Below are 142781 nucleotides of genomic sequence, written 5' to 3'. Positions count from 1 at the left end.
GCGGCTGGCGGGTGGGCTGCGCTCTGCAGGCACCAGGCTGCTCAGCAGCTCCAGGGCCTGGCTGTGGCTGGGCGAGGCCTCGGCGCGGGGGCTCACCACCTGGACACGGGCCACATTGCGGCCTCTGGGAAGGACCTCGCCTGACAGCGATGGCCCCACCGTCACAGAGCTGCTTACCCGGCGGTCCACGTGCCCTCCCACTACCGTGGTGGTCCGCACAGTGCGCGTGACTCTCCACTCCTCATAGCTCCTGGAGTTCCTGCTGCTGACACCCACACCCGGGTGGGGGCTTGGCTCTCGGGGCCCAGGCAAGGGCACCAAGAGCTCAGTCCTGGCCATGGCTCCCATGCCTGGTGGCTCGGTCCTGGGAGCCTGGGCACTGCCATCAGCCTGGTCCATGGCCTCCTTCAGCCTCCGCACTGGCCTTTTCTCCTTGGGGGGTGGTGTGTACTTCTTGGAAAAGATGGGCCCGTGGCTCTGGAATTTCCCGGAGCTGGCCTCAGCCCGAGGGCCCTGGGAATTCACTGTCTCTTCCCGCGTAGCAAAGCCGTTGACGTCCTCTCTGCAGTGATTGTGCGCCAGCATCTCCTGGGGGGCTTCTGTCCGGGGCCCTGTCACCAGGGACACCTTGTGAAAACGATGTCTGGTCTCTTCCTGGGCAGGGGGCTGCTGCCGCCATGTCAGTGTGGCGCTTATGACTCGGGCCTCAGCCCGGGTTGAGGGCCCAGCTGCCTCCTCCATGTTGGGCCCCGGCGACCTGTCCAGACGTGTCCTTGTGTCACAGTGGGCCAGCTCCCTGCAGGTGATACCAGGAAGAAGAGAGATGAGCATCAGAGGGGACAAGGGGTGGCTCTCGGAAGTACAGAATAGCCACCCCTGCTATGGTCAGGCTGGGCAACCTCAGGAGAGTCCCTGAACTTTTGGGTCTTTGTTTCCTTATCTGTAAAGTGGACAAGACATTCCTAGCTCTGATTTGCTTCATCAGAGCCCCTATCCACTCCTCGTCCCCCTTTCAAGTGATTCTGTCAAGGTCCTTCAAAGGGCAAGCTGAGACCTGCCCTGGAAGGAGAGAGAAGGGAAGGCGGAAAGGAAGATGGGTTGGCCTGCTGGCCTGTGGGTGTGGCTGGGTCTCTGCCCAAGGAGCCCTGGGTCTGGACCTACGGCAGCCACAAACGAGGAAACCAGAAAGCCAGAAACTAGGCAAGCGATGTTCTGACCCTGTTCCTGCCATGCTCCTTAAAAGGAGAATTAAGGAAAAATGGGCTCTGGCCTCCAGCAGAGGTGCCCCTCCTGGGCCCTGCTGCTTACTGACCGGATGACCTGGCGCAGCCCCCTTCTCCCTTTCGGGCATCATGATCGTCAAACTGAAAACGGCTGTTCAAAGAGTGTGTGCTTCAGGCCTTGCCAGGATATTAGCAGGAGAGAGAGAATGAAAACGTGCCTTATAAACTAAACCTTGAGGGGCTGGGGATGTGGCTCAAGCGGTAGCGCGCTCGTCTGGCGTGCGTGCGGCCCGGGTTCGATCCTCAGCACCACATACAAAGATGTTGTGTCCGCCAATAACTAAAAAATAAATATTAAAAAAAAATTAAAAAAAAAAACAAAACTAAACCTTGACTCACAAATTTCCCAATGTCACTTGGAGATTTGTGACCAAACCTTGGCAGATGTGCAGTATACATGTGCCCGCAGGAGATGCGGTGATCATGGTCAGACTAGGGGCATTTTGCCTGGGTCTCTGGGTCTCATGGGGCCCCTGTGCACAGTGCTTTATAAAGTACTTTTCCCTCAGTTCTCTCCTGTGAAACTGATCCTCTCGTTGGGGTCAGAGGAGAAAAACAGCCAGCCATGAGAGTGCAGCACCAAGTTGCCAGGTTGGGGTTTGAGTCACACCTTCTGACTCCGAGCCCAGCCACCCCTCTTCTATGCTCTAGGCCCGTTACTCCCATGAGCCTCTTCAGCACAGCACCTCTTCCCTGGGGTCCTTAGGGATGGGACCTGACCCCTATTTCCTTTATGACGCTCCCATGCTCTGTGTGGGTCTTCATAACCTCCCAGAGAACTCTCTGGTAAATTTCTCTGCTTTAACAGTAACAGCAGCAGAAGTGGCCACTTGTTGAGGGCTTGCTCTCTGGTGAACATGCTTCTGTTTTCATTAACTGTCCTATTGAACCCTCAGAAGAATCCTATGCATTTGAAACCCCATAATGAGTATGTTGTTGCTGAATTATAAACAAATATTCCAATTTTGCAGATGAGATTTTAAAAAGCTCAAAGGAACTTGTCTAGAGAGACACAGTAGCAGAGTCAAGACTTAAACCCTAACCCTAAGTGCTTAATCACTGTTCCAAACTCCCTAATTTATCTGGTAAACTGACTCTCTGCTTTGAGGGTTGACTTTCTTTCTTTTTTTTTTTTTAAGAGAGAGAGAGAATTTTTTTAAATATTTACTTTATTTATTTATTTTTTTAGTTTTCGGCAGACACAACATCTTTGTTTGTATGTGGTGCTGAGGATCGAACCCGGGCCGCACGCATGCCAGGCGGGTGCGCTACTGCTTGAGCCACATCCCCAGCCCGAGGGTTGACTTTCTAAAGGGAGCCACCTCAGACCTAGAGGGGCCATCCACTTCTACCTGCTGGCCTCTAGGTTGCACTGACCATAGCCATCCTATTCCCAAATCCTAGGGACCCTAGAGAAGGTGGCCTGTCCACCCCACTCAGAGCTAGCCCGTCTTTAGGTCTGTGCGACCTCTCCACGGGCAGCTCCCAGAGGCCCCACGATGGGCCAGGAATGGACCCCCTGTCCCAATTCCCCTATCTCCATCCCCTCCCTCCTGAGAAGCTGGTGGAACCCAGAACTTTGACCCTGCCCTGTGGCCCTGGCAGTGACTCAGGTTTTATGAGGGGCAGAGATGAAAGGGGCTGAGGCCCAGGGAAGCCTGCCTTGGCTCCAGGACCACTGGTGGCTCTGTCACCATCTAGGGCAGGGCCTGGGGGCCTGGACAGCCTCATGGATGGGGAAGGGGGAAGCTTAAATGCATTCCCAGTCCTTTCCCCAGGCCAGGGCTTCCTGAGAACAGGACACACCAATACACCCAAAGTCCTGGCTCTCAGCACTCCACTGAGGCCCTCACCCCTCCCTGTCCTGATTATGGAGTGCCTTTCTTCTCCTGGCACCCCTGTCCCCAGGACTCCCGGACATGGAGCTTCCCCTCCTTCACTGGGCCCTCCCAGAGTCCCTGGCCTCTCCATTTCTGAATAACCACCACCACCACCACCTGCCGTTCCCCGAGCCTCCCTGTTCCCAATGGGGGACAGTGAGCCTGGCCAGCACTGCTTCTAATGCGTGCTTTCCTTCGCTCATCACTCACGCAGTGCTAATGGTATCAGGCGATGAGCCAGCTTTCACACACACGTGGTACCCAGGAGCCCAGGGGCAAAGAATCCGACATTCAGAAGGTCCCACAGACTTCAGCAAAGCCACAGGAGTCAGGCTCAAAGGAAGCTGCTGGTAATCAGCTCAGGGACTGTCCATGACCTCCTGGCAATCAGAATTCCATGCCCTCTACAGCCCAGCCCAACCCCAGGCCAACACCCCTGACCATCACTCATTCCACAAGCGTGTGTTCACTGGCTTCTCCTTGCATACTTCTAGGGACACAGAGGTCACCACTTAACAGATCACCTGTCCTATCCCTGGACCATCATGACTGCAGGAATGTTTTTCACACTCTTCTGGAATCTTCCTGCCTATAGTTCCCCGCTTTTGTTCTGGCTCTGGAGACACACCCCACCAACCCAGCTGCCTCTCCTGGGCAAGCAAAGCACAAGTGCCCATTTCCAGAGCTTTCTCTTCTCCAGGGCCCCAGACCAGAAGTGGATTTGTTGGCAGGGTGACCTGTAACCTCCAAATAAGGCTGCAGGGTTGGGAAGGGAGAGGCCAAGGAGGGGGGGGAGTAGGGGGAGTGTGGGAAAAGCCTTGTCTAACCCAACAAGTCCTGGGTTCTCCCCGCTTACCTGTGAGTCACCCCCAAACTAGGCCAAACCAGTCCACAGGCCCACATGCTGGCAAACACATGCCGCGTCATACGGAGTCACAGAGACCCACAGAGTCACTCAGCACAAAAATATACACAGACACCTCCCGAGACAAACAGCCAGACACCCCCAACCACAAGCACAGCCACTCACGGAGAAACAGTCAGCAACACCCCACAGACACACCAGTCACACAGTCACATGAGATCGTAGTGCCCATGTGTGTGTATACACTCCCAAAACACATGTTCAGCTCACAGCCTCCAGCCCTCCTGCCCTTGCAGTTCACCCGCACCCAAACATGGGCACACACGCACCCAGACACACCTCACACATTCCCCCTGCAGCCCCGGGCACGCCCTCACATCTGCCAATCCTGGAATAGAGCACCCTCCACAGAAAGTGGACTTAGAGGGACGAAGTCCCTGGAGGTCACCTTCCAAAGTGGGCCTTGGCTTCCCACCCGAGCCTGAGTCCAAAGAACTGGGGAGGGGCAGAGAGAGCCTGGCACCCCAGCTCACTCCCTGGCTCTTTCCCTCCTCCTCCCCAAGGCCAGCTCCTGCCACCCTCCTTCCCTGTCTGCAGGACCCTCCTTGCAAGGGGCACCCAGGCAATTCCTCAGGTCACTCTGGGCCCCCCACCCCATCTTCTCCTTCTAGGCTTAGGACCAAGTGCACTGGCCCCTGCCCAGAGGATTGGGCATCCCTGGCTCAGCCTCTGCAGGCCCAATGCTGCCAAAGTCACCCCAGAGGATGGCAGAAAACCCTAGGTTCCAGCAGCATCTGTGCTGCATCCTGCGCTGAGGCCCATTCATTTGGTACCCTGAGTGTGACCTGCCCCTGCTCCCCCCTCCCCACTCCAATTCTGCCTTCCTCTCCTCCCCTTGTCCCACAGGCTACAGACAGGAGCAGGGGGAGCACGCGGCTGGAGGTGCAGAAACCCCATTCATTCTGGCTCCCTCCCTGTCCAGCTGGCTCTGGGCAAGGGTCTCAGCCTTGCTGAGCCTTGGTACCCACCAGAACTAGGGGTGTGGGATTACTCCCCACTTCATGGGACTGTTGTAAAGATTAAATAAACTTGTGCTTAGAAAACAAACCATAAATGGCGTGAGCAACACCATCTGTAGAAGGTCTTCAGAGCCCTGCCTGAGGCCCAGTTCCCTCCTGGGGTTCCCAGGGAGGCCCCATGCTCATCTCTTCTTGAGGGATTCACAATCCCCTCTCTGAACCACAGGGTAAATTGAGAAGAGTCATTTTAACACAGATAAAAACTAAGTCATGGGAACCTCAGTGCCTGCTCCTGTGACCTGGGGATGCAGCCAGGTGGGGTAATTACTGCTGCCACGGAGGGGTTATTAATAAGCATCCCTGCTATTTTGGCAACCCAGCGCTCTGGAGTTCAAAGCATGTGCCTGTAACCACCCTCCTCCTTCCTCATCTTGGCTACCCAATCTACTCAACAGCTCAAGGCCCAGAGAGTTTAAGCAACTTGCCCCAGGACACCCAGCACCTTGACTGGCTGCGTGTTTCCAGGCTGGGTCTGTGACCTCTTGAACAGAACTGGAGAGTGGTGGGTGTTGCTGAGAAGGGGACCCCCCCAACCGGCCCATCCTCTCCATGATGGGATTTCCCCATCCTGGGTGGGAGGAGAGCAGTGGGGTCCCAGAGGTAGCCTGTGGGACAAGGGAAGGAGAGAACGGCTGAATCGGAGTGGGGAGCGGGGAGCAGGGGCAGGTCACACTCGGTACCAAATGAATGGGCCTCGAGCTGGAGAAAAACAAGGACAAGCCAGAGAGACCCGAGAGAGGGCAGCCAGGCCAGGCCCCCGCCCACTAGCACGCCTCGTGGGACCCGGCCTCTACTCACCGGCTGTGCGGGGACCCAGGTTTTCCGCCAGGCTGGAGCTCCTGCCGCTGAGCCGTGCTCCCCTGAAGCGGCGGGGCTCTCAGCCGGGGCTCCTGGGGCGGGCCAGCCCGGCACCCCGTGATGGGGCGGGGCCCCTGGGGAGGCTCCTTCCAGCCCCTGGATTCCTCAGGGCCGCAGGGGCGGGGAGCTGGTTGGGCCGGTTCCTCTCCCTCCTCCCTAGGTGCCTGCCTGCACCCCTGCAGGGTGACAGTGATGTGGTAGCGGGTCCTCCTGGCAGAGGGACGCGTGTGTGGGGCCTGGGCTGGCTCTGATTGCGCCGGCCTTGGGGTGTCGGGCTCGCCCTTTGCCCCTTCTGCAGTGGCGAGGGATGCGGGGCGGGGCGCCAGGGGCGTGTCTTCCAGGTCGCCGGGCGGCTCCCGTCTCGGCCGGACCTCCGAGGCTGTGCAAGGGGCTTGCGGGTAGGTGCAGCCCAGGGATCCCTGTCCCTGATGTGGAGGAGCAGGCCCCGGGTGTGAGGGGGGCCTGGCCCCCATGGGCCCCTCTGAGGCCGCGGCCAGCGCCAGGCTCTCAGACCCCAGGGGGGCACAGCGGGCCAGGTCAGAGGCGCTGCCCACAGCTGGCCTCTGTAAGCGCCCCAAGTGCTGAGCGGTTCTCCCAGAGATGCGTCCTCGCTTCCGAATCCAGAAACCACCATGGCTGTGAACCCGAAGATCCCATTCTGAATGGCTCTGGGCTTGGACCTGGCAGAAAGCAGAGGCAGAGACTTAATGAGGGCATCTCCCCTGCCCTCCAGGCGTCCCTGGGTCTCCCTGGCTGTTGTCATTGGCACAAGGGAACCAAGCAGGGCTCTGACACCAAGCTGTCAGGTCACTAGAGCTGAGCAAAGGGGCAGGGCTCTGGAGAGGCCCTTAAGCATTTAACATGTTCCTACCTTATGGGAGGAAAGTGACACCCAGAGAGGACATGACTAGGGTCACACAGCAAAGAAATCTCAGGCACCACTTTGCCTCCCAGGAGCTGGGGCACTGGGCCTCGCCATGCCTTCCAAAGCCTCAGTGCTGCCTTACTTGCCTTCCCAGCAGCCTCCGGCCTCCGGCCCTTTGGCACATGCTAACCTTGGGATTAGGGGTTTCGTGGGCTTGCCTGCCTCAGTGCCCGTGGCCTCTGCCTGCTCTTGGCTACCAGAAGCCTGAGCCACTTCCCTTTTATCCTCCCAGCCTAAAATTCCCACAACACACCTGGGAAGAGGTACCTGGGCATAAGATAAACCAAAGACATGATGGGGAAAGGAAGAGGGTTCCTTTGAAGCTGGAACAATCACCTGGCCTCTGTCTGCTCTTCCCTAGTCCTGCTTTGAGATGGGAATGAGGGGAGAGAGCTCAGGATTCCAGACCCATGTGGACACCGGCCCCCAAATTACCAGTTTTCAAGGATGGGCTTGTGTCCTTGGTAATAAAGGAACAAATCTGGGGTCAAAATTCCTCCTAGCAGGGGCCCTTGGTCTCAATTGCTTTAATTACTCAGCTATGAAATAGATGCAGCCGTAGCGCCCCAAGGACTGGACACTTCGGGAGAGCAGAGCAGAACGGTGTGAAGGCCTGGGTGGAGGTATCCTGGGCCTGAAGCCCAGCTCTGCTACTCACTAGCTAGTTTCCCCGTGCGTAATATGGATGTGATATTAACAGCATCTTCCTCCTGGGAGTGCTGTGCAGATTGTGCGAGATAATCCGTGCAGAGCACCTCACATAATGAGTGCTCATTTAAACACTAGTAATTACTCATGGTACTGAGGACCAAAGAGAGCCCTGTGGCTGCTTGAGCCACCTCCAGAGGAGGCTGCCTCTGTTCCTCCAAGAACACTGGTCATGTCCAGTTCATGACTTGGGTCCCCTTTGCAGAGGGGACTCTGGCCAGAAGGGTAAGCCACAGGCCCAGTGTCACTTCTAGGTGACTATGCCAGGAAATAAGGAAAAAGAGGAGCTAAAGATATGCAGAAGTCAAAGAGCTGGGAGAAGGGGGTTCTGGAAACAGGATCTGTCTTTCCATGCCTCTCCATTATAAGGACCCCATTATTAGGAAGCACATGTATCCTGAGCATCCAGGCCCGTTTAGGATTTTCACATCCATTACATCATTTCTCCCCAAAGTCCTGAGACAGACATCATTGTACCCATTTTGCTGATAGGGATATGGAAGTTTAGAGGACAGAAAGAATCTGCCCAGGGTCACACAGTGAATCAGTGGTAGAGGAAGTACTGGAACTCCAGTTGTCTGACTTGTAAGTCAGGGTTCTCAGCACCTGCCCAGCCCTCCCCAAGCTTCTGTCCCCTTCCTCCCTCCCCTATGGGTCCTCTCCTACCTTAAGGCTGACATCGCTGGTGCTGCCCTGGCCCTGGGCCAGGTCAGGGCAGCTCTGGCCACCCCAGGGCCTAGGAAGGAAGCACAGGGGAAAGGAATGGAACAGCCTCTCCCGTCCCAACACCATCACCTCTGGCCTGGGCCCAGCCCTCTTCCCCACCATCTCTCAGAGCCCACAACCTGCTAGGATGAGCCCTCAAACGTCTCAACCTCCCTGGCTCTCTCCCCCAGAGGCAGAGAAAGGGATAGCTTGGGCTGGGATCAAAATGAAGCTTGGGCCTGTGTCAGGGCCAGGATGAAGAGAGAGATCAGAGCCCAGATGACCCCAAAGTTCCACCTTTGCTGAGGTCCTTGTGTGCCAGGCTGGGCTCTAGGTTTTGTGTCTGCATAATCACCTTTGAACCTCACAATAATCCTAACTGGTGGATGCTTAGGAGGTGCTCTCATTTTTCAGACAAGGAAATTGGGGCCCAGAAAGGCAAAGTGACTTGCTTGGAGCCACACAACTAGTCTGATGTGGAGTTAGGCCACCAGGTTTATCCCACTCCTAGTGTTGGTTGGACATTACCACACGAAGGGGGACAATATGGGGAAGTGCTTTTGTCCTTCCAGACCCCCTCTCCGGGTAATCTGCAGGATCAGAGGCTTGAGCCTCAGTTCAGGGTCCCATTCTCACGGCTGAGAAGAACTGAGTATAAGTGTACACGTGGCATGTGTCATCACGCTGGCCCTGCAGCCCATCCCCTGCCCTGCTCAGTCCTGACTCACCTGCATCCCAAGCCAGCCTCCTCTCCATGGGGAGAAGCAGAGGGAGGCCTGCCCGAGACTATAGGGCAGGTTTCTGCCAGAGAGAGTAAAGGGGGAGGGTGTGTCTTCCAGGTGGGCAGGGCAGTAGCCAGGTGTGGGCACCTCAGGGCACTCAGGCTTCCAGGCATAGGGTGGCTGGGCCCGCCTCTCCTCTCTAGGGTGAGAGTACAGTACAAGCCCCTCCCCTTATTCTGCCCCACCACGCCCTTACCCCTCCTGGGGCAGGCCAGAGACAGCTGTGTCATGATAAGATCAGAACAAATTGCCCAGTAACTGCATAGACACACAAACACCCTGTGCCTGACAGCACACCCTACGCTCCTCGCGGATATGGACCTGTAAGCTACTAGGGCTCTCTTGGATTTCCAGTATTGGCCCAGCCATTGCGCTCAGCAATGGTGTTTTCCTTCCACTCAGACAGCTACCACGAATGGGCTCAGAAAGGTGAATAGACTTGCTCAAAGTCACCTGGCCAGTGACACCCAGAGTTTGGAGGCTGGGCCCCCTGGTGCCAATCCGGCAGTCTCTGCAACACCAGAACTTCAGGACAGACTTGAGCTCTAGAGTCTGGCTGCTGAAGTATGTATCCCAGCTCCACCACTTCCCAACTGTGTGACTTTAGGCAAGTGACTTCACCTCTCTGACCCTCCATTTCCGGATTCGAATCACAGGGAATGCCTGCTTTATAGACCTGCCATGAGGATTACACTGAGCAATCCAGGTAAAGTATGAAGCAAGTGACGGATAAAGGTTTATTGTTATTACAATCTAAAGCTATCTCCAGGTGCAGGAATGACAGGGGAAAACCTGTTGGAGTGTCTAAGGGCAAATGCCACAAACCTGTCAAGACTCATGACAAAGAAACTCAAAGAACAGGAACATTGGCCAGTGATGTGAGAATCAAAATCCACAGCGGCAGGAGGAACTGAACATTTGCCTTTAAACTATCTCTGGGGAGGAAATCCTGTGCAGATGCCCACCTGGCTTAGGAAATTGTCAGTTGTTTTAAGGTTTTAAAGGAGTCCGGGGGGGGGGGGGGGGGGCTGGGATTGTAGCTCAGTGGTGGAGCATTTGCCTGGCATGTGTGAGGCACTGGATTCAACTCTCAGCACCACATATTAAAAAAAAAAAAAAAAAAAACAGGGATGTTCCACATTCACAGATCCCCAACTGTGGCACATCCACACATATGTCTGTATGCTCTGAGACGTTCATACACGCTTATTTGAACACTCATTACACTTACACACACACACACACACACACACACACACACACACACACCTGCCTGGGGTGCCCCGGCAGGACTTTCTCCATCTTCCCTCACCTATCCCGGAATCGGGCCTCCTCTGAGGTCTCCTTCCCCCTGCGCTCCCTTCGGACCCCTAGTCCAGCCAGCAGGCGGGCCAAGTGGGCTCCCAGGCCCCCGCGCCGCTCGGTCATGGCGGGGCCAAGCCGGGGAACTGGACAGTGGGGCGCTCAGCAGCACCCGGATCCACTGCCTGGGTGGAGAAACGCCTCCGGTCCGCCCCCCTTAGCAAACAGCCGCTCGGCCCGCCCCGGGCGGGGACCTGACTGAGGTGCTGTCCATGCCCTGGGGCAGGGGGTGACCTCTGCCCAACCCCCGGGACTCTGGCTGTGCGCCCCCCCACGCGCAGCCCCTGCTCTCTGCCGGGTCCGCACTGTTTCTTCAGGCCTCCCGAGGCGCCAGGGGCAGAGGCGGTGTGCGCACTGGAGGGGCTGGACCTGCACCAGGTGGGACAGGGAAGAGGAACCTGCGGTGAACAGGGGCCGGGAGGCGCGGCTGAGCAAGGGGCACCCCAAGGCGGGACCGGCGTGGGGCGGGGCGGGGCCGGGTCGGAAAGGGCGGGGCCTTGTCGAGTGGGCGGGGCCTAACCAGGGAGCTTGCCGGCCCGTTTAGGGCCAAGGGTGCGAAGAGGTGGCTTAGACTCCGGACCTGCTCTACTGGTGGGGCCGAAGCCCACCTGCCGTGGCCCCTCCGTGGTGGGTATCCTGCGAAAGCACTCTCCCTTTCGGTCCTGGAGCTGCTTGTGACACAGCGCGGACCTCCCTCCGCACCGCGGCGGGAAAGCCACTCCGAAACCCACGACAGGGGCCGCGACTGGCGCCCTCTGCCGGAAGTCGACCAGAGAACCCGTCTGTGAAAATTTGTCTTTAATAATAGCCTTAGCTTATGGTGGCTATAAACTGGGTCTACTGCCTCCTAGCCTGTGCCCTTCCACACTTGACTCTGCCTGTCTGACTCACAAGGTGAGGAACACTTTGCACAGTTGACAGGATCCCCGGGGACCGCAGGGGAGAAAGGCTATCAAGAGGGCCCCAATTCCCCAGGCTCTCTTTGATAGTTCTTCTGGCCTGCAGCCCTACCACGCGTCCACTCCTTCCCTGAACTCGCCTCTCGCTTTGCCTTTGCCCTCTGTGGTGACTGGTCCTGGTACAGAGGGGACATCAAGTTTTGGGTCATGCGTGGATAGTGATGCCAAGCTTGGTGGTGCACGCCTGTAATCTCAGAAGCTCAGGAGAGGCAGGAGAATTGGGAGTTCAAAGCCAGCCTCAGATATTTAATGAGGCCCTAAACTACTCAGAGAGGCCCTGTCTCTAAATAAAATACAAAATAGGGCTTGGATGTGGCTCAGTGGTTAAGCGTCCCTGGATTCGATTCCCAGTACCACTCTACCCCATGACCGCCCTCCCCAAAAAAGGTGGACAGTGATATCTTGGAGGAACAGGGAGTGCCAACTGAGAGGACATGGTGGTTGAGTAGAGCTGTGAGATTGAAAGGTGGTTGGAAGCAGCAAAGGAACATCTGGGCAGGTGCTGGAAAAGCTGTTTGGAAAGGATGGCAAAGTGCCCCTTGCTGGGCAGGCAGCATGGTCTGCACCTGGCAGAGTCCTGGAGGGCTGGACTGTCCATCGGTGAGTTGAGATGGAGGGCTTGGTTCCATCTAGGTCATAGACCACGAATGGAACCAAACCTAGCACGAGGTAGATGTCTTCAGGAACCCAGCCTCTTTGCAGTTGTGTCCCCTGACCTGCTCCCAGGTGAGATATGAGATGTAAGATCTGGTGAATACATGGCGACTTCCCCGGCCACTGGAGAAATTCAGGAGGCCCCAACTCGTCACTGAGAAAATCCTTTAATTGCTTTGCCCCTGACTATTTCCCAGGGCCATCCTGGTGCCACCACTCAGGCTGGCTACCCTGGCTTTCCCTGGGATGCTGAGGACACCTTGACTTTGTCCATGTCTCAGGTCATTCGTCTGCTTCTCTGATGGCACCATTACAAGATCTAGTGCTCCCTGGTGCCAATGGGCAAGGCAGGAGGAGAGAGAGGCCAGGGGCAAGTGGGTGTGAGAGAGGTTGCAGGGCTGGGGCTTGTGTAGCCGATGGTGCAGCTTCAGATGAATGTGCTGGGCGGAGCGACTTGGGCAGACACTGCATTGGAAAGGCGGGGCTCTGGAGTGCCAGCGCAGGTGGGTCTTGAGGTTGCTGGAACTGCTGAAGCGCTTGTGGCACATCTGATGGGAATGGCACCGGCATCAGCCCTGACCTTGGGCTGGCTCAGGATGTCTCTCCTCCTCCCCATCTTGAAAACACCCGTTTCTACCTGGCTCCCTGTCAATGCAGGGTTGGAAGACTTCCCTGGTGATTTCTCCCTGGAACCCACAGTATCTGGCACATTAGAGTCAGGCAGAAGGGGGTTGGTGTTCTTCTTTACTTCCCGTGACTCTTCTCTAGCCTTCCTATCGGTATTGGTAACATATGACTAGTAGCTCCTAACCTCATAGTTAGGGGAGCTTGAATGAGTTAATCATATAGAACCCTGTGCGTGAGGCTGCAGCGTCAGTGGATGTAATTAACATTTACTGGGGGCTGAACATGCCAGAAATTGGTCTCACAGAGTCTTCTGGAGGAGTGTAGTTACACTTCTAGGGAAGTGTAACTAGGTACTAACACAACTAATGAGAAAGCAAAGGTTCAGAAGAGTGAAGCCCCTATCCAAAAGTCACACAGCAAATTGGAGGAGGAGCTAGGATTTGAACATAAGTAATCTGATCCTGTAGCCTAGACTCATAGGCTCTTCTCCGCCCCTGTAAAAGGAGGAGAGAATTCCTGCTCTCTGACCTCACAAGGGATGGGGTCACACTTGAAGGAGGGACCTACATTGATCAACAACCCTGGGAAGTGGGTAACGGGATGCATTCTCCAGGACCCAAACTTGACTTTTCTCCCTTCACAGACATACATCTCAACTCCCTCCTCCAATTTCATTCATTCCAAGATGACAGGGCTCAGACTCATCCTGCCTTAGCTCCCTTCCCTAGTCCCAATGCCCCACTTCCTTTCTTGTCTCTCTTTTTTTTTTCAGGGGGACTGAAGAATGGAGGCCCAGGTGCCACCCTCCAGGGCCTAGCATTGCTCACCAGGCTACAGGAGTACAGGGGAGGGGAAGAGGGTCTCACCGCACACTCGTGGGGTCGCTCCCCAGTATGCACCAGGTAGTGCTTCTGCAGGTGGGCGAGCTGAGTGAAGCTCTTCTGGCACAGGACACACTGGAATGGACGCTCCCCGGTGTGCACACGCAGGTGGACCTGAGCCAGGGGTGGGATGATGCTGCCCAGAGCCCCCAGCATGACCTGGGGTCCTCTCCAGATCTCTTCCCACATCCCCACAGGACCCCTTGTTGGCATCCAGTACTCTCCATCCCCTTGCCTCCCCATCACCTCCCTCAGAGCCTGTCAATCACTCCCAGATATTCCCACTGCCCTGCAAGGGAGATGGCAGGGAAAAGGAGGTCAAGTAAAGAGTAGCCCAGGTGTCTTGGAGCCCTGCTGCTCAGGTATGATCCACAGACCAGTGGCATCAGTACTGCCTTGGGAGCATGTAAAATGCAGATTCCCAGCTCCTCCCCCCACCAGCTGTGCTGAGTCAAAAATCTCAAAATCTGCGGGCCTGGGAATCCACAGGCTTACCAGCTCTCCAGGTGAATTGAGGCTGGTTAAAGTTTAAGAACTCCTGCCCTAGAGGATCCAGCAGGGCTGTTCCCCAATAACCACTACTTTCCTCAACTCCAGTGGATGCCAATCTGGGTTTTTTAACAGAGATAGGGCCATGTGCGCCCCCTGCTGGAAGGTACAGATAATGAGCACCCCCTTGAAAAATGTTGACTGTCAGGTCTGTGGTATAGACTCACCCAAATCTACCCATCCTTCATCTGACCTGCGATAAATAAACAGTCTTAACTGGAAGTCCAGAAAAAAATGGTTGTCCAGGAAAGGGCTTTGCATTAGGTGTTGAGAGACTGATATCAAAGCTAACCCCCGCATTGTGGTACAGTAACTTTGGAAAACCCTGCTCACGGAGCCTCATTTTCCCTTGTTAACAGAGGCAGACTTCGAGGGCCAGCAGGACTGGGTCGACCATTTTATGCTGTGTCTCCACCTGGACAGATGAACAGTTCCAAGGTCACATGGACCTAGAGGCTGCCCAGGAGTGCCTTCCAGCTTTCAGGTCCTTGATTTTAGAACCCAGGAGATTTCTAGAATCCTCCCTGAGAGACGTTAAGGGGAGGTTAAGGGGCATGGGAGGGTTGAAGGGGCAGCAGAGCCCAGGAGACAGATACCTTGAGGTTGGAGAGCTGCCCGAACCTCTTGCCGCACACATTACACTCATACAGGATTTTGCCGTTCTCTTTCTTCAGCGGGTAGGACAGCCCTGCGGTGCCTTCCCTGGAGCCCAGAGGGGTCCGTTTTGCTGGAGCTGCCACACCAGCACTCCCCATCCCCAGGGAGGAGGTTTGGGCAGCTCCTGGGTCTCGATCCTTAGCCTGGGAGGGCAGGGTTTGGCCAGAGGCTTGGAGGGCCCCAGGGTACAGAAGCAAGGTCTCCCGCTGGGGACTGTAGTGCCCAGGATCATTGACTGTCCTCAACAAGCAGGATGTAGCCACGGTGGAGTAGGACGTGTCTTGGGACAACATGAAGAGATGGGGACATTGGACAGAAGGTAGGGCCCCGTAGGTGAACAGGTAAGGTGGAGGCAGGAGCAGAGGGTACCCAGGATAGAAGGGGTGGAGGCTGAGTAGGAGCTCCTTGGAGATGGGAGTGAGAGGAGGGCAGGGGCAGAAAACTGAGGGGCCAGGACTCGTTCCATTCAGCCAGAGGGTCGGGGAGGAGCTGTTGTGAGGAGGAAAGAATGGCCCCTGGCCAGTTCTTTCTGGCTGGTTGCCCATCTCATTCCTGCTCAGGTGGTACTTGGCTGCAAGTTTCTCATCATCGGTGGAGATGGCATGCAGCCCCAGTGGCGGGTGCCCTGAGCAGAAAAGAGAAGACTGTGAAGCCCCACAGCCTGGAGTAAACGTCTGTCCCACATCAGACCTGCCCAGTCCAGGGCTGGAATAGAACTCCCGCTGGGTGGAGCCCCCTGGGCAAGGCACCTCTCCCTTCCCCAGGTATTGCACTTGCCAATGAAAGCTGCTCGCATTCCTGTTGACAATTTCAGGGAGAGAAAACAGTTCAAGAAGCCTGACAGATATCCAGGGTAAGAAGTCAAGTGTGCAGTTGGATCAGCTGGTTTGTGGTTGAAAGGAGAGGGCCTAGCTGGAGACAGAACTTGGGATGCCAAGGGCTCAGATGAGATCACATAGGGTAATGCCAGATCTGTGTCCAAAGTGGCATTAAATTGACATTAAAATAAAATTTAATAAAATATTCAGTTCTTCACTTGTACTGGCCACACTTATTTTTATTTTATTATATTAATTAATTTTGTAAATAAATAAATTAACTGGAACTTGAACCCAGGGGTGCTTTGCCACTGAGCCACATCCCCAGCTCCCCCTGCCCTTTTGTTTTTAAATTTCAAGAGAGAGTCTCATTAAATTTCTTAGGATCTTGCTAATTTGCTGAGGCTGGCCTCAAATTTGCAATCCTCCTGCCTCAGCCTCTCAAGTCACTGGGATTACCGGCATGTGCCACTGTGCCTGGCTGTACTAGTCACACTTAAAGTGCACAGTGGGTTGTACTATTGAGTGGCATAGACATAGACTAGGCCCGCTGTCATGAGGAGTCCTATCAAAAAATGCTATTCTACATGAGAACAGGAGAGGGAAAGAGAGGAAAGAGAGGATGGGGAAGACAAGAGAAGAAGGGAAGAGGAGATGAAAGGAAGAGGAGAGGAGAGAAGGGGAGGACTCTAGATATGAAAATATTTAGGAGGTAAGTAGAACAGCTAGCAAGGGAAACCGAGATACAATAGGTTAAGAAAAAGGCACAGAGGGATAAAAAGTAAAATGTTCGGGCTGTAGATAGAGCTCAGTGGTCGAGCACTTGCTGAGGCCCTGGATTTCCCCAGTGTGGAAAAGAAAAGAGTAAAAGACTAAAAAGAAAAGAATAGTTAAAGTGGATTCTCCAGTTGGATCCTCACTTATTCACTCAGTGGGCTTGGCTGTGCTGTCTGTCTCTGCTTTGTGCTGGGATCCCAGAAATAAAGGGCACAGAAGGAGAGTCCTTGCCCTCTGGGAGGTCTTAGTCACATAAGGAAAGGATGTATTATCACAAACCGAGAATGTAGGCAAAAATGAGATCAGCTTTTATGAATGAAGAAACAGGTCTCAGGGATGTGCACAAAGCCACGGAACTAGAAAGGGCAGAAACATGACCCTAAGCTCTGTCTCCCAGCCCAGGGTTCTTATCTTATAATTGACTTCTCTAGTTCAAACTCTAGGCAGACAAAGCTCTTCCCCCATGACTTCAGCGACACCAGCTCAGTACACCCCTCTGGCTCAGGTATCACCACCTGGGAAGTCCCTGCAGCTGCAGTCAGACCCACAGGCCAAAACATGGAAGTGTGCCTGAGGCTCTGTCCTTACCAGTAACCAGAGTCCCCTCCCCTCCCTTGCCCCACCCAACCATCCCCCAAGGTGTAGCCCAGCGGAGTCACTGACTCACTCTGGCTCCAGGAGTCCTCTAAGACCCTGAAGGGCTGTGCTTAGGGATGCTGTCTGCAGGGCACACAGATACAGGCCCTGGTGGCAGGCCAGCAGGGCAGATCCAGCTGGTGCCAGCGGCAAGGGACACATCCAGCTGGCAGAGGACAGGCCTCAAGCATCCACTGTGCCTAGAAGTGGCCCGAAGTTCAAGACCTGGAGGGCAAGGGGCTCTGAGACTGGTGGCTGGGACTTGGGGGTCTCTTGGGTGGTCCCACCTCTAGTTTGGTTTCTGAAGAAGCTAAGACCTGCCACCCCATATATCTGTCATTCAAATTGTACCCCTTTCTTCATCCAAAGGACTTTCTCACCCCCTGCAAGACTGTCCTCCCCTCCCCCACCACCCATCTGTTCTCCCTCCCCGCCCCCTATACCTGACCACCCTGGTCCCTGGTGTATTTCAGATCATCTACTCTTTGTTTTAAATAGAACCAAGGTGAACTTGGGGAAAATTCTCATCCAAGACTGTAAGCACTACAGTATGGCCCTGAGCCCTCTCCCACTAAAGCCCAAGGCCATAGTCATATCAGCCAAGCATTCTGCATAACCTTTCTCCTTTTTATTGCCACAGGAGGGTCTGGGTCCCTATGGCATGGACACAGGGTCTTGAAACTTCAAGGGCATATCCCCATGATGTGCCTAGAGGAGGGGACACTCAGGACCAAGGAGGCATTCAGATATCTGCACTTCTTCCTAATGTCACCTCCTTTTATCAGCAGACTGTCCTCAGAGAAGGCTGGGACCCCATCCTACCCGATGGCCTTGGCAGATCTAAAAGTCAGCCAGGAGACTGGGAACTTCCTTTCCCCGCAGGGTCCTGGTCTTGTGGCAACAACCCAGTTGTGCAGCTGATTTTCCCCTCATGCCCCACCCCCCTACCTACTGGGAAGACAGGTGAGTCAAGGTGAGCCAGAAAGGTACTCCAGGAAGGTGCCTGGGTTCTAGGACTGGCTCTTCCACCAACATGCCTTGTGACCATGAGCAGATCACTTTCCCTCCTGGTCTCAGTTTCCCTATCTTCAAAATGGTTGGCCTGGTTGATGTGTAAGGGTTGGTGCCCACATTTAGAAGCCAGTGATGCTCTCCTGGTAGGTGCAGAAATGGCATTAAGTGCAGATTAACCAATGAGAAGTGAGAAGCAGAGGTGGCTTGAGAAAAGAGAGGGAGATCCTCATGGAGGTTCCTAGGAACATTTGGATTCCTCAGGGCCACGGAGAATGGAGGCGCCACCTCTTTCCATGGAGAAAGGGCAGGGCTGGGGATGCAGCTCAGTTGGTAGAGTGCTTGCTTCGCCCACGCACAGGCCCTGGGTTCAATCCCCACAAAAAGGCGGGGGGGGGGGGGGGCGGTCCCCTCCATCCAATTTCACCCAGATGGCTTTCCTGGGCAGCGGCGGAAACCTCAGGGTCCTGTCACCCAAACTGCAGTGTGCAGATCCCTCAGCGGACAGGAAACCTGAGAGAGGGAGTCCAGGTCCTCAGGAACCCCTGGCCGCCTGGAGGGAAGAGGCCCTATGCACAGCCAGGGTCCTCTTCAAGGCCAGAGCTCCCCTCGAAGGCCCCCAAGACTGCTTCCTCCCTCAAGTCCAAATGCCTCTCAGATCCTAAAGCCCTCCCTCCAGCGTCTCAGCCCTCCAAAACCCCTTTTCCTTTGCCTCTTTCCCGACTCCTCCCCAACCTGCCTCAGGTTTCAAAACAGGTACAGATACCTGGCCAGGCAGTCATCTTCTGGGGCTGGGGAGGGAAGAGGTGGGCAGGCAGGCTGCTGCCGTGGCTGAGGCCCCAGCAGATGTGAGAGAGGACAGGAAGATGCTACATTTGAAGTTGCCTCAAAGAGGAAGAGGGGGGCAGGAAGGCCTGGGGGCCTGGGAGACCTAATAAGGGGGATCCTCCCCAAGCTGTACCTCCCAGTGGTGACTCTACAGGATGACTCCGTGGGATTTGGAATGCAGCGAATTGAGCTACTGGCATTTCAGTGTGAGCGTGTAGTGGGTGCTAGAGGTGCTAGCTCTGTTCTCAGAGAAACTGGATGGCTGAGAAGAAGGACAGACCAGGGCTCAAAGGCAGAGGTTGGGGTCCTTCTGGAGATGAAGGCCAAGCTGAGACAGGAGCAGGCAGTGATGACCACAAGGGAAGGTAGTGATGGTGACAGGCAGGGTCAGGAACAGGCAGAGACAAGAATAGGCAACATAGAAGGATACAGGCTGAGATGGAGAATGGGGCAGGCAATGAGCTCACAGAAAAGAGGCCCAGGACACAACAACCATGTCTTCCCACACCAAACACATTGTCCCCCTGCCAAAAATAAATAAATAAATAAAATGTCCCATCTCATCCTGGGAAATTCTACTCTCAAATCCAGATAGAAAACTGAGGCCCCAAGAGGGCAAGAGATAATTCAAGGACACAGCAAAATGGGTATAAGACAAACCAGGCTTGAGGATTTACATCTATAACCCCAGCAACCCGGGAGACTGAGGCAGGAGGATCTTAAGTTCAAGGCTGGCCTTGGCAACTTGGGCTAGGGATGTATTCAGTGGTAAGAGCACCTCTGGGGTCACACACACACACACACATACACACGAACACACACACATAAATCAGGCCAGGAAGTAGCTATATAGATCCATAATTTCATTAATCTTGTGAGCATGAGAAGGTATGTCACACCTTGAGCATCACCCAAGTTCCAAGTCTGGCCCAAATTGACAGTCCCAACAAGTCCCATCAAACTGCACCTCAGCTGTGCCACACAGGTGGCCTGGAACAGGGATAGTTCAGACTCTGCCATGGTCAAGGGGCACATGGTTCTCTGCCAACTCAGCCCTAGGGCTTGTACTCACCTCCACCATGGCCTCTGTCACTGTCACGGTCATTTGCCCACAAACTGACCCCTGTGTGTCTGTGAACATCTCAAGGACAGGAACCATTATCGCCTCATTTTTGTTTCCTGTGTAGACTTTGCCAGGATTTTTTGGATAAACAGTCTGGACCTTCCCTGCAACAGGAGTCTTCAGGGAGACAGAAGGAACCTCCCACTATAAAAGCCACAATGGCCAGATGCCTAATTCCAACCCTCTCCCCCAGCACATAATGCAGGCACACAGCCAGGTGCACCACCCATATTGTGGATCAAAAGCCACTGGCCCTTAGGTGCCAGGTAAGGGGAGACTCCACTTCCAGGCTTCCAGGGAACATTTGTTTTTCAGGGCAGAGGAGAAAGAAGGGAGTTCAGAGGAGCTGCCAAGCCCTGCTGGGCTGGTCCTGGGCTGGGGTCCGGGCTGCTCTCAGCCTGCCTTGATCCATCCAGCTCCAAAACCCAGGCTCTCCAGCCTTCCCAGAACTTCTCCAGAATCTTAAAAATGAATCCCTTTTCTGCTTAAATCCTCTGGAAATGGCTTCTATATGCTTACAACCAAGAACACCACATCCTATATGCCTAAAATAGAGGATGAAGAAACATGGTGCAGGCTAGAATACCCCAAGGATCACAGATGTAAAGGTAGCAACCTTTACAAGCAGTTTACTTACTATGTGCCTGGCACTGTGCTAGGGGCTTCAGAAGCTTTATCTCATTTAATCTTCATGATAAGCCTGTGTGATTGGTTTTATCATTCCCACGATCAACAGAAAACTCAGTGAGAGTAAGGAACTCACCCAGAGTCACACAGCAAGCAGCCAAGAACTCTAGTGCCAAACCTCAGACTCTACCTTTCTTGGTAATGCCAGCTCCCTCCACTACCACACCCACCCCATCACTTCTGAGCTTCATACTCCCTCTTCTGACTTGCAGTTGCTGTGCCTAGGCAGCCCCCTCTGGTCTTTCCCACCCCAACTCCTCAGCCCTCTTGCTATCCTTCCAATTACTAATCTGACAGTCCTGCATGCAGTCTGGGCTCACCAAAACTCCATGCCCCAAAGCTAGAGCCCTCCCCGACTCGCAGGCCTCTAGCCAGCCTCCACTACAGCCTTGCAGAGGAGTAAGGGCCCACCTGTGTACTGAAGAAGACCCCACCCACATTGCCAAGAAGACCTACACACACCTTTGATTTCCATCTGCCAGTTCCACTTGAGCCTGGCATCACAGTCTGCCCCCAACTCTCACCAAAGTCGGTGTAGCCTGTTGGTCTCCAATCCTGAGTCCCCTGGCGTGGTAAGAAGTGTCCTGGAGTGGGGCTGAGGACAGTCTCTGAGGTTCCCACTCAAAAAGAGCCTCTGACCTACCAAGCCCAATTTTGTTCCCATCTCCAGATCCCTGCCTGATCCTCCATCTCTTTGGCCTCCAGGCCCTGTGAGGTCACAGGCCTAACTGTAATGTCACCTTGTCCAGGAAGAAGCACAGGGGTAGGACTGTGACCTTCTAACCCAGGAGACTGAACAGATGCCTTGATTCAGATGAAAGACTCAGGCCTGAAATGACCTCAGTGACCCGGGGAGGATTGGGGGTGCTCGTGGAAGGGAGGGAGAGTGAGCCAGGGCTGGAGGGTGTGGGGTCCCGGGCTCCTGGTGCTCACTACCCATTGACTTTTTTCTTTCTTCTGTTAATTACAAAAGGATACATACTAGCAGTGAACTTTTCACAACAAAGAATATGCAAGCAAAAAAGTAGAAGCTCTCCCTGCTCCACACTTACCAGTGGTCAGTGTGTGCTGTTCAATGTTTATCCTTCCAGACATTTTTTTCTGTGAATCAACAAACAGGTAAATGGATTTGTGTGTGTGTGTGTGTCTGCCCACACACAGTACTGTGATTAAACCCAACACCTCACACATGCTAGGCAATTGCTCTACCACTGAGCTACACTCTCAGCTCTTTTTTTATTTTTATTTTGAGACAGGGTCTCACTAAATTGCCTAGGCTGGCCTAAAATTTGTAATCCTCCTGTCTCAGCCTCTCAAGTAGCTGGGATTAAAGGTATGTACCACTATGCTCCACAGGTAGGTGGATTTTTTTTTAAATATATAATCAATTTATTTATTTTTTTTAAGAGAGAGAGAGAGAGAGAGAATTTTTTATTTTTCAGTTCTCGGCGGACACAACATCCTTGTTGGTATGTGGTGCTGAGGATCAAACCCGGGCCGCACGCATGCCAGGCGAGCGCGCTACCGCTTGAGCCACATCCCCAGCCCCGTAGATGTATTTTTAAAGTTTTGTTTTTATACAAACATGGGGTTATATAACATATATTATTCTGCTGCTTTTTCTATCCAATAATGGCCACCATTCATATTGGGCACATACATATTTACCTCCTGCTTTTTCTTTCTTTCTTTTTTTTTTAAAGAAAGAGATAGAGGGGGGAGAGAGAGAGAGAGAGAGTTTTTTAATATTTATTTTTTAGTTATTGGCGGACACAACATCTTTGTTTGTATGTGGTGCTGAGGATCCAACCTGGGCCGCAGGCATGCCAGGCGAGCGCGATACCGCTTGAGCCACATCCCCAGCCCTCCTGCTTTTTCTTGTCTGGGTGGTATTCCACAGCAAGGACATACATGCTCTGTGGCAATTCTGCTGTGATCAGAAGTGGACTCCCATTTTTCTCTTTTGCACACAAGCCTGGACATGACCTCCTACCGAGTCCATGTGCACAGTGGTTAAGAATATTAGTTCTTTTTTTATTTTTTTTATAAATATTTTTAGCTGTACATGGACATGATGTCTTTATTTTTTATTATTTAATGTGGTGCTGAGAATCAAACCCAGTGCCCACACATGCTAGGCAAGTGCTCTACCACTGAGCCACAACTCCAGTCCCAATATTAGCTCTTTAGACAGGCATCCCAGTGGTGGCGCATGCCTGTAATCCCAGCAGCTAAGAGACTGAGGCACAAGGATCACGAATGATTTCAAAGCCAGCCTCAGCAAAAGTGAGATGCTAAGCAACTCAGTGAGACCCTGTGTCTAAATAAAATACAAAATAGGGCTGGGGATGTGGCTCAGTGGTTGAGTGCCCCTGAGTTCAATCTCCAGTACCAAAAAAAAAAAAAAAAAAAGAATATTAGCTTTGCTAGATTAATCCTAGCTGGGTGGCCTCAGCAAGTCACTTAACCTCTCTGGCTTCTTCCTTGTTTGTCAATATCTGCCTCACAGAGTCTTTACAGGATTCCTTGATTAATTAATGAAAAGCCCTTAGGATATTGCCTGGCCCAAAACAGGTACTCGATACAAGTGGGTAGCTTAATATTTTATATCACTCTTTGCCTAATGATGCAAATTTCTGCAAGACATCCTCCTAAAAGTGTTAAATGGGGATGGGTATTCCAGGACCACTTTGGAAGATCAGAATTTGGGCAGCACTTGAGAAACATTCTGTTTTATTGCTTTATTCATTAACGCCTCTTTGGTTAGGGACCATCGCCCTCAAGCAATGCCAGCCCGCCACCCTCCATCCTATGCAATACCATGATAATTGCTCACAGCATTAGAACCATGTGCCAGCAACTGGGCAAAGAACTCAACCTGCTTTGCTTCATTCCATTAGCGCAGTGACCCTGAAGGCAAGAAAACTGATTCTTGAGTTGGGCACAGTGGCGCAACCTGTAACCCCACTGTCTGAGGAGGCTGAGGTAGGAAGATTGCAAGTTTGAGGCCAGCCTCAGCAACTTATCAAGATCCTTAGCAACTTAGCAAGACCATGTCTCAAAAAAATAAATAGGACTGGGGATGTGACTTAGTGACAGAAGTCCCCTGGGTTCAAATCCCAGTGCAAGAACAAAAAAAGAAAAAAAGAAAGAAAACTGATTCTCAGAGAAGAAGAGTAACTTGCTCAAGATCATAGGACCCAAAACTAGAATACACAGAAAGAGAATAGAAAGGGCCAGAGGTGAAAGGAAGAAGGGGCGGTGGGGATCAAAGGGCATGAAGTTGCAGTTAGGTAGGATGATAATTCTGGAGATTAGTGGCCATCATGAAGACTATTGTTGAGAGTATTGTGGGGTATACTGGAAATTTGCTGAGAGTAGATTTGCACCACACACATATGAAAGGTAACTATGTGAAAGGATGGGTATGTTAATTGCTTCACTACAGTAATGCTTCACTACACACACACACACACACACACACACACACAAAGCATTTTGTTGTATGCTTTAAACGTCTACATTTTTTTTTAATCACAAGACCAAAGTTGAGGTTGCAGAGTTCCAAAGGAAAAGGAGAGAGAAAGGAAGAGCTGCGGGCCCTAACCAGGCATGGTACGCGGCCTATGATCTCAGTGATTTAGGAAGCTGGGGCAGGAGGATTGCAAGTTCAAAGTCAGACTCAGCAACTTAGTGAGGCCCTAAGCAACTCAGTGAGACCCTGTCTCAAAATTAAAAAAATAAAATGGGTCGGGTGTGGAGCTCAGTGGTTCAACCCCTGGGTTCAATTCTCAATACCAGAAAGAAGGAAAAAAAGAAGAAGGGCTGGGGATGCGGCTCCAGCGGTAGCGCGCTCGCCTGGCATGCATGTGGCCCGGGTTCGATCCTCAGCACCACATACAAACAGAGATATTGTGTCCTCTGAAAACTAAAAAATAAATATTAAAAAAAAGAAGAAGAAGAAGAAGAAGAAGAAGACGTCTTGCTGGATGTTGCTGAAATCGAAAGTGGTGCAAACAGGCCTCTCGCTATCAGGGTAGGGTCTGGGGAGCAGAGTAGAGGCCAGGTAGAGGCTTGCTAAGAGAGGGAGGCAATGGAACCGCAGCCAAAGCCCACTTCCTCCCTGAAAAACCTCAAAAACTTCAACCCATGACCACGGTTGCCTCCAGCCTTGAGGCCAGCGGATAAATTCCAGACCAGATCAGCACAGGTCCCCAAGAACTTTGCCACATGGATACTTTTGAAAGGCACCAGGTAAAGGACTCTGGGTCAGAAGAGAGTCTGGGGCCACAGCCGGCTCAAAGTGGGATGGGACTCTGAGGACAGGGCTGAGGGTTGAGCTGAGGTGCTCTCCACTCCTGTGCTCTGTGGTTGACACCTCCCTCCCTCTGCCTGACACCCTCTTGCTTATCTCCGGACAGCCCAGCTGTCAGTCTGTCAGAAGTTTCCAGTAGGGCCTCTTCACACACTGAGGGTGGGGAGATCTTGAGATAGGCAGTACCATCTCACTGTACCCACTGTGACCTTTCAGTCCTTCTATGGACAAAATTGCAGATATGACTTCAAGTGACATCTGAGAGCACTTTACCCAGCCTCTTAACTCAATCATTCCAAGAAGACAGAAGACAAGAAGAGGACACACCACAGGGATTCAAACCCAAGACAGCTAATATACTCTTCATCACTAGGCTTCACTGCCGGGATGTCCTTTCCAATCTGGCATGAAACAGGAAAAAGTGATCTACCTATGTATCTGCCACTATGTACAACTGCATACAGAATATTCTGCAGCCAGGAAAAAGCAGGAGACAATTTTATTCATTGCTTCCTATTGGCCAAACTGCTTTACAGTCATCTCATTTATTATTTCTCAGTATCTTCTAAGGTGGTGCACACCTGTAATCCCAGCTACTTGGGAGGCTGAGGCAGTAGGATCACAAGGCTAGCCTCAGCAACTTCACAAGACACTGTCTCAAAATTAGAAATGAAAGGGCTGGGAATGTAGCTCAGTGGGAGAGCACCCTCTGTTAAATCCTCAATACCAAAAAAATAAAAAATACAATGTAATACTATATCATACCTACTAGAATGGCTATAGTTAAACAAACGAATAAACACAAAAAATAGGGGAAAACGTGTTGGTGAGAATTTGGAGAGTTTGAAACATTTGTAGGTTGCTGATGGGAATTCAAAATGGTATAGTGGCTGTAGAAATTAGACCAGCAATTCTTCAAAAGTTAAGCAGAGCCAGGTGCAGTGGCACAACCAGTAATCCCAGCAGCTAAGGAGGCTGAGACAGGAGGATGGCGAGTTCAAAGCCAGCCTCAGCAACAGTGAGGTGCTAAGCAACTGAGTGAGATCCTGTCTCTAAATAAAATACAAAAAATAGGGACTGGGGCTGGGGCTCAGCAGTAGCACACTTGCCTGGCATGTGTGAGGCACTGGGTTCAATTCTCAGCACCATATATAAATAAATAAAGGTCTATCAACAACTAAAAAAAAAAATAATACTTAAAAAACAGGGCTGGGGATGTGGCTCAATAGTTGAGTGCTCCTGAATTCAATCCCTGGTACTATGCCTCCCTGCAAAGAAAAAAGTTAAGTGAGGGCTGGGGTAGAGCGCTTGCCTAGCACATGTGAGGCACTGGGTTTGATCCTTGGCACCACATAAAAATAAATAAAATAAAGGTATTGTGTTCATTTACAACTGAAAAAAAAAAGAAAGTTAAAAAAAAAAGTTAAGCAGAGAGTTTCCATATGACCCAACAATTCTACTCTGAGCATTGAAAACATATGTTCATACAAAAACACGCACACAAATGTCCCTGAGGAACATTAGCTATAATACCAAAAAAAGTGGAAACAAGTCAAACACCCATCAACAGATGATTGAATAAACAAAATGTGGTATCCTCATGCCATGTGCTGAAGGTCAAGAAGTTACTGACACAGGCTACGACATGGATAAACATCGAAATCCCTGTGCTAAGTGAAAGAAGGACAGGCCCAAGGACAACATAGTGTGTGATCCCTTTATATGAAATGTCCCAATCAGGCAAATCCATAGACAGGGCAAGATGAATGCTTGTAACAATCTGGGAGTGGGGGTGCAGCATGATGAGGATGTTCTAAAATAGTTGTGGTTATGATTGCACAACACTGCAAATTTACTAGAAACTATTGAATTGTACACTATTTTATTTTTCATATTTTGACAGTACTGGGGATTGAACTCAGTGGCACTTTTACCACTAAGCCATACCCTCCAGAACCACCCCCGCCTTTTTTTTTTTTTTTTTTTCTATTTTGTCCTGAGACAGTGTCTCAAAGGCTGGCCTCAAACTTGTGATCCTTCTGCCTCAGCCTCCCGAGCTACTGGGATTACAGGTGTGAGCTACAGCATCTGACTCCTGAATTATACACTTTAAATGGGTGGATTGTATGATATGTGTATTATGCCTTAGCAAAGCCATGTGTGTAAGAGAAGGATATTCCTGCTCTTCTGACACAGGATTGCCTTCCTGGGGTTTCACATAAATACCTTCTGCTGGGATAGGAGCTCCAAGAAATGAGGAATCAAGTGAAACCTCTAACCTCAGGGTTGTAAGCAAGAGCAGGCCCTGGGCAGAAGCTCTGCCATGACAGAAATGGTGGTGAACATGGAGATTTGGCGCTGGGCCTCCCTTCCTCCCTCCTAGCATGGCACTCTGGCCTGCACAGGTGGAAAGTTAATTTTTTTTTCCCCAGACTTCTTTCCAACTCAGACTCCAGATGTGAATGTGGTTCTGGTAATCTAGATCCATTTGGGTGAGATTTAGAAAGCCAAGTTCAGGACACTGGATCAGAGCCATTTCTGCAGCAGTGTCAGCAGAGGGCTCTAGGGTCAAGTTTGGAGCATCTGTAACCCCCTGGATTGCTCAGTGGGCTTGGGCACTACTCCAGAAAGCTGGGACAATTTGAGTACAACAAGGTGGGTCTGGAGATGCTCAGCCACCCCTATTGCTTGCCAAGAGGTCAGGAGAGAAAGACCTGTCCATGCATCTGACATTGATTGGGAGCAAGTGGTGTGCTTAGTGCCATCTAACCTGCAGCAGGGATCTGGGCCCAGAGCCTTCCAGATGGAGCACTCCGTCCAGCAGGGAGCCCAGGCAAGGAGAGCTAATCTATTCTCTTGACCATCAGCCAGCCTCAGAGTTCCCAGGGCTCCAAGGTTTTCACACCCTCAGAAAGTTCCCCAACCCCATCCTACCAATGATCTCAACAACTTTCTTCTCCTAGAAGCCTCTAAGACCCTAATCCAAGAACCTCTCCTACCTCTTATATATACAGATATATATCTGATATGTATACAAAATATATACATATATGTATGTGTGTGCATACACACACACACACACTCACACAGATAGATATCTCCTGCCTCGTGTCCTGATTACAGTGGGAAGAGGGAGGCCTGGATGACCTCTAACCTCCGTCACCCACAGCCTACTTCTGTGACCCTGGGCAAGTTACTGACCTCTCTGAGCCTCTTTTCTCACCTGTAAAACAGGGTTAATAATACCTACCTTGCTGGGAAGGTAAACAGAAGTAACTCACATAACAGAGGGTCTGACTACCTTTCAAGAGATACTCATTTCTACCCCCATCCCCTCTGCCATTTCCTTTTAGCTTATAGTATCTGTCAGGACAGGGCCTTATTATTGCTCTACCCACATCCACACCCCCACCCATAGTCTCACACACACGGAGGCCACCCAACGCCATGTGTTCGATGAATGAGTCAACAGCTGGAAGCTCAGGGCCTAAATCATTCACTCCTGTCATTTCATTCACTTGTGTATTAAGAAAAAAAAGTGTCCAGTCTCAACCAGATGCCAGTCCCTGAGCTGGGTACCAAGGATGTAGAGAAGGAGATGGAGTCCCTGCGCCTGAGGCCAGAAACCATCATGGCACTGTCAAGTCAGTCAGGAATTACAGTCCAGTGTTCCTACCCGCCATGGGAGCCCAGAGAAGGGAGAGGGTGGAGGGGGAGGAGAGGGTGTTTGGCCGATTCTCAGCCATATGTCTCTCTCTCTCCATTAGAATGGAAGTTCCATGAGGTGTCTCTCTCTCTCTCTCTCTCTCTCTCTCTCTCTCTCTTTGGTACTGGGGATTAAACACAGGGTTGCTTAACTGAGCCACATCCCCAGCCCTTTTTTGTATTTTATTTAGAAACAGGATCTCTCTGAATTGCTTAAGGCTTCCCTAAATTGCTGAGGCTGGCTTTGGACTCATGATCCTCCTGTCTCAGCCTCCAGAGCCTCTGGGATTATAGGTGTGCGTCATTGCACCCAGCAATTTTGTCTCTTCTGTTCTCTGCTGTATCCCAGCATCTCAAAGACTACCTGGCACATAGTAGGTGCTTAATCAATGCATATTGGACAAATGAACAGAACAGGTAAAGAAATAGAAGAGTTCAAAACAGAGGCGTGGAGGTAGGACAGAGGGGGGCTCCTTCAGGCTCCAACACTCTTTGTTCCTCCTTGGAAGGCAATAAGCCCTCATATGGCCTGACCCTTGGCAGAAGTCTTTATGCCCCTTTGATGTTCTCATCTCACCACAGTCCAGTGAGGACAGCAGCTCAGACACAACTGTCCCTGCTCATCAGTGAGGAAGCTCATCCTTAGAGGGGGAAAGTGACCTGCCTATGTGCCCATGGCTATTGGTGGCCTTGCTGAGAGGAGAACTCAGGCCTCCCAGCTCTGAGGCCCAGCTTGAGCTGCTTCCCTGCAAGTCCAAAGGGCAACTCCACCCTCCCAGAATGTGCTGTGCAAGTTGGGGGCTCAGCTAGCCAGGTGTATTGACCCAGCAGGGGCCCAGAGTCTTCCCCACAAGGCTGTGGAAGCCAGGAGATTGAGAAGACATGCAAGATAATAAGGAGGAGGAGGAGGAGGAAGTGGAGGAAGAAGAGGAGGAAGAGAAAAATTAGACCCTTCTTTCCTTTTTTTAAATTTTTTATTTTTGCAGCACAGGGGATTGAATCCAGGGGCGCTCTACCACTGAGCTATATCCCCGGATCATTTTATTTTTTTGCTTTGAGACAGGGTCTTGCCTAATTGCCCAGGCTGGACTTGAACTTGCAAGCCTCCTCCTGCCTCAGCCTTTCAAGTATACTACAGGTATGCACTACCACACCTGGCAGAACATTTTATTTTGATAGATTTCTTTTTAGCTAATGAAAAAATAAAATGCTAGACATCTGTTCTCTCATGTATCCCTAATCACAGCCCAGTGGGGTGGATGCTATTCCTCGCATTTTACAGATAAAGAACTGAGCTCAGAGAAGGGAATTAACTTGTCTGAAATCACATGAGCAGTTAAGAGGCAAAGCTGATTTTTTTTTTTTGCATAAATCTTGTTTTATTCAGACGGTCGTTTGATCACACAAGGTCCAAAAAACACTCGATAAATTAATACAATCAGATGTTAACAATTGGTCTTCAAAAATTGTAGCCTGTGATGCCACATTTGCCTAAGATCTCTCAGATGTGAAACCACATTTGCACCTTGGTGGCCACTGAACCCTGTAGCTCAGTTTCCTTGCTACCAGTGAGAGGGTTAAAGCTACCAGTGTGAGCACTGTGACTACCTTTTCTTCAGACTCCTAATAGCTATAGGGATGTCAGATGGGGTTGGAGGAACCAGCTCAACCTTGGCATAGTGCCAAAATACAGCCAGCTCCGGACTTGAGTAAGTCACAGCAGATGTCACCGGCCCTGGGGCCTTCTCAGGGAAATTACAGACAAGTTGAGCCATGGTTCTACGATGAAAGACCTGTCACCCCCAAATCCCAGCAGAATGTCAGCTCCAGCAAAGCTGAATTTTAGACTAAGCCTGTTTACCATGTTGAAAGGCCTGAGATCTCAAGTATAATATTGAGATGCTGCGTTCATGCAAGGAGCCAGGACTTGAGTCCTGTCCGGGAGGCACTGCCAAGACCAGACTGCTTCCCAGAGTCAAGGGTCGTAAGTGCTAGGAAGGCACAAGTTTCCAACTCAGAGCTTCTCCTGCTGCCACAGAACCAACATTTGTTTACAGAACCAACATTTCTAGGCCCAGCAGGTGTCTAGCACAGGCAGGATGACCCCTAACTCCTAGGCTTAGGCTTCACAAGGCCTGGGAATAAACAAGTTCGTGTTAACAGAAACAAGCAGTGCATGCTTGTAATCCCAGCTACTTGAGGGGCTGAGGCAGGAGAATCACAAATTTGAGGCCAGCCTGGGCAATTTAGATAAATTCTGTCTCAAGATAAAAAATTTTTAAAGGGGGCGGTGATATAACTCAATGGTAGAGCACTTGCCAATCATGCATGAGGCCCTGGGTCAGATCTCCAGCACTGCAAAAAGGAAGGAAGGAAGGAAGGAAGGAAGGAGGGAGGGAGGGAGGGAAGAAGGAAGGAAGAGCTTAAATTTCACTGGACGCCATCCTTGAAATCTACCTCAATTATTTTTTCCTGTATTAGTCAAGCATTTTGGTTAATAGCTAAAAGCCCCAAAGTTAATCAGAATGGGTTTGAATCCCTCCATGTCACTTTAGCTTGCACCACGAGCAAGTAATGTCCATTCTTTTTTTTTTTTTTTTAAAGAGAGAGAGAGGAGGGGGAGAGAGAGAGAATCTTTTTTTAATATTTATTTATTTATTTATTTATTTATTTTAGTTTTCGGCGGACACAACATCTTTGTTTGTATGTGGTGCTGAGGATCGAACCCGGGCCGCACGCATGCCAGGCGAGCGCGCTACCGCTTGAGCCACATCCCCAGCCTGTAATGTCCGTTCTTGGCTTCAGTTTCTATGTCCATGAAACAGACACAATAGCCAGGCATCGTGGCACACACATGTAATGCCAGTGACTTGGGAGCCTGCACAGGAGGATCACAAGCTCAAGGCCAGCCTGGGCAACTTAATGAGACCCTATCTCAAAATAAAAAATAAAAAGCTCTGGAGGGCTGGGGTTGTGGCTCAGTGGCAGAGTGCTTGCCTAGCATGTGTGAGGCACTGGGTTCAATCCTCAGCACCACATATAAATAAATAAAAAATAAAGGTCCATCAACAACTAAAAGATAATTTCAAAAAATAAAAAAATATAGCTCTAGAGATGTAGCTCAGGGTTCAATCCCTAGAAGAAAGAAAGAAAGAAAGAAAGAAAGAAAGAAAGAAAGAAAGAAAGAAAGAAAGAAAGAAAGAAAGAAATGAATGTATGTATGTATGTAGGGGTCTCGTGGTCCTCCTTGAGGTTGCTGCAGACTGTTCAGAGTATGGGATGGATGAATGGGCGCTGTTAGGTGGCTGTGCCCAGATGACAGAATAGCTCCACATCTCCTCTCTCAGATGTGCCCCTGAGGGAGGCCACCTCCTCCCTTCTTGGAGAGCCAAGGACGCTGTGTCCTGCCCCCAACCCCAGCACTGGACCAGCATCCATGCCTAAGTCAGCAAAGCCAAGTTCTCTCAGTGAGGGGACGAGTGCTGCTCCTGGACCTGCACTCCACTTTGTCCACCGAGGGTGGGAGGGGCTTGCCAGGTGGCTGAGCCCCTAGAGGAAGCAGCTCCACCTGGCTGCTGACCAGCTGGTCCCCGGCTCTTGTTCAGCACTTAGTTTGCTCCAACCCCACGCCCCGGGTTTCAGGACCCAAACCATCTCACAGTGTCTGAAGCTCATTAGACTCTGCACCTGGTCCTGGCTGCCCCAAATCTTCCAGCCCAACTAGAAAAGACTCTAAGAAGGGACAGCCAGTGATCCCAGAGCGTTCAGAGATCTAGAGACAGCGTCGAGGGAACGGATCAATAAGGGTTTCGGGGTTGCGCTGCCACAGGGAAGGCACGTGGCATCACACTCCATGGCTGGAAATGTTTCATGGCTTCCTGGACCCCCTGGTTTAGCTATGAGGCCACAGTTGATCCAGCCCCTGCCCCCGCCCACTTCTAAAATGTGGACAAGAACATCACCATGTGCATGATCTCACTTCATTCTGCCAGAGAAGGTAATGTCTCTATTTTTCCAAAAAAGGAAATAAACCGCGGAGATTTTAAATGATTAGCCAGAATTTGAGCCCAAGCTAACTCCAGAGTCTTTAAGACTCACAGCCATTTTAAGAACCAAAAGGGCACTTGTGAAAACAGTTAGGAAAGTGGACAGGAGAAATTGGAAAGTCAGGTGCCAAAATGCAGGCTTGTTGTCTTAGCTCCTCGGGAGGTTGGAGGATCGCTGGGACCCTAGAGATGAAGGTCAGCCTGGGCAACATGATGAGATAGTGTCCCTTAAAAAAAGTGACTCTGGAGGCTGAAGCAGGAGAATCATAAGTTTGAGGCCAGCCTCAGCAATTTAGTGAGACCCTGTCTCAAAGTAGAAAATTTTAAAAGGGCTGGGTATGTAGCTCAGTGTAAAGCACCTCTCGGTTCAATCCCCAGTACAAAAAAAAAAAAAAAAAAAAGTAAGGAAAAAATAAATAAATTAGGAGTGCCATTCATAGTAAAAATCTTTTCCTTCTTCTTCCTCTTCCTCTTCTTCTTCTTCTTCTTCTTCTTCTTCTTCTTCTTCTTCTTCTTCTTCTTCTTCTTCTTCTCCTTCTCCTTCCCCTTATCCTTCTCCTTCTCCTTCTTCTTCTTTTTTCTTTTTGGATACAGGGGATTGAACCCAGGGCCTTGTGTATGCTTACTATGCACTATACCACTGAACTATAACCCTAGCTCCGTCATAATAAAAAACTATTGAGTTAACTTGATTATACTTTTCTCTCCTTGATTAAAACCCTCAGAGTATCTATCCAACACTATCTTCACCTATAGATTTGGTCACTCTTAGTTAACCAAAGGAGACCAAAGAAATCAGTGCAAGTTGGCTTACAAAATTCAGGATTTGCCTCTTAGGACTTCAGACTCCAGTCTGTGCCCAGTTAGCAGGGGCTCTCTTAAGGTTTTTACTCTGAGCAGTGTCAAGAGCTAAGAAGGTATAAATGTTGGAAATGAGTTCAGGCCAGCTGTGAGACCCTATTAGCAGAACACACCTGGAGGTCATGACTTTTAGGTTAAAGAAGATAGCCCAGCCTTTTGTAAAGTGACAGCGGTGTTTCACTAGCTAGCCACTACAAGAAATGATTTTAAACAAGCATTGAGTTTCACAGCCACATGCTGAAATTACAAGACAACTGGCAAGACGTAGAAAAATTATCAAATATCTGAAATGCAACTCAATATGTGATAGTTGAATGCATGAATATGAAATGAAGAAATATGTATTGAAATGAAACAATGCATTTATGCATCAGAGAACTGTTCATAAACCTTGTAGCTTTTTTTTTTGGTGTGTATGGGGGGGGGCATTTCCTGGAAATTGTCCAGAGGCACTTTATAACTGAGCCACATCCCAGCCGCTTTTATTTTTTTATTTTGAGACAGGGTCTTACTAAGTTGCCTAGGGCCTTGCTACATTGCTGAGATTGGCCTTGAACTTGCAATCCTCCTGCCTCAGCATCTGAGTTGCTGGGATTACAGGTGTGCCTTGCTACCCTGTAGTAATTCTTGATGTGATAGGCCAGGTCCTCCAAGAAACAAATGTCCAGAGAGGATTAGGTTCAGAAGAGATATATTAAAAGAAATGCTTGGAGGGAAAATGACCAGGGAGCTGGAAGGAGGTCTTGGTGGTCAGCCATGGTGCAAGGGAGATCACCTCAGAGTACAGTGAGGCAAGATGGGGAGCTTGAAGTTTGGGTAGGAAAAGTCTTAGACCTAGTGCAAATCTTTTTTGTTTTTACCAGGAATTAAACACAGGGCACTTTACCACTGAGCTACTTCCCCAGCCTTTTTATTTTTCTATTTTGAGACAGGGTCTTGATACATTTCCCAGCTGACCTTGAACTTGCCTTCCAAGTCTCTGGGATTATAGGCACGTGCCACCTTGCCCAGCCTGACCTAGACTCTCACGCCTGTAATCCCAGTCACTACAGAGGCTGAAGCAGGAGAATTGCAAGTATAAGGCCAGCCTTGGCAACTAAGTGAGGCCCTAAGAAACCTAGCAAGCCCCTGTTTCAAAGCAAAAAGTATAAAGGGCTGGGGATGTGGTTTAACGGTTAAGCGCCCCTGGTACAGGAAAAAGAAAGAAAGTTAGTTTCATCAAAATCAATGGAATCCTCAATCCAAAATTGCCTTTGTTTGTATCCCTGCCTGGGAACAGTCAGTGGGAAGTGTGGCCCCACAGAGAATGTGGTGACAGATTTCAGCCATTACAGTTGGGGCATACACTCAGGTATGTCATACCATTTACTAAAGGCACTAATTATGGAATAGCAAGACCAACTGTAGATGCACATAATTTTCCAAAAATTTTAAAAGAAAAAATACATTACTAGTCTTGACTGTGTTCTCAAGGACACTTCATGAAGTCTCTGGAAACATCTTGAGAAATTCTGGATTTTGTGAATAACCAGAATTGTGGAAAGAGGACACAGGACAGATCAGGGACATCTGGGTTTTAGCCTCATTCTGTCACCAGTGTGCTCTAGGAGTCTTTAATTTCATAGTTTTCCTACCTTAAAATGAGTGCAAGAAGAGGGAAATTGCCCCTCAGTGTCCCTAAGGAGAGAGACTAAGCCAAGGATTCTGTGGCAGTGTGGTTGCTCTAGGACCTGTGCCCTCCTGTCAAGCAGGGACCTTGTTCCCCACCACAGTCTACCCCCAGCTCCTTCTGAGCAGCCTGGCTCAACTGCTGGTCCTGTGGTTTCCCTTGACTTAGCTGCCATAGCAACTGTGGGTGCTACTGAGGTGGTGAAGCGTTGAGGGGCTGCGGTGGGCAAAGGGAAGGTGTCACTTTCCAAAATAACCTCTGAGGAGAGACCGGTGGCTACTTAGAAGCTGACTTACCTCCCCACTGTTTCCAGGAAATACCCAGACGTTTCTAACAAACATAGCTTGGTTCAAAGTTGTAAGGCCTCCTGCACAGAGGGGTACAAATCCGGGGCCTGAAGGGCTCACCAGGTTTGGAGGGGATCTGGGAGCAGAAGGAGGAGCAGGGGGCAGGGCTAGTGTTAAGAAGCCAGAGATCAGATTCTTCAAAAGCAAGCAGTGTGTCTACCATCTGACTGAGGTTCCCTGATGGCTGAGTCCTGTTCCCCCTTAAGATGAGTCCCCACAGGGTGGACTCTTTGTCTCCTATTAGATTGGAAGTTTCACATGGGCTTTCAAACTGCAGTCACCTCCAGTGTATCTGAGGCTGCGCAGACCTTCTACCCATCTCCCAGAAGTCAGCTTCGGCCCCTGCCCCTTAAGCTTAGTAGTCCTCCTTCCAGGGTCAGCCTGGACTCTTGCCAGGGTCTCTGTTTGATTTCAAGCTTCAGCTAACTCTCTTTTTCTCGATTTTCCTCTGCACACCTAGTCCAGGTCACCTCTTTGCTTCCATCCCCTAAAAGGGGCAGAGGCTTCTAGCTAAGGCATCAACAGTGACTCTGGGGCTGGGGTTGTGGCTTAGTGGTAGAACACTTGCCTAGCACACGTGAGGCACTGGATTCAATCCTCAGGACCACATAAAAATAAATATAATAACAGTTCATGAAACAGGTCATGTCCAGTAGGTGTCCATCTCTGACTACAGGCTGGCTGCGTGCCAGGCACAATGCTAATGCCTTACAACTGTCATCTCATGTCATTCCTTCCTTTAGCAAGTGTTATGGAGCTCCTACTGCTCTCCAGGTCCCATTCTAGGTGCTGTGGATAAAGAAGCCAAAAAGCAAAAAAAAAATTTTAAAAATCAAAATAAATAAATAAATAAATAAAAATTAAAAAAAAAAATCACCATTAAAATTTCAACCTGCTAAAAAAAAAAAAAAAAAAAAAAAAAAAAAAAAGAAGAAGAAGCCAAAAAGCAAAGATCCATGCCTTCCTGCGGTGTGCATCCTCACAACTCCAAGAGTCAGGTATTATTGCTCCTATATTATATTACCTATACTATTATATATTGTTATTATATATTATATTATTATAAGCCAGGAAGCAGATTTGAATTTCAAGGTCAACTCTTTCTCACAGAGAAGGCTTTTTTTGTGTGTGTGTGTGGTGCTGGGGATTGAACTTAGGGCCTTGGACAAGGGAGGCAAGCACTCTACCAATTGAGCTGTATCCCCAGCCCCACATCAAAGGCTTTTAAAGGAATATGAGTGAATTCTACAAGCGTAAAGTACTAGGCTAATAGGAACACGGCTCCTATATTGCTTTCAGTTTATAAAACATGTGGCTCCTGAAAGAGATGACTGATCTCAATCTGAGCTAGGGGAGTATAAGTAAGCCTGCAACAGCTTGTTGTGCCAGAAAGCCAGAGTGTGTTCAAAGAAAGATGAGGATAGGGCTGGGGATGTGGCTCAAGCGGTAGCGCGCTCGCCTGGCATGCGTGCGACCCGGGTTCGATCCTCAGCACCACATACCAACAAAGATGTTGTGTCCGCTGAGAACTAAAAAAAATAAATATTAAAAATTCTCTCTCTCTCCTCTCTCACTCTCTCTTTAAAAAAAAAAAGAAAAGAAAAGAAAGATGAGAATATGCCACAAGGACCAGAAACCAGTTTGAAGGATTCCCACTGACCAGATCTGGGAGAATTTAAGGATCAAAATAAATAATGATAGCCATAGATGATCATCCACTGGAAAAAAGGAGTTAATGAGTCCATTCTCAAATAATCAATGAGGGAGGGATGGGAGAACTCTATTTCTAATAAATGTAGAGGGAAGATATAATTAGAAAATCACCGAACTGGTGCCTGCTTGGACCTGTAGTTCAAGCTACTGGGGAGGCTGAGGCAGGAGAACCACTTGAGCCCAGGAGTTCAAGGCCAGCCTGGACAACAGAGCAAGACTCCATCTCTGAAAAAAAGTAAAAAGAAAAGAAAATCAGCATTTGGGTGGGGCATGATGGTACACGCCTATAATCTTAGGATACTGAGGCAAGAGGATTGCAAATTCAAGAACAGCCACAGCAATTTAAGAAGAACCTGTTTCAGAAATACAAAGGGCTGAGGATGTAGCTCAGTGGTACAGCACTCCTGGGATCAACCCCAGTAACAAATGCACAAACACACACACATACACACACACACACACACACACACAGAAACTCACATGAGAAATCTCCATTTGGCAAGCCTCAAAATAGTAATTGAGGGAGACTGGGGGTGTAGCTCAGTGGTAGAGCATGTGCTTAGCATGTGGTAGGCCTTGGTTCAATCCCCAGCACCAATAATAACAATAATAGATTCAGGGAAGGATTAAATGTGGACATTAAAACTACTTGTTGAAAGTTTGGTAAAAAACAAGATATTGACCAGGCACAGTAGCGCACACCTGTAATCCCAGTGACTCTTGAAGCTGAGGCAGGAGAATCTCGAGTTCAAAGGCACTAAGCAACTCAGTAAGACCCTGTCTCTAAATAAAATACAAAATAGGGCTGGGGATGTGGCTTAGTGGTTAAGTGGCCCTGAATTCAATACCGGTATCCTGCCCCCCCTAAAAAAAAGAAACAAGATATTTTCATAATCTCAGTGAATGTCCCTGTAAGATTCTCATTAATTACAAAGGGGAAAACTGTAACTTTATACCATAGAAAGCTGACAGACACCACCTCAATCAAGTGACCCAAGCTTAATATCATCTATAATGGAACAAACTGATGTCATGCACCTCCTGATATGATGTCCTGAGAAAGATACATCATTTCCGTGGTATTTCTGCCAAAAATGCATAATTTGAATCCAATTATGAGGAAACATTAGACAAGTCCAAATTGAAGGCCGTTTTACAAAATAACCAGCCTATTATTTTTTAAAAATCAAGGTCATAAAAGACAAAAACCAGGAAACTGTTCCAGATTAAGGAGATGGAAATATGAAGTTGTAATGGAATGAGAAATCCTTAATTGATTTTGGACAACAAAGGATATTGTTAGAACTTCAGAAGGACAATTGGAAACATTTGAGGAAGAACTGTAGATTGTATATTATCCTGGTTTCGACATTTGTATGCAATTATGTTTGAGAATGTCCTTTTTTTTTTTAATCTTTGAAATGAGGTCTCTATGTTGCCCAGCTGGCCTGCAACTCATGGGCTCAAGGATACTTCCTATTCACCTTCCCAAGTAGCTGGAACTACAGGTCCGAGCCACGGTGCTTAGCTAAGAATGGCCTTCTTTTTTTAGGAAACATATTCTGAGTATTTAGGGGTAAAGAGTCATCATGTCCACAACTTACAATGAAACAGTTGAGTAAATATGTTTTATTTCCTCAGAAAAAGAAAAAGCAAATGAAGGAAATTTTTAATGTTTGGACAGTTTGGGAGAAAGGTATACAGGAATTCTTTTATTATTCTTATAACTTTTCTATAAATTAAAATTATTTCAAGATTTAAAGTTTAAAGGGGCTGGGGTTGTGGCTCAGTGGTAGAGCACTTGGTTAGCATGTGTGAGGCACTGGGTTCGAGTTTCAGCACCACATATAAATAAATGAATAAAATAAAGGTCCACCAACTTCTAAAAAAATATTTAGAGCTTGAGGCTAGCTCAGTGGTAGAAGGTGTACTTTACACGCATGAGGCCTTGGGTTCCACCCCCTAGCAACATACACACACACACACACACACACACACACACACACACACAAACTTGGATACTTTGAGATGGCTTCTCTTCTAGGGGCCCAGCTCAAGACAGGGTAGGGAGAGGCAGCTCTAATAATCTCTACCCCTCAACCCTCAACATGCTTCTCTATGAAAACCAAAAGGCCCCTCCACACCCTCATTACCCATAGATCACACTCATCCAATGGTGTGGACCACAGGACTAGGGGAGATTGATCATTGGGAGAAGAAGTGTGCAGGGGCCAAGTAAGGTTTGCAGTGGATACACAGGGCTCTGGACTCACACTCAGAAATCTGGGTTTTATTGGATTAAGAGCTTTTACAATTTTGGGACCCTCTTTAAGAAACAGAATGCAAGATTATAAATATAAAATACGTACCCCAAGTGAATGTTTATTTAGAAGAAGAAAAGTAGTCATGATAAGTAATAAATATTAAAAGCTAAAAAATAAATAAATGCTGGAAAATGCCACACACATTATATATTTATGTTAAATAATTGCCTGAACACCTCTATACTGCTTTTTAACAGATTAACTCCTGGCTATATTGCATTTCAAATTTCCAGCTGTGATCAAAACATCTCATTTGTGTACATTACTTTACTCCTCCCAGGGAGGTGACCTGAAGTCTAAGATAAATCTACCTTTGACCCACCCCCCCTCACTTCTGGAAGAAAAGTTTTCAACTCCATTACTCCAGAAAGCCCCCAGAGATATGCCCTTTTTCTCTCTGTCCCTTCTCTGAGAAAAATAAATAAGTAAGTAATAGCAATTGTCAGGAAAATTGAGCCTTAGAAAGTTGAAGGCCCCAACTGTGGATGTGTATGCTTGAGGGTTCTGCAGAAGAAAGGGTTAAACCTCTGACCAAAGCTGAATCCAGCCCTACCAGGATTCTTTCCCTCCCTCTAAAGGGGCCCTGATCTTTCCTGCCTCAGGGTCTTTGAAAACTATTCCCTCTGTCTGAACTCCCATCCCTTCCACACACAGGCCAGAGTCCTCTTTCCCACCTTTTCACCTGGCTAAGCTTTAGGCATCTGGTAAATCTTAGTTTAAAGGTCAGTTTCCAAGGAAGTCTTTGTCTGATCCCCTTGCCCTTCAACTAAATGACTACAATTATTCATTCACTGTAATCCTACTCTGCCAGAAAAAAAATGAGGTCTGGAACTTTGTGTGTCTATTTTCATGCTTGTATTTTTCCATTCCAAGGCATAATATGAGGTGCACAGTGCCTGGCACACAGTGGAACCCAAACAATATTTTCAAATGAATGAATGAACAAAGGAACTTGGTTAGGGTAAATGGGGAAAGGGGTCCTGTGGAGAATGAGCGCCCCCTGCTGAACACTGAAATATCAGGGACCCAGGACATCCTCTCTGAGCTGGGGAGAATGATGGATGGAGTGATAAATTTTCTATCTTTAGGGCACTCTTGGGAATCCCTACCTCATGTGAAGATTGCTGACTGTGCTTTCTTTTTAAAGTATTTTTTTAAGTTGTCAATGGATCTTTATTTTATTTATTTTTATGAGAATTGAACCCAGAGCCTCACACACGCTAGGCAAGTGCTCTGCCACTGAGCCACAGCCCCAGTCCTTCTTACCTCTCAGTTCACAAACTTCAGAGCATCCATCCCTACTCCCAAGAGTCTGACTTCTATATCCATCCTCCTCACGTTGCACACCATGTCAGCCCAAGCACTGTGACTACTGCCTTCTCCTTTCCACAATTAATACTCCCCCCCTCCTGGACCTTTGACTTTGAATAAGAATAGGATCAGATTCCTGCATTGATCCCCATTCCCCCTCCTCCCTAATCAATCAATCAATCAGAAGTGATTGGCTAGGGCATTGGGGTGGATGTGGAGAAGGAGTGGTGGGCAGGGACACAGGATGTTGCTAGGGGTGGGAGGCAGGTGATTGTGCTTCTGAAATAGGGACCTGCTAAAAGGACAGCAGAAGCCAGTCACAGTGGCTCACACCAGTAATACCAGCAACGGGGGAGGCTGAGGCAGAAAGATCGAAAATTCAAGGCCAGCCTCTGAAACTTAGTGAGAACCTATCTCCAAGTAAAATAAAAAGAGCTGGGGACATAGTGACATAGCTCAGTGATAAAGCACCTCTGGGTTTAATCCCTAGTACTGCAAAAAAAAAAAAAAAATGTTGGCAGAGTAGGAACCATGGCTCAACAGATCCATGCAGGGAAATATCTAGAAAAGGATGAATGAGGAATTCCTAGCTCTTGCCTAGACTGAAAAGGAGTAAAATACCCCCAGTGTATGCAGCATGGGCACAATGGAGGAGAGAGCAAGGGGGTTGGGCTGAGTAATGTGGGGTGAGGAACATAGGAGCCCCTGTGGGGAGTCAGGTCTCAGCATTAGGGGGTTGGAGAGGACAGGAAGAAATCTCCTTAGTCAAAAGGAGAAGTGGGCGGGGGAGGGGGTCAAGGGGAGATGGAGGTCACTCCTTCTGCAGTGAGAACTGGAGAACAGACCACACCTGTGTCTCTCCATATGGTTCCCATCCCTGGCCCCTCCCCCAGCCATGCCCCCAAGTGGAGCTGAGGAAGAGTGACAGTTACTTAATGACCCTGAGTCCTGCTAGCTCTTCTAAGCACCCTGTTGTCACTGAGAGGCAAAAGGGGACTGAAGCCAAAGTCCAGGTTATTGATCTCTGGCCCCAAAGGTCAGCTTCAGGGACAGAAGGAGTGGTGTTGCCACCATGGGAGCCTCCAGGGACCCCACAAGGGTGGGGATGTGCTGCAGCCTGGTTTTCATGTCCGTGTCATTGGCTCTGCAGGATCCTGCACACACACACACACACACACACACACACACACACACACACACACAGGCACTCCTGCACACACACCTAACCCCTCTCCAGCCTGTCCTCAGGAACAGTCCCACGAATAGACCTTTGGGTGCCTGGGTAGCTAGGGAGCACAGAAGCAGGGACTTGGGACTGTTTACTACTACCCTGACTCACAAGACAAAGCCCTGGGAGTCCATGAACTCAGTGGGGAACCCATAGAAAAAGCACCAAAGGTAGCAGTCAGGAAGGATGGTACTATTGTTTAACCCTATGATTCTGAGTTTTCTTGTCTATAAAACAACGAAGGGATTGAATCAGATAGCTCTGAGGTCCCTTGCAGCTAACAAATCTAAGATTCTAAGAAATTAAGTGAGGATAGGACTGATAGTAGGGGTTCAGGACACTAATTAGGTTAAATTCAGAAGATGTAAAAAGAATTCTTGGAACTGGGCATTGCTGCACATGCACATAGTCCTAGCTACTTGAGAGGCTGAGGCAGGAGAATTGCAAGTTTGAGCCAGCCTGGGTAATTCAGAGAGACTCTGTTTAAAAAAAAAGAAAAGAAAGAATTCTTGGATGGGAACAAAACTGAGCAAATTATGCTATGTTCATGTACAGTATTACATGAATGAATCCCACTTTTATGTAAAATTATAATGCATTAATTTAAAAAGAAATAATAAGAGAGACCAGTAGAGTAATGGAAAGGGGTCAGGGGGAGGGAGGAGGGGAGGGAAAGAGCAGGAGGTTCTGGGAAATGAGATTGATCAAATTGTTATGTGCATGTGCAAATGTCACAACGAATCCCACTTTATTTATAATTATAATGCACCAATAAAAGCCATAACAAAGAATTTTGTACAACAAAGAATGTAAAAGTATTTTATTTATTTTTTTCTTTAAAGAGAGAGTGAGAGAGGAGAGAGGAGAGAGAGAGAGAAATTTTTTTTTAAAGAGAGAGAGAGAGAGAGGAGAGAGAGAGAGAGAGAGAATTTTTAATATTTATTTTTTAGTTCTCGGCGGACACAACATCTTTGTTGGTATGTGGTGCTGAGGACCGAACCCGGGCTGCATGCATGCCAGGCGAGCGCGCTACCGCTTGAGCCACATCCCCAGCCCCAAAAGTATTTTATTAATATATGTTGAATACAAGTTGAAATGATATGTTGGATATATTGTGTAATGCAAAATACATTATTAAAATTAGAAAAAATAATTCTTGGATGGGGAAATAAAATCTAGATTCTATTTTTTTTCTTTTTTTCTTTCTTTCTTTCTTTTTTTTTTTTTTTTTTTTTTGGTATCAGGGATTGAACTCAGGGGCACTGGATCACTGAGCCACATCCCCGGCCCTATTTTGTATTTTATTTAGAGATAGGGTCTCACTAAGTTGCTTAGCGCCTTGCCTTTGCTGAGGCTGGCTTTGAACTAGAGATCCTCCTGCCTCAGCCTCCCCAGCCTCTGGGATTACAGATATGTGCCACCGTGTCCAGCTTAGATTCTAATTTGAGACATTATTAACTGTGGAATCTCCTGCAAGTCATGTATTTATTTATTCATTCAACAAACATTTAATAAGGAATTACGCTATGCCAAGCTGTGTGCTGGACACTATGAACAAAATAGATGTAGATCCTGGTTTAGGGAGTTGACATCCTAGTAACCAGTGGGAGAGAAAAACAAAAAAGCATATATAACAGGGCAAGTGCTCTGTCATGGAATTGTAGGCTATTGGAACACCTGGAAGGGGTGTTGGCTAGGTGAGTCGGGGTGGAGGGCCCAAAATGTTCCCTGGAGAGGACAAAGCAACATCTTCATTGAAGTCTAAAGAATAAATAGTCATAAGCAAATTGAAAGTAGGGAAACAAAACCCTGCTGTGGGGCTCACCCGTAACTCCAGTGACTCAGAAAGCTGAGGCAGGAGGATCGCAAGTTTAAGGCCAGCCTCAGCAACTTAGTGAGAGCCTGTCTCAAAATAAAAAGGGCTGGGGCTGTAGCTCAGTGGTAAAGGGCCCCTGAGTTCAATCCCTAGTGTCAGGCAGAAGGGTAATGATAGGAAAATATTAGGAAGAACCAACTGTATCCAAGGCCCGGGAACATTATTACTTGTAACTGAATTAACAGGAAGATTGAGGAGCATAAGGTAGGAAGTAAGGCTGGCATTGGGGCAGAGACAACCTAGCTTTGCTCTTTTTCCAACATCTCTGTTTTCTAGGGTCTAGAGAGAGAAAGAACAGGGGGGAAATGCTGCACTTTTGGAAAAGTGTTGCAAAAAGCAGTACATACCCAACAGAAAGGGGCTGTGGATCACTGGGGGTGGAGTTAGGGCTATCTGGCTCTGGGCTAACCTCCAGAAGATCAGTGGGAATTTCATCAAAACTGAGGCATTGAGCCTCTTGAAAAATTGTCTGAGATCACACAACTGGGGAAGGGTAAGACTGAGGTTTGAACAGAAAGCGTGACCCCAGAGTCTTTGCAGAAGTGGGAGGGACTTGTATTAAGGACCATAGTGGGAAGAGTCTGCAGAGATCAGATTCTAACAATCCCAGGATGGCTGATGGGCAGGACATCCAGAAGGAGTAAGCTAGCTCCCTGCTGCTAGAAGTTTGCAAACTGACCTAGAAAATAATAGATGTCAAGATTGGGGTATGAGAGGGGTCAAATGGTCTGCAAGGCTCCTTTTGCCTCAGAGAGTTTTGAAACCCAGGATGCTGTGTCTTCACTCCATACCCCCTGCTTTAACAGAACAGAAGCCGGGCATCTCTTCAGAACCTAAGGGTGCTCAGAATCCAGGCCAGAGAGGAGAATGGACAGCTTCATGCCTCTTTCTATTGTTCTTCCTCTGCCCTGGGCAAACCAGAGAGGCTCCGAGATAAGAAGAGGAAGGGGACAATCCTCTGTCATTTGGAGGCCTTGATTCCAGGAGGACTTGTGTGGCTTTTGGTATTCTCTCCTGTTATCACAGAAATGAGTGGTTAGGAAAAAAAAGTTGCACTATTGGGTAGACCTGAGTGGATTGCTTCTTGTCAGTGTTACCCCGGAAAGTTGTTTAATCTCTGAGCCTCTGTTTCTTCATTTTGAAGATGAGGACAATAATTGCCACAGTAATTGCCACAATTGTAATAGTAAGCATACATGTCAGCCCCTGTTATTTCTGTGTGTTTGTGTGTGTGCATGCACACTTGTGCAGTTACTTGATAGAGGAATTTGACAAAGATTCTCAAACACTCTGAATTTCATTTTTCAATTCTGTTAATCGTGGAGCATAACGCCTCCATCGTAAGGTAGTTGGAGGGGGCTATGTCCAGCACATGCAAATTAACAGACATTATTTTTCCCTCTTAGTCTACAGGAAAGGAACGGGGGTACTTTGATATAAGTTATGATCTTGATCTGTAAACATTACAAAGGCACTGAGCAGTAGGCTCTGAGATCAGAAATCCATCCCTCTATTTGATAGAGGGGAAGTTGAGGTCCAGAAAAGGAGTTTGTTCAAGGTCACGTGGGGAGTTAGGAATCGGAACCCAAAACTCGCCAGGCATGGTGGCGCATACCTGTAATCCCAGTGGCTCAAGAGGCTGAGGCAGAAGTATCATGGATTCAAAGCCAGTCTCAACAATTTAGTGAGGGCTCGGTTTGGGCTCAGTGGTCAAGTGCCCCTGAGTTCAATCTCTGTACCCCCAAAAAAAATCAAAATTAAAAAATAAAAATACAAAAGGCTAGGGTGTGGCTCAGTGGTTATATACCCCTAGGTTCTATTCTGAATATAAAAACAAAAACAAGAGCTGGGATTGTTGCTCAGCAGTAGAGTGCTCGCCTAGCACAGGCAGGACCTGGGTTCGATCCCCAGCACCACACACATAAAAATAAAGGCATTGTGTTTAAAAAAAAAAAGTATATATATATATAAATTTAAAACAAAAACAAAACCGCAGAGTTGGGGTTGTGTCTCAGCAGTAGAAAGCTTGCCTAGCATGTGTGAGGCCCTGGGTTGGATCCTCAGCACCACATAAAAATAAATAAATAAGGGCTGGGGTTGTGGCTCAGAGGTAGAGCATTTGCCTAGCTTGTATGAGGCACTGGGCTCGATCTTCAGTATCACATAAAAATAAAATAAAGATATTGTGTAAAAAAATAGAAACTAAAAATAAATAAATAAAATAAAGGTATGTGTCCAACTACAACTAAAAAAAATAAATAAATATTTTTTTTAAAAAAAGACCCAGAATGTTCTCACCATACCATTCTATCACTATTACTGACAAAATGTTGGAGGGATGTGTCATTGAAGACTGAATGGATGAATACAGGTCTCTATATGTCTCCCCAGGGACATGGAGGACTTCCCATGTGGGACCAAACTTTGAGGTTGTTCCTCAAACAAGCTGTTGCCTTTTAAGCTTCTTTGCTTTCATTTTTGCTGTTCCTTTCTTCTAGGACACCTTGCCCTCCCTAGCCTTCAAAATCCAATAAAGACCAATAAAAAAGAAAAAAGAAAAAACAAAACAAAACCTATACAGGTCTGACCCAATGCCACCTCTTCTGTAAAGCCTGTGTGTGTGTGTGTCTGTGTGTGTCCGTGTGTCCTAGGGATTGAATTTAGGGCCTTGTTCAGGCTAGGCAAGTACTCCACAACTGGGTTACATCTCCAGCACTTTTTATTTTATTTTAAGACAGGGTCTCTCTAAGTTGCCCAGGCTGGCCTTGAATTTGTGATCCACCTTCCTCAGCCGCTAGGATTACAGGTGTGCATTGCCAGGACAGCAGGTCTGTGAAGTTTTTCAAAACTTACAGCATGTGTGAGCTTTCAGTGTTTCCAAAGCACCTTACACACGCCTCTGTTATTCATCCCAACCTCAGTTTGATGCTTCTGTCCTGTCACATGCCTCTTCTCTAATAGTTTTCTCCTACACCTAACAGCGAGGGGAGGAATATGAGTTTGAAACCACATTCCCTGATTGAAAGAAGCATGCTGGGGGAAGGGGGCGGGAGATGCAGTTCAATAGTAGAGAACTTGCCTAGCATGTGCAAAACCCTGGGTTCAGTCACTAGCACCACAAAAAGAAAAGAAAGAGAAAAAGAGAAGGAAAGAAAAGAAGTGCTGCACACGGTGGGGCACACCTATATCCCAGTGGCTCAGGAAGCTGAGACAGGAAGAGTGAAAGCTCAAAGCCAGCTTTAGTAATTTAGTGAGGCCCTAAGCAACTCAGTGAGACCCTGTCTCTAAATAAAAAATAAAAAAGGTTGGGAATGTGGCTCAGTGAGTGCTTGCCTAGTGTGTGCAAAGACCTGGGTTCAATACACACACACACACACACACACACACACACACACCAGTAAACCAGAAAGCTGGTTTTGAATTTCTAATTCTTGAGCAAGTTGCTGGTAGGTCATGTTTCCACATATACAAAAAGGGGTGGACGGAAGACAAGGCCTGAAATACTAATGCCTGAGCTTCTGCTGATGAAAGTATAAAGTATTGACTCTAAAAGCTGATTCCAAAATCTAAGTACCAGGGCTTAAAACCTATCACTCTGTGACTATCAGTAAGCTACTTTTTATAAGCCTTTTGGGTCTCACTTTCATCTATAAAATGAGAATATAACCACTGCTAGCTTTTAAATTTGATATGAGGATTGATTGATTGATTGATTGATATAGGAAATTGAACTCAAGGGCACTGAATTACACATCCAGCCTTTTTTTTTTTTTTTTTTTTAATTTTGAGATAGGGTCTCATAAATTGCCTAGGCTGGCCTCAAACTTGTGTGATCTTCCTACCTCAGTCTCCTGAGTAGCTGGGATTATACAGTCAGTGCCCTGCTAGCTATCATCATGTGATAGTAACTTGAACTTGTGATCCACCTTCTTCAGTTTAGGATTTTAAAATCTAGAAAAAACACCTCTAATAACCAATGTCCTCTAAGCAAGTAGAGTGTCTTTCTTTATTTCAAAAAGGTCTGCAAAGCAGAATGATTAACAGCATAACTTTGGAACCATCAAAAAGTAAGAGTTGGGGTGGGGGGCTGGAGTTGTGGCTCAGAAATAGAGCACTCGCCTAACATGCGTGAAGCACTGGGTTTGATCCTCAGCACCACATAAATATAAAATAGAGATATTGTGTCCACCAATAACAAAAAAATAAAAAAATAAATATTAAAAAAAAAGTAAGGGTTGGGCTGGGGATATAGCTCAGTTGGTAGAGTGTTTGCCTCGCACGCACAGGCCCTGGGTTCAATCTCCAGCACTGCAAAAAAAAAAAAAAAAAAAAAAAAAGTGAGGGTAGGGCTGGGGGTATAACTCAGTGGTAAAGTGCTTGCCTGGATGTGTGAGGCCCTGGGTTTGATTCTTGGCACCACATATAAATAAAATAAAGGTCCACTGACAACTAAATTAAAAAAAAAAAGTAAGGGTAAACCAGGCACAGTGGCACATGCCTGTAATCTCTTTTTTTTTTTTTTAAGAGAGAGTGAGTGAGGAGGGAGAGAGAATTTTAATATTTATTTTTTAGTTATGGGCGGATACAACATCTTTGTTTTGTATGTGGTGCTGAGGATCGAACCTGGGCCGAAAACCAGGCGAGCGCGCTACCACTTGAGCCACATCCCCAGCCCATGCCTGTAATCTCAATGGCTCAGGAGGCTGAGACAGAAGGATTGCGAGTTCAAAGCCAGCCTCAGCAAAATCAAGGAGCTAAGCAACTCAGTGAGACCCTGTGTCTAAATAAATACGAAAGAGGGCTGGGGATGTGGCTCAGTGGTCGAGTGCCCCTGAGTTCAATCTCTGGTACCAAAAAAAGAAAAAAAAAAAAGTAAGGGTAAAAAAAAAAATCTCAGATGTGTAAGGTTCAGGACCTTCAATCCCATGCATACTCTCTTGAGCAGTACTTGAGGATGTGCCCTTTATCTATGAACCAAGAAACCATGTTATCCAGAAGAGAAGTGAAAAGAAGCCCCAAGTCACCACTGGAATACAAGCCTGGAGAGGAGCCAGGATGGTGTGGTTCAGTAAAGAAGCCCCAGGAAAAATGAAGGCTTAGTGGAAAGGATAATATCATGAAGACGTTGAAAATAATTGAGGATATTTCAGTGACTCACAGTTTAAGGAAGAGAAAAAAAGCAGTTTGTGGGAAATTAAACCGGGAAATTAAAATGTAGTATAAGAAGAGAAATTTCATTGTACTCTACTACTTGGCAACACAGTGAACATTTCTATGACCATGACAAAGTAAACATGGGTGATCAATTTAGTTGGAAATGGCGATTTAACTGTACTTGGGAGGTAGGAGGGTAAGTTATCATTTATCATAACAGGAAATCAATAGATAATATCTAAAATTGATAAATCAAGGAATAGACATGTATGCATATTATTCAGAGATATGGAAATATCCTCTGGAAGAAATGGTTCAAAGAGAGACAGACTCAAGGGAGAGGAGGGGGTGGGGTATCTAGGGGACTGTTGTTTTTCATTATAATTCTCTCAATACTAATTGATTTTTTTAATCCTATGCATTAATTACCTTAACTTTTTTTTTCAGTAAAGAAGAAGAATTTTTTTTTATTGGAGTGAGCTAGACCTGGGATCCACCCTTTGTGATTTAAGTTGAGGCAAGTCATTTAACTTCATTAAGTCTCAGTTTTATCTCCAGGAAAATGTCAATCATATTAAAATGGTTGAGGGTCAAAAGAGACAATACACACAGCTTTTAGTGCATGGTCGGTATATAATCATCATGCAATAAATGCTAACTTCAGAATCAGGGGAAAGTGGGTTAAAAACCAAGGCAAAAGTAGCATTTGGGAAATGACAGCACTTGGCTAGACACCCTGCCTTCTGCCTCCATGGTACATGACAACGACTGGATACAAACAAATGGACACCAGGTGAATGACAGCTGGATGGGTTGTGACCCACAGTCCAAACTTAGAGTCATGGTGACGATCACGGAAAGGATCAGGAGCCATGAGGGAAATTACAGTGGGCTGTCAGGAGGACACCTGGAGAGTTACAGTGGCTGGACAGTGCACTATCGCACACTCATCATTTTCTCTTCCTGTCTATACCTTGTGGGGGTTGTGTCAGAAGGAAAAGATTTAGAGGCTGTCAGGGTGAGGGTCAGAGGTCAGCTGGGGTCAGGAAGTCTATTTCATTGAGGTCACTCTCGTCTCCTTTCAATCTAATGAAGCCATTATTGGTGAAAGCAAGTGCCTGGCGTCTTGCTCTGTGAAGCAGGGCAGGCATGGGGAGCAGATGAAAGAAGGAAGGGGGCTCCCTTGGCTGGTCCTCCTGCCAATTCAAGAGGCCTCAGAGGTGAGAGGGGCACAGTCCTGCTTGATGTAGGAAGCCCTTGTCCCTGAAGTGGGATGAAGATGATAGGGTGGCATGAAAACAAGCTGATTTTCAGTGTCACTGGGAATGGGCGCTCTCTCGCTCTCGCTCTCTCTCTCTCTCTCTCTCTCTCTCTCTCACACACACACACACACACACACACACACACACATTCACACATTCACATTATATCAAAATTTCAGAACTGGAAGAAACCTTCTTCTAACAACTAATCTAATTCTTATTTTACATATAAAGGGTAAAACCAGATGTATTTCTTGAGGAACAGGCAGGAAATATAGATGCCACACATTTTGCTTAACTACGTGTTCATTGTCTGTCTCTTCTAGAGTGTAAGCTCTACAAGGACAGGGATTTTATATGTTTTATTCAGTGATATATCCCCAAGTGCTTCACACAGTGCCAACTGAGACCTAATATTGGCCCAATAAATATTTGTTAGGGGAGTGAATGAATGAAAAGATAAACAAACAGGAATGCTGCACACATCTCTTCCCCCCTTGATGAATCTCAGAGCCCTCTCACCAAACTACATAGGAGACAGAGAAACTACCCATTTTCCAAATGATTACACTGTAGCCATGTTTTAAAATGGTAGGATATATCAACCATCCTGTGGATGTTTTGTTTTGTTTTGTTTTTTTGTTTGTTTTCAGTACTGACAGTGAATCCAGGAGTGTTCTACAAATTATTACATCCAAGCCCTTATTATTTTTTATTTTGAGACAGGGTCTATGTAAGTTGCTGAGGCTGGCTGAAACAAGATCCTCCTGCCTCAGCATCCCAAATAGCTGGGATTATAGGCATGAACACCATGCCTGGTTGGACCTGAAATTTTGAATGCATATTGTGGGAAGTAGTTTTCTCAAATGCACACCATCATTCATGTTAGCAGATGCCCAGAGTTTTGCATTTAGAACACCACCCTGGACTCTACACAGAGTTCTCAAAATAACTTTTGAAATGGGAGCTGGGTGTGGATGTTGCCCAGAAGAGGACCTGCTTTGGCTCTGATCAGATCTTTGATCTGGGAAGCCAAGGAACTATGGAGCAAGCAATCAATGAAAATAGCAGGCTAGAGCTATGGCTCAGAGAAAAGGAATCACAACCTTGGGTCCTCATATTTACTAATTTTTATTTAATATATAGTCCCCTTTTGTAGCATTTAAAATTTTCTTTTTAAGTTGGAGATGGACACAATACCTTTATTTTATTTATTTTTATGTGGTTCTGAAGATCGAACCCAGTGCCTCACACATGCCAGATAAGTACTCTACCACTGAGCTATAGCCCCAGCCCTGAAGTTGTTTTTTTGTTTGTAGTATTGGGGTGAACTGTACCACTGAGCTAAATCTGCAACCCTTTTTATTTTTGTATTTTGAATCAGGGTCTCACTAAATTGCCCAGACTAACTCCCACTTGTGATCCTCCTGCTTCAGCTTCTTGTGTCTTTAGGATTACAGGCATGCGCCACCACACCCAACTCTCTACATCTATTTTTGTTTTTGTTTTTAGTTGTAGATGGACACAACATCTTTACTTTTATATGGTGCTGAGGATCAAACCCAGTGCCTCACACATTCAAGGCAAACACTTTACCACTGAGCTACAACCCCAGCCCTCCACATCTGTTTTTTGCCTGCACATACCTTTTTCCTCATTCGTAAATGAGGACAGCACCAGTAATGATAACAACATACTAGAGTTGTGGAAATAATGTGGGCTTTGGAGTCAAGAAAGTATAGGTTCAAATCTGCCTCTGCCGTGGATTAGCTGAGCAACATTTGGCAAGATATATTGATTCATTAAGCTTTAGTTTCCTCTTCTATGCAGTGAAAATTTAGCACCTACTCTTCAGGGCTATTGGAATACTTGAATGAGACAAGAAAAGTGCCTTTACAGATGTGGGAAGAGGTGCACACCCGTAATCCCATCTGCTCAGGAGGCTGGGGCAGGAGAATTGCAAGTTGGAGGCCAGTCTGGGCAAGAAAGTGAAACCCTGTCTCAATAAAATAAAATAAAATGAGAGCTGTGGATGTAGTTCAGAGTTAGAATTCTCCTGAGGTCAATCCAAGTACTCAAAGAAAGAAAAAAGAAAAATGTGCCTTGCACATGTGAGGCACTGGGTTCAATCCTTAGCACCACATAAAAATAAATAAAAAAAATAAAAGTATTGTGTCCATTTACAACTAAAACAAAAAATAATTTAAAACAAACAAAAATGTGCCTTTATTATTGATAAAGAATAAGTGTTATTATTGTTGTTTACCAGAATGTAAATTCCTTGAAGACAGGGATTTTGTTTGTGCTGTTTATTGATGTATTCCCAACACTTTTTAAAAATATTTATTTATTTATGTATCTTTAGTTTTAGGTGGATACATTAGTTTGTTTTTATGTGGTGCCGAGGATCGAACCCAGTGCCTCATGCATGCTAGTTGTGCACTCTACCACTGAGCCACCACTCCGGCCCCTATTCCCAACACTTAAAATGATGCCTGCCACACAGGAAATGTACAGTAAGTATTTAATTGGTGAGTGAATTGTTATCATTACCAAGACCTCTTCCAACTCTTATTTTTATAGAGTTATGAACCTACACAAAAGGAACTTAGCAATGTACCTTAAGCAGGAGATGTTCTTTGTGTTGATACTAGACAGCTTTGCCTTGTGTAAAGAATCCCCTTGCAAAGTGTGGTGGTACATGCCTATAATTCCAGTGGCTTTGGAGGCTGAGGCAAGAAGATCACAAGTTCAAAGCCAATCTCAGCAATTTAGTGAGGCCCTAAGTAACTTAGTGAGACCCTGTCTCAAAATTAAAAAATAAAAAGGACTGGGGATATGGCTCAGTAGTTGAACACCCCTGGGTTCAATTCCCAGAACCCTAAATAAATAAATAACAAAGAATTATTTCCCCCTTTTTTACCTAGATATTATTACCCTTAGAAACAAGAACACAAGAAACTTGCAATATATTAGGATTTATCTTCTTTTTTTAATTTTAATATTTATTTTTTCATTTTCAGCGGTCACAACATCTTTATTTGTATGTGGTGTTGAGGATCAAACCCAGGCCACACGCATGCCAGGCAAGCACGCTACTGCTTGAGCCACATCCCCAGCCCCCAGGATTTATCTTCTTAACTAGACCACTACTTCCTGAAGATGGGATTGTTTCTTCTTTACTTATAATAATAATTATTATTATTTGGAACTGGGTATTAAATCCAGGGGTGCTTTATACTGTCCTACATCCCAGTCCTGTTTATTTTTTCTTTTGGGACGGAGTTTCACTAAGTTATTTAGGGTCTCACTAAGTTGCTAAGTCTGGTCTTGAACTTGAGATCCTCCTGTCTCAGCCTCCCAAGTTTCTGAGACTATAGCTATATGCCATTAAATCAAGCTTTTATTTATTTTTAAATGTCATCATACTACTTAATGCATACTACCTGATTCCTTCATCAAACTTGTGGATTAGTACAATAGCTGGATCATAGTAAGTACCTAATAAGTTTTTCACCTACTGAGATGGGGACCCAAGAGAGGAAGAAGATTTAGTCAGGGGTCCTGCCTTCCAATGGACAAACTCCATTGAGAATGAAGAATCAATTATGTTGGGAGTGTTTGTGTGTCTCTTGTTAAAGCATCCTCTGTCCCCACACGTGTAACTTAATGAGACGCTGATACTCTCTTAATTTCTTCTGGAAATGAAATCGAAAGAGGCAACCTAGGAAAATAAGAAATATGACTATTTTAATAATGTTCACTTTTCCTTTAAGACTCTTTTTGGGTGTCATCTGTGAACCAGGCAATATTCTAGGGAAAAATATGGGGCAAGATGAGAAACACTGAATGGTCCCAGTACTGGAGCAAATGATCCGGCAGACTCTAGATCATAGAAACAAGCATGAGCACTAGCTACACCAACAGTAATAATTTACATTTATTAAGAACTGAACAGGCTTGGTGGCACATGTCTGTAATCCCAGATATGCAGGAGGATTACAAGTTCACGGTCAGTCTGGAAAACTTAGTGAGACTCTGTTTCAAAATAAAAATAGAAAAGTTTGTAGCTCAGTGGTAGAGTATCCCTGGGTTCAAATTCCAGTACTGGGGGTGGGAGAGGGGAGAAAAAAACTATATGGCAGACAGTAGCTTGAAAGATTTCCCTGTACAATCTAACTTCAGTCTCACAATCTCTGAGAGCTAAGTATTCTCATTATCTCCACTGGACTGAGAAGGAAACTGAGGCACATAGAGGTTAGAGGTTAAGGAAGTTGCCTTAGATCACAGAGCTGTAATAAACATGAGTAATCAACCCCAATACCTGTGATCTTATGAAAAGTGCTAATAAGGAAATCATTTGAAAATTAGTAGTAGAGAAATTAGTTTCCTTTTTAGTCTGGTATTCTTTGACCAAACAACAACAACAACAACAACAACAACAACAACAAACATAAAACCCTCTACTCTTTCCTTACCCTTTATGGACACATGAGTTCTACACATTTTTCTGAAGGGAAGCTTGAGATACCCACACCATTTTCACAGAATAACGCATTACTGAAAATGCCCTTTATTTGGTGTAAATAACGTCTCTTCATCTGTCTCAGGTATGAATTATGTCGGTGTTAATGGGGACGTTAAGGAAACTAGGAACACAAGAAGGCATTCTCAAAGCAGGGGGCTGGGAGCCAAGAGCGTGGCTTCGTTCAGCACCAAGGACAGAGCCAAGGCTGCCTCAGGACCCTGGACAGAGAAGCTAGGCGCGACTGCCCGGGGACCCAAAAACCCTTCAGGACCGACTGCGGGAAACCCAAGCGCTCAGCTCTTCTTTTCTTTTCTTCAGACGACCTCGGTCACCTGCTTCTGAATCTTAGAAACAGAGATACAGGAAACAAATATATTTTAAGGGCTCTACTAACGGGGAAGATAAAACTCTTGGTGGGGAAGCTTGTGTTAGTAAAAATGGTTTTGACTAATGTACTCGGAGAATTCTTCAAAGATCTAAATTACAGTCCTCAGTTGGCAGCAGGACACTGCTAATGATATGTGTTAATGATACTTATTTTTTAGGCTGAATAGAAAAGCGTCCCCGTTGTCCTTTTTATTCCCAAAGTTCTATCCCTCATTCCTTACACTCAAGTTTTTGTCTCGTCAAGACAACTCCACAGTAAAGGGAAATCTGTCCACAATCCCTGGCTCCCACCCCATCTTCCCCTTCCCTACCCCCACTTTCCCCCTTTCTCTGTCACATACACACGTGGTCACGCGCGCACACACACACACACAGAGCTGCAGCGTGAGAACCGCGAGTTGTTCGGCACACTTGTGGAGAAGACTGAACTCAGAGCAAGCGGATGCCCCCGAAAGCAGGCTCTGTCCCTTTAAATGGGTAGAGGCAGTGGGGGAGGGGAACTGGCCGGAGCTGGCATTGTCCAGTTTGAACTGAGCACCGGAAGTGAAGGGGCAGGGCCAGGGCCGTGCACTGAGCCCCGGGCCATTGTCCATCTCCGACCAGGGCAGTAGCCAACCCCCTGGCCCACCCTCTTTATCTCCTAAAACCGAGGCTTCCTCTTCAAATGAGGAGACCCCCTATTCCAGTTCTTCCGCCAGCCCCATTATGGGGACGGTAACGCACTTTAGGATGGTGATTCTGAGACAAGGAGGGTCTGGAAATCTCAGAGTGTCGGGAGTACTGGAGGTAGTGCCTCCACCCAGCAACCCACTCAGCCCCTCTCCCTGCAGTGGATGGAAAGGCATGGGGGTGGGGTGGGGACGGGGTGGGAAGGCACTGGTGAGAGAGGGGCACACTTCCAGGCCCTTTGGGTTCCTCCCGCTCTCGCTGGGAGCTCTACCTGAAAACAACTTGAGACACTTGATTTGGAAAGAAGGAAAGAAGGAAGGGTTCTTTACACCGCATCAATTAGGAGCGCTTTCCCTCTTATAGTTGGGGAGATCCAGAAAACTCTTCGAGTCCGAAACTCCAGGAGGCAGAGACGTTTAGTTGTAGTGAGCCGCAGGCTGACTTTGATAGGCAGCGCCTTGGTCGGGACAGGAGATCCGCGCTGCGGGATCTACAGCCTCTGCCCTGCTCCCCCATCCCCGACTTCCTAGTATCCAGAACTCCAGGTCTATCTAAGCACACGGGGGTGGGGGGTGAGAGCGGGTCAGCGCCAAGCAGCCGGGTCAGTTCAGAGGCCTAAGGGGGAAGGGGGGAGGGGCGCTCAAGGACTGGGGGAGGGGGAGGGCTCATCCATTTCTCCCTTGACAGGTGGTTTGTGTTTCTGATTGGCCAGCGCCACCAGGCTCACACCTCCCTCCCCCAACTCTCTGGAATGTATAATTATCTGCGCGGGGGGTGGGGGTGGTGTGTGAGTGTGTGTGTGGGAGCAGTCACGTGGTTTTAAAACTAGCCCCCCATGTCCCCTACCTGTATCTGCTTTGGGGACCCCACTGAGTCCTTAAAGTGCAGGATCCCAAATTCTGGGGTACGCAAGATTTCCAGGGCAGACGACCCCCATCTCCAGATGTGTGTATATGGAGGGGGTATCAAACCTCAAGGTTCTGAGAAGGGACACCCCAGAGGTGTCAGAGACCAGAGCGTTGGGGGAGGGCCAGAATCGGAGCCAGAGGGAAAGGGAGGGGAGAGAAGAAGGAGGGGAGGGGAGGGGGCTGCCCGCGGGGGGTTGGGTCATTGTCTTTTAGAATTTGGGAGCCTTTGAAAAGCCGTGGGCCCTCCCACCGCTATTGTGCGGGGGAAGATGTAGCAGCCTCTTCTCCGAGCCACCCCTTTGCCTGCGGACTTCTCTGGGGCCAGCAGCCGCCCGACTAGGGGCCCGGGGCCACGGGCTCAGCAGACGACCATGGGCTCGGTGTCCAACCAGCAGTTTGCAGGTTCGAGCTCGGGACTTAGCGGGGACACCTTAGGGTGCAGGGCGCCCAGGAGCCACGTAGAAGGGAAGTGGGGAAGTATCCTTCGGGCTGCTCGTAGTACCCCAAGTCGGTGCGGTTTCCTGCTTCACGGGGCCATCTCTGGAGTAAAGAACCCCGGAGTCCCAGTGGCGTGCGCGCCGAACCTGCGGGGGCGGAGGGAGAGAAGAGGAGGGGCCTGTCGGACCGTGTGTCCCCCGGCAACGTGCTGTGGGAACAGGAGCAAAACTTTCGGGGCACCTCTGGCCTCGGTGTAAGCTTGGGAGCGCGGGTGGTGGCCGGGACAGGTTTTTTCTCGGCAGCTGCCTGATACATGCCCCCTCCTGGGTGTACACCGCAGGCTGGACACTGGGGTCTTCCGGCTAGGTCCGTGGTTTTAAAACTAGAGCCCTTCGTGGCCCTCCAACTGAGCGTCTGGCCCTCCCTATCTCCAGGTGGCTGCACCAAAGCGGCAGAGAAGGCGCCCGAGGAGGCGCCGGCGGACGCAGCCCGGGCAGCAGACGAGCCGCAGTTGCTGCACGGTGCCGGCATCTGTAAGTGGTTCAACGTGCGCATGGGGTTCGGCTTCCTGTCCATGACCGCCCGCGCCGGGGTCGCACTCGACCCCCCAGTGGACGTCTTTGTGCACCAGGTGAGACTGATTCTGGTAACTTTGCTGTGGAAAAGGGGAACTAGGAGCGCATTTCCATGGGTGGGCGGACAAGCTCGGCTGTTGGATTGAAGATCAAGGACTCATTGTGTGACCCCATCTTTGCCCATGCACCCCAATTCTAAGGCCCCATTTACTACAACCTGGCGAGAGGGGGATGCAAGAACTGATTATCAGTACCCCCGCCCCCTTCCGGGAACCCCTCCGGCTTACCACGTGTCTATTACCTCTTTCCCCTGGGAAGAGGGCAGGGGGCAGAGAGGTGACCCCATGTGGCAGAAACTAAGGTTGTATTGTGCTTGCGGGTGGGGGGAGGGCGAGCAGGCCGGCCAGGAAAGCACATGCCGGGCCTGAGCCGGGCGCCCAGCGCCTTTAACGTCTGAATGTAGCTCGGAGGGCGGGAGAGAATGAAGGGAACTGGTTACCAGACCCAAAGGCGTAAAGCTGAGAAGTCAGCCGCGTCCCCTGTTTAAAGCCGACCTCATGCCGGAGGTCATCGGAAAACTCAGGCCCTGAGGCCTGGGTAGGTTTCACAAATTCCTGAAGGATCCGTCTGGGGTCTTGAAAGCTCCTTTAGAAGATTCGTTACAGTTCAGGACTAAGGGCTTTGCTGTCCAACTCCTGCCAGGAAGGAAAACCTTAAGGAGCCCAGGCTTTTACATTCCTGGGACGGGCTAGGAGGGAGTTGGGTCGGTGCAACCCCAAGTTCTCAGTTAAAGCAGGACAGCACAGTATGGGGTGAAATTCAGTGTCGCAGGTCAGGGGGTGGAGGGAGGCTGGCCTCTGGACCTATTCTCCTCAGTTTGGCATTTATGGCCCCAGACAGCCATTGATTGCTGTCCTAACATTCCTAGCCTCAAACAAGAGCCAAAGACTTTGGTCTCCCTCCTCCCAGGCTTCTCTTCCCATAATATCCTAGAGGTATTGCAGGGATCCTGGGCCACCAGCTTGGTAGTAAAAGAAGTTGCATGTGCCCATTCCATCTTTGGTTGGGACTATTTGGAAACAAAAAATTGCTAATCCCTGGTCCTGTGGGTTGACACCCAGGCCGGGCAGGGAGGGGTTACTTCAGGGAGGTTGGCTTTAGGAGCCATGGGGGAGGGGAAAGGAGGATGTGGGGATTAAGGGTTGGAGCCTGAGGGATGGCATTCTGGAGGGGGAGGGGTGGCGAAGGGAGATGCTGGGTGGACGGTTGGAGGCAGTAGAGAAGTCTCCAGTCATGAGTGAGGAGGTAGAGTAGGGGAAACTATGAAGATAGAGGATTCAGGGAAATAGGGACCCACTGGTTACTGTTAGCTGCTAGTGCCATAGGGTCACTGGGCTTCTAGAACATTTGCCAAAAGGACCTGCAGGAGGAAGCTTAACTACCCTTTTGCAGCCCCTTTCTTCACGGCCCCCCAACATTAGACAGCTAGTATCTGGCTGGTGGCTTTGCCCCCCCCTCTCATTTACATATGTGAATGATAACCCACAGGAAGTAATTGTGGGAGAAAGAAGGGAATTGGCCTCTTTAGATCTATTAAATCACTTTATTACAGGAACCAGCTTTGAATGGCCCTCCTCAGCAGGGTGGCAAGCCTCCCCCACTCTCCCATTTATCTGATCACAAAGAGATTAAAATCTTTCCTGGTATGGGGACAGACTGGACAGCTTCCCCAATTTTGGGAGGCTGGAATAAAAGAGTCAGATCCAACATTTTCTTGTCTTCCCTCAAGGCTGCTTAGTAGGGAGGGACTGAAGGGAATGTATTCCCTGATCTGGATTTCCTTACTCATCAATTGGAAATCTGTGCCTCAGCAGACTTATCCTTAGGATCCAGAACAATTGGAAAATTATTGGATATCATGGAAGACAGCAGGGGCCAGCTTGGAGACACTCTGGACTTCAAGGTGTTGGAAGATCCAGGGAACCAAGAGCTGAATGAGTTATCAGGAGGGAGCTGAGCTGGAATAAAGATTCAAGAATCTGTCCCCTAATCTCCACTCTCCCAATGGTGGTCAGAAAGGACAATAACTGGTCTTTATTTTGCCTCTGGGGTTTGGGCTGGTCCACAGACTGCATCTTAGTAAGTTAGGCTAGTAATTTGAAATCCCTCTCTGGAAATATAATGGCAGAGGAAATTTGTAGTTGCTGGATAACCCCTAAAAATTGTTTGCTGGGGGAGGAAAGTTACTGAAATGGAGAGGGTCAGAAATCTTTAGCTGTTGTTTTGGGGCATCCGCGGTTAGGGTGAAATGGTAAGGATAATGGTCCTAAGGTAGCATTTGCCAGGAAGAGGGGATTATAAGCCCTTCTGAGGTTGGGTTTATAAGGTTCCCAACACCCTTTTAACTATTATTCTTATACTCCCTTCCACGTACTTTATAATGTATCCTTGGAGTAAATGTGTGTGAGAAAAAGCTTATCTGTGGCTCCCCTACTCAAAAAAGAGATTTCTGTGACACCCCTTTTATCAGCTACAGGTCATTGGATCTAGAAAATCTCTGGAATCTGTGGCATTAGGGGAATGTAAGAATCATAATAATGGTAAACTGCAAGCCCTTAAATCGTTTCAATCAAGGTTTCTTGACCTCAACACTATTAATATATTTTGAGCTGGGTAATTTCTCATTGTGGGTTTTATTTGTTCATTATAGGAAGTATAGCAAGATCTGGCTTTCTGTTCCTTAGAAGCCAGTTGTACCCTTCAGTTGTGACAACCAAAATGTCTCCAGATATTGCCAAATATCCCCTGGGAGGCAGAATCACCTCCAGTTGAGAAACCATTCTACAGGGAAAGCAGAGCAAGAAAGAGCTAAACTGTTTCCTATTTCCTGGAGATTCACCAAGAATGCTAAAAAAATCCCTGTGGCCATTTTAAGAGTTCTGGCTTAACTCATGTTTCCTGTGGTTCAAAACCCAAGCTATCAAGACTTGTATAAATTCTTTAAATGAGGAAAAAAATGTCTTGCTTTTCCATAGTGTCTAAGTACCCTGGTAGCTAAAATACTGTATTAGAAGGCTGAGCAGCAAAAAGAAAAGCCCATAGATGATTAAGGAAACCTCATGGCCTGCTTTTTTGGAAGAAAATTGAGGATTGGTGAGAGCAATCTCTGTCAGAGTCTGGGTTAGAACTATTGGGTTCAAAGGGCACATGGGCTCTTTCAAAGCCGCTTGGTTTTTTAACTTTGCACCTTTGATTCCTCGCTTCATTTCTAGTTATTGATGCATTTCTCTTATACTCTTAACCAATGTGTAAGCTCTTTGAAAAGAGGAACTTGGCTGTCTGGATCCAAGTGTATGAGTGAATATGAAAAAGTAAAGGAGTCTTGAGCACAAGTTCTGTGGCGTCATCAATTGATTCATTCCCATTTTTTTTCCCCACCCAGTACTGGGAATGGAACTCAGGCCTTGTGTTTGCTAGGCAACTGTCTACCACCCAGCTACATTCCATCTTAATGGGAAAAGACAGGTTAAAAATAAATCACCTTGGTTTTTCAGAACACTGGTAAGAAGTCCATGTGTTAATTTGGGCATCGCAGAATCTTCTGGGATCCTTCTCTTTCTGAGTAGACATACTTTCTAGACAATATCCCATGTAAAGTCTATGCCACCAACCTGAGCAGAGCATCTATTTGATGGAAGCTTCTACTTGTTAGTTTGTGACACTATTGCCTGTCCCATAAGGGGTTTTTAGTGACTTTTACCGGCGCATTGTTATTCCTCAACCATTTCTAATCATCACCTACCTACCCTACTGGAATCTATGTTTTATTTTTTCTTTTTTTTAAGAGACAGGGTCTCGGGCTGGGGATGTGGCTCAAGTGGTAGCGCGCTTGCCTGGCATGCGTGCGGCCCGGGTTCGATCCTCAGCACCACATACAAAGATGTTGTGTCCGCCGAAAAACTAAAAAATGAATATGAAAAAATTCTCTCTCTCTCTTTAAAAAAAAAAAAAAAAGAGAGAGAGAGACAGGGTCTCACTGAGTTGCTTAACACCTCGCCCTTGCTGAAGCCGGCTTTGAACTCAGGATCCTCCCGTCTCAGCCTCCCAAGCCTCTGGGATTATTATGTTTTATGGAGGAACTGCTCTGGGTACAACCACACCTCTCTTCTTGCTGAAGATATGAACAATAATTCTGTGTAGCACTGGAAGGAGTTGGGGGAGAAGGAGGAAATTTCCAAGAATAGTATGTAATTTTTAGCATCTTAGGTTGGAGTTTCTGAATTCAGACAGGAAACCAAAGTCCAAGAAGGGAGATGGCTCTTCTATACAGCAGTGTACAAGAACTGGGTTTTTGGCATAAAACTCCAGGAACCTTTTTATTTCCACACTGAATTCCTTAAGCAAAGGTGGAGGTGGGGTGAGCTCAAAATAGCACCCTATCCTTGCAACTCCTTCATCTTAAGGATGGAGGAAGGCAAGATGAGCACAATAAGGAGCTGAGGAGGTAGGTCTACACACATACACATGTTCACAGTTCAGAACCCTTCAGTCTCCTCAGCCTAGGCTCCCTCTGGTTACCTTCTGCACATGCTGGTGCACAGCACCATCTGGTGGAGAAGTATTGACAGAAGCCAGTGAGCCTGGCCGCCCTAAGGCAGGGTGTTGGTAGCAGCTTTTGGTTCTGATCATCTTTTTTTCCATCCTTCTCCAAATAAACTGGTTTCTTGGTGAACTGATTGGGTTTCTAACCTCTACAAAACTCTACTTCCAGAAATGAAGCTCAAGGAGAGCTCTGATAGGACAGGGCTTAGTTATTAAAATTACTTTTATGTGCTTTGCTTCTTTTTTCGTGTGTGATTCTGGGTATTGAATCCAGGGATGTACTCTACCCCTAAGCTACATCCCCAGCCCTTTTTTCAGACAGGGTCTCTCTAAAAATTCCTGAGGCTGATCTTGAACTTGCAATCCTTCTGCCTTGGCTTTACAAGTTGCTGGGATTTACAGGCATTATTCTATTAGAGTTTAAAATGAGATCTGTGATTTGCATTATATCAGGTCATGCTGGCTAACAGGCTGTTTGCAATCAGCCCAGCTCTTGCCTTTCACTATGACTTTTCTCAGGGTGCTTATTAACCCCTCTGTCTCCATGTGAACTGTAACATGGGGGTCATAGCTTGCCACATGAATTTGATATGGGGGTTAAGTGCTTAACCTATGGTAAGCATTAATTAATAACAGTTATTTTGGATATTAGAGAACTTAATTTGTTCAACAAATATTCGTGTACTGCTGGAAACCTAGATTTGAGGGTAGGGACATATACTGGATAACTTTGAACTGGAGTGGCTCTGGGGGTTGCAGGAGAGCCAAGAACCCCTGTTTTGGGCTCCATGAGCTAGAGCAAGTACCCTGAAATTCTGACTTGCAATTTATGTGGGAAGAAACAATATGACTAAGATCAGCAGTGATCCAGTTGGAAGGAACCTGATTTGTGTCTTTTTTTTCCTTTTTTTTTTTTTTAGGGATTGAACTCAGGGCCTTATACATGCAAGGCAAGCACTCTACCAACTGAGCTATACCCCCAGCCCAGAGCTTTAACTTTTAAAATTCATATTTAATGAGTGACCCCCAAGCTCCATGTCTCTACATTTTGGCAGAAGGTGTTGCTGGAAAGGGGTGATGAATGTTTGTGGGGGAAGAGAGGAGAGGCAGTCAATGAGGTATTAAGAAGGGAGCAGAAGGTGTAAGTACCACTAGTGGAGGGAAATCATACCTTGCTACCAAATAGAGATGTTTGCTGCAAGTGCCTCTACCTACCAAGGCAGCCCGAGCAGTGGGCCCAGGCAGGCTGCCCACCTTCCTAACTTGAACAAATTGGGAAAGGAAGATGGGATTCCTGTCTTCCTCAACTTCTCCCCTTTAAAATATTTGTCTGAATAAATAATTAAGATTCTAGCAGGAAAGATTTGACTGTTGTTGGTGGTGGGGATATCCTCTTTTTAGTTAGACCTAGGAGATATGGAGTGGGCAGGCCTGAGAAGGGAAGATGGCTACTGGATTTGAATTTGGCAAGACTGACTGGGGAAGAGAAGTGTTTCTGTATCTGTTTACCCTACTGTGACCATAACCCCAACCTGGAGAGGAAGGGAAGAACTGATCCTGTAGAATGTGGGGGAAGGGGAGAGCATACAGGGGATCTGCGCCTTGGAACTCCAGGAATCTGACCACCAGAACCAACCAGTGTCAACTCTTTGTTTCCTGGGGCTGGGCTCTATTGGGGGAGCTCAGGCCATGCCCCTCCCCCCAAGGCCTTTTCTCTTTGGAGGGGATGGGGGAGAGGGCGGGGCCTTGCTTTGTGTGTGGTTGGGGGTGGAATGGGGGTAGTACAAGAATTTCAGGCTCCTTTCAGATTCAGGCCCTGGGAGGCTGGCTCTGTTGGGCTGCATGCCACCAAATACCTATCTGATAAGAGAGGAATTCAAACTATGTGTTTTGGAAAGGAACAGGGGAGGGGGGCAGGGAGCCACCCCTAGAGACCACCAGTTTAAATCTTGGCCGGCCAGTTAGGTTGAGGTGCCTGCAGGGGTGTTTTGTACTCTTTGTAAGTCTTCTTAACAGACCTCAAGTCTTCCAGTGATGACTAGACCTAGGAGGACTTAATCTTATAGTGCCTGTCCCCATGTATAGAACCCCCTTGCTTCTAAAAGTGATTCAGTAAACTGGAGCTTGCGGAAGAGACATTTTTCTGGTTTCCATAGCTGGTTAGTGATAAAACCAGAGTTCATTTTGAGTCTCTTGACACTTGGTTCTCCCTGTTACCCTGCCCCCAACCAGCCTGAAGAGGTGGGTAATTGCCACTCACCCAGGATTTATGTGTGTTAGGAGGCTAAGTGTTAACTACTTTTCATGCATAAAACCTCATGGTTCCACCATAAAATTAAGTTTATGCCCCATTTTATGAATTAGTATGGAAAGGAGGGTGAATTATCTCAGACTTTTAATCCTTGTTTTTAACCACTCATTGCTGGATCACAGCTGGAATTACCTGGAGAGAAGGCTAGTCTTGTTCCTCGAATACCTTCCAACTCACTGACTTATCTCTTGTCCTGGCTCAGTGATAGACAAGTCCAATCAAAGATTAAATTTCTATGCAACTGGGAAGAGGAAAGGTCCTTTGGCCACTGAGGTGTTTTTATTTCCTGTTTGAATGCTCTTGCCCCGTGTCCACATCAAGCTGGGGCTGTGTGTTGGGAGGCATTATATCCCTGGATGTTCCCCTGAGGATAAAAACAAGTGAAGTGGGTGTTTGGGGTGCATTTCAGTGGTAGATCACATGCCTAGTATGTGCATAAGCCCTGGGTTCACTCCCTAGCATCCTTATTCCTCTCCTGGGGAAAAAAGCTACAAGAATCCCGTAGCTTTGGAATATTTCTATGATGGGACAGTTACAAATAATACATAAAGTATTTACTGCATACTTGATATTTCCATATAATTTTCATTAGAGCCTATGAAGTTGAAAGAAAGGCACTGGTTTTTTTCATTTTCTGGATCTGAGGCTCAGATGTGAGTGACTGATAAAAGGTCACAGAACCAGTAACTGGAAGGACAGCATTTCATAAAGCAGGATGTGGATGGCTCCTAAGCGTGTGTTCCTAACCAGTACCCTTGGTAGAAGTAAGTTAGCCACATGTGGGGGTAATCCCAGAAACTGGGAAGCTGAGGCAAGAGGAACACAAGTTCAAGGTCAGTTTTAGCAACTAGTGAGATTCTGCCACAAATTCAAAATAAAAGGGCCATAGATACAGTTATCATGTGTGCCACCACACCTGGTCCTTCTTGACATATTTGATACACTCTGGTTGTTTTACCCTAATAAGATAAAGTTGTAATGAAGACTCTTCTGGAGAGGGCATGGGAGATACTGTCACCTCTACTAATGTGGTATTGATGTACTAAGTGGCATGGTAGTAACTGTGAGGAACTCTGGGTTCTTCTAATGCTTGTTTTGCAGTTCAATTAGCTGTATGGATAACTCCTTCTCCTTTATTTTTTACAAGTTTTTTTTTTTTTTTTGGTGGGCGGGTACTTGGGATTGAACCCAGGGGCACTCAACCACTGAACCACATCCCGAGCCCTATTTTGTATTTTATTTAGAGACAGAGTCTCACTGAGTTGCTTAGCACCTCGCTTATTGCTGAGAGTGGCTTTGAACTCTGGATCCTCCTGCCTCAGCCTCTCAGCTGCTGGGATTACAGGCATGTGCTACTGCACCTAGCTCTCCTTTATTTTTTTTTAAGGTTGTGAGGCTATTTACTGCTTTGTAAGTGTCAGTTTTTTTAAGTTAAATAATTAAAATTACCTCCTTATTGCCAGGTGTTTATAGTCCCAGCTATTCAGGAGGTTGGAGTATGAGGATCAGAAGTTCAAGGCCAGCCTGAGCAACACAGTGAGAACCCATCTCAAAGAAAACCAAATAAATAGCCACCAAAACAACCAACATGACTCCTAGCAATAATATGATTCATGTCAACACTAGTGGAGACAAACTCAGAGACAAAAAACTACCTCTGTTCTTTAGTTCATCCAAAAAATGTGCTAGGCATTATCTGATGTACCAACATGAGCAACAGGGCTTACTTTCATGATATACATGCAATACTTGCATGGTATTCATTATTGTGGCTGTACCAAATCTTATTCAACTGTTCCCCATGCCCTCTCCTCTTAGAAGAGTCTTCATTACAACTTCATCTTATGAGGGTAAAACAGCCAGACCTGTGTCAAATATGTCAAGAAGGACCAGGTGTGGTGGCACGCCATGATAACTGTATCTATGGCCCTTTTATTCTTAATTTTGAGACAGGATCTCACTAGTTGCTAAAGCTGACCTTGAACTTGTGTTCCTCTTGCCTTTTTTTTTTTTAAGAGAGAGAGAATTTTATATTTATTTTTTAGTTTTCGGCGGACACAATATCTTTGTATGTGGTGCTGAGGATCGAACCCAGGCGCGCTACCGCTTGAACCACATCCCCAGCCCCTCCTCTTGCCTTAGGTAGTAAGTTATTTATCTTTTGCGGGGGGCAGGCACCAGGGATTGAACTCAGGGACACTCAACCACTGAGCCACAACCCCAGCCCTGTTTTTTGTATTTTATTTAGAGGCAGAGTCTCATTGAGTTGCTTAGTGCCTCGCCTTTGCTGAGGCTGGCTTTGAACCTGCAATCCTCTTGTCTCAGCCTCTCCAGTGGCTGGGAATACAGGCATGTGCCACCGTGTTTGGCAATTTACCATTTTTAACACCAATGATATACCGAATATGTCATGCTAAATCTTCCTGAAAATTAAACCTACTAATACTTATCTACTTCTTCTTTATTTTTTTTAAATTTTATTTATTTTTAAATTTTTAGTTGTAGTTGGACATAATATCTTTCTTTTATTTATTTACATGGTGCTGAGGATTGAACCCAGGGCCTTGCACGTGGTAGGCGAGCGCTCTACCACTGGGCCACAACATCAGCCCCTCTAGTTCTTTTTTTTTTTTTTTTAATTTTTTTAGAGAGAGAGAGAGATAATTTTTTAATATTTATTTTTTAGTTCTCAGCGGACACAACATCTTTGTTTGTATGTGGTGCTGAGGATCGAACCTGGGCCGCACGCATGCCAGGCAAGCACACTACCACTTGAGCCACATCCCCAGCCCCTCTAGTTCTTCTTTATATATAGTTTTCCTTGACATTTAGGTGTTTAATTCCAAGTGGATAATTAATTTGTTTCAGCAAAATTTGACTTGTTTTCCTCACCTACTGATTTCTCCATATAGTCTTGGATCTCGCTGTGACTTTCAACTTTAATCCTCTCATCTTCGTGCTTGGATCATGCTTGGATCATTGGACCTGATTGGATCATTATCCTTCAACTTTAAGTAACACTTATGTATAAAAATACACTCTACTGTCATGTTAGAAAAAAAAAAAGGTACCAGGGAGACGGAGGGCTTGTTGATGTTTATATACATGTAAAATATAGTCTTTGATTCTGTAAGTTTATTCTAAGTCCATGGTTATTCTACCTTTCAAATTTTGGGTTAATGTTTAAAAATCTGTGCATGTCACCATGGCAAAAGAAAGAAGGAAAGAAAAAGATTATATAAGAATAGTACAAAAAGTTCCCATATAACCATTACCCAGATTTATCAATTAGTTACATTTCGCCCCATTTGCTTTATCATTCTCTTTATCTTTATACAGTTTTAGTTGTTTATACTTTTTTGTTTTGGTACCAGAGATTGAGCTCAATGGTTTGAGACAGGGTCCTACTAGTTGCCAGGCCTGGCCTTAAACTTTTGATCCTCCTGCCTCAGCCTCCTGAGTCCCTGGGATTAAAGGTGTGCACCCCTGCGCCGAACTGTAATACAGTTATTTTTTTTAACCATAAATTGCAGTATTCAGCATCTTTGCCTTTAAATATTTCCATGTGTATTTCTTAAGAATAGGGACATTCTCTTATATCATCTAAGTGCAATGATCATAATCAAATTTCACATGGAGACATTTATCCATATTCCATATGCAAATTTTGTCAGTTATCCTAATTTTTTCCTATTCCAGGAAAATCCAGAATCTTGCATTCCATTTAATTACACAGTTCTTGCTGTTTTTTCCTTCATGATCTTGATATATTTGAAGTGTGTATATCTGGTATAGAATATCCCTCTATTTGGGTTTGTCTGATGTTCCCTCAGAGTTAGATTCAGAGTGAGCAGTTTAAAGTCATATGTCTTTGGTTGGTGCATTGAACCAAGAAATAGTGTCCCTTTTCAATGTGTCCCATTATAGTTTCAGTAATGCTAAACTTGAAGAATGTAGCTAAAGTCTCGTTGGCTATTACTTCTTAACATTTTTTAATAAAGCATACATTAAAGCTTTGATATTAAATACTGCTTAATTTTGCATTTTGTTCCCAATATTCTAGTTACTTATTCTTTTGGTGGTAATATAAGAACTGAGGCATTATGTGAATACAAAATGTTTAAGGGCTTTATAGTGCTACCTTTATATTCTTCAATTTTGTATTTGTTGATTTCTTATAAATGCTTAGACTTTTTTTTTTCCTTAGGACTTTAAATTGGCTGCAAAGCAATGTTTTGGCATATACTTATCATCATAATCTTTGTTAATGTAATATAGATTTTTGTTGTTCTTACTTATGGTGACTCTTGGTATTTAGTTCTTGTTGCTTAAGGGGGAATGCTGTCACTCTTGCTTTCCTATCTTGCAGGAACAGGTTTGTGCACTTTTGAGTTTTGTTGTAATAATGGAAATGAATGGTAACATCTACCATGTTTTCCTTTACCAGAGTAAGCTGCATATGGAGGGCTTCCGGAGCCTGAAGGAGGGCGAGGCAGTGGAGTTTACCTTTAAGAAGTCTGCCAAGGGCCTGGAATCCATCCGTGTTACTGGCCCTGGTGGTGTGTTCTGTATTGGGAGTGAGAGGCGGCCAAAAGGGAAGAACATGCAAAAACGCAGATCCAAAGGAGACAGGTATGGCTTGGAAGCCAGCTTGTGTAGTCTTCTGGGTCATAAGGGGGTATGTTCTCCCAATCTGTCACTTGTATCAGGTTGCCAAAGATAAATGAAGCCTATGGTCCCTGATAATCTTGCTATTGGGTTTAAAACGTCTTAGCTCTGAGCAGATTATATCTTTTTTATTTTTTGTTTTGAAATAGGGTATTGCTAACTTACCTAGCACCTTGCTAAGTTGCTGAGGCTGGCTTTAAATTTGTGATCCTCCTGCGTTAGCCTCCTGAGTCACTGAGTTTACAGGTGTGCACCACCATGCCCAGCCAATATCTGATTTTTCTAAAATTCTTTCTAAGATAAGAGTATGGTAGGCCGCCATCTATTCCCCAAGTTGCAGTCTGCAGTAGGGGTCAGTGACTCAACTCTAAGTATCTTAGTATTTTCAAATTGACATGAATCTGAAGATGACATATAGTTAGATTTGGAGATGACTTAGAGATCATCTAGTTTATTTCTTCATCTGTAAGTGGGGAAACTGGTCTCTGGCAAGGAAGGTGTAGTGACAGTCCTGGACCCAAGCTCAGATGGTTTCCCTCTGGGGAGCACTCTAACCTCTTCTCATACCTTTGTCTCATCTTTCCCACATTGCTTTATACCAGGTGCTACAACTGTGGTGGGCTAGATCATCATGCCAAGGAATGCAAGCTGCCACCCCAGCCCAAGAAGTGCCACTTCTGCCAAAGCATCAATCATATGGTAGCCTCATGTCCACTGAAGGCCCAGCAGGCGCCCAGCTCCCAGGGCAAGCCAGCCTATTTCCGGGAGGAAGAAGAAGAGATCCACAGCCCTGCCCTGCTCCCTGCAGAGGCCCAGAATTGAGCCATAGCGGTGGGGGCTATTCTTTTACTATCAGGAGTTCAAGGAGCAGGCATCAATCGGCAGAGTGGAGAAAGTGGGGATAAGGGTGGGTTGGGGGTAGCTGGCAGTGCCAAGTTTCTCAGGCCGGGGTTCCCCGCATCATCCCATCTTCCCTTTCAGTGGGGGGAAGGGGCGAGGCAAAGGAACTCCAACCATGCTCTATCAAATGCAAGTAAGGGCTTTGGGGCAAAGCCACCTTAAAACCTGTGTGCTTTATCTGAGTCTTCACCCCAAAACCTCTAGCTTTTGAAAGTGGCCTGGATAGGGAGGTTGTTTTCCTTTCAAAGAAGGAAATGTAATAATATTTCCCTTGCCAGGGCATGAAACAGTTAACACAGAAGATCAGATGAATGGACCCAACCCACAAACTACCACATTCTGTGGGAGAATCTCAGGAGCAGAGCAGGGTTTTCACATCTTGTTTCCTTCCTCATAATCCAATCTTGGGATATAGTGCTGGAAACTGTCCCAAGTCATGGGTTGTGAGGGTAGGCAAAAGGGGTGGTTGGGGAAATAGCTGCGGACCCACTGCTCCTAGCTCACTCCCACCCTTTCTGGGCCAATGTGATTTTATTTATTTGCTCCCTTGGATAACTGCACCTTGGGTCCCACTTTCTCCAGGATGCCAACTGCACTATCTGTGTGCGAATGACGTATCTTGTGCATTTTAACTTTTTTTTCCCCCTTAATATAAATATTCTGGTTTTGTATTTTTGTATATTTTAATCTAAGGCCCTCATTCCTGCACTGTGTTCTCAGGTACATGAGCAATCTCAGGGATAAGGCGGCAGCAGCTCCAGGTCTGCACAGCAGGAATAATTTTTGTTGTTGTTTTTATCACCATGGAGAGCAACCATTTGGAGTGCACAGCCTATTGAACTACCTCATTTCTGCCAATTAGAGCTCGCTTTTCTGCTATACTGTCCTCTTGAAACCCCCTCCATCTTAAATGTTTCATAGGAGACTAGGTTTTAATTGAGTTGCCCCATGACTTGATCTCCTTGTACTGGAAGACTGGAAATTAGTCTAAACAAAAAAAAAAGTGGTGCAGAGAAGTTTGAGAGGTGGGGGCCAGGTAGCAGGCCCAGAGAGGAAGCCAAAGTTAAGTGATGGTTGTCTAATGCTAGGGCATGGAACTTGCTTTACAGACCCATCCTCACCAGATTAGCCTAGGCCTACCATGTACAACAGGGTGTATATGTGTTTTTGTTTTAAATATTTTTTAAAAAGGAGAGTAAGGATGAGTTCAAAGACCAGTACCCTTATCCCACCCTGTGCTGTACTAGGAAGGCTAAATGAACAAAGGGCTAAAATCCTTAACCTTCTAAAACTCTTGGCTTCCAGGGAGACCCATAGCAAGGACTCTTTGTGGCGCCCAGAGCCAGTGTCCTGCCCTGCTGCAATAATTATGAGTAGTGACACAGTAGCTAAAAGAGGAAAGAAAGGGGGTTTCGTTTACATGCTGTGAGATCACCGCAAACCTACCTCACTGTGTTGAAACGGGATAAATGCAATAGAACGCATTGGGTGGTGTGTGTCTGATCCTGGTTTCTTGTCTCCCCCAGATGCGGCCCCCCTCTAGTTATTATATTTGTCTGGGCTTTGTAGGACTTTACTGAGTCTCTGAGTTGGTGATTGCTAGGTGGCCTAGTTTGTGTAAATATAATGTGTTGGTCTTTCTCCATGTTCTTTTGGGGTTTTATTGTTTACAAACTTCTTTTTGTATTGAGAGAAAAATAGCCAAAGCATCTTTGACAGAAGGTTCTGCACCAGGCAAAAGGATCTGAAACATAAGTTTGGGGGGCCCTCTTCTTGAAATGGGGGTCTTAAACCATCTTTTATGTTCCTCTTTCCCTGTTTGCTATTTTGGGCCAGATCTTCTGTCCTAAAAGCCTGACTCTTATCCTACCTTCTTCCTCAAAAGAAAACCTACATATACATTTAATCCTCTGAGTGTCTCTACAACTCTTAAATGACTTATGCAGAATTCCTAAAGAAGCTGGGATTCCCTGCCCCTTGTTCCTAACCTCCGGAGTCAAGACCAGCTCTTGATGCAATTCATGCCAAATACCACACTACTGTTTGCATGGATCAAACCTACTTAATCTGTAATTCTAAAGTAGAGAGAAGCAATTGGGGGCTTTCCATGTACAAAGTGGGGTCAGGAGACCAGGAAAGAAAATATGAATGTATGTTCAAGTCACTCAGGAACTTTTATTCAGGTGCAAGAAACTTATGTCAAAGTGGCCACAAGATTGTTTAATAGGAGACGGACGAATGTAACTCCATGTTTACTGCTAGAAACCAAAGCTTTGTGTGAAATCTTGAATTTTATGGGGAGGGAGGGAGGGAGGGTGGGAAAGTATGTACCTATCTGTTCTTTCCCTGATCTCTTCCCCTCATTCCTGAAATACAGGAGACTAAGCCCCCTTGGGCTTTGGTGACCCCCACCATTGGGGTGTTTTATATTATGATTTGATTTTGCTGTACCCAGATACTTTCTTCCTTTCCTATTTTCTAATCATTTTATAACACACATGCTGACTCTTCCCTTCCTTCTCCTCTCCCTGGGAAAATCAATGAATAAAGACTTATTGGTACTCAAACTGTTTTCTCCTTGTCAGATATTTAGGGACCTTTTCTCCTCCCCATATCCTTACCTTCTTAGATTGGGACTCAGAAGTCACAGAAGAACCATTAAGTTTTTCAGTTTACCACTTTGTTAAGAATGAATCTTAGAAAGTTCAGTCCTCAGCACCTCATTACAGTGGGTTTTTGTTTCTAGTTAGGCCTCTTGTCCTTTCCTTGGAAGCTGCCACATTCAAGAGGGGATTAGAGGCTTGGCATGCATAAGAATGGAGTTGCCTCTGCCACTGGCTGGGATGAAAGGATGGGGCCATGGCTTGGGGCATGAGACCCTAATAATACTCGTCCCTTACTCCTCAAAGCCCTTTACAAATCTTAATTAATTAACCCCTTACAGTACCCCAAGAAGGAAAATGTGTTGGGGAACTGAGGAAATTGAGGCCAAAGGAGAGTCGCTGACTATAAACCAACATTTTCTTTGAGCCAAAGTTTGCCCGCCTTCTAATGAACATTGGCTCTTTAAACATCTCCCCCTAAGGGAAGGATTTAAAAAACTTGATTAGAGGGAAATCAAGTATTAACACAAAGTTGAGGAAGCAAACTACATCAAACCCTGGTAACATTACCAGAGCAAGGGTTAGAAGTTTCATACATCCCCTGCGGGTTGGGCGTTTGTAGCTTAACTGTATCAAAAGTCAAAGCTAACAGTGGAAGCTCATAAAATAGCAAACTGCTGTTGAATTAGTCTTCCTGCAAAATTGGACTAACCTGCTAGCGTGCACCTCACTCTCCAGGAAGGGCAGATGAGTATTAAGACTATTCATGGGTGGGTTACTTATCTCCAGAGCTTTCTTTAATCATTTTGCTCGGTTAAAAATGACCCTTTCAGGCTGGGCAAAGCCAGCCTCAGCAATTTAGGGAAGCGCTAAGCAATTCCTCGGTATCAAAACAAAAAAAATCTTTTCATCTGAAAAGAAGTCACAACATCTATTCCTTGCCTTGTTTGTGAAGCAAAGTGAAGTAAAACGAATTTTGTTGAACCCGGTATAGTCCCAGCGACTCTAAGCAATTTACCAAGATCCTGTCTCAAAAAAAGAGGGGTGGGAATGGGATCTAGCTCAGTGGTAAATTGCCCCTGGGTTCAATTCCCACTACCCTACTTCCAAAAAAACAGGTTCGTTGAGAATGTGAGATTCTCTTCCACTACAAACATTCAGATGGAAGTTGTATTAAAGCAACTACTGGTTACGTCAGACACCTAAATTCTTTGCTTTTTGTCATTTTGAGAAAATACAACTACCAGTTTCTTCTGTGATTCAGTACCCTAAAATTCCTGCAAGATTTGGTACGGAGCCAATTCCCTTTAATTTTCTACGTTGGTTCATTTCGGACTTCCGTTATTTTACAAGTCCTTCTCTAACAGCAAAGTCGTTTCTGCCCTTCCCTCTTATTTCCGCGGCTGTATGTGGGTTTTGACAGTCTGCAAATCACAGTCTGGATGCCTAAAATCAGCCTAAAAAGGACCGTTATTCAGGACGTCTGTAGGATTGGCTAGTGCGACTACCATCTTCCCAAATGATAAATCCACTAAATAAGACGCAATACGGTAAAAATATGATCTTGAACACTAGGCTGGGAGAAGGGGTTCTGATGAAGCCCAGTCCTGGCGCTGCTTTACCCCAGTTCTCAGCAGCCTGGTGTTACAGGTCGAGAAGCCTCTCCGTTTTCTAAGGTAAGGCTCCCTTAATTCTTGCCCTGTGGTACATTTCCGAAACACATTTTTGCCGAGGCCTTGGAATCTTTGGGGTCAACAGACCTCCCAGCTCCGGCTGCCAGGCCGGCTCCGCCTTCCCCAGCACGTGGCCGGGAAAGCCACCGCCTGCCGCGCTCGGTCACGTGAGCTCCACTTTCGTCCATGCGCCGACGGAGCGTGCGCAAAGGGCAGGCGTGGCCCCTACCACCCCGCCGCGCCCGGTTCAAACCGCTCCTCCCACTCAGCCGCAAGCGTCAGGCGCGCCCCGCCCACTGGGTAACGGGAGGTGCGTGGTTCAGCGCCCAACGATGACGTGTTCTTCCAGCGCCACGTCGTGAGGAAGTATAAGCGCACTGGAGCAGTGGGAGTACGCCCAGCTGAGCGGCAAAGCTGCAGGACTTAAGAAAGAAGAAGAGAGGTGACAGCTGCGGGAGAGATACAGGTACAACTAAGGGAATAGATAATTATGGGACCTTTGAGCTATCAGGAAACGGGTGTGGCAGGCGAACGGATTAGTGACTGGGATCGCAAAGTGGGAAATGGCTTGAGAGAAGGAGAAGGAAGGTATGGGGCATGACCAAGATATAGGTACCATGACGTGTCAGGAAGCAGACATGGATATTCAGAAGAAATTAGTTCAGATAATAAGGAAAAGAAAATGGGAGCAAAGTCCACAAGGCCAGGAAAATCAAGCAAAGGCGTCTTGCCCCAAAGGTCCTATTAGCTTATACAGCTGTGCATGATGAAAGATTAGAGACTTAGGCCATTGTCTTTGGATTCTGATGCTGGCTGCTTTTCACAGTCCAGGTGCCTCTCTAGAAGCCAACTGTAGCTATTTGCAAATGCTAGTGACGTCTTATTCTCTTTCTTGTTTATCCAAGGTTACCTGGCTAGTGTCTTGTTCTGGGGTAATTTTTGATTGGACGAGAACTATGTCATGGATCAAGGAAGGAGAGCTATCACTTTGGGAGCGGTTCTGTGCTAACATCATAAAGGTAAGCAGTGGGCTAGGGCATCATTTGGCCTTTTGGTCAGTTGGGTAATCTTCTATTGAATCCTATTATTATTCAAGTTGAACAATCTATAGTAAAAAGTGGACTTTATCAAGGAAACAATCTTAGAATTGTAAGGTAACTTCCAGTCCACATTTCTATTAAGTTATTGTTTCAGCTGACATTTTCAGGCAGTCCAAGCTGTTCCAATATCATTGGTTAGCATAAACTGTTAGGTTTTCCTTATAGAGAGATGAAATTTGTTTCCCTGGAGCTTTGATCCTAATACTGTCCTCTGGGTTCAGATAGGAAAAGTAATTTTTCTTTGATGTGATATTACAGCATAATGGTTAAAAGAGTTTGAACCCTGGCAGGCAAGCATGAACGAAGGTCCTATTTATTAACCATGTGACTTTTAGTTATTATGCAGTTGTTATGAGGATAAAGTGAAACATACACATAAAGCACTTGGCACAAAGTCTAACATTTTTTCTTTTGGTTGTAGATGGACATAATACCTTCATTTTATATGTGGTGCTGAGGATCGAATCCAGTGCCTCACACATGCTAGGCAAGTGCTCTACCACTGAGCCACAACCACAACCCATAACATTAATATTATTTGGATACTATGATTGCTATTTCCCATATCCCCCTTTGCATACCCAAGTCTTCCCTCGGCTTTTTCTCCAGGAATCACAACGTGTTATGTCCTCTGCCTAAGATAGGTTTGAGATTAGAACCACTCAGGTTGGTTTTGTTTTTCAGCCATAGACTGTCAAGCAGTAGGTATAGGAGTAAATTTATGAGTCAGAAACTCTTATTCCCACCACATGCTCACATGCCAAGTGGTTCAAGCAGGCTAAAAAATGGAAATTATGGGCTGGGGATATAGTTCAGTTGGTAGAGTGCTTGCCTTGCACACACAATGCCCTGGGTTCAATCCCCAGCACCACAAAAAAAAAAAAAAAAAAAAAAAAAAAAAAAGAAAGAAAGAAAGAAAGAAAGAAAATGGAAATTATCTCCTCGGGAAATTGTGACAGTCACATGTTGGGAAGAACACACTGGGGCTGGGAATGTAGCTCAGTGGTAGAGCATTTGCCTAGCATGCTGAATACCTGGGTTCAATCTCCAGTACCCCCCACCACAATGATAATAATAATATAAAAATAAAAGATTAGAACAACACTGGGCCTAAATTCCTGTGTCAGTGTTGGCTGCACCCGGGGAATGGGTACCTTTTTTTTTTTCCCTTAGATGAGGGGTCTTACTCTGTTGCCCAGGCTGGGTGCAAGCCATTTTCCCATCTCAATTTCCCAAGAACTGAGACTACAGGCCTTTGCTACTGTACAAGGCTTGGTGTCTCTTTTATGTGAAGGATGCCATCTCCATTTGACTATGTCATCAGGGTTCTTTGCCTTCCTGTTGGAGACTCATGAAAACAAGGTTGTAGTAAAGAGCATTTGGTTAAAAGATGAACTCTGAAAAGAGACAGACCCTTATTTAAAGCCTCTTCTTAGCTGTGTGACTTGCGTTATTCACTTGACCTTTCTGAACCTCAGTTTATTCATGCATAAAATGAAGATAATATTGTTTACTTTATAGAGTTATATGATAAGATGATGTAGAAAAAGCCCAGCATGGTATTTGGCATGTATTAAGTGCTCAATAAACATAAGTAAAATAAACTGAAGTGCTTAATGCAGTTTTATTGAACTAAAAGTGTAAAATACTCAGTAACATTTTTCAGGGATTTTGTCATATAGCTCAAAGCTATCAGTGTGCAGTGTAGTGTCTCCCCTCATCCCCAGAGAATATGAGATTGGTTCATCATTTGTCTTCTTATTCCACAGGCAGGCCCAATGCCCAAACACATTGCATTCATAATGGATGGGAACCGTCGCTATGCCAAGAAGTGCCAGGTGGAACGGCAGGAGGGCCACTCACAGGGCTTCAACAAGCTGGCTGAGGTGGGTGTAGATGGCAGAACTCAAGGTGGAAATCTGTGGAGGGTTGGATTATTGCTAGAAAAATGTGACCCTGAGATTGAACCCAGGGGTGCTTATCCACTGAGCTACATCCCCATACTTTTTTGGGGGGGGTACCAAGGATTGTACTCAGGAGCACTTGACCACTGAGCCACATCCCCAACCCTATTTTATATTTTTATTTAGAGACAGGGTCTCACTGAGTTGCTTAGCATCTCACTTTTGCTAAGACCTACTTTGAACTTGAAGTCCTTCTGCCTGAGCCTCCCGAGCCACTGGGATTATAAGAATGTGCCGCCTCACCTGGCCCCACCCCTTTTTAGCTTAGAGCCTTGTTATGTTTCTAATACTTCCCTCAAACTTGTGGTCCTCCTGCCTTATCCTCCTGAGTAACTGGGATTATAGGTGTGTGCTACCATGTGTGGCCAAGAGTGTTTTTGTTTGTTTGTTTGTTTGTTTTAAAGCCAGCCTCAGCAAAAGTGAGTTGCTGAGCAACTCAGTGAGACCCTGTCTCTAAACAAAATAGGTCTGGGGATGTAGCTCAGTGGTCGAGTGTCCTGAGTTCAATCCTCAGTACCGCCCCCCCCCCCCCCAATATGGAATATTATAATCTTTGTGAAATTTTTTCTTGATGCCGGGGTTGAATCTAGGGCCTCACACTTTCTAAACACATCTACCTCTGAGCTACACCCTCACATTTTGTAACTAACTTGTAAGAAGAATAGAAATATGGTTTATAGTCCCCAGGTTCCAGTGTCCTGGCATAAGAGCAAGCCCTGATGTTAGGGCATTAATAATTTTTGCCTCAAAAAAATGGGGTATTGGGGTTTCTCCAGCACTCTTATAGAAGTCTGTAGATTTACTAACCCCTGCTTCTCTTTTGCAACTAAGTAAGGCAGTTTTGCCTAGTGCTTAGAAGCTTGAGCTCTGGAGTACTTAGAACTCACTGATATAGGCAAATTTCTTAACCTTGTAAAGACAAAGAACTAATTGGCACCCTTGCACTCCACTTACTGGCTTTGTGACTTGCAGTAAGTTATGCAGCTTCCCTTTGCCTCAGTAAAACAGGGTGTACAATAATCTCCATTTTAAGAGATGGATGTGAAGATTCAGCAAGATGGCATACAGCATAGGGCCTAACCTAGGGAAGAGCTGAAAAAAATTGAAACTGTTGTAGGGGTGGGTTCCAGCCTAGATGTGCCATCCAAGATGGCTGCCTTGCAAGGTCTTCAGAGCCTGAGTCTAGTCAAATATCAGGTTATTAATGGTATTTTCCCCAAGGTGTTAGTGGATTTGTTTTGTCTGTGTACCTGCAAAAGATCAGAGAGTTAGTTCTACAGCTTTGTTTCTTCTTTTTTTCCTCTTTGTATGGGAATTGAACCCAGGGGCACTTAACCACTGAGCCACATCCCCAGCCCTTTTTTTTGGCGGGGGAGGGGGGAGGTGCTGGGGATTGAACTCAGGGGCACTCGCCCACTGAACCCTATTTTTTGTATTTTATTTAGAGACAGGGTCTCACTGAATTGCCTAGTGCCTCCCTTTTGCTGAGGCTAGCTTTGAACTCATGATCCTCCTGCTCACCCTCCTGAGCTGCTGGGATTACAGGCATGCGTTACCACACTTGGCTTCCCCAATCCTTTTTATTTATTTTGAGATGGGGTCTTGCTAAGTTGCATAGTGCCTCCCTTGCCAAGTTGCTGAGTGACTCTGGCCTGGAACTTGCAGTCCTCCTGTCTCAACCTCCCAAGCCACTGGGATTACAAGCAGGAGCCACTGTTCTTCAGTTGTGTTTGAATGTCTTTTATCCTCATCTTTAACCTCCAGCTCCCCATCTCATTGTTTTTCTTGACTCAGGATTGTTCTCCATCTTTAGTGATCTGGGTTAGAGCAACCCCAGAGGACTGAGTAAATTATGTGGTTTTTTTCTTACTTGCTTTTTTTCCCCTCCTGAGGCTGGGGGATAGAACCCAAGGCCTCATGCATACTAGGCAAGTGCTCTACTATTGAGCTACATCCCCAACCCAAGTTTTCCTTCTTTTTAAATTGAAATATGATTTCATACAGTGCAATACACACACTTCAGTTTTTAATAATTGCATTCATCTAACCCTGACAAGATATAGAACCATCTCTGCAGAAAGTTTCCTATGTCCCTTCCCAGTCTAGACCTGTTCTCCCTTCTCCTTTCTGTAACTATAGACTGATTTTTCCTGTTCTAAAATTTCATATAATAAAATCATACAGTGGAGAATTTTGACATGATTTTTCAGCTTTATGAGTCTGTTTTACCAGGTATAAATTAGGCATGAAGACAGTTATGCCACTTTTAAGTGATTGTTTGAAAAAATCAGATGAAGGGGCTAGGCATGGGGGTGCATGCCTATAGTCCCAGCAAGAGAAGGCAGTGCAGGAGAATTGTAAGTTCAAATTCAAGGCTAACCTGGGCAATTTAGTGAAACCCTTTTTTTTTTTTTTTTTTTTTTTTTTTAAAGAGAGAGTGAGAGAGGAGAGAGAGAGAGAGAGAATTTTTAATATTTATTTTTAGTTCTTGGCGGACACAACATCTTTGTTGGTATGTGGTGCTGAGGATCGAACCCGGGCCGCACGCATGCCAGGCGAGCGCGCTACCGCTTGAGCCACATCCCCAGCCCTAGTGAAACCCTTTTTAAAATAAAAAAGGGTTGGGGGTGTAGCTCAGTGGTAAGAGCTCTGGGTTCAATTCCCAGGACTGAGGGGGTGAAAAAAAGAAAAGAAAAATCAAATGAAATAATATACATGAAAAACATTTGCTGGGGCTGTAACTCAGTGGCAGAGCACACTTGCCTAGCATATGTGAGGCACTGGGTTTGAGCCTTAGCACCACATAAAAATAAACAAAATAAAGGCATGCTATCCATCTTTAACTACAAAAAAAATTGCCAACTCTGAAATGTTGCATAATTGTCCAATTATTGCTTTAACCTTTTAATTTATTAGTCTCTCATAATATCAGAAAAATTAAGTTGTGCTGTGAATATCTTATATTTTATATTATTTGTTAGCCACCTTGTTATGGATAGATTGTGATCCCTTTATTCAGACCAGGAGATTTTAACCCAGAGCAGTTAAATAATTTGTCTCTGGTCCCATAACAAGTCCATGATGCAGCCAAGGGCCAGAACCTAGGTCTTCACATTCTCAGTGGAGAGTTCTTTTTAGTACACCACATTAGCATCTATGTAGTCACATTCACTAAGATCACATTTTTTAGTTTCTTTTTTTTTCTTTTTTTTTTTTTTAAGTTGTAGATGGACATACCATCTTTATTTTATTTATTTATTTTTATGTGTTGCTGGGGATCAAACCCAGTGCCTCATTACATGCTAGGTGAGTGCTCTACCACTGAGCCACAACCCCAGCCTGTATTTTTCAGTTTCTTAAACAGAAGCTTTCTGCTTATTTGATTATTCTCACATAGCACTACTATTATTATAGCTTTACCCAGCTTTGAGGAGAAAAGTCTGTCCCATCTCAACTCTGAGTCAGGGCTGAAGCATCTCTTATTTCTTTTCTTCTCTTCCTGTGTCCTAGCTCTTTACCTTCTCCCCTCTCAGACTCTGCGCTGGTGTTTGAACTTGGGCATCCTTGAAGTGACAGTCTACGCGTTCAGCATTGAGAACTTCAAACGCTCCAAGAGTGAGGTTGATGGGCTACTGGATCTGGCCCGGCAGAAGTTCACCTGCTTGATGGAAGAACAGTAAGATGCTATCTGAGGAGAGAACGTGTTCTTCCTCCACTTGCAGCCTTCCCCTGGCATTCACAGCTCTGTTATCTGAGGCTTATTTAAGGGCCTCTAAGTCCTTTTAATGTTAGATCTCTGGTGGCAAGTATCAGAAATGCAAACTAGTTTTTCTTTTTTCTTTCTTTCAAGGGGGCATTTAATGAAGGATATTGAGATATTTCACAGAATTTAAAGACAATTACAGCCAGCCTCAAGCAAAACTGAAATCAAGAATTAAAATCCATTTGGTAGAACCTCTTCATACATTTTCTTTCTCCTCTCTGCAGACCATATTTCTCTGCTTCAAGAGAACAGTCCAGAATGAGCTCGAATCTTAGTTGGCTCACCTTGATCAAATGTTTATCCTAGAAACAATAAATTGTCACTAGGGGAATGGAAGGCAATATGAAGAAGTCATTTGTTGCTGCATATAGATCCCTACAAAGTTACTATGCTCCTCTTGCATAGTCTCTTGGGAGGGCTGGGAGATGCTTGAGTCCTCTATTGGGAAGTATTAATACTATCACAACAATAACATTACCTGTCACAAAGTTTAGGCTTACTTAGGGAGCAAAGCCAAAAATGGGGAAAGAGGATGTTTAATGGAGATTTTTTTTTCTTTGAAACATAGGTCCCACCAGGCTCAGTGGCACACTCCCATAATATCCACAGCTTGGGAGGCTGAGGCCGGAGGATCATGAGTTCAAAGCTAGCAAATAAAATATAAATATAAAATTTTAAAAAGGGCTGGGAGTGTTACTCAGTGGTAAAGCGTTCATGGGTTCAATCCCTTGCACACAAATAGCATGGATCCCTCTTCAGTCACAATTGCCCAAAAGTCTTAATTAACAGCTGATAGCTGTTGTCTGCCCAGCTCATACCTAGGAGTAGGAAGATGAGAGAACAGACCCTAGGTTCCAGCAGTGATGGGCCTAGAAGAAGCTTCTGGGGAGTTGATTTTGCCATTTCTGTCCCTTTGTGGGTGGTGGAAAGCATAGCCGGGCTTTCCCACAGTCTGTTTTAGAATGGTGAGACCCTGGGCTGCAAACATCGCTCCTTGGTTCCTAGCAGAGTTCATTCTACTCAAAGTCATCATTCAACTCAGAGTCATCATGCCCAGGTTCTGAAGATGGAGGTGTGGGGAGAAACATTCTTTTGTACTAATCTTATTTTTGTAAATGCTTAGTGTGTGTCAGGCCCTTAACCTCAGATGTCCTCTCATTTAATGGTCACATTACCTCACAAGAAGGATATTATTAGCCCTGTTTTAGAGAGGAAGAACATAAAAACCAGAGAAGTTAAGGCATATATTCTGAATCACACAGCTATCAGAAACAGGCATAGCCAAGGTGTGTCCCTGGATCTTACTGGCCCCAGAGATGAGCTGCTGTCTACTACATGTGTGCTAAAAAATAGGAAACAACCTTATAATTCTTATAAGATCAAAACATATGACAGTGGAGGTAATACTGAGATTGCTGTAATCAGTACTAGAGAAAATGGACATAGCTTACCATGAAAAAACAGAAAGTGTTTATGCAAGGTTAGCAAGCATGTGAGGGTACTAGGGCTTGAATCTAGGAGTTCTTTTTTTTTTTTTTAATTTTTTAATACTTTTTTAGTTTTTGGCGGACACAACATGGTTGTTTGTATGTGGTGCTGAGGATCAAACCCGGGCTGCACGCATGCCAGGTGAGCACGCTACCGCTTGAGCCACATCCCCAGCCCAGAATCTAAGAGTTCTTAATTCAGATTTTGCTTTGGTTTGACTGTATGTCAGCTATAGCTCTAGATTTTGCTTCACACACCTTGAAGAAATGTAGATGAAGGTTATATTCGGTGGGCTATGTGGATGTGGCCTTCAGCTCTGGATCAAGGTGCTTTAAGAACTGCCAGAGAGGCTGGGGATGTAGCTCAAGCAGTAGCGCGCTTGCCTGGCATGTGTGCAGCCCGGGTTCGATCCTCAGCATCACATACAAACAAAGATGTTGTGTCCGCCAAAAAACTGAAAAATAAATATTAAAAATTCTCTCTCTCTCTCTCTCTCTTCTCTCTCTCCTCTCTCTTAAAAAAAAAAAAAAAAAAAAGAACTGCCAGAGATCCGTCCCCATCCTATGGTGTTGAGCTCCCATTTCTGAAGTAGGAAGGATTTGGTTTCTCCATAGCATTTCCAACTGAGAGAAGCTGGGTGAAAAACAGTGAATTTGTTCTCATGTGTATGGAGACTGGAAGTTACTGTGTGGAAGTGCTATAGTATGATTAAGAGGACAGGCTCTATAGCAAGACTCCCTGGATTTAAATCCTGGCTATTCATTCAACTGCTGTCTGAACAAATTATCTAATCTCCCTATGCCTTAGTCTCCTCATCTGTAAAGGGGAATTATGGTGGTATTATCTCAAAATTGTTTTGAGAATAGAATGTATATAAAGTACGTAGACTACTGTCTGATACTTAGGAAACATAATTAATGTTAGCTGTTACTTTCATAGCATATTTCACCAGAACATAACAAAACCAATAATACAACTCCTGCCCTAGAGCAGTTTGCTTACTTGTCAAAGTGGGACAGACACATCATAGAATGCATAAAATACAACTTAATTTGCCAACAAGGACTCTTAGGTTGGTATAATGTATGATCAGAGTTTTAGTTCTCTAGCTGGGTGTGGTGGTGCACTCCTGTAATCCCAGTGACTCTGGAGGCTGAGGCAGGAGGATCACAAGTTTGAGGCCAACCTCAGCAACTTAGCAAGACCCTGTCTGAAAATAAAAAGTAGACTGGGGATGTAGCTTTTTTACCCCTGGATTCAATCCTGGGGTGAAAAAAAGACATTTGGGTTCTTATGGCAGATAGAGCATGACTTCAGTGCATATATAACAGTTGATGACTGCATGACCTTAGACAGTCCATACCTGACTATTCTTTCTGATCCTCAACAGTGTAGTAAAAACTCCTTTGAAAGCTGTTGAAGAGAAATAATACACTGAAATAATACACACAGAACAGTGCATGATGGAGGAAAGCACTTAGAAGCTGGTGTTTGGTTTTTATCTAAGCTCCTTGCCCTCTCCAGCTGAATAGGTGCTTTGTCTCAGCACTGCCTCCTTTTTCCCAATCAGGGAGAAGCTGCAGAAACATGGGGTATGCATCCGGGTCTTGGGTGATCTGCATTTGTTGCCCTTGGACCTCCAGGAGTTGATTGCACAAGCCGTACAGGCCACTAAGAACTATAATAAGTAAGTGCTCAGATATCCCCTCAGAAACCTGTATCCCTCTTTGATTTCCTGCTGCTTTTAGGGAGACATCCTCAGCCTTTCTTGGTCTGTATTTGGTATAGGGGCAATGAGGAAATAATTTGGGATGCTAAAGGACTTCCTTCTTCCATCTGTAGGACAGACCATTGATGCTACTAAATAATGTTATTAGTGTGTATATTAATACATAGACACACTTTTTCATATTTTCCCCACCCCATCCCCAAATTAATATACATGTTTTTTTTAGACCTGATAAGCATTGGGATGGAAATGGAGCAGTCCTCATCCTTGTCTCTCTGAAGATACATCCTTCAAGCAATTATTTCTTAAGATAGGCATAGTGGCACATGCCTGTAATCCCAGCAGTTTGGGAGATTGAGGCAGGAGGATCACAAGTACAAGGCCAGCCTTGGCCACTTTAGCAAGACCCTGACTCAAAACAAAAAAGGCTGGGAACGTAGCTCAATGGTAAAGTGCCCCTGGGTTAAATCCCCAGTAACACATACACAAAAGAAAGAAATTATTTTTTAGAAGTGCTTTTTCTTGCCAGGCATGGTCGTACATGCCTGTAAATCCCAGCAACTCAGGAGGCTGAGGCAAGACGATCACAAATTCAAGAAGGCCTGCCTTAGCAATTTAGCGAGGCCCTAAGCAACTTAGACCCTATCTCAAATAACAAAGACTGGGGATGCAGCTCAGTGGTTAAGCACCCCTGGGTTCAATCCCTAGTACCAAAAAAAAAAAAAAAAAAGGTTGTTTGCTAGGGATTGAATTGAGGATTCTGCATACACTAGATAAATGCTCTGCCAGTAACTTATGTCTCCAGCCTAATTTTCTATCCACTCCTTTAACCCATGGATATAATGATCTTGGCAGGTCATACAATTAGAAGGTGAATAGAGTAATAAGTAAACTTCATAATGTGTGGCTTTGGAATATAATATGTGCTTGGCAGTGCTGTGTTTTTCATCAGATCTCCTTTGCTGTGCTAATGTCACAGTGGTTCACATCCTCTGCAAGCTGGTTGGCAATAGAAGAGGAGAGGTTAAGAGGGTAATAGAGACCATTTCAAATTTTTCATCTTATAAAACTAATAAGTTTATTCCAAGAAATCTTGGAAATCACAATCCCACCTTTCAGAAGTATGCACAGTTAACATTTCATATTCTATGTCCTTTTAAGATAGGGCCACTCTAATCAGGGACTCCATCCAAGTCATCTGTCTCTGTAAATTGTCCTGTTCTTCCCTCCTCAGGTGTTTCCTGAATGTCTGCTTTGCATACACATCCCGTCATGAGATCACCAATGCTGTGAGAGAGATGGCCTGGGGAGTAGAGCAAGGCCTACTAGATCCCAGGTACCTTGAGTTCTTTCTCCTGGTGACTGACAAGAAGAACAGATCTTCCTGCACCATGTATTTGGCCATGGAAAGATTTAAAGGGATCTCCCAAATGTAGAGGTTAGAATTATTATGGCTTACTTCAGATTTTTTCTGAGTTCACCACACATCAAGAAGCTCCAGAGAAACAGCAAAACAGGTGATGAGGCCATGCCATTCAATGAAAAATGACACCTACCTGGCCTTTTGGCAGTATTTTTCCAAGACTGATTGTTGTATTCCACCACTAAACACTCAAGGTCACTCCAGGTGAACTGGGCTGCACAAAATAACCACACAGAGAAATACCTTTTTCTTTGGATCCTGTGTCAGCTCCTCCACCCTTAGGGGGCCTGTGGAAAGAGAGAGAGAAAACACATGCTGAACCCTTTTTTTTTTTTTCTTTTTTGGAGAAGCCATTCAAATGAGGCAAGGGATAGGATTACAAAAGAACAGGTGAGTGTAGCTCAACCCCTCTGCATGTGGCCTACTCCTAGGACCACTCCCAGGGCCACACCTTATTAGGCCAAGTCACAGTTATGGCACTACCACGCCAGATCCCCATGGTGCATCAGGACTTAAAGGGGCATGCATTTGAAGTGGCTCCCACAAATGATTTTTCAGGAATGTACTGTGTTGGGGGGAGACTCTTAGTTCTCTCACATTACAGTTTCACACAACATTAAGGTTTTTTTCAGAAAAAGAAAGTTGTTGCCAGGCATGGTGGTGCGGGCCTATAATCCCAGCTACTTGGGAGTCTGAGGCAAGAAGATCACAAGTTCGAAGCCAGCCTGAGCAACTTAGCAAGACCCTGGCTCAAAAAAAGGCAGGGCGGGGCTGGGGATATAGCTAAGTGGTAGAACACTTGTCTGGGTGCTAAGTTCAATACCCAATACTGGGAAAAAAAAAAGTTGCTGGGGGGGCGGGGAGAAAGAAAGTTCATAATCATTAGTGACAGAGTGGGATTTTAATCATTTGAGCTGGGAGCGACTTTCAAAGCCATCTGTCTGATGTTAGTATTAAGTAACCTTTAGTAATAGATTAGTAAATGGGGCTGGGATTATGGCTCAGAGGTTCATTGATTGCCTAGCATGTGTGAGGCACTGGGTTCGATCCTCAGCACCACATAAATATAAAATAAAGACATTGTGTCCACCTATAACTAAAAAAAAAAAGTAAATAATAAAAAAATAGATTAGTAAACAAATAATAGCATTAGTAAATATTAGTAACAAAATAACCCAGACAACATGTTATAGATTTAGTCATTAACTTCATGTGTGAGAAATTCAAGTCTTTATTTATTTATTTTTGAAATTATTGGGGATTGTATCCAAGGTTTTGTGTAGCTAGGCAAACAGTCTACCACTGAACTACAACCCCAACCCCTTTTGTCCAATTTTTAGATGGACAGCATTGAAGTAACTGACCCAGGGTAATTCTGCTAATAAGTGCCAGAACTGGGACCCATATCTAAAGCTGTCTGATTCTAGAATGCTTCTCTTTTATCTCTATTGTATGAAATCTTGGGACCTAGGAATTTTTCTGATTCCCTTCTCAAGTATAATTTGATTGACTGGAAACTAGATTAAAAGTCAAGAAGTTAGGCTGGGAATGTGGCTCAAGCAGTAGCGCGCTCGCCTGGCACGCGAGCGGCCCCGGGTTCGATCCTCAGCACCACATACAAACAAAGGTGTTGTGTCCGCTGAAAACTAAAAAAAAAATAAATAAATATTAAAAATTCTCCCTCTCTCTTAAAAAAAAAAAGTCAAGAAGTTAGACCTGGGGATGTAGCTCAATAGTAAAGTACTTGGCTAGCATGCGCAAAGGCTCTGGGTTCCAATCCCAGCACTGCAAAATGAAGGAAGGAAGGAAGGAAGGAAAGGATGGAAGGGAGAGAGGGAAGGGAGGAAGGAAGCTTGGTGAAAGTAGAAAAAAGAAGAGGAGAGTTTTCTTGTTTTGTTTTTGTGGTGCTGGGAATGGAACCCTGGGTTTCACACATGCTAAGCAAGTATCCTACCACATAGCTACAGCCCCAGCCCTACAAAGATAGCTGTTTATTTTTTATGTATTTATTTTTTTGCTTTGTTGTATTTTGAGAAGACAGTTACAGTACTGGGAATTGAATCTGGGGCATTCTACCTAAATATTTATTTATTTATTTTGCTGTTAATAGCTTTCATTTATTTTTTCATTTACTAAATATTTATTTTTGAGAAAGGATCTTGCTAAGTTGCAGTTCTGCCTCAGCCTCTAAAGTTGCTGGAATTGCAGGTGTTTACCACCACACCCAGTAAGAGAATGGTTTTTAAAACTATTTTATGAAGCTAGATATAGCGGTGCATGCCTGTAATCCCATGGCTTGAGAGGCTAAGACAGGAGGATCTTGGGATCAAAGCCAGCCTCAGCAAACAGCAAGGCACTAAGCAACTCAGTGAGACCCTGTGAAAAATAATGATAAATGTTTATGTTAAAAGGAAACAAGCTTTTTAGCTCTTTGGACTTGATAGGGAAGGCAAATGATAAGTGCCCTAGGAAGGAATAAGCAGTTACCAGAGAATGAGGCAAGAGAATGAGGAGCTCCATTGGTTTCCAGACTACTGATAAGTTCCAGTAGAAAGTGACTGGATTGTGGTGGTGCTGCTGGAATGGATAGAGCAGGCTTGTCCAGAGCTACGAAGCAGGTAAAATCAAGAGGACTAGCTGGAGGTGCAGCTCTGTGGTGGAACACTTGCTTGGCATACATGAGGCCCTGGTTTTGATCCCTAGCATCACAAAAAGACCAGGAAAAGCAATCATTTTGGCCTGGGATCACAGCTCAATAGTTGAGTGTTTACTTAACATATGTTTGGCATATATAGAGAATTCAGTGGACTGACTGGGGAAGGATGTGTGAAGGGTATATTCAGTGTTTTTTTTTTAATATTTATTTTTTTAGTTGTAGTTGGAAACAATATTATTTATTTCACTTATTTATTCTTATGTGGTGTTGAGGATTGAACCCAGGGTCTCACACATGCGAGGCGAGCGCCCTACCACTGAGCCACAACCCCAGCCCCATGTATTCAGTGTTTTTAACAGCGAAGAGAGGAGCCCTTCACTGTGCTATACATCCCTGGAGATAATCCAGTTTAAGGATCAGGCTAGAACTTTGGTTTGGAATCTGCTATAGATGTTGAACAGAGATGTCAGATCAATAATTGAAGGGTTGGGACTGGAGATACCAGCATGAAGGTCATCTGTATGTAGGGTAAGAAAGGCATTTGGTTGAGTACCCTTGAGTTTAATCCCTAGTACCAAAAAAAAAAAAAAATTTATATGATCTGGGCACAGTGGCATACACTTATATGTAATCCCAGTGAGGGAGACCAAGACAGGAGAGTTTCTTGCTTTCTTAGCTTCTTCTAAGGAAGCTAAGGACAGTCTCCAGTGAGAAGAGAAACTCTAGGATGGAGTTTTAAGAAACTGCCTTTACTGATTGGGTAGAGTACAATGAGCCTTAAAGGGAAAAAGAGGGCTGGGGTTGTGGCACTTGCCTAGTATGTGTGAGGCCCTAGGTTCAATCCTCAGCATCACACTGGGGGAAAAATTTTTTTTAAAAAAAGATAAATAAGTAAAAATAAAGTGTCTCCATCCATAACTAAAAAACAACAACAACAACAAAAAAAAAACTGGGCATGATGGCGCACACCTCTAATCCCAGCAGGAGGATTATGAGTTCAAAGCAAACTTCAGCAACTTTGTGAGGCCCTAAGCAACTCAGAGAGACACTGTTTGAAAAAATAAATAGGACGGGAGGGATGTTGCTCAGTGGTAAACTCCTGTGGGGTTCAATCCCTGGTACCAAAAAAAAAAAAAAAAAAAAAATGCTGAGGTAGGAGAACCAAAAGTTCAGGGCCAGCCCAGCTTCAGCAATTTAGCTGGGCTTTAAATAACTTAGTGATTCAATTCCCTATCTCAAAATAAAAAGAAAGGCTGGAGATACAGCTCAGAGATAAAGCACCCCTGGCTTCACTCTCCCCAAAAAAAGAGAGAGAAAAGAAAATGAGAAAAAAATAAGATACTAACTGAATGGGGATGAGGGGGTCAGTTGGGAGGATTAGGTAGGAGAGGGATGTATGAGTGGATGTAAGTCTTTGATAATTTTTTTAGCTTGGTCATTATATTGTGGGGCTTTTTAAAATTCTTTTAGTCGTAGTTGGACACAATATCTTTATTTTATTTATTTTTATGTGGTACCGAGGTTTGAACCCAGAACCTTGTACGTCCTAGGCGAGTACTCTACTGCTGAGCCACCAGCCCCAGCCCCATATATTGTGTTTTATAATTAATGTGTTTCAAATCCTTTGCATGTATGAAATAATATATTAAAAATAACAACAGAAAGCTTTTTAGCAAGTAGATTTACTATTCATTCATGTACAGACCTAGAACTCTGATCTCATCTCTTGTTCAGTATACTTTACCCTCACACCACACTGCAGTATCCACTGACCTTACCTCCTGCTTATTGTCCAGCAAGTTTCCCCCAATCCATCTTCTCTGCCCTAGTTTGTTAAATAATTTGCCTCTGTAGGGTTCTCATGCAGACAGAGTATGTGGGCTGGGCAGTATCACCAGGGTCAGGAGGGTGATGTCTCAACCCATTAGCTCCTGCAGCTTGATATGCAGTTCAATCAGAGCAAGAGGCAGTTCTTTTTACATTATTCAAATTTAGACAAACCTGCATTTATATCAGAAAATCAGAGAATTTATTATAATTAGGCTATCCCTAATAGCTGCATTTTCCTTTTCTCTCATCACCATTCAGCTCTTTCTTTTCTTCTAGGTATATATTTTTTTCTCTGGCAGTCAAATTAATAGATTGTTTTGTGACTCTGGAATTATAGAAGGAATAAGATTGAGTCTGAAGGATACTTCTCTTCCACTGAGTTACTTTGAACAGATGACTTGACTTTGTATAGGCCTCTATATTCCTTATAAAATAATAGTAATAAGCCAGGCATGGTGGTGCACACCTGTAATCCCAGCAGTTTGGGAGGCTGAGGCAGGGGGATCACAGGTTCAAAGCCAGTCTCAGCAAAAAGCGAGACACTAAGCAACTCAGTAAGAACCTGTCTCTAAATAAAATACAAAATAGGTCTGGGGATGTAGCTCAGTGGTTAAGTGTCCCTGAGTTCAATCCCTGGTACAAAAAAAAAAAAAAAATGCAAGCCAGGTCAGGTGGCCGACACTTCTAGGCTCAGCCTCTTGGGAGGCTAAGGCAGGAGAATCACAAATTCAAGGCTAGCTTTGGCAAATCAGTGAGACTTTGTCTCAAAATAAAATGAAAAGTGTTGTGTATGTAGCTCAATGGTAGAGAGCTTGTCTCACATGTATTAAGCCCTTGCCTTAACATTATTTTTACCAGTTACCAAGTATCTTACTGTACTTTAGCCATTCCTGTATTTGTTTTTTCTATTTGTTGTCTTGTTGTCAATGTATTCAATTTTCCAATTTCTCATTATTACAAATAATGCCACAATTAATTTTTTTTTGGGGGGTGCACTATTGAGGATTGAACCCATAGCCTCATACATGCTTGGCAAGCACTCAACCACTGAGCTACATCCCCAACCTGAAATTCTTTTTTATTTTTATTATTTCAAGACACTTTATTTTCAAAACAGGTCACAACATTAAGCTTTTGGCCCAATCTGCCATTGTATAAGCTACGCATGCTTGCTGGGCAGCTGAAGGGGCACTCTTCAGTAGTTTTGTTTGAAAAGTGAATAAAAATCCACATAAAACAAATATTCAAATAGTTTCCATAGGAACACAGATAAGTGTGATCCTGTTGTGGGAAAGACAGGCAAGACACTGAAGACAGCAGGAAACAGATTTATTTGGCTGTAGCCAGGTTCAGAGGGCAAAGCTTTCACTGTAATCAATCAATCCCCCTGAACCCCAAGTTCAGGTAGTTTCAGAACTTTATACCTAGTATGTATTTGGAATGGCTCAGAAGTTCACAATCTGCAGAAGTTCACACAAAAGCAGCCTTTTCTTTCACTCTTCTGGGCAATTTAACCCTTCAAGGACAGTGCCTAAAAAGGAGAGAGCTGCTTCTCCCCTTTCTCCCCCGCCCCAAGCTGTTACCATGGAGCACAATTAGTAGCATCTTATCTTTGAAATGTAAACATCTCTGTGAAGCTGCAGCCCAAGGCCAGAGGCCTTATTAAAGGATCTTTCTTATTACACTTTGCATTTGCAAACACACTTCCACAAGCTATTATATATATTGTTACTATACTAGATAGTCCATAAATGTTTGTGAAAAAACTAGTGAAGGGGTATTCACAGCCTGGAGTGCTGATCTCTTTCAGGCCTGTGGCCAAGTAAGATAGAGCAACAGGCAATAGAAAGCTTAACTACATTGAACTCTTTCATAGAGATTATTGTGCTGATAGTCCTAAGATCAATTATGGTGAAGATTTCTGGAAAAGCTTAATTAAGATTTTCTGTGGAGGAAGGAGGTGCCACTATAATCCCATCTTCTAGTCTTCCATATTGCTGCATCTGTGTCAACCCTATTCTTCAAAGACATTTCAAATCTAACAGTAATTAAGGTAAATGGTCGCCCAAATCCCTTTATTCAAGCTAAACTTGAAGTTAACACCCACAAGAACGGTGTCTACACACTGATACTAGTGAAAGCATGTGCTGCTGAGAGACATTTCATTCTGCTTTCTCAAGTAGAAGACACAGGTTGAGTGAGAGGTCCTGCTCCTCCACTTCAGGTACGAAACCGTGGTTCTGGATTTGCTGCTTGAGTTGCCATACCCAACCTGAAATTCTTGAGTTTAATTCTTGTCTGCATTTTGGATTGCTTCCTCAGGATCTGGGTCTGGAGATCCCCATTTCATTTCATTCTTGCCAAGATTGCACTTTTGGTTGGGGGAATAGCTTTGGTACTGGGGATTAAACGCAGAAATGCTTTAACCACTGAGATACCCACCCCCAGCCCTTTTTATTTTGAGACAGGGTGTGTAAATTTTCTAGGCTGGCCTTGAATTTGTGATCTTCCTGCCTCATCCTCTGAAGTTGTTAGGATTAGAGGTACCACCAGCATACCCACTGCAGAGATTTTTAAATGTCAACTATTCTAATTTGTTCAAAGCCAGTATTTTACTGTTATTTAATAGATAGTATTTCTGAAAAGTCTTCATGTAGTCAGCAAGTGCCATTCATTGGTAGGTTTTTGTTGCCCAAAATCTACAGATGTTTCATTTTGATTTTGTCCATTTTATCTTTCCCCTTTTAGAGTTATTTCTTTTCTAAGAGCATTTTGCCCACTGCCTGAATTTTTTAAAATGCTCTTTTTGTTTTGTTTATGTGGTATTAAGGATTGAACAAGAGAACTGATCATTTTGTTTGTTTAGAATCCTGAGGACTAATGCCATCCATGGTTGCAATCCTAGAGATTTGGGAAGCTGAGGCAGGAGGATTGCAAGTTTCGAGGCCAACCTCAGCAACTCAGTGAGACATTGTCTCAATAAAAAATAAGTGAAGGGGCTGGGGATGTGGCTCAAGCGATAGTTCGCTCGCCTGTCATGTGTGCGGCCCGGGTTCGATCCTCAGCACCACATACCAACAAAGATGTTGTGTCCGCCGAGAACTAAGAAAAAATAAATAAATATTAAAAAAAATTCTCTCTCTCTCTCTCTCTCTCTCTCCCCCCCCACTCTCTCTCTTTAAAAAAAAAAAAAAATTCTCTCTTTCTCTCTAAAAAAAAAATAAATAAAATAAGTGAAGGGCTGGGGATGTGGCTCAAGCGGTAGCGCGCTCGCCTGGCATGCGTGCGGCCCCGGTTCGATCCTCAGCACCACATACCAACAAAGATGTTGTGTCCGCCGAGAACTAAAAAAAAAAAAATTAAAAAAATTCTCTCTCTCTCTCTCTCTCCTCTCTCACTCTCTCTTAAAAAAAAAAAAAGTGAAGAAGGCTGGGATTGTGGCTCAGAGGTAGAGCGCTCACGTAGCACGGGCGGGACCCGAGTTTGATTCTCAGCACTACATAAAAATAAAGGCATTGTGTTGTGTCCATCTACACCTAAAAAATATTTAAAAAAATAATAAGTGAAGAGGTCCTGAGAGTTTAGCTCAGTGGTAAGAGTATATACTTAGCATATACAAGGCCAAGTTCAATCCCTAGCACACATACACACAAAATCCCAAATAATATGGATGTTTTTACAATGTTTTAGAATCCATATGACTTTAAATAAGGTTTTAAAAATTCTCTTTTTGTTTTGTTTATATGGTACTGAGGATTAAACCCTGGGGTGTCTACCACTGAGCTACATCCCAGACCCTTTTTAATTTTTTAAAAAATATTCCCTAGTTTTAGGTGGACACAATATCTTTATTTATTTTTTAATGTGTTGCTGAGGATCGAACCCAGTGCCTCATGCATGCTAGGCAAGGATTCTACCACTGAGTCACAAACCCAGTCCCCCTTTTTAATTTTTGAGACAGGGTCTTGCTAAATTGTTAAGGGTGGTTTTAAATTTGAGATCTTCCTGCCTCTGTCTTCCAAGTCACTGGAATTACAGGTGTGCACCAATATATCTAACTGAAAATGCTCCTGATACTGAATCCAAATAATAACAGAAGTATATAAAGAGAGATGGTCTTTCCATTCCTTATTTCTTGTACAACCCAGTGTTAATAGTATACATGTGGCTTTTTAGACTTTCTTCTTCACATAAATGTTCATGCATGTGAGTGTTTGAGTATAGAGATATGTGTTTGTTTTTCACATCGTATGCCTTTTTTTTTTTTTTTAAGAGAGAGAGATTTTTTTTTTCTATTTATTTTTTAGTTTTTTGGCAGACACAACATCTTTTGTTTGTATGTGGTGCTGAGGACCGAACCTGGGCCGCACGCTTGCCAGGCAAGCGCGCTACCGCTTGAGCCACATCCCCGGCCCACATTGTATATCTTCTAAAACTTGCTTTTTCCAGGTAACATTAGACTTAGGGCATCTTTCCAAATTGGTATATTTAGATTTATCTTTATTAAAAAAATTAAATAGTTGTGTAGTATTTTATCAAATTGCTGGATCATAGTGTATATAGTGTATATGCTTTTTTTTTTTTTTTTTGAGAGAGAGAGAGAATTTTTTTAATGTTTATTTTTTAGTTTTCGGTAGACGCAACATCTTGATTTTATTTTTATGTGGTGCTGAGGATCAAACCCAGCGCCTTGCGCATGCCAGGCGAGTGCGCTACTACTTGAGCCACATCCCCAGCCCTTGTATATGCTTTTTAGAAACAAATTTTCTTTTCTTTCTTTTTTTTTAATTTTTTTAATATTTATTTTTTAGTTTTTCGGCGGACACAACATCTTTGTTTGTATGTGGTGCTGAGGATCGAACCCGGGCCGCACGCATGCCAGGCGAGCGTGCTACCACTTGAGCCACATCCCCAACCCTAGAAACAAATTTTAATTGAGGGGAAACACATATTGTAGAGGGTACATCTTGTGTTAGTCTTGCAGCTAAGTGACTTTGGGCAAATTATTCATCTTCTTTGAGACTCCGTTTCCTTATCTATAAAACGAGGATGGAAATATTGAATATACCAGGCATAGTGATGCACACTTATAATCCTAGATACCTGGGAAGCTGAAGCAGGAGGATTGCAAATTTAAGGACAGCTTGGGCAACTTAGTGAGACGCTGTCACAAAATAAAACATAAAATGGCCTGGAGATGTAGCTTAATGATAGACCCGCCCCTAGGTTCAGTCCCTAGTACACAAAAACAAAAACAATAAAATAAATACCTTATGTAATTTTTTTTAGTTGTAGGTGGACACAATACCTTTATTTTATTTTTATGTGGTGTTGAGGATCAAACACAGTGCCTCACGCATGATAGACAAGCGCTCTACCACTGAGCCACAACCCCAGCCCCTACCTTATGTAGTTGTGAGGATTTAAAATTATTCATGGAGTTGGGCATGTACCTCAATGGTAGAGCACTTGCCTAGCATGTGTGAGGCCCTGGGTTTGATCCCCAGCACCAATAAAATAAATAATTTGTGAATTTAGCAAACATTTGTTGAGGGCCTTCTCGGTAACAGGTAATATTGGCAAGGGTTTTGTTTTTGTTTTTGTTTTGCAGTGCTGGGTATTAAACTTGCAACCTCACACTTGAGACCTCATGTTTGATAGGCAAATTCTACCACTGAGCTACATCCCTAGCTCTAGAGTGTATATTTGATAGTGGTCTGTAAACTGGAACTTTATGCATGAAAATTCACCAGAAGAGTACTACAAAAATGAATGTGTACTTCTGTCTCCTGTTTACCCTAGTGATATCTCTGAGTCTCTGCTCGATAAGTGCCTCTATACCAACCACTCTCCTCACCCGGACATCTTGATACGGACTTCTGGAGAAGTGCGGCTGAGTGACTTCTTGCTGTGGCAGGTACATGGTTTCCAAGCACCACTATGTTTGTGTCAGGCTAAGAATTACAACTGTACCCAGACTGAATGAAAGTGGTTTGTCCCCACTCTCAGCCATGCTGGGACCAGGGAACTTGGGGCAGGGGGCTAAAATCTGGAGAAGTATCTGTAGGCTATGCCTGGCAACATTTGCTTTCCCTTCCTCATCTGACCCTGGCTTTGCAAACCTGTATGCTTCTTGATTTCCAAAGTGTAAGGTATCCAGTCTAGAGGGAAACTCAAGGCCACCCAACCTTAGTGAATATTTCACTTGTGTCCCTATTCAGCCAATGGGGCCTTGAAACACTGGTGACCTGCTATTTATCCTAGCACCTTTGGGCTAGATCTTATCTTGCAGTTACCAGCCTCTCCTTTTCAGAATAAAGGTCCTTATGTATGCAAGCTTGGCCCATGCAGGATTTAAACTACATCCACATCCTGAGGGTTTTGCTGTTTCCTCTTGGCTCATAAGTGGTCCCCCATATCCAGTTAAGTTTGGTTTTGCTTAAAAATAAGATTGTTTTTGCTGTTACTTGATCCTTGGGTAGCACATGACTAGGGAAAGTCCTTTTTCAAGGAGAGGTTGGAGGAAGACTCAACTTGGAAGCAGTTCACAAGGTTAAAGTCCAGAAATTTCAATGAACCATAGTCTACATGAACTAATAATTAGCTGCTGAAGATGCTTTCAGGTATTGGCTGCATTGAAGGAATTATAATGTACACCTAATGGTTCTGTGGCCCACTCCGCTCTTCAGATCACATTTGGAATTTATGGGCACTGAACTTTAAGAGACCACATTGGTAAAGTAGAGGATTTAACAGAAGAGGCCGATCTAGAGAATAAAGAGTCTCGTGTCTTAGTAGAAATGAAAGGAAGATAGTGGTCTGGAAAAGGTAACAGTTTATTCCCTAAAAAAAACACAAAGTTGAGTTTTTCCTCCTTTGTGCTGGAAAGATAGCAGTGACCAAGTTAGAAATGATCCCTGCTGTTTTGAAACTTAAAATTTGTTGGCAAAGTCAAAATTCTGAACAAGTCATTAAAACCTGTGGAATGACAGGTCTAATCTAGCCTTCAAATATTTGGAAGAATATTACTTTGAAGAAATATACTTATCCCAGAGAAAACACCTGGGGCCATGGTATAAGTTGTGGGGAAACAAACAATATTTTAGGACAGCAGGCTAACAACTAATGTTACCTGCCATGAGGCACTGAAATCCTTACCATTAAAAGTAGCAAGTGGTAGCCATCAGAAGTTCCAGAGGCTCATGCCTGTAATCCCAGCAACTTTGTTCAAACTAGCCTCAGCAACTAAGATCTTTTTTTTTTTTTTTAAAGGAAAGTGGCAGGTTGGTATGTTTTTTTTTTTTTTTTTAAGAGAGAGAGAATTTTTTAATATTTATTCTTTAGTTATTGGCGGACACAACATCTTTTGCTGAGGATCAAACCCGGGCCGCACGCATGCCAGGTGAGCGCGCTACCACTTGAGCCACACCCCCAGCCCAGCAACTAAGATCTTGTCTCAAAAAAAAATATAAGGGTCTGGAGTTGTAGCTCAGTGGCCGAGTGTTTGCCTAGCATGTGTGAGGCCCTGGGTTTCATCCCCAGCACTCTGGGGGGAAAAAAAAGTTCCAAAAAAGTTCAGTGATTATTATTTAAGTGTGTCCTGTTCTGTGCTCTACTTTATGTACATTTAATTTATATAGTACCCTAAATAATACTCTTATTATCCAACTTCATACTTGAGGAAACTGAGGCCCAAAGAGGTTAAATAGCTCACCCCAGTTCAAATAGATGGTAAATGATGGAGCCAGAATTCAGATCCAGGAAGTCAGAATGCAGAACCCATATTTTTAATTAGCAGCAGCATGGCACCATGGTTAATTAAAATTGACCATGGTGCCATGCTGCTGCTACTTAAAAATAACAATGTTATTTGTTCATTGCTGACTTTTATCAGACAGTGTCTCTTAGATGACCTCTAAGAGCCAAGAGCCAATAACATAATCCAGATGTTATTTCATATTCCTAAAATTGGCTCTTAGAAAAATCATGGTGGAGATGTTGATTGAGACTTGTTTTAGTTCTGCTTGTCACAGGTTTGTGATCTCACTGCCTCAGATTACCCCTCCCCTGTCCATGAGGGAATCAGGGCTGGTCAGGGAAGCCACTGCAGCTCAGGATGCCTATGCTATCTCATTTCTGGGCTTCCTGCTCAGCCTGTTCTTCCATTGGGAGAGTCACCAACATTGTAGCCCAGCAACACATTACTAAACCATACCCTTGGCTGGGGATGTGGCTCAAGCGGTAGCGCGCTCGCCTGGCATGCGTGCGGCCTGGGTTCGATCCTCAACACCACATACAAACAAAGATGTTGTGTCCGCCGAAAACTAAAAAATAAATATTAAAAAATTCTCTCTTAAAAAATAAATAAATAAATAAACCATACTCTTCCTTCCCTATCTTTCCCAGACCTCCCACTCCTGCCTAGTGTTCCAACCTGTTCTTTGGCCAGAATATACATTTTGGAACCTCTGTGAGGCTATCCTGCAGTTCCAGATGAACCATAGCATGCTTCAGGTAAGAGTTTGAGGCCGGCCTGTCTGGAAGGGATTGAAGAAAAGGTTAGCACTGATGGACCACCGTGCTGTATACCAACATCTTCTGATAAGCATGTTGATATATCTCATTTAATGCTCCCAAGAACCCATTGAGATAGGTCTTATTAGCCTCCCGTATACAAATAAGTAAATAGAAGGGAAATAGTTTAGTCAAGGACATATATGCAATAAGAGATAGGAGTTAGGTTCTAGGTACAAGTCTAACCTCTTAAAAACCCAAGAAAATGTTTCTTAGAGAGATTGATTATAATAAGCCTTTGAAAAGAGTAGCTAGGTGCAGTGATACATGCCTGTAGTCCTAAGAGGGAGAAGCAGGAGGAATGTGAGTTTGAGGTCAGGTGGGACAACACAGCAAGACCTCTGTCTTCACTACCACCACCACCACCACCATCAACATACATACACACACACCCCAAACAAAAAAACCAGAAAAATTGTTTAACATTGGTATACAAAATCTAGGCATTTTCCAGAAAGGGTTAAGGAGAAAATAGAATTGTCTTTCTATCGCATGGAACTATATTGTGCCAAGACTTGTAGTTCTACTTCAATTTTGATCAGCAGATCTTGAAAGGGTTTTCCTTAGGAGGTAGTCACCTGCATCTGATTAGCAGGTGTGGGTGATGGTGGCTCACATAATGGGGATTTACTATGATGATTTCATATACATTTCCTTATGTAACTCTTCCAAACAATTCAATGGGTTTGGTGACTTTTTTTTTTTTTTTTTTTTTTGGTGCTGGGGATTGAACCCAGGACCTTGTGCACTGATCTTTCAAATATGAAAACAGATCGGTAAAGAGACTATAACTGTCCCATACTAAGTAATTGCCACAGAACTAGGAACCTGAACTTTAAAATCAAAGCAGATGCTACTTCTTAAGTCTTTAGAGATAATGGACTGGAAAAAAATAATAATGTTAAGTCAGGGCTTCTCAGCCTCCTTGGTCTTAGGGCCCTTTGGGGAATCTAATGAAAGCTGTAGGCCATCTTCCTTAAAAAACAATTGCAGACTAGTTTTTTTTTTTTTTTTTTAATATTTATTTTTCACTTTTCGGCGGACACAACATCTTTGTTTGTATGTGGTGCTGAGGATCGAACCCGGGCCGCACGCAGGCCAGGCGAGCGCGCTACCACTTGAGCCACATCCCCAGCCCTGCAGACTAGTTTTCCATGAAATTTCATTTATCAATCAAATACATAGAATACTTTCAAGGGATTTATATAATGAATCCCAAGTTCAGAACTCCTGGTATAAGTCAATAAATCACAAAAATTTGATCATCAGTTTGATCACTGAAACTCAAAATATGAGGAAAGAAGTTTAGAACAAGTGAAAACAGGAAAGTCTCAATTATTCAGTCCTGAGGAATGAATATCAGATTTTTTCACAAGACCAAAGCTCCCTCAAAGAACTTTTTTTTTTTTCAATGAGGTAACTTTTTTTTTTTTCATAGCTTTATCTTTTTTTTTTTTTTTAAGAGAGAATTTTTTAATACTTATTTCTTTTTTAGTTCTCGGCAAACACCAGGCCGCACACATGCCAGGCGAGTGCACTACCACTTGAGCCACATCCCCAGCCCCTCATAGCTTTATCTTATTCATTTATTTTTTATGTGATGCTGACAATTGAACCCAGAGCCTCACATGTGCTAGGCAAGTGCTCTACCACTGAGTCACAACCCCAGCACTCAAAGAACTTTTAAAACCCTTTTGATGGAAAACTTTCTGAAATGTGTCTCGCACATAATTCATCAACACCTCCTATAGACCAGGCATTCGATTATGATGATGATGATAATGGTAACTGCCACCTTTAAACAATTCACTGTACAGTGATACCCTTGTAAAGTGGAACTGTGTTCTCTAAATTAGATGGTCCCAAAATATCTGGCTTCAGTATTTTTTGTGTATTCTGTGTCTTCCTTCTTTCATTTCCTACTGCTGTCAATGGCTAATTTTGACAGCATCTCTCCTCTCTTGCCTTCCTCTTTACTGTTTTAGATCAGCTATAGGCAAAGAAATCACTTAACCAAGCATGTTAGAATTGTGTGTATAAAGTAAGAGCAGATTGGCTCTGCATGCAACCCAGAGAAGCTTGGTGCATGAGCTTTTATGTATGGATACTCTTGTGGATGAACCTCCAATTTGGCTGCCCAGGAGTCTTTTTTTTTTTTTTTTTTTTTTTTTTAAAGAGAGAGTGAGAGGGAGAGAGAGAAAGAGAGAGAGAGAATTTTTTTTCTTAATATTTATTTTTTAGTTCTCGGCGGACACAACATCTTTGTTGGTATGTGGTGCTGAGAATCGAACCCGGGCCGCACGCATTCGAGGCGAGCGCGCTGCTGCTTGAGCCACATCCCCAGCCCCCAGGAGTCTTTTTTAGTAATTTCAGGTTTCACAGATACTTTTCACAGGGTTGTCAGAGTAGTTACCTCAGGTTTCATCTATTCTGTAAATTTTTGTTGAATCCCTAGAATGAGTCAGGCACAAAGACAGAGGAGAGTCACCAATTAGCTGGCCAGACAAGGTCTCTGCCTTTGTGGAGCTTATATTCCTAGTTGTGGAGACAACTAGGAATTTATTTATTTATTGTTTACAATAAACAAGTAAACAAATAGAAAATTCCTGATTGTAATAAGCCAATGAAGAATACACAGAGTGATGTGCTAAGGTAATGGATGAGTGCAAGGTACTTACTGAAGTTGTGATGTTGGGGTCTTGGCAGAACAGTCTTAAAAAGCCAGTGTGCCTAAGTGGAAGGCGTGAGATGAGACTGGAGGGAGTCAGACTTCTGATGGTGCAGAACTTGGTAAGCCATGGGAACAAAACCGATGGTCTTAATCATGGGCATGATAGGATCCGATTGGTATTTGGTAAAAATCACTTAGGAGTTTCAGGGGCAGGACTCAGAGGCAAGAGACCAAATTTCTGCTATCGCCAGAGTTGAGAGATGTGCCTCTAGGTAGGGTAGTGGCAGTTGAGCAGGGGAGGACTGAAGGTTGGGGATAAAAATGAACATTAAATCAAAAACAGCTCTGGATGTGGTTATACATACCTGAAATCAGGAGAGGCTGAGGTAACTGACCATAATTTTGAGGCCAGCCTGAGGGTCTTAGCCAGACCTTGTTTCAAAGTTTAAAAGACTGGGAGGGCTAGGGAAGAATAGAGGTACTTCGGATTAGACAGAGGGGAGTAAAGTGTTTTAATCAGCTTTTTTGCTGATATGACTAAAAGACCTGACCAGAGGTCAGGTAGGGAAGGAAAAGTTTATTTAAGGACTGAAGGTTGGGCTGGAGATGTGGCTCAAGTGGTAGCGCGCTCGCCTGGCATGCGTGCGGCCCGGGTTCGATCCTCAGCACCACATACCAACAAACATGTTGTGTCCGCCGAGAACTAAAAAATAAAATATTAAAAATTCTCTCTCTCCTCTCTCACTCTCTCTTTAAAAAAAAAAAAGGACTGAAGGTTTCAGAGGTCTCAATCCATAGACAGCAGACTATTCCTTGGGGCAGGACATCATGGCGGAAGAGTGGGGCAGAGGGAAGCAGCTCACGTGGTGATCAGGAAGCAGAGAGAGAGAGAGAGAGGACTCCACTTGGCAGATACAAATGTATATCCCAAAGCCATACCTCCATTTCCTACCTCCAGCCACACCCTACCACTACCAGTTACTACTCAGTTAATCCCTGTCAGGGGATTAATTCACTGATTGGGTTAAGACTCTCACAACCCAATCATTTCTCCTCTGAACATTTTGCATTGCCTCACACATGAGCTTTTGGGGAACATCTCGCATCTAAACCATAACATAAAGTGAAGGGTAGGGGTTTGGGGTAGGGATGATAGTAGAATCAGACAGATGATAAAATGAATCAGACGTTACTCTATGTGCATATATGATTACACAACCTGTGTAACTCCATATCATATACAATCAGAAGAATGAGAAGTTATACTCCATTTATGTATGTTGTGTCAAAATGAATTCTTCTGTCAATTAGAACAAATAAAAAATTTAAAGGCTGAGGATGTAGTTCAGTGGTTAAATGTCCCTGGGTTCAATCCTAGTACTGCCCCCCAGCCAAAAGAAAAAAGAGCAGAAACAAATGTAACTAAGTATATCAAGGTGACAATACCCCTGTACCAAAAGACAGAAGTTCATTCAAGTTACCTGCCTATAGTTCTCTGATGATATATCTTTAGTGAAATCTACTTGGGATTTAAACTGGAAAACAGATTTAAACATTATTTAAGAGGTCTGTTGTTAGTGCTAATGTTGATGATATAATTCGGAAACTCTTAGTTTCTTGTAAGATAAAGCAATTCAGTACAAACACTAATATTTTTAGAAACCAGGATATATAGGTTGTGATCTATGCAGTTGAATGGATACCTCTACCATTTCCTTGGATGGGGTAGAGTCAGGAATTCCATTTTGTACCTGTGAATCATAAGTGCAGACCTTCATTGAGCTCCTACTCTTACAGACATCCTTTACCTAGATTCTGTGAGGTGCTATAAAGTACATACTATCATTACCCCCAATTTTGGAGTAAGGAAACTGAAGTTATAACAGAGACACTGACTTAAGCCTTTCCAGCAGGGTCCCGAGGGTCAGAGGCTGGCCTGGCTTTCTCTATTCAGCAACCCTCAAAGCTCTTTTCTAGAAACATTTGCACATTAGCAAGAAGTGCTAAGGGGTGAATCCATTCTGGATAGCATCCTTCTCACAAGTCTGGCCTCAGGCCTGAAAGACCTTTCCAACCTTTTCCTTGTTACATACCCTGTTTTGTGGCCCAACTGAATTCTATTGTCAAAATTTGAGCTTAAAATTGATCAAATTATACTGTTGTGTGCATGTATGAATATAACAAATCCCACTGTTATGTATAATTATAATGCACCAATAAAAAGGGGTGTAGAAATCCGAGCTGCTCTGTCTCTAGACCCAACCAGTGTGTCCCTGTTCTCTGCAGGAGCAGAGGGCAGGGGTAGGTTCTAGACATAGAGCAGCTTACGGGATGAAGGGCACAGCTACAAGTTGTTGGGAGCTAGACCTAGGTATCTGAAGGACCATGACAGTCACCAGTGGTCACCTACCTGGGGTTGGGAGGCTGGCAAAGGGAGAAAATCTTGGCTATGACATAGTAGGTATTGTCAACAGGGAGATAGGAAATCAGGCCAGGGAAGATGAGGGGCACTTCAGAGCATCTGGTCCTCAATTTGCATGAATGTGGGTCCATGAGAGCTCAAGATGGGTAAACAGAGGTAAGTAAAAGATGTCTCTCCACCTAACTCTAAGCCTGATAGAATAGATGAAGAAGACATGTAGTCCCACAAAATTTCCTTCAGTGCACTGGTCATAGTTTAAACCAGGCTGATGGACTATTATGTTCACAGTGCTCTTCATACAGTCACTGTACTCTCAGGAGAAGTTAAGAGCTCCAGCTATTGTCTTTGGCATTTTGAATCACAGCACTGCCTACTTAGCCATCTGCTTAACTAGAGTACCATTTTCCTCATCTATAAAATGAGAGGATTATGACAATTATAATATCTACCTCAGATATGTGATAAGGATTCAGTAAGCTAATACATGAAAAGTGGCTAATATGATCTACTGCAAGTGTTTCTGGGCCCCTAATCAGACTTTTCCTGTCTCTAGAGAAGCTATATACACATAGCCCCTGCTCATCCCATCCTCAGTACAATTTCCAGGTAGACTCTGGGGGCACTTGAGATCATCATGCTTCTTGTAGGAGGTGCTCTCTGCTCTCTTTATTCAAGGGCAGCCCTCACAGGTGTGTCCCCAGGTTGCTGGCCTGAGCATGCTGGTTTTAGCTTTAAAGAGGACTTTTCATTGGTTTATTCTTGGCAGTTCTGGGGCCTGAACCTGGGCCCTTGTGTGTGCTAGGCAAACACCCTCACCACAGCCCTTAAATGTTTTGAAGCCCAGGAACTACAGCCTCTCTCCAGGCACCAGCAAGGAGGTGGAGAACTTGAGGATTTACGTCCTAGAGGGTCTATTACATCTTGTTCTTTGATTTTTCCAAAAGAAAAGCAGAAAGGCCTAGTGTCTATGGGGAAATTGATAAGTTAGGCCACATTTCTCAAAGTGAGTTTCTTGGAGCCCTGTGCCAAGATTGTATAAGGTCTAAACAAAAGGTCTCTGAAGGATTTAATATACTCACCCAGGTGTGGTGGTGCACACCTGTAAGCTACTCAGGAGGCTGAGCAATAGGATAGCAAGTTTAAGGTCAGCTTCAGCAACTTAACAAGACCCTGTCTCAAAATAAAAAGAGCTGGGGATGTTAGCTCAGTGGTCAAGTGCCTCTGGGCTCAATTAGTGCTTAGTCCCCCCCAAAAAAGAATTAAAACTCATTTCCCTTCTGATATATTGTCAGGAAGAGAGACATTGACCTTCAATGTTAGCTTGGATTTTCTGGAGGGTAAGTACCTGAGAAGAACCTCAGGTACCTCTGAGATTAGGAGAGTAGACCCAGACCACATGGGGATAAGACAGGTATCTAGAGGCAGATCATGAGCTTCCCCACTTCACCCTAGAAATTACAGGTTAACCATAGAAGCAGGACACATTTCCATCATCCTCCCCAAATGCCACCTTGGAGAAGCAAAGGAACTGTGTGACCTAGGCCAAATCCCTTCCCATCTCAGCCTTAGCGTCCTTGTCTGTGAAATGAGGCTGTAACAGATGGTGTTAGCAGTGGTCTCAACTGTCATCCTCACAGTGAGGATGTGATTCCTGGCAAATAGGGGTCAGGCTTTACCTTGGCTACAGCCTCCATGTCCAACATCCCATCAGAAGCCATTATTGGGAGGAATCCTAAGCCTCACTAAGTGCCTTTAACCAACCCTGCATTTCTTCCCTCTGGGGCTGGGTCCCCTTATCCTTTCTGTCCTGTCAGAACTTGGCCTGGGTAGCCCTGGCCACCAGCATGGTAATAAAATTGCTGATAGTTAATATAGGCACTAGGCTGGCCATTCTTTATCTCATTGCTTCTCAAACAGTGCAGTAGGGTGGATACCATTATCCCATTTTGCAAATAAAGAAATAGCTTTTAGAAGCACTAGCCTGGCATATGCAAGGTGCTGGGTGAATAAATAAAGTAATGGTATTGTGTCCAACTACAACTAAAAAATAAAAATTAAAAAAAAGTAGCTTTAGAGAGGTAAGTGAATCCTTTGGACAGGAACTTCTCAAATATCCATGTTCTAGGCTGACTGACTCTACCCTGAGCAAGCTCTTCCATTTCACGGCACTTTACCTCTTATTCCCACTGAGAGGATATTCTCTTCCTTGCATACACCCTATTTCTGTCCAAATATCCTCTCCATTGGTTGAATATCAGCTCAGATTCTGCCTGTTGTTACTGGGTGCAGTGGCACATGTCTATAAGTTCAATTACTCAGCAGTTTGAGGCAGGAGAATCACAAGTTTGAGGCCATGGACAAATTAGCAAGAAGATCCAGTCTCAAAATTAAAAATTAGAAAGTGCTGACAATGTAGCTCAGTGGTAGGGTACTCCTGGGTTCAATCCCTAGAACTAGGGGAGAAAATATAAAATTCTGCCTGTCCATGATGTTTCACTGCTCCTTGACCTTCATCAACCCTAATTGCTTTCTCTGAGCTTGTTTGACCCCATCTCTTGCCTCCCTGAGGACCTCTTCCACATTCTGCCTTGTGTTATGGTACTTTGTATTCATGGTTTTGTCCTGTGCACTTTCATACTCACTACAAAATTTTAAAGGTAGAGCCCAAAGTTCCTCCTTACTAAGGCCAGAAAAAAGCCCTTTAGACAAGATGGAGAACTTCTCAAAACTATAGTCTTTAAAGTTCTAGTACCCTTCAATGCCTTGAGACAACCCAGAGCCTATGGAAAGGAGATTCCTTTGTCTATTTTTTTCTTTCTTTTAAGCTACATCCCCAGTCCTGCCTGTCATAGTTTCGTGTGACTGGGATTACAGGGAGGCTGAGGCAGGAGGATTGAGAGTTCAAGGTCAGCCTTAGCAATTTAGTGAGGCCTTAAGCAAGATCCTAACAAAGACCTCTTAGAAAATAAACACACACACACACACACACACACACACACACACACACACAAATAAAAATAAAAACAGTTGGGGATGTGGCTCAATTTTTTTAAAAATATTTTTTAGTTGTCAATGGACCTTTATTTTATTTATTTATATGCGGTGCTGAGAATTGAACCCAGTGCCTTACTCATGCTAGGCAAGCACTCTACCACTGAGTCACCACCTCAGCCTGAAGTGGCTCAATTTTAAGCCTTGGTTCAATCCCCAATGCCCCAAAATAAAATTATATTTAAAAAAACAATCCCTAGTCCTTCTCTTGTTTTGAGACAGTGTCCCACTAATTTTCCCAGGTTGACCTTGAACTTGCGATTCCTTCTGCTTCTGGAATCGCTGGGATTGTAGGCCTGGGCCACTGTGCCCTGCCTCTTTTGTCATCTTTGTTCATACAGTAGATCTTTATTGCTAAAAGATCTTAGCAAACCTCCAACAGACAGACAGCACCTCCCTCACAGCTCCATTGTGAGGGTCAAGTGAGAAAACATATAAAGTGCTGTGTACATATAAGACATTCTTTAAAGGATGAAGACAGGAGCCTGATGCAGTGGCTCATGCCTGCAATCTCAGCTACTCAGACTGAGGCAGGAGGATCACAGGTCTGAGGCCAGCTTAGTAACTTAGCAAGACCCTGTCTCAAAAAAAAAAAAAAAAAAAAGACTGGGATGTAGCTCAGTGGTAAAGCCCTCCTGGGTTCAATCATTTAAAAAAAAAAAGGCAGTCAAAGTGCTTATAGTGCCTTTAATTAAATTAAAGACATGACCACAGGGTAGAACATGGTAAGGGTCATCAGTGTTTGGGATACCTAGAGGTATCCTGTAGGAACACCTAGTTGCCCACTCATGAAAAAGGCTTGGCAGGAGACGCTCTGGTGCAAAGGCTCCATAAGCCAGACAGACTGGCAGTAACAGAGAGCATCAGTGTGGCACAGCTAGGCCCTGGTTCTGCTCCAAAGGGATATTCCCCTACTGTGCCAGGAGCATCCTCACTTCTCTCCTAGGATCATGTGGTCAGCTGATTGTTTCACATGTAAAAGGCACCCCAAGTGCCAGAGGAAAAAGCACAGTCCCTGACCTCTAGGAGTTTGTGGTTTGCCTGAGGCATACACTCAAGGTCTGAGAAGTGCTGCCAGAGACTATAATTGCCACCTGGTGTTAGAACTGGTTCCAGGAGACCTAAGGGCTCTGTGGAATCTTCAAGGGCTTATTTTCTAACAGTAAAAGTGGACTCCGGACACTAACACCTGTTCTAGGAAGATGCAATAAGTGACTGGAGAGAGTTGAACTTGCTTCTCAGTGTTCACAGAAAGGCCATTTGCTGGAAGAGGCAGGCCTGACTTCACACAGGAGAAGAGTCTGGAGCTGAAAACTCATTCAGGGAATTGGAAGGATGGCACTCCCAGAGTAATCGGGAGACCACAGGAAGTGACCCAATGAACAGTGCCCCAGATGGGAATAGAACCCTTCCTTGCAGCAAACAATAGACAATAACAACGCGTAAAATTGCTGTTTCTGTCTGAGAGCCTGCTAATATGCTAAAGAGGATTTTGCATATATTATCTCTAATCCTTAAAACCACTCTTCAAGGTACGCACAACCCCCACTTTACAGATGAAGAAATGAGGTTAGGAAAGGATTTGCCCAAAGCCACGAGGCTAGTTGGTGGGGAAATCAGAAGTCAGATCCACATTTTTCAGGTTCCCTTTCAAGTGCAAGCCTGAGAAGAATTGAGAAATACAGATGCTGCTACACAAAACAAACCAAGATGGATCCCTAACTGCCATTGCCCTGCCTGCACAATGTGGGCACCACCTACTGCACACCTGTTCCCAAAACTTTCCAAAGCTGGTCCAAATTCCACAGTTCCACTTCACTTGGCCTACCTTGTGCCCTACTCTACTTCCTCCATCCCAGTTCTGCCCATACCTAAACATGATCTCCCCACCCCAAACCCCACTTTTCTCCTAGCAGAAGGCCCGAGACACGTATGCAGAGGAACTGAAGAGGCACCAGCTGGAGAGGGACCAGGCTGCAGTGACAGAGCAGCTGCTGCGAGAGGGGCTCCAGGCCAGTGGGGACGCCCAGCTCCGACGGACACGCTTGCACAAACTCTCAGCCAGACGAGAAGAGCGAGTCCAAGGCTTTCTGCAGGCCTTGAAACTCAAGCGAGCTAACTGGCTGGCAGGTCTGGGCACTGCATCAGCCTGAATGAGGCTGGCCACCTGCCACTTTGCCCTGCCCTCCAGCCCCCAGGGCCCCACTCCCCTACCTTTCCCCACCAGCCCCTTTTTTTTTAGAAAGGCCCCTCCCTCCAAGTGATGAATTTCACTCCTCTTGGCTTGTTAGGGGAGCCCCCATGCCAATTCTGCTGGCTATACATACCTTTGGACTGGGATAATGGCCCCTGAAGGTGAGAGTCTCATACAAGTACACTAAACCCAGTATACCAGTAGGTTTGGAGAGCAAGGAACCCCAATTCATTGGCTATTTGCTCCATTCACCTTTGCCACCACCACCTGTATTCTGGATGCAGTTTTTCTACCAGCACATCCTTCAGCACACAGAATGGCAGCAAAGAGGTCTCTCCACTGCCTAGCCCTATACCCATCCATCTTAGCCCTCCCCTGACTTTCACAAAAGATTTGGCTCTACCTTGTTTCTGCTGGTAAACAGCTAATAGGCAGCCAGTGTTATTTGGGCAAGGAAGAAAGGGGCGGGAGAGACAGAAAATTTGCCCATCTGCTGCTCCTCCCCTTGGCTCTCCACCTGGGATTTGCTATTGAATCTCTACCCCCTCCCACCAAGCAATACTGATTGCTCACTGAAAGGCTCAGCGCCCCCAATGGCGCTAGGAAGCCAGGCGGGTGATTACAATCCAATTACCTATTGTCGACTCAGCCCACACAAGCTTTTCCCCTCCCCTTGCAGGGCATGGGGCCAGGCTGCACTCCCCAGTGAGACTGGCCCCCTCCATGGCTCCAGGGTAACAAGGGCCTCTAGGCCCTGGTGAGTCTAATCCAACGCTGGCTTCCTTCCTTGTGACACATCAGCGTAGAACATACATATCTTCCCACCTGACTGCCTCCGGCCCTCACCATCTCAAACTCTTGATTCCTACTTCCAATATTTGAGGCTTCCCATAGCTTTTTTTTTTTTTTTTTTTAAAGAGAGAGTGAGAGAGAATTTTTTTAATATTTATTTTTTAGTTCTCGGCGGACACAACGTCTTTGTTGGTATGTGGTGCTGAGGATCGATCCTGGGCCGCACGCATGCCAGGCGAGCGCGCTACCGCTTGAGCCACATCCCTAGCCCCTTCCCATAGTTCTTTGACCTGGCTCCCTACGTGGGCCCCAAGATGATTTATTCTCAGCATGGCAAAACTTGTTCCAGATCCTCTCTGCCCATGAGGGCCAAGGTTGCCCAGCAGGAAGATGAGTACAGATTCAAGGCTATGTCCTTTTCCTTACCTCCCCTTGCCAGGCAGCTCTGCAGAGCTGGCGAGAGGATTACTGCCTTTGAAGAGCTGTCTGCCTGAGCAACTCCGTGCTTTAGGTGCCCCAGAGCAGCAAGGACCAACCAGTAATGCCGGCCAAATGCTACTCTAGTCTTCTCGTTTTATATTCTGCAAGCTGTTTCCCAGCACTTCCTTCCAGGAGAGAGGTGGGATCTTGCAAGCTGTGTTGAGTGTACTCTTTAGACCCCTAAATTTTCTATATTCTAGTTTCCTCCTCCTTTTCTGTGCCTACATACCTGGCGGTGGAGACCCCTTGGCCATCATTCCTACTCCCAGAATCTAGCATAAATGCCAGACAGTGCGGTTGAGAAGCCAATCAACATACTTTGGCAAGGCCCCCTACACACCTGGCACTCCCCACTACCAATCCCTGGCACAGGGTTCCCAGAGAGCAGGTGCTGTACATTTTCCAGCTTTACAATGGGGCTGTTGACAGCCTTAATTAGGGAGGCATGAATTATGCGACCATAATGCAGAGCCCTACAATTAAGGCGGGAATGAGGGACTGGAGGCAGCAAACGGAATCTGCCCTGTGAGCATGATTGTTGGGTCCGTCTCCCTTCTCTGACTCCTTCCAAGATTCTGGTAGAGATGATTAATGGGACTGGTATCTCTCCTTGGCCTGAGGTCCTATATTCTGGGAAAGGTACACGGGTGGAGTTCGGAGGAGCTGCCCCAAGAGGCGCTGTGGGGGTGGTAAAGAAAGAAGCAGAAGGCTCATGACTGCCCAGGAACAAGGGCTGCAAGATACTTCAACTCGTGGTTGTTTCCTTTTCTCCTGGTATGATTTGTACAAACCAACCCTTGCCTCACAAAATCAGGTGGGTCCTATTTATGTGTCCTTCCACCTGTGAGCCAGATCCCTTTTTTGAGGATATCTATCCTGTTCTTGTGTTCTCCAGGGTCTCAAATAGAATTTTTAAAATTCTTAGATGTTAAGATGTGTTTTAAGTGCAACAGAACACCGTTTTGCTGCTGCAATTGCCTACCCATCCTCCGGTGCAGGAGGACCCCTGGCTTTGAGTTTAGGGACACTGGAAGAGTTCTTTTGCCATCACAGCACCTGTTCCTCTACTTGTTTCCTAATCCCCAGACGCTTTCTGCCACCCCCTTCCTCTCTCGCAAGTGAAAGGAAACCAGCTTGACAGTGTGGAAGGAGGGATTTCGCCAGCTGCAGTGTCTGCAGCGCCCAGACTTGGTGGCCGCGTCGGGTGGGGGCAGTTAGGCTAGATGTATCTGAAACGGGCAGTGCTTAGGGGGAGGGGAGTGCTTTCAGGCCTTTTGGTGGCCATTCGTCGTCACTCAGGGCCAGGGTTCTGAGATCTGTTCCTGCAGGGACCTAAGGGAGTCAACCGACAGGCTTGGGGGGCGGCAGAGCAACGGGTGCTGAAAGGACAGCTCCTACCTGCCCCGCAGCACCCGAAAGGCATCTCTACGTGAGAAGTCTCCCCCTCGAACCCTTACCCCACCTCGAGTGGACCGCCTTTCAGGTGAGGCGTTCGAAGGGCTTCCCCGAAGTGGCAGTTCGGAAGGATGCACGTCCGGCTGCGCCAAGCTGGCCTCCTCTCTTCCCACTTTAGCGTCAGCCTTGGCCCCTAGAGCAGCAGCCTGTGCCTCAAGCGGCGCGCCTCCTCCCGCCTCCAGTGGAGCAAGGCAGCGCGGCCAGGCCTAGCAAACCCCTCTTCTGGGGCCCCCAGAGGGAGCAGGAAGGAAAGCGGCTGAGATGCGCCCTGAATGTCGCACGGCTTAGAGAAGTGGGTAGCTCGGTTGCATAAGGTGGAAGGAACTTGATAGTTTGCAAAAGCCTGCTCTCGGCGGGAGCAAACATAGCCCGGCGCCTTGCGGGCCCCTCCTCATTTATTGCCTTAGACGCGCGCCTCCCCCACTGCGCCCCCACCCCCTCGGCGCGCCGCCGTCCCGCGCGCCCTCCCCCCGTACCCCCCTCCTCACTCCCTCCAGAGGAGGTGAGTTTAAACCCCGCCCACGTGACCCCAGCTGGGCCAATGAGCGGCGGCGGGAGGTGAAATCCGGTTCTAACCGGTCCGGGGCTCCCAGCGCTATAAAAACTTTATAAACCCCCCGGAGCCTGAGCAGTGTGAAGAAGAAGAGGCGAGAACGACCCCCGGACCGACCAAAGCCGCGCGCCGCTGCATCCCCGCGTCCAGCGCCTGCGTCCCGCCGCCGTCGCCACCATGCCCAAGAGAAAGGTACGTGGCGCGAGGGCCGCAGGCGCCAAGCCGCCACTGCCACCACGGCCGCCGCCGCCGCCTCGACTCGGGGCGCGGGAATTGGCTCAGGCCAGAACGGCTCAGCCGGCGAGCGCGGAGCTCGAGGCGGGGTGGGCGGCCTCGGGCTAACCCTGCGCGGTGCCGCTGCCCGCAGGCGCCAGAGGCCATATTGGAGGAGCGGCGTCCACGGCGGGAGGAGCCATGTTGGCGGCTGTTTATCCCACTCTCCTCGGGCGCGTCGCACCCTCCCCGCGCCCCTTCCCCCACCGTCTGGCCCCCTCCCCTCTCCCAGCGGGCGGGCGATTCAAACTCGAAAGGGCGGGAAGGCAGCATTCTGGGTTGGCGGGCGGGGGAACGCGCTGCCGCCAAAAAACCGCCGCCGCGAGGGGGCGGGGCCGCTTCTCGAGAGGCGGGGCCGGTGCGGTGTGGCTCCGCCTCTGCCCGCCCACGCGCCCCGCGCGCAAGACGCGCGCCGCCGCCCACGAGTTCCCCGGGGTTGCGCGCGTCTCTCTCCCGCCTTCGACGGCTGCCATAGCAACGGCGCTTGGCTCCGCCTCCGGAGGGGTTTGTTTGCACCATCTGCAGCTGTTGCTCCAGCCTGGAGCTGTGGCGCCGGCCCCGCTGGGGTTTGGCCCGCGCTACCCCGCCCGTGGGCCGGGCGCTCTGTGCAAGCTTAAGGCCTGCTCAATACTTCAGCTCCTTGTATGGAAACTAGGCAGACATGTGTCACAAAGTTGTGACACTTATAGTTTTTTTCCCGGAACCCCGTTAAGTTCAAAGAATCGCCTCAGAAACTAGTTCTTTGCCTTTGTTTTATAGGCTGAAGGGGATGCTAAAGGAGATAAAGCCAAGGTGAAAGACGAAGTATGTATTATTTATTTTCTTTAGGGGGGGTTTATACAAAAGTCTTGGACAAAAAAAACCCACAGGACTCCTTTGGTGATAATCAACCACAATTCTTGTCTTGAATTTGTCTTCATTCCCTGTAGTGTAGAACAAAATTGGCACAAAACTTTTATTTTTCTAACTTTATTCACTTTTATTTCAATAGCCACAGAGAAGATCTGCAAGGTTGTCTGCCGTAAGTATATATACTTCCAATTTTTAATATTTGTTCCTGAAACTAAAAAGCATTACATCTGATGAATTATGATTAGTGGCTGGTTTTGAATGTTGTACTCTAGTTTGGACTATTGCACATATGGAATTCACTGGTGGGAGACATTCGTTTTGATATTCTGAAAGAAATCCAGCCACAAAAACTTTTTAGTAAGAGAAAACTTCCATCCCTTTGGTACTGATTTGGTTGTGGGTTTTCTTTGGTTTGTTGTACTAATATTCTCTTCTTCCCCCTTGCCTGTCAAAATAAGAAACCTGCTCCTCCAAAGCCAGAGCCCAAGCCTAAAAAGGCCCCTGCAAAGGTAAGTAGAAAGAACTTAAGGGGTAATGGTGCTAATATTGGAATTGATCATTTTCACAGAAAGAATTGTACTTCACTACCTTAACCTAATTCAGCATAATGGATGTTATAAATTGTTTTGTTTGCTTGCCTTATTCCTGATGTTGGTAGCATTGGTTTCTATCATCAGTTCAAAAACTCTGCCCTTGAATGTTAAAACACCCAAGTGTTTGACCTGGTTTTTCTATTAATTATACTTAGACATGAATTTTTGTGTGCTGAACTTCACAGCATAGCATGGTGGTGCACACCCATAGTCCCAGCTACTTGGGATGCTGAGGCAGGAAGGTTGTAATTGGAAACAAGCCTCAGCAACTAAGACCCTATCTCAAAATGAAATTTAAAGGTGGAGGCAGTGGGAATGTAGCTCATTAGTAATATTGGCCTAGCGTGTGCTAGACCAAGAGTTCAATCCACAGGACCTCTAAAATTTTTTCTAATTTAGTGTAGTTTTTGATCAGTCCTTGTAAATGGGTGGTTGGGTAGGTATACTATGCAGAACTTCACAGACTATACCTTGATAATATGCGTGGGGAGAAACAGTTCTGTTTTTCTCCCTTTATAGAAGGGAGAGAAGGTACCCAAAGGGAAAAAGGGAAAAGCTGACACTGGCAAGGATGGGAATAACCCTGCAGAAAATGGAGATGCCAAAACAGACCAGGTATGATGCTTTTTTCCAATTGTTGCCCCGTTTAAAAAAAAAAAAAGTTTGTCATTGCAAGTATATTGTGACCTTCCTGTTAACTTAAAGTCTCTGCCATCAGCTTAAAGGCACTGTGTTATAGTGTCTTGTCTTCTTCCCAAATTATATAATTAGGCTCAAAGGGAAGATGACTAGCAAAGTTATATAGCAAGTCATTGTCCAGAGTACTGCCTCTTGGTATCTAAGCATCCAAAACCCAACCTTTGGCTAGAATGATGCTGTGGGTGCACTAGGAATCCAGATAAATGCAACATGTGGATTTTAAGACTGTCTGTTTTTCTTTTAGGCACAGAAAGCTGAAGGTGCTGGAGATGCCAAGTGAAGTGTGTGCGTTTTTGATAACTGTGTACTTCTGGTGACTGTACAGTTTGAAATACTATTTTTTATCAAGTTTTATAAAAATGCAGAATTTTGTTTTACTTTTTTTTTTTTTTTAAGCTATGTTGTTAGCACACAGAACACTTCATTGTTGTTTGGGGGGGGGAGGAGCATATGTCACTAGTAGAATGTCTCCAAAGCTGGATTGCTGTGGGGGAAGACACCTTTCCCTTCTAGTTTTGAGAGACTTCCTCTTTGTTCCTAAGAGGAAGGGATTCCCTGATGTTGGCACACATAGCCACCTTGGCACAAATGCCTTGTGGTATGGAAAAACTCAAACTCATCTGTATGTCCTCCTGTCCCTCTCTGCCATCGGCATAGACTTAACTCCCCTAAACCTGTTGGGACCTGATATTCCCAACAGTTGGTTTTACCAGTGTGTGGGGCAATCTGGACTTTCCAGTGACGTCATTGAGAATAGTGTCCCTCAGAAGAGCAGCAGTTCCTTTTCTAGATTGTGGATCTTCAGATTAATAATTTTTGCCATTTTCCTTTCATTTCCTGAAAGTCAGGGTCGGCTTGTGAAAAGTTGTTAAACAACATGCTAAATGTGAAATGTCAACCCTCACTCTAAACTTTCCCTATTCAGAGCATCAAATGAAGACTTCATTGGGTTTTATAGTGGCTTTCTGATTTTGGTAGTCCATTCAAGAAGGGAGTTTGAAAGTTGTTGTATACTGTTAACGATTGTCTGCCCATGTCCTGCCTGAAATACCATGATTGTTTATGAAAAGTATCTTTAATAAAGCTGGATACAGTTTGGCTTGGAATGCTGCCTCTGATCTTTTCCCACCAATGGGGAACCTGGCTTCTCCAAGTCTCTTTGAGACTGGATGTATTCTGGTGGTGTGGTGTAGAGGTTCCATTTATTGTCCAGTAATCTTTCATGGATCTTTGTAGTCTGTCTCCAAAACATAGTGATAGGTGGAGTTGGGAAGGATCCCAGGAGTAGATGTGAGAGGCTGTAAGCAGAGAAGTGGTTTCTGCCTGAGATTATGTAGCAAGCAGTCCCTGAAGTGTTTTTACATGGAAGTTTTTGGTGTTTTTAAGGTTTGGCCTGGTAGCTGACAGCCAAGAGTGTCTACTTCATTCACGTGTGACATAAAATTTGAAAATTAATAGAATATGCTGTAGGCTTGTCAGATGTCCCTGTGTTGTATAGGGAAGGTGACACTTTCTTCTAAGGTGGTCTGCAAATAAAGATGTTAATGGGGGATATTGGAGAATCTGCAGAGAACTTTCTTTAGTATCAGAATATAGAATTCACTGATTGTGATTTTGAGTTTGCTTTTACATCATCCGGTTATATATTTCAGAAGAGTAAAATAAATTGGAGGCTGAACAAAGTTGACTTTTTGGTCAGTTAAGTTTCTTATTGATGAAGATTTATATATTATCTTTTACCCTAAGGTTTGAGACAGTTGTGTGGTGTGTTAATATCTACTTATAGTTATTTGCTCATAGAAGAAGCAGTGAAATCCAGTTTCAAACACCCAACTTAACCTGTCAAAAGTCATTAACACTTAGGTTTGGGGGCACTGGGTCAAATATCATTTGTCCACTTAAGCCACTTTCAATTTTACTGTTGCTGAAGATTTAGGGTGTACATGCTTAACACCTAGTTTTTACTCAAAAAGATCTTCCAGAATGGAAATAATCACAGGTGTCTCAGAGTACTTAGGTACTCAGGTTGATATTTGAACAAAAATTCCAGAACTTGGAAAAGTTCTAGGGTTCTTTATCAATATTCAGGTTAGTAAAATGTTGAGCTGTGGACTGCTAGAGAAGTTCTACCATGTGCTCCTGTTTAATTTTTTGGCAAATCCTCTGAGATGTGGGTATTAACCCTGTTTTGTAGCTCAGATATAGTGACTGGCCAAGAAAGTTTCTTGGTGGTAGTCTGTTTTGATTTCTGTTCATTGGTCGTTTTTCATTTGCCAAAAACTTGCATGGTGAGCTTGAATGTTTCTTTTTTCTTCCTGGAAAGTATTTATTGATTTGACCAGTTTGGGAGTATAAAAAGTCTCAGGAAGACTCACCAGTTACCTACATTAGGAACTTTAGGGCTTAAAGAGGAGGAGAATTTATTTCCTAAAACGGGAAGCTCTAAAGTAGGGCGGCTTTTTGCGCTGCTGCCTTTGGCATGTTTTTGAGCTACCTGGCCTTCCAAGTTGGCTGCGTGTAGCATGAGATACCAGTGTCTAGGAGCAAAGAGGAGGGCTTATTTTTTGAGAATAATTAAAGCTAGCCGTGGTGGCACACACCCATAATACTGGCAAGTCAGAGGGCTGAGGCAGAAGGATTTCAAAGTTTAAGGCCAGCCTAGGTAACACCAGACAGTGTCTAAAAATAAAAAGGGCAGGAGATGTAGCTCAATGGTACAGTGCCCCTGGGTTCAATTCTCAGTTCCAGGAGGGGAAAAAAATCTTTTCAGAAAACCTAACAGCCTATTTCATCAGTTATTCAGTCTGCCTATTTCTAAATCAATATTAACCAGGGAAGGAATCACAGAATCTGTTTAGACCAGTCAGGATCATTGGTATTAAATAAGGGCAAGGTAGATGTTCCTGGAAGTGAAAGGGCTATGGGATGACAAACTTATACAGATTCTGTATCTAAGCCTGACCTCATGTGACTTCATTGCAGCATTTGACACTGCTGTGTATAACCTCCCTCTTTCAGAGATAATACACATAACATAAATTTCACCATTCTGAAGTATACAATTCAGTGGACTTTAGAATATTCACTGTGTTGGACAATAGTCTACTGTCTGTAGAATATTTTCACCACCTGCCAAAAGAGCCCTGTACCTATTAGTTAATTCCTTGTTCCTTCCTCCCCCAGACCTAGCCAATTACTAATCTTTCTATATACGTTTTCCTATTCTGGACATTTGTTTTAAATGGAATCATTTCTTTTTTTTTTTTTTTTAACTGTTGTTTCGCTTAGCATATGTTTTAAAGGTCCATCTGTCTACCTAGTGGCATGTAATTCATTGGTGTCGCTGGGTGCATAAGCCACATTTTGTTTACTCATCAGTTTATGGACTTTGGGTTTCTACCTTTTGACCATTGTGAATATCATGTACAAGTTCTGTGTGAACATGTCTTCAATTCTTTTGTGCACACACCCAGGAATGGGATTGCTGGCTCATGTGACTATTCCACTTTTGAGAAACTGCCCAACTCTCAGTAGCTGCATTATTTTCACTCCCACCAGCAATCTATGAGGGTGTCAGTTTCTTCACTTCTCAACATCACTGTCCCTTTTTTATGGTAGGCATCCTAGTGGGTATGAAGTGGTATTTCTTTTGTGATTGTAATTTGCATTTCCCTAGTGACTAGGATGTTGTGCATCTTCTCATTTGTTGGCCATTTGTATATCTTTTAAAAATGTGTATTGAGATCGTTTTTTTCCCATCTTTAAATTGGTTTGTGTTTTTATTGTGGAAATGTAACAATTATTCTGGAAATTAGATCTTTACATAGTTTGTAAATATCTCCATTCTGTGGGTTGTTTTCACTTCATTTGATGAACAAAAGTATTTATTGGGTGGGGGTGTACTGGGGATTGAACCTGGGGGTGCTTTACTATTGAGCTTTATTCCCAGCCCCCCCCCCCTTTTAATTGGAGACAGGGTCTTGCTAAATTGTCAAAGCTGGCCTCAAATTTATGAACCTCCTCCCTCACCCTCCCTCGTAGCTGGGATTACAGGCATGTTTCACTAAACCCAGCATTTTGAGTTTTCTGAGTTTGTTTCCACTGCTGGGGATCAAACCCAGGGCCTTGTGCGTGATAGGCAAGAGCTCTGCCTCTGAGCTGTTGTAACCCAGTGTGAAGTAGGAGTCCATACTTATTATTTTAAATTTATAGGCCTCTCTGGGCCTTCCAGTTTCCCAAGACATCCTTCCTTGAAATCTTGAGGTTTTCCCTGTGAGATCATTCAGTGACTCACATTTTCATCTCTTGCCCTTATCTCTTATGAGGTCAGTTATTTTACCAACCTTTTAGCAGTTTTATCCAGATACACCACAGGCTCCCCAACTTCAGTGTGACCAAAACGCAACTTGATTTGTTCTTCACATTACCTCTCTGCTTCCCTTAGATCTGATAAAAGCATCACCACTGAGGCTGGGATATAAAACCAACCACCATCCATTACATTGCTTAAGAAACCTGGAAAGTAGGAAAAAAGCTAATATAATAGTTGGTTGCACAAGGATGTAATCCCTGTGAGGCTGAGGCATGAAGCTCATAAGTTAAAGGCCAGCCTCAGCAGCTTACTGAGACCCTGTCTCAAAAAGGATTAAGGGTGTAGCTCAATTGTAGAACATCCATGAGTTCAATCCCCAGTATCACAAGGTGTAAAAAGTTTGAAAGTGACCCCAAATTGCTCTCCTACTTCCATCATAGCACATCACTACTGGGTAAGTCATGGTGACTTCACTTTAAAAATTTAGGGGTATTTTTGTCATGGAAAATTTGAAATATTTGCCAAAGTAGAATGTAATGAACCCCTGTGCACGTATCGTGTAGCTCCAGCAATTGGCAACTGGAGCCAGTCTTGTTTAATTTGTATTACTGTCCCCTTTAGCATAACCTAACGAATAGTATGATTCGTATATATCTAAAGGATGTAGACGTCTAACATCACAATACCATTATACCAAAAATAATTATCATTGATTTCTTAATATTATTAAATACCTAAGATCTCAAATTTCTAATTGTCTTTTGTTTGTTTGAATCGGGATCCATACATTGTGATTAGTTTGCCTCTCCAATCTCAGCATATGGGTTCCCTCTATATCTGTTTCCCAAATGTGGATTTTGCTGGGGGAAAAAAAAAAACTTCATTTCTCTGCTCTTTGGTTACCCAGAGTTGCAAGTCATACTGAAAGAAGGAGAAATGTCCAAATCTCATGCCAGCCAGTTTTGCTCACTTTTAAAATGAGTTGGTTTATTAGCATATTCCGAAGGTGACTAGTGGGTGGACTTCTAGTGTATTTAGTGCCATGATCATTAAATAGGTTTCATGGGCCAGGGTGGAGCACTTGCCTGCTGTGTTCAGGGCCCTGGGTTTGATAGCACTGCCAAAAAGTAAAAAATGAAAAATAAATTTCATGTTTCATGGATTCATTGCAATTATTAAACTTTGGTGTTCACATTCTATATTTTTGTCCAGTCAAGAGCTCTTCCAGTTCAGATCCTAAATCTTTTTTTTTTTTTTTTAATTCAACCTTGTTGGTATTTGATAAATTTCTTGCTGTTTATTCCTGTCTTGTATGTTTTCTGTTCTAGACTTTGAGTCAGATAATTCCAGGGGGGTGGGGGGGGCTTGGCAGGGAAGGACATTGCAAGACCGTAGCTGGATATGGTGGCACACACACCGGTAATCCTTTATATGTTGAAAGCTAATGCAGGAAGATGGAAAGTTTGAGGCCAGCCTGAGCAGCTTGGTGAGACCTATCTCAGAATTAAAGGGTTGGGCCCAGCATGGTGGTGCACTCCTATGATCACTCCTATGATCCCAGCTGCTAGGGAGGCTGAAACAGGATTGCCAGCCTGAGCAAAGAGAGAGGTGCTAACTAACTCAATGAGACCCTGTCTCTTAAGTAAAATGCAAAACAGGGCTGGGGGTGTGGCTCAGTGTTGAGTGTCCCCAAGTTCAACCTCTGGTACCCCTCACACCCCCTCAAAGAGAGAAAGGGTTAAGAATATATGTAAACTAAGTGATACAGCACCCCTGGGTTCAATCCCCAGCACTGCAAAAACACAAGACCAGAGGGTTTTTTCCTAAATCTATATATCCTCAACACTAGTTGTTTTACACAAAGTATCAGAAGAACAAAAGGCAGCTTTAAGGTTTTATTTAGTTCTTGGAGGTATTTCCTAATAGGCGTGCACAATCAGTTTATTCTCTGTGGATCTGCTAGATCAATACATTAACCTGTTAACATTTTTAAGAAGTCCTTTCAATTTAATTATGTAAAATATTTACATTGTAATAAGTATAATCTACAAAACATCTTACTGGGGGTATAGCTCAGTGGAAAAGCATGTGATTACATGGATACTGCAAGGCCCTGGGTTCCGTTGCCAGCCATCCTCCTCCACATACAAAAAATATATATTCAGAGAAGTCCAGTTTCTATCCCTGTGTTCATTATCTCCATCTCTTTGCACTTAATGACTTATGATTTTCTCTTTTCATTTTTAAAAATACAAGCAATATTTTATATTCTCTCTTGTAAAGATGGTATACTAAATATTGCCCTATATTCACTTAAAGTAACTTTGGAGAAGCCATTTGTGGCACATATTTGTAGTCCCAGCTACTTGGAGGGCTGAAGCAGGATTGCAAATACAAGGCCTGCCTGGCAGCAGGCCTCAAAAATAAAAAGGGTAGCAGGACACAGTGGCACATGCCTGTAATGGCAGAGGCTCAGGAGGCTGAGGTGGGAGGACTGCAAGTTCAAAGCCAGCCTCTGCAACTTGGGTCCTAAGCAATTTAGCAAGACCTTGTCTCAATAAAAAGGGCTGGGGTTGTAGTTCAATGGTTAAGTGCTCTTGGATTCAAGCCCTGGTACCCAAAAAAGTTTTCTTTTTAAAGGGTTGGAGATGTAGCTCAATGGATGATAATTCTGGAGATAACAGACCCCACAGTCTTTTGTGTGTGTGTGATTGTTATCAATCAAAAATGCTTCCTTAATCAATGTTCTCCAAACCCTTTGACACATAATAACTCCAGAGATGCATCACTCTGTCAAACTCCACTGATAGGGAAAATGGGCAGCATCCACTCTGACAGTTTCCTAAACCAAGGCCCTACCCATCAGGCTTCTTAGCGGTGCCCAGGTTCAACTCCTTCCCCTCTGCAGTCTTATTTTGGGGAGCTGGGGGTTGAACCCAGGACCTTGTGCATGTGAGGCAAGCACTCCACCAACTGAGCTAGATCCCCAGTCCTCTGCAGTCTTTTTACACAGCATGCAAAGATGGCTTTGTTAGGCCTCAATTCCATCACATTGTGATGTTAAATTTACAAGTAAGGGGCTGAGGATGTGGCTCAAGCGGTAGCACAGCCCGGGTTCGATCCTCAGCACCACATACAAACAAAGATGTTGTGTCCGCCGAAAACTAAAAAATAAATATTAAAAATTCTTTTTCTCTTTAAAAAAAAAAAAAAGGTTCACTTTCCAATTCTCCAGACTTTGCTATTCTTTAAAAAAAAAAAAAAAATTTACATGTAAGCTGGGCGTGGTGGCACATGCCTATAACTCCTGTGGCTTAGGAGGCTGAGACAGGAGGATCATGAGTTCAAAGCCAGCCTTGGCAATGGCAAGGCACTAAGGAACTCAGTGAGACCCTATCTTTAAATAAAAGTACAAAATAGGGCTGGGCATGTGCCCCTGAGTTCATTCCCTGGTAGTCCCCACCCCCCCAAAAAAAGATTTACATGTATTATAAATTTTGGAGTTTTTTGGTTTGTTTTAATACAGTACTGGAGATTAAATTTAGGAGTGCTGTACACTGGCCTACGTTCCCAGCCCTTTTTATTTTTTGAGACAGGGTCTTGTCATGCAAATTGGCCTCAAACTTTCAAGCCTTCTAAATTGTGGGATTACAGGTATCCATCACCCTGCTCAATCTTCAGATACTTAAACATGACACAATATAATGCCTTTCTTATTTTTGTCAGATGTTCTGTTACTTGTAGCTGAAAGTAGTCCTAATCAAAGCAATGGATTTTTTCAGTAATCCTCAAACCAATTTGAGGAAGTAGAAATCGGCGCACTTCACAGGTGAAGAAACTGGTCTTGGAGAGGTGAGAGGCCTTCTAAGGTCACACATGTGATGGCCAAGCCAGGAGTCCGGACCTGTGTTGCTCTAGAGTCCACTCCATAAACTGACCCTATTCTTCAGGTGGGCCAAGGTAGCATTTTTTGAATGAATGAATTAACCGGAAACTCGGAGCCTGTACTGGAAATTAAGCATGACTAGCTGACAAATCTTTTCATCTCCCACCAAAATGCAGGCTGGAGAATGTTTTTCTGAGTTGTTCAAAAGCCTTGGCCAGGTGTGGTGGTGCATGCCTGTAATCCCAATGGCTCGGGAGGCTGAGATAGGAGGATCCAGAGTTTGAAGCTAGCCTCAGCAATGGTGAGGCAATAAACAATTCAGTGAGACCCTGTCTCTAAATAAAATACAAAATAGGGTTGGGGAGGTGGCTTAGTGGTAAAGTGCCCCTGATTTCAATCCCCAGTTAAACCCCCCCCCCCCCCCGCCAAAAAAGAAAAAAGAAAAAGGGTGCCCAACATAGCATGGTGGTCCTGTAATCCCAGAAGCTCTGGAGACTGAGAGGAGGATTGCAAGTTTGAGGCCAACCTCAGCAACTAAACAAGGCACTAAGCAATTTATTGAGACCTTGTCTCAAAAAGTAAAAAGGGTTGGAGATGTAGTTCAATGGTAAAGCACCCCCCCCCAGTGTTCAAGCCCCAGTACACACACACACACACAAAAATCATACCCTAAATTGGAATGAGAAGAAAACCCAATCTAAGTTACAGACTCCCCAAGAGGCTCAGTACCTCCTTAAATGGAGGTGTAGAGATATAAAATAAGGGAGAGTGGTTGGAAGCTGCTTAAGGTTGGCTCACTGCTCTGATCCCAGAAGATGGGAGGTTCATTCTCTATAGGGGCTAAAAGGCACTTTCAGACGAGGGAGACAGGTACAGCTGAGAACTGGGTGATGACGTGGACACCCCCTGCTTCCCAAGCAATATAGCGAGACTATCTCAAAAAAAACTTTAACTGGGCTGAGGATGTGGTTCAGTGGTTAAGCAACCCTAGTATCAATCCCCAGTACTTAAAAAAAAAAAAAAAAAAAAGTCACTACCCTATCTTCCAAGACACTCTGTGTAGGTACTCCACTGAAAGGATGGAATAAATCTAGGAAAAGAAAAAAAAAAAAAAAAAAGCAACTCCAAGAACATCCAGCAGAGAGAGGTGAAAGGAAATCCCTGGATGAAGGAGATCCCAGGATCAGAGGTAGACTCACCAGAGGCCTCAGGTGCCTGTGCTTGTGGGCTCTCTATCTCTATAAGCACTGAGAGGCATGAGGGACAGCGGCTGAGCAGAAGCCATGTTGCAATAAAGGAGGGTTTCTTTTGTGTGTGTGTGTGTTGGGTGGGGAGTACCAGGGATTGAACTCCAGGGCGCTGGACTGCTGGACCACTGAGCCACATCCCCAGCCTTATTTTGTGTTTTATTTAGAGACAGCCTCTCGCTGAGTTGCTTAGTGCCTGGCTTTTGCTGAGGCTGGTTTTGAACTTGCAATCCTCCTGCTTCAGCCTCCTGAGCAGTTGGGATTACAGCCCTGCACCATTGCACCCAGTGCAATAAGGAGCATTTCTGTTAGGATTACCTATGAGATCTCTAAAGAAAGAGTCCTGATTTCCTCCAAGACTTTTGAAAGTCTGGTAATTTTCTGCTTTGTTTTCCCCCAGTACCAGGGATGGAACCCAGGGCCTCACACATGCTAGACAAGTTCTCCACCAGCCCTATTGCTTTCTTTTATTGAGCTAAATAAATTACTTCACTTTGTGTTTTTTAAAGGCCTCCCAAATTGTATAAATTTTAGACTCTACAAAAACTATATATTTCCTTTCCCAATTTGATAGCTGTTCACTGGGTATAAAGGGCAAGCTCTCCAGACTGCCGCAGAACTGAGGGTTCCAAGAAGATTGTTCAAGGTGAAATTGATAGACAATGTGATACAGTAGTCATGGAGATGCACCTCCCAAGACCCCCTTCCCTGCTCAGCTGCAGGGAGTTTGGACAGCAGCTGTCAGTGCCTTTGGGGCTGGCCTCAGATACAGAGAGCCACCTTGTCCAAGATCATGTCCTTCCACAGGGCAGCCCACATCTAGTGTCTGAGCCAACAAGGCAGAAAGTCCTGGCCATTTCAGCTCTGCTTGGGATGCTGGTGGCAGGGAGCTCGACAGGGCTGTGGGCTTTGCCAGACCTGCACTGCAGTTTGACTTCTGCCCATTTTCTTTCACAGGTATTGATTCTTAAAAAACATTTCTTCTGGGGCTGGGGATGTGGCTCAAGCGGTAGCGCGCTCGCCTGGCATGCGTGCAGCCCGGGTTCAATCCTCAGCACCACATACCAACAAAGATGTTGTGTCCACCAAGAACTAAAAAATAAATATTAAAAAATTCTCTCTCTCTCTCTCTCTCTCTCTCTCTCTCTCTCTCTCTCTCTTCTCTCACTCTCTCTTTAAAAAAAAAAAAAAAATTTCTTCTTCCAAAGAAACCCACCTGAGATATCTGATTTGCCTGAACACCTTGAGAAGGAATTTAGACAAGTGGTAGAGAGTGGAATACACAAAAACTAAGCAAGTGATAAGGACAATTATGAACTCTTGGGAAAACTGAAAGTTCTACAGGACAGGAAAAGCTTCCATATAATAATATAAACAACAAATATTGAACTTGCCAAAACTTAAACTGGCAGTCTGGGGAGATAAGGATTGCATGTGTAGTTGGGCGCGAGGTGGGGAAAGAGAGTTAAAGCCATCTTCCATAGCAGAAAATCAAGGAATAGTGTCTGAAACTGAAATGCCAAAAGCGGCAAAACAAGCACATTTATTTAGAGATATGGAGATAAATATAAACTACACCAGCTAAGAGTTGACAATGGGTGCCTCCAGGAAGTGGAAATGTGGAACTGCCTTCTGCCTTTATAGGAAAGTAGTCTAGCCAGGCACATTGGGGGACACCTGTAATCCCAGAAATTTGGGAAGCTGAGGCAGGAGGATCACAAGTTCAAGGCCAGCCTCAGCAACTGAGGCCCTAGCAACTTTGTAGGACTCGATCTCAAAAAATGAAAAGGGCTGAGGACGTGGCTCGGGGTTAAGTGCCCCTGGGTTCAATCCCTGGTACAAAAAAACCCAAGACAGCTGGGTGTGGTGGCACAAAGGCCTGTGGCTTGGGAGGCGGAGTTCAAAGCCAGCCTCAGCAAAAGTGAGGTGCTAAGCAACTCAGTGAGACGCTGTTTCTAAATAAAATACAAAATAGGGCTGGGGATGTGGCTCAGTGGTTGAGTGCCCCTGATTTCAATCTCTAGTTTCTAGTACCCACTCACCCCATGCCCCATCCCACAGCCCAGAAAAACCTTGTAGTCTCTTTAAACTATGTGCCTGCACAACTTCTTTTAAAAACATAAGTTTCCCAATGGTGGGGTCTATAAGACTTGTTATTTTAAATTTTCCCACACTGTACAGGTAGCAAGGACTCATGAAGTATTGCAGTCCAGCTGGGCTAAATAACCGGGAGGTGACAAGCAACTTGAAGGTTGAAGCAGGAACTGCTTTATTACGGAACAACAGTGGCATATATACCCAACTGATTACACACAGCTTGACTCAATTAGCATCATACAGATACAGTAGTCAGCCAATAAGGAATCCTCATCATCTTAATGGCTCGGTGGCATTGCCTCACAAACCACTCCTCCTGGCAAACTGCCAGGTGCCATCTTGACTTGGTTGTGGCCCTCAACATCTCCCCCCTTTGTTTAATTAAACAACAAGTATGTGGTTTAGGGATTGTGCCTGTTTTAGGTTGTCCAATACTATATATGTCCCTACCCGTCATTGGATGGCCTGACCTCAAATCGTCAGCCTCCTGGCTTAGGTTGGTACCATTGTAATTGGATCTTACCCGTCTTTGACTACCGGCCCAACATAGCCATACTTGTGGATAACGACCATAGTGGTTTTTACATAAACACCATAAACAACCTGCCACAAGCAGAAAGAGGAGGATACAAAATGCCACAATACCAAGCCAATTGATGGCTCCAAGTGAGAAACCCCTGGAAAAACTGTACCACAGATGACACCGTCAGCAAAGATACCCTGGTACTATTACAATTTGTTGTATCAGTTCATAATACATATAAGTGATACACAGTCCAGGTAAGTTCCGCAAGCAGCTTAAAGCAGAGGAATCCATTAATATGTCTATTTCTTCTTGAAGTAAATATTGATGCAACAGTTTGTACAGTTTGTGTGATAGCTATCGCAGAAGCTGCAGTAGCAGCAGCAGAAACAGCAACAGCTGTGATGATGGTAGCTGTAATTCCTTCTTCCTGTAACTTGCATATGAGTTTGAAGGTATTCCCACAAGTAAGCCTCAAGGTTTTTTACATTTGAAATAGGCCTTAATGGTGCTCATTATTCATTAACCTCGAGGTGTGGGATAACCATTGTTGCAAATGTAAGGATAGCTAAACTGGAGTTCTGGATATCAGCTGTTATGGATTTAAGCCAAATCATCTTCTTTTTGGTCTGTAGAAATTGCTTTAGTTAGTCTCTCTGGAATCCAAATCGGCTGCTGTTCTCCCTGTGGAAACACACAAATAGACCCCTGGCTCCAGACAATCACTGGGTCAGGACTTTTAATGATAATAACTGTAAGCTGATGCAGCTGTGGTGAAAGCTGTAAAATACCAAAGCATCTGAAGGTAAATGCTATCACCATAATTGAAAACTGGAGTTCAGCTGTTATGGATTTGAGATATTGCTAACCCTGCATTTATCCACAGGAATAGCGAGGAGTCCCATGGCAGCACCTGCAGCAAATAGGGAAAAACTGACGACTCATTAGTTATTGGCATTGGAAATGGCCAAACTTCAGGGGTGCTGGGCGCGTCCTCCGCCACCGGCTGCAGCGTCCTGCTCCCCGGGTAGCCCCATGGCGGCGGGGGGGGGGGGGGTCGCGGGAAGGGCCACCACGGCTGGAAAGTCCCTGCTGCGCCTGCGACCGGCTCGCACACGTGGCAGCCACCTCGCTGTGCCATGACGAAAAGAGATTAGTAGCAGCCTCCTGATGTAACTCCTTCCCTGATAGTCCTTCCTCCTCTGAACTTTCTTCCTCTTTCTGACTAGAGTTCCTGGGCTTTTATCAACATATGCCCTAACTGTTCTTGGTTTTACTGGGGTGCCTCCTTCCTTTAGCAATTTACTTAACACCCTTTCGGTTTGATTTTTACTAACTTCTGATCCCATATTTCCATAACAAAGACCACACAACACACCAAGATAAAACAAAACAAAAACACACTGTATCAATCTTCTCCATTTTCTGGAAATGGCCATTCATCCTCTTGCCCTATCTGCTTCTGCAGGGGTGAGTAGCTTTCCTCCTGTCCTATCTATTTCTAGGGACAGGCAGCTTTCCTCCCATCCTATCTATTTCTAGGGACGGGCAGCTTACCTTGTCACTTACCCCCGAGCGTCCCGGAGTTCCCCATATGGGCCACCATTTGCCACAGTCCAGCTGGGCCAAATAACTGGGAGGTGACAAGCAACTTGAAGGTTGAAGCGGGAACTGCTTTATTATGGGGGAACGGAGCAGGAACTCAAGGTAGCGGGCACCCACAGTAGCAGGAGCCGCTTTATTGCGGTACAGCAGAGGTATATATACCCAACTGATTACACACAGCTTGACTCAATTAGCATCATCCAGATACAGTAGTCAGCCAATAAGGAATCCTCATCATCTTAATGGCTCGGTGGCGTTGCCTCACAAGCCACTCCTCCTGGCAAACTGCCAGGCGCCATCTTGACTTGGTTTCGGCCCTCAACAAAGTATGTTATTCAAGTAATTGAATAATAGTCACCTGACCTACTTAAGCCCACAGTCACATCCCACAGTGCATATCATGGTCCTGTGATGACCATGGAGTGTCATAGGGTCTGGCCTGAACAAACTCCACTCCTCCTCATACTTGTGTCAGGTGCTAACATTAGAAAGTCCCTTCCTGCCTCAGAAACTTCACTGCTGTTCCTCTCACCCAGAATGCTCTTCCTCTCCATCAACTAGTTGCCTTCCCAAAAATCAGCCAAACTTCAGATCAAATGTCACTTCCTCTAGGAAGTGATTCCTGATTCTCCTTCTCACTCTGTTCACTAATTTGATGAGGCCATGGTAGGCTGATTCCAAGGGGCCTTATGGGCCATGTAAAGGTATTTACTCTTTATTTTTTTAGTTGTAGATGGACACAATACCTTTATTTATTTATTTTTATGTGGTGCTGAGGATCGACCCAGCACGTCATACATGTGAGGCAACCACTGAGCCCCAATCGCAGCCCAAGGTATTTACTCTTTATCTGGAAGAAAATGGGGAGCCACTAAAGAAGGTTAGGATCAGATATTCTGGTAGGTATGGACTCAGAATTATGAACCCCAGCAAGCACCCTCACTTGGGCCATAGAAAATCAGTGACCTCATCTTATCTCTCCAGGGATCTCCAGAAACAACTATGGTAGTGTTTTCCAGAACAGAGCACGGGGACCTAGGAGTCTTAGGGATGATTTTAGTGATATGTGATCAGATGGTTTTTAATAGTTACATACTAATCTCTATTGGTATTTGAAAAAATAGAAGTTACATATTAAACCCATGATTTTTTGGCCATTATGGCTTCATGAGATTAATAACTTGGTTGGCTGAAATCCAGAAACTCCTGCTCAAGCCAAACTCACCAAGGATCCTAAAAGTTCCTTTTTTGTTGTAGATCTGGAGATACCTCAGAACTTCTCACAAACAAGTGCTCTACCAATGACCTACACCCCCAGCTCCCCACATCTTCATGTGTGTGTGTGTGTGTGTGTGTGTGTGTGTGTGTGTGTGTAAACTCCCCTGCTGGAATACCCTTCCCACACTATATACATATTCTTAAAAAGTCCCAGTTGAGGGGCTGTGGCTGTGGCTCAGTGGTAAAGTACTTGTCTCACATGTGTGAGGCACTGGATTCGATTCTCAGCACCACATAAATAAAATATTGTGTCCACCTACAACTAAAAAAAATTTTTTAATTAAAAAAAAAGTCAGGGCTGGGGATGTGGCTCAAGCGGTAGTGCACTCGCCTGGCATGCGTGTGGCCCAGCTTCGATCCTCAGCACCACATACAAAAACGAAAACTAAAAAATAAACATTAAAAAATTCTTAAAAAAAAAAAACAGTCCCAGTTGAGCTGGGGTTGTAGGTCAGTGATAGTGTGCTTCCTTAGCATGTGCAAGGTCATAATAGGGTTTTATCCCCACCACCTGGGGATGGGGAGTCCCTGTTGAATATCTCCTCAGGATATAGGTCTAGTAGTTAAAAGCAAGGGCTTTGAAATTCATCCCTAGCTAGTTGCTGTGTGACTTTGGACAAATTACTTACCCTCTCTGAATCTGTTTCCTTATGTTAGATGGGAGTAGTAGTGCCCACTCTTTTAGTTTATGGGAATGCAATGTCATCATGTATTGTGCTTAGCATATAATTCTCCGCCCCTGCCCAAGGACCTCAGCACTGAGCTACATCCTCAGCCCTTTTTGAGACAGGGTCTTGCTGAATTGCCCAGGTTAGTCTCGAATTTATGATCTTCCTGCGTCAGCCTCCCAAGTGACTGGGATTACAGGTGTGCTCCATCACCACACTCGGCACAATCAGCCCATTTATTAACCATAAAGTTCACCGTTATTTTCGTGATATAAGGCTTTCTCTTTTTAATTATTCATCTTTGTCTCCTTCAGGCAATGATGCCTTATAGACCGTAGTCGTTTAGAAAAGCTCATTGGTTATTGGAGGCCTTTCTGCTTTGGGGATAGGTCATCCCCATTCAAGAAGGTTATTCAGTGAGGATGAAAACGGATGCTGAGTGTCCACAACCCAATTCTCTAGCGGTCCTGAGCAGGATTCACAGCAGCCAAAACCCGGCACAGTGCGTGCGAACGTCGCCATGGCAACCCAAACCCTTCTATTGGACCGCCTTCGAAAGAAGGCGGGGCCTCCCAAGCGGATCCCCCAGAGGGGGCGCGTGCAGCGGTCGCATCCAACTGGGAGAAGTCTCCGGAAGTCAAGCATGCGCTGCCCCATCTGGCCACGAGGCGGCGACGCAGAGCCGCGTCCTGCGCCCTACCTGGGAGGTGCTGGGGAGGCAAAGCCCGCAGGTTGGGTTCCCGCTCCCCGGCCCCTTTTGGGGCAGGTCACCGTAGCCATCGGGCCCAAGACTGGACGTTCCTAAGGCCTACCTTCTAACCTCCCGCGGGGCCCTGTATCGTCGACCTGACGTCCTACCGTTCTCTCTTGACTTGCCCTCCACCCATGACGGCCTCTCCTGGGGCCACCTCGCCCTCCCCGAGTCCTGCGCTGCGCACCCGGCGGGCATCAGGCCAGCCTTCCAAACCGGCTGGGGCCTGCTGGGACTCGGTTTGGACCCAGAACCGCAGCTTTCAGGCCGGCATCGCGTTTGGCTCCCGCCGTCGCCGGCCTGGGAGGAAGGAGGTGGGATGGGCTCGCGTTCTGCGGCCCTGGCTTTCCTGACCTTGGGGCCTCTACACCTCGGGTGAGGACAGAAGCCTCTGCTTCAGTTCCCTCGGCCTGCCTGGTCCCCGAGCTTCCCTCGACACAGCCACCCCTCCTCAACCCCTAAGATCAGGGACGTGGAGCCCAGGGGTTGCCAGGTCGACCCCGAGAGGAGCACGGAGCACGCGCACGCACGTGCCGGGGCGGGGCCAAGGTGGGGCGGAGCCTCGGAGGGCGGGGCCGGCGGCTAGGATTCCTGCAGGCCCGGAGGGCGGTGAGCCGCGCGTGGTGACGGGAGTCGGAACTATGCGGAAACGGGGCGCGGGAGTCGCGGCAGGCGGTGGGCGGGGCGGGCGCCCGCGAGCGGTGTGAGGGATCGCGTGGCTGCCTAGACCTGGGTGCTGGCTGGGCAGACCCGGCCCGGGGTTCGGCCGGGATTTGGGGCCCAAGTGCGAGACGAGCCCTTGGGGGAAGGGGAGGAAGATGCAGGAACCCCGCCTCTTTTCCGGACTGGGTTCTCAGAACCTGCCAGGAAATCCTGGGTCTCAATCTGGGGGCTAGATCTGAGGCCTTGGTTTTTATAGAGACGGGCTGTTCGGGCCCCCAGTGTGTCATCGCACTCGTTTCCTCTACATTCCAGGAACTGCCCAGGCTTGTCCCCCAAGTGACTGAGGATTTGGCGGCTCCTCCCTCCACACCGTGCTGGGAGGGTTGGAGGGAAACCGCTGGGGCCACATGCCGCATATAGATAGATAGCTATCCAGGCCCCCAGAGCCTTGGATCCCCCCTGTCCTCTTTGTGACCTCCTACAGGGAGGGTTGAGGAACAACTTAAGCTCCTTCCTCTTGTAGTCTTTGCAAAAGAGGGCTCAGGTGGGGATGGGGGGGGGCTGTGACTCTTAACACCTCACTTGCAGTCCAGTAGTCAAGAGAGTGCAAAATGCAGAGAGTACTGAGGTGCAGGATCCTTGGAATCCTTTTCTTAAAACTTGATTATTTATTTGATTTTTGCAGTATTGGGAATAGAACCCAGAACATTCTGCCTCTGATCTACAGCCCCTGCACCCCCCTCCTTTTTTTTTTTTTTTTTTTTTTGGTGGTATTAGGATTGAACCCAGAGGGAGCTATACCACTGAGCTACATCCCCAGCCCTTTTTATTTTGAGACAGGGTCTCCCTAAATTGCCCAAGCTGGCCTCCAACTTAATATCCTCAGCCTCTCAAGTAGCTGGGATTAGAGGCATGTGTCACTGCTTTTTGCCTTGGAGTCCAGTTCTTTCTGCCATCATCTCTTCTGCCCTCAGGCTTGGATACACCAGGAAATTGCCCCTACCTCCTTTCTCTCAAAGAAAAAAAAAAAAAAAAGATAATAATAATTTAAATGTCTTATTTTAAAAAATTAAACCTTACAAAATATAAATTTTAAAAATGAGCTGCGTGTGGTAGTAATCCCAGGACTCTGGAGGCTAAGGCAGGAGGATTAAAATTCTAGGCCAGCCTCCGCAATGTAGTGAGGCCCTAAGCAATTTAGCGAGATCCTGTCGCAAAATAAAAATAAAAAGGGCTGGGGATGTAATAGTCCCGGAAAAATAAAACAAACAAAAAGCCCCTCATCTTCATCTTCACTGCTGACATAGCCAGTGTTGAACTGTGTGTTTTTATGTTGTTTTTTTTTTTAGTTTTTTTTTTATATTTATTTTTTAGTTCTTGGCGGTGTACACAACATCTTTGTTTGTATGTTGTGCTGAGGATGGAACCCAGGCCACACGCATGCCAGGCGAGCGCGCTACCGCTTGAGCCATATCCCCAGCCCGTTTTTATGTTTTATTTATATACTTAGATATGCGTGTATAGTTTTGCAAATTGCTATTTTCATTTAATGTATACTGTAGGTATTTGTGTCATTACAATAATTATAATAAATATACTTTTTTTTTTTGTACTGAGGATTGAACCCAGTGGGGTTTTACCAGTGAACTCCATCCCCAGATCTTTATATTTTTTTTATTTTGAGACAGGCTCTCCCTACCCTGCTGAGGGTCTCACTGAATTGCTGAGGCTGGCCTGGAACTTGCAGTCCTTATGAGTTTCTGGGATTACAGGTGTGCACCTGGCTACCTCATTAGTTTTAAAGAGTTAATAATATTCCTGCTGGATGTAGTGGCACAACCCTGTAATCTCTGGGATTTGGAGGCTGAGGCATGAGGATCACAAGTTTAAAGCCAGCCTCAGCAATTTAGCAAGACCCTGTCTCAAAAAGTAAAAAAGGTCCGGGGATGTGGTTCAGTAATTAAGGGCCCCTGGATTATCAAAGAAGTCTGAGGTTTGAAGAAACAGCTCTCCAGCGAGGCTTGCCCAAGGTCACACAGCTAGAAACAGTGGCACAGCCAGGAATTAATTGGGCCCAACTTTATCTGGTTCCAAGGCTCTCCTGGCCGCTTACTGTTAACATTCCAGTAGGTTTCCTTTCAATCTTTTTTCCTATACAACAGGACAGAAATATTTACATATAAATATTCATGGTTTTTCCTCCTCCAGATTTAGTTCTAAGGAATTTTAGGAGGGCAGAGGGAAAGGGACAGACCTAAGTGAAAGCCTGATAGCAGCTGGAGGAATTGCCTGTCGTCCCACTCAGAAAAAGCAGCTGTGAGAGAAGTGAGCTGGCAGGGCTGGTCAGGAATTTGGAGAACAGAAAGCAGAGGAGCTTGGGGAGCTACTCTGAAAGCTTGGAAGACTTTGGAGGATTTTGAAAAAACATTTTGTGAGGTGTCCCTTTGTAAGCCCCTGCAGCAATTTTTTTTTTTTTTTTTTTTTTTTTTTGGTACTGGGGATTGAACTCGGGCACTGGACCAGTGAGTCACTTCCCCAGCCCTATTTTGTATTTTATTTAGAGACAGGGTCTCACTGAGTTGCTTGGTGCCTTGATTTTGCTGGGGCTGGCTTTGAACTCTTGATCCTCCTGTCTCAGCCTCCCCAGCTGCTGAGATTACAGGCGGGCACCACCTTGCCCAGCCCCTGCAGCAACCTTTAATAAAGGCTTTTTTTTTTTTTTTCTTTACTATTTTGCAGTGCTGGGGTAGTAAAAGTTTTTGCTTCCTATCAGTGCTTTTTTGAGTTAGATGGGTTTCAAGGAGGGAGGAAAGGATGAGCTTTATTAAGGTTAATATAAATTTTGTCTGTTTTTCCTTTTATGAAAATAGAACAGTCTCTCTGCCCCTGGTCATTTTTTAACACCCTCCTCTTAGAATGACCCACTTTCCCCTGCTGTTCCTTACTTCCTCCATCCCTGCCCCACCCCCAGTGGGTTTTTTCCAGTCCCTCATAATGGCCAAATCAGAATAGATGTCCAACCTCCCTACTGGTATAATAGTAAGCCATGTTAAGTGATGGTTTTGCTTAGAAAGTTTTTGATCATAATAAACTGCTGGTTTGTTGGTTTTATAAATCTCTCTCTCTCTCTCTCTCTCTCTCTCTCTCTCTTTTTTTTTTTTTTTTTTTTTTTTTGCAGAGCTGGGGATTGAACCTAGGGCCTCACACATGCTAGGCAAGTGCTACCACTGAGCTGCATCCCTCCCTATGCCTTGGTTTTATAATCTCTCAACTGGGATGACTCCTGTTTCCCTCTTTGCTTTGGAGGCTAACAAGCTCAGAATTTTTCTGTATCTTGATCTGTATTTTATCTCTTCCATTTTTCTTAATTATTTACTTTTAGCCTTAAAAATCTTTTTATTATAGAAAATAAAGTAGAATGTAACATATCGCTGTTCACCTTCAATAATTATCAACATTTTGCCAATCTTTTTTTTTTAAACAAGCAGAACTTTTACAAGTTTCCACTATCTGTTTAATATTTATTGTTTTAGTTTTCTATGGACACAACATCTTTATTTGTATGTGGTGCTGAGGAACGAACCCAGCACTGCGTGCATGCCAGGCAAGCTCGCTACCATTTGAGCCACATCCCTAGCCCCATTTTGCCAATCTTATTTCATCTCCTTCCTTTTTCCTCTCTCTGCAGTATTATAAAGCAAATCTACATCATTTCACCTGAATTATTTCAGTGTTTGTCTCTAACAGGGCTTTTTCAAACATAAACCCTAATATTATTTTCACACCTTAACAAAATAATAAAAAATGTCCTAATATTGCTTAATACCTAGTCCATGTTTAAATTTCTTTTTGTCTTAAGGGTTTTTTTTTTAATTTATTTTTTAGTTGTAGTTGGACACAATATCTTTATTTTATTTATTTATTTTTATGTGGTGCTGAGGATTGAACCCAGGGTCTTGCACATGCTAGATGAGCGCTCTACCACTGAGCCACAACCCCAGCCCTCAAATTTCTTTCTTTTTTTTTTTTTAAAGAGAGAGTGAGAGGGGAGAGAGAGAGAGAATTTTTAATATTTATTTATTTTTTTTAGTTCTCGGTGGACACAACATCTTTGTTTGTATGTGGTGCTGAGGATCGAACCCGGGCCGCACGCATGCCAGGCGAGCGCGCTACCGCTTGAGCCACATCCCCAGCCCCTCGAATTTCTTTAATAGCTAGTTCCTTCATTAAAATTCAAATAAGGTCCATACATTCCATTCAGTTAACGTATCTAGTAATTTTTAATCTCTTTGTCTTTTTTCATCCTATTTATTTATAGAAGACTCCAGGTCTTTTTTTTTTTTCAAGGCTCGGATTGAACCCAGTGCCTTGTGCTGCTGATAGGCAAGTGTTCGATACTGATCTACATCCCCCAGCCCCATCCAGATTCCATGTTCTAGAAGATTTAGCTGGTTGCTTCCAGGTGGTATAGTTGACTTGTTCTTCTGTCCCTTATGTTTCCAGTAAACTGAAAGTTAGATCTAGAGACTTGATTAGATTTAGGCTTAATATTTTTGGCAAGACTACCTTATTGGTGATGGTTCTGTGTACTTATTATTACATAATATTTGGAAGCACACAATGTCTAGCTAAATCATTTTTACTGGTTTATCAGTGGGTTTAGTGCTTTAATGCTCTCTCTCTCTTTTTGGTAGTTCTGGGATTGAAGTCAGGGGTCCTTTACCACTGACCTAAATCCCCAATCCTTTTTTGTTGTTGTTGTACTGGGGATGAATCCCAGAGGCCCTCTACCAATGAGCTAAAGCCCTGCCCCTTTTTTCCAGTTGGAGATGGATACAATACCTTTATTTTATTTATTTAATTTTATGTGGTGCTGAAGAACCCAGTGCCTCACACGTGCTAGCAAGCGCTCTACCACTGAGCTACAACCCCAGTCCCCCAGCCCCCCAGCCCTTTTTGAAAGTCTCACTTAATTGCTGAGGCTATCCTCCAACTTGGAAATCCTCCTGCCTCAGCTTCTCAAGTAGCGGGGATGCAGGCATCACCACCATACCCAGCTTTAGTGTTCTCCTCATTATAAAATTTCTCATTACCCTTTCACCTGCTGGTTTTAGCATCCACTAATGAACCATTATTTTATGAGGTATTGCAAAATGATGGTTTGTCTAAATTTATCATTCTCTTTGCATTCATTAACTGGAATTCTTCCATAAAAAAGAACTTTTCCGGGGCTGGGATGTGGCTCAAGCGCTAGCGCGCTCGCCTGGCATGCGTGCGGCCCGGGTTCGATCCTCAGCACCACATACAAACAAAGATGTTGTGTCCGCCGAGAACTAAAAAATAAATATTAAAAAAAAATTTTTTCTCTCTCTCTCTTTCTCTCTCTCTCTCCCCTCTCTTACTCTCTCTTTAAAAAAAAAAAAAAAAAGAACTTTTCCTCAGTATTTTATTCTCCTGAAATACAGTTTATATGAGGCAGACAGAATAAATGCTTGATTCCTCTTATGTGTTTTTTGTTTTGTTTTCTTATGTGCTTTTAATATTTATTTACTTGTTTGGTTATTTATTTATAGTGCAAGAGATCAAATCCAGGGCCTTATTCATGCACTCTGTCACTGAGACACATCCCCAACCCTTCCTGTGTGTGTGTGTGTTTGTTTGTTTGTTTGTTTGTTTTTGAGGTGGAGAAGTACTGGGGATTGAATTCAAGGCACTCAACCACTGAGCCACATCCCAGCCTTATTTTGTGTTTTATTGAGAGAGAGGATCTCACTGAGTTGCTTAGTGCCTTGCTGTTGCTGAGGCTGGCTTTGAACTCCTGATCCTCCAGCTCAGCCTCCAAAGTTGCTGCGATTACAGGTGTGTGCCACTACACCAAGCTCCCAAGTGTTTTTATAATTTGCCTCTTTGTTTCTTTGTGGAGGTATGGCTTTGTGGATGGAGATGTAGCGCAGTGGTAGAGTACTTGCCTAACATGTATGAGACCCTGGGTTCAAGCCCCAGTTCGTGGGGGAGGGGACCTTATAATTCATTTCTTTGTAGAAAATAAAAGTATTTAAAAAATAAAAAGGCAGAGCTGTGGGATGGAGCACAGGCCTTGGAGTTAGACAGAACCCTGTCCTGTCTCTATCACTTTTTACTGTGAGACCTGGGCAATCCTGAGCCTGTTTCCTCAACTGCAAGATATGATTACTATCCCTGATTTCTCTAGACCTGTAGAATCATGTCCAGGCCTACATCAAGTAATTTCTTATATAGGAAGTAAAAATATATTAACTATGAAATTTTAAAGAATAAAAATAAGCACAAAGAAGGGGATAGATGTGTTGTGAAAAGCATCTCGTACATGTCTGGCATATGGTAGCTATTTTTTGCAATCTCTGCTTGGCTGTCAGGTTGCCCTGTCTTAGAGGAAAAGAGGAAATTTAGCCAGGGATTACTCCAGCCTCAGCCCAAGAAGATCCTGGCAGGAGTGATAGGGGCCGCCCCAGGAAGGGAAGAGGAGCTAGGTCTCTCTGGTCTGTCATGAGCTAGTGAAAGACAGACAGACCTGGCACAGCCTTGCTGTGAGATCCTGGGAAAGTCACATACCTCCTTGCACCACAGTCCCTGTAACGTACAGGTGGTCAGTGCTGACTGGCCAGGATTGTTGGCAGGACCACATGAATGGGGGCCATAGATATGCCACCACCGTGCCAGCCTTCCGGAGGTGCTCAGGAAATAGGAGTTCGCTTAGATCTGGGCTGGGAAACTCCCTTTCTGAGCTCCCATCACATTCAAGGTCACTCAATTGTCTCCTGTCACAGAGGGGGCTGTGCAAGTTCTGGCTTGGAGCCCAGTTTTGTCACAAAGCTGCTGTGTGATTTGTCAAGCCTCTTCCTCTCTGGGGCTTGGATTCCTCCATTTGTGAAGTGAACAAATTAAAGGTCCAAATTCAGATGTCCACAAGAGCAGGCAAGTCCCTTAAATAATGAAAGGGGTGAGGAGTTAACACAGTAGGACAGGGTGCAGACTGGGAATCATCTAAAGGAGATGCCACTCTGCTCCTCATGGTAGCTACCAAGTAGAAATAGAGGCCCAGATGCCCATACTTGTTCTTTTTAGGAGGTGGGAATCAAACCAAGGGCCTTATAAAGGCTAGACAAGCACTCTACCTATACCCCAGCTTCCAAGTGGGCTTTTTATCCCATTTAAATAAATTTATGTATGTATGTATATTTGTAGTACTGGGGATTGAACCCAGGGGCTCTTTACCACTGAGGTATAGCCCCGGTTGTTTTTTTTTTAGTTGTTGATGACCTTTATTTATTTATTAATTTATAAGTGGTGCTGAGAATCGAACCCAGTGCCTCACACATGCTAGGCAAGCACTCTACCATTGAGCCACAATCTCAGCCCCCGCCCTCCCTCTTGTCTTTTATTTTGAGACAGGGTCCTGTTAAATTGCTGATGCTGGTCTCAAATTTGCAATCCTCCTGCTTCAGTCTCCAGAATTGCTAGGGATTATAGGCATTCACCACCATGCCCAGCTCGTTAAAATTATATATATATATATTTTTTTTAAGCCTCTGCCATCAGAACCTTGGCAAAGTCTTTTTTTTTTTTTTAAGGGAGAGTGAGAGAGGGGAGAGAGAGAGAGAGAGAGAATTTTTTTTAATATTTATTTTTTAGTTCTCGGCGGACACAACATCTTTGTTGGTATGTGGTGCTGAGGATCGAACCCGGGCCGCACGCATGCCAGGCGAGCGCGCTACCGCTTGAGCCACATCCCCAGCCCAAAATTATATTTTTTTAAAAAACCAAAAATAATGACCAAAAATGTATGATGAACAAAATATCAACCTTTTTTTTCTTTTAATTTTTTTGTTGTTTTGAGGATTAAACCCAGCTGCGCTTTACCACTGAGTCACATCCAGTCCTTTTTATTTTTTTATTTTCTATCTTGGGGTGGGGAGGGGGAGCTAGGGATTGAACTGAGGGCCTTGTGCATGAAAGGCAAGCACTCTACCAACTGAGCTATATCCCTAGCCCCCCATGTTTTTATTTTGAGACAGGGTTTTACTAAGTTGCTTGGGCCTCGTAAATTTGCTGAGGATTTACTTAGGGGCACTTGACCACTGAGTCACATCCCCAGCCCTCTTTTATATTTTATTTAGAGACAGGGTCTCACTGAGTTGCTTAGTGTCTTGCTTTTTGCTGAGGCTGGCTTTGAACTCATGATCCTCCTGTCTTAGCCTCCTGAGCCGCTGGGACTACAAGTGTGTACCACTGTGCCTGGCTCCTACGTTTTAAATAAAGACAGAATCTGACCTGACATTGTATAACTTGGCCTCACTCACCTCACCGTAACTCCGCCCTGTTGAATCTTGTCTTGATGTAAAATTTAAAATGAGATGATACTCCATGTTAAACCTTAGAACAGTGCCTGGCACCTCATGGGTACTCAGTGAAAGAGTAATGATGACTGTTGTGGAGAAGGTGATGTTGGTGTCTGTGGGTCCTATTTTTGTCTTCACACCAATTTCATACCTAGTGTATTTGACACACGTGGATCATATTTTATCCCCCATTAGAAAATGATCTTCAATAATAATCATGAAATAAATAAAATAACAGCCAGTAAGTAAACACAGTAAAAAAAAAATGGGGGGATGTTGAGGTCAGCTGAGATCAAACTCAGACCACACACATTAAACACACACTGTACTGCAGAGCTATATCCCAAACTCTGCATAAAAATTAAAACAACAACAACAACAATAAAAAAAAAAACTCTTTCCTAGAACCTAGGTGCACTCTACCTCTAAGCTACATCCCCAGAACCTTTTATTTTTTATTTTGAGACCAGGTCATGCTAAGCTACTGAGACTGGCCTTGGATTTGTGATCCCTCAGCCTCAGCCTTCCAAGTTGCTAGGATTATAGGGGTGCGCCACCATCCCAGCTTCTTCTCTGTGTTATTGCTGATTTCAGAATTTCTGTTTAAATGTGAGTCTACGGGGACATGAATTGCTCCTGAAGTGAGCTTGAATGATCCCCACCCATTAGCAACTGTCAAAAGTTCAGGAGGCTAAGGATTGTGAGTTCAAAGCTGGCCTCAGCAATTTGAGGTCCTAAGCAATTTAGCAAGATTCTGTCGCAAAATAAAAGATAAAAAGGGCTAGGGATATGGCCCAGTGCTTAAATGCCCCTAGGTTCAATTCCCAGTACCAAAAACAAGAACAAAAACAAAAGTTTGTAGCTGAGTCCATGTGCACTGGGGACCAGTCAGCCACAAAACGATGAGAGTTCTCCAAATTCCAAATTAGCCTCCACTGGAATGTATTACATATTAAAGATAAGATGATAAATGTGTATTAATTTGAAATATATATATATATATATTTCATAATGTTCCCTGTAATCATAGCAGTTATTTAGAACTGTGACTGAAAGAAAGGTGTCTTTGGGCTGAGCATGATGGCACATACCTATAATCCCAGCAATTTGGGAGGCTGAGGCAGGAGGACCACACATTCAAAACTCAGTCTCAGCAATTTAGCAGGGACCTAAGCAATTTAGTGAGACAGTGTCTCAAAATAAAAAATAAAAAGGGCTGGGGATGTGTTTTGGTGGTTTAAATGCTCCTGGATTCAATCCCAAGTACCAAAAAAAAAAAAAAAAAAAAAAATCTCTTTGGGAAGGACAATTTTATCACCAAATCACCAACATTGTGTAGAACTGCCAGGGCATGGTGATAATAAAAAGCAGACCTACCCAGTTTCATTGACGTTTTAAAATTCTCTACAGACAATGCATACCTTATTTCTTGCACATGGCAGACTCACCACCACCCTTACCTGATTCACCTCTGCCTCAGGCCAACAGTTTCTGAGCTCGGGCTAAGACAATCCCAAAGGCCCCTTCCAAAACTAACATTCTACTGCTTTCCATTTCTGGCTCCATAAGCTATTTCAGCTATGGGACGTGGGTAAGTCAGGTCAGATCTGTTTCCTCACCTGGAAATGAGACTCATAAACCCTACCCATGCATTACCCCTGCAAGGGCTCCAGGAGGCAGACCTGTGAAGTACATTCTGTAAAGTAGCACAGCCCAGGTGCCCTGCCCCTGGCAGACCTTGCTAACAAACGGGATGATGTTCACCTGAAATCATGCAGAAGTTGCTCCAGGATCCAGAATCTGGAAGAAGGGGATTTTGTGGGTACTGGACCTTGCAAGTCCCCGAGTATAATTTTTTCCTTCTTAGAAAAGCCTAGATCCCCAGAGTGCAGTGCAGTGGTGCACGCCTGTAATCCAGCCTTAGAAACTTAGTGAGGCCCTAAACAACTTAGTGAGACCCTGTCTCAAAAAAAAAAAAAAAAAAAGGGCTGGAGGATGTGGCTCAGTGGTTAAGCACCTTGGGTTCAATCCCCAGTTCAAAAAAAGAAAAGAAAAGAAAAGCCTAGATTCTCTTGACCTAGAGG

At 45.3% G+C, this 142781-nt stretch overlaps 6 protein-coding genes across 7 annotated transcripts in view; 3 read left to right on the top strand and 3 right to left on the bottom strand.

The window, feature by feature from the left end:
• The window catches only part of CRYBG2 (crystallin beta-gamma domain containing 2), a 16694-nt gene extending 15947 nt beyond the window's left edge, over positions 1-747 (bottom strand). The window contains exon 1 of the mRNA XM_081305632.1: positions 1-747. This exon is cut by the window's left edge and continues 1650 nt beyond it. Coding sequence (XP_081161758.1) covers positions 1-741 — 741 coding nt within the window. The 5' untranslated portion in view covers positions 742-747.
• Positions 748-5901: 5154 nt separating this feature from the next.
• LOC308655574 (uncharacterized protein) lies at positions 5902-10513 on the bottom strand (the record flags this gene model as incomplete). The annotated part of the gene is made up of 3 exons (XM_081305631.1): positions 5902-6645; positions 8265-8334; positions 10398-10513. The coding sequence occupies 3 exons, from the start codon at positions 10511-10513 to the stop codon at positions 5902-5904; spliced, it is 930 nt and encodes a 309-aa protein (XP_081161757.1).
• Positions 10514-12286: 1773 nt separating this feature from the next.
• Positions 12287-16968, bottom strand: ZNF683 (zinc finger protein 683; the record flags this gene model as incomplete). Its single annotated transcript, XM_081305630.1, is given in 5 exon segments — positions 12287-12337; positions 12339-12608; positions 13554-13682; positions 14714-15399; positions 15552-16968. Coding segments are annotated over 5 exon segments (1155 nt in total). The 5' UTR covers positions 15571-16968.
• A 40360-nt stretch (positions 16969-57328) lies between these two features.
• On the top strand, positions 57329-70373 carry LIN28A (lin-28 homolog A; the record flags this gene model as incomplete). Its single annotated transcript, XM_081308179.1, has 4 exons — positions 57329-57359; positions 57830-58026; positions 69331-69515; positions 70154-70373. 4 exons carry the CDS (start codon positions 57329-57331, stop codon positions 70371-70373), a joined length of 633 nt encoding a protein of 210 aa, XP_081164305.1.
• A 4683-nt stretch (positions 70374-75056) lies between these two features.
• DHDDS (dehydrodolichyl diphosphate synthase subunit) lies at positions 75057-110486 on the top strand. Of its 2 annotated transcripts, none has more exons than XM_081305165.1 (9): positions 75057-75193; positions 75633-75746; positions 77597-77713; positions 81325-81467; positions 84613-84729; positions 86006-86107; positions 96483-96597; positions 99087-99194; positions 109315-110486. In XM_081305165.1, the coding sequence occupies exons 2-9, from the start codon at positions 75684-75686 to the stop codon at positions 109549-109551; spliced, it is 1002 nt and encodes a 333-aa protein (XP_081161291.1). In that variant the 5' UTR covers positions 75057-75193; positions 75633-75683; the 3' UTR covers positions 109552-110486. The 2 variants fall into 2 exon arrangements, with proteins under 2 accessions (XP_081161291.1, XP_081161290.1); XM_081305164.1 differs by having other exon boundaries at positions 109312-110486.
• Positions 110487-112084: 1598 nt separating this feature from the next.
• HMGN2 (high mobility group nucleosomal binding domain 2) lies at positions 112085-117886 on the top strand. Its single transcript, XM_081306628.1, has 6 exons — positions 112085-113064; positions 113905-113949; positions 114137-114166; positions 114456-114506; positions 115110-115205; positions 115534-117886. The coding sequence occupies exons 1-6, from the start codon at positions 113050-113052 to the stop codon at positions 115567-115569; spliced, it is 273 nt and encodes a 90-aa protein (XP_081162754.1). The 5' UTR covers positions 112085-113049; the 3' UTR covers positions 115570-117886.
• Positions 117887-142781: the final 24895 nt, after the last annotated feature.

This window comes from Spermophilus citellus, assembly GCF_964194105.1.
Source record: "Spermophilus citellus genome assembly, chromosome: 9".
NCBI lineage: Eukaryota > Metazoa > Chordata > Mammalia > Rodentia > Sciuridae > Spermophilus > Spermophilus citellus.
This window is presented reverse-complemented; position numbering and strand designations above follow the sequence as displayed.

Coding starts and splice junctions, on each gene's coding strand:
- DHDDS (XM_081305164.1), top strand. CDS start 75,684: ATGTCATGGATCAAGGAAGGAGAGCTATCACTTTGGGAGCGGTTCTGT. Junction 77,714..81,324: donor GCTTCAACAAGCTGGCTGAG/GTGGGTGTAGAT, acceptor CTCCCCTCTCAG/ACTCTGCGCTGGTGTTTGAA. Junction 96,598..99,086: donor GTGACTTCTTGCTGTGGCAG/GTACATGGTTTC, acceptor TATCTTTCCCAG/ACCTCCCACTCCTGCCTAGT.
- HMGN2 (XM_081306628.1), top strand. Junction 114,167..114,455: donor GATCTGCAAGGTTGTCTGCC/GTAAGTATATAT, acceptor TGTCAAAATAAG/AAACCTGCTCCTCCAAAGCC. Junction 115,206..115,533: donor GAGATGCCAAAACAGACCAG/GTATGATGCTTT, acceptor TTTTTCTTTTAG/GCACAGAAAGCTGAAGGTGC.